At 44.2% G+C, this 143,869-nt stretch overlaps 3 protein-coding genes and 1 long non-coding RNA gene across 7 annotated transcripts; 3 read left to right on the top strand and 1 right to left on the bottom strand.

Annotated features, from left to right (window-relative positions):
- Window positions 1-177: 177 nt before the first annotated feature.
- On the top strand, window positions 178-24,270 carry MYH4 (myosin heavy chain 4). The gene is made up of 38 exons (XM_027625154.2): window positions 178-381; window positions 470-613; window positions 991-1,147; window positions 2,126-2,153; window positions 2,241-2,355; window positions 3,131-3,223; window positions 3,375-3,438; window positions 3,582-3,680; window positions 3,815-3,918; window positions 5,650-5,788; window positions 6,360-6,478; window positions 6,580-6,729; window positions 7,238-7,408; window positions 8,922-9,231; window positions 10,026-10,096; window positions 10,499-10,586; window positions 10,680-10,797; window positions 11,444-11,567; window positions 11,658-11,794; window positions 11,923-12,178; window positions 12,869-13,111; window positions 13,413-13,589; window positions 13,811-13,956; window positions 14,214-14,304; window positions 14,390-14,779; window positions 15,802-15,928; window positions 16,552-16,670; window positions 16,794-16,990; window positions 18,251-18,434; window positions 18,514-18,679; window positions 18,781-18,905; window positions 19,997-20,305; window positions 20,865-21,068; window positions 22,578-22,703; window positions 22,794-22,964; window positions 23,051-23,155; window positions 23,258-23,353; window positions 24,118-24,270. Exons 1-38 carry the CDS (start codon window positions 178-180, stop codon window positions 24,268-24,270), a joined length of 5,820 nt encoding a protein of 1,939 aa, XP_027480955.2.
- A 19,019-nt stretch (window positions 24,271-43,289) lies between these two features.
- On the top strand, window positions 43,290-70,766 carry LOC113939311 (myosin-8). Of its 3 annotated transcripts, none has more exons than XM_027625157.2 (38): window positions 43,290-43,499; window positions 44,165-44,308; window positions 44,394-44,550; window positions 46,756-46,783; window positions 46,879-46,993; window positions 47,300-47,392; window positions 47,524-47,587; window positions 48,482-48,580; window positions 48,671-48,774; window positions 48,928-49,066; window positions 50,253-50,371; window positions 50,460-50,609; window positions 51,710-51,880; window positions 52,955-53,259; window positions 53,367-53,442; window positions 55,042-55,129; window positions 55,210-55,327; window positions 55,690-55,813; window positions 55,910-56,046; window positions 57,549-57,804; window positions 60,211-60,453; window positions 60,547-60,723; window positions 60,804-60,949; window positions 61,031-61,121; window positions 61,210-61,599; window positions 62,015-62,141; window positions 62,490-62,608; window positions 62,733-62,929; window positions 64,010-64,193; window positions 64,277-64,442; window positions 64,540-64,664; window positions 65,739-66,047; window positions 66,736-66,939; window positions 68,124-68,249; window positions 68,340-68,510; window positions 68,684-68,788; window positions 69,361-69,456; window positions 70,492-70,766. In XM_027625157.2, the coding sequence occupies exons 1-38, from the start codon at window positions 43,290-43,292 to the stop codon at window positions 70,639-70,641; spliced, it is 5,823 nt and encodes a 1,940-aa protein (XP_027480958.2). In that variant the 3' UTR covers window positions 70,642-70,766. The 3 variants fall into 3 exon arrangements, with proteins under 3 accessions (XP_027480958.2, XP_027480956.2, XP_027480957.2); XM_027625155.2 differs by having other exon boundaries at window positions 52,955-53,264; window positions 53,375-53,442; XM_027625156.2 differs by having other exon boundaries at window positions 52,955-53,273; window positions 53,375-53,442.
- LOC113939315 lies at window positions 55,284-74,870 on the bottom strand. 2 transcript variants are annotated; one of them, XR_003525192.1, is made up of 4 exons: window positions 74,810-74,870; window positions 70,190-70,318; window positions 55,837-55,939; window positions 55,284-55,415 (listed from the first exon to the last, which is right to left on the bottom strand). It is a non-coding gene; the product is annotated as an uncharacterized LOC113939315 (long non-coding RNA). The 2 variants fall into 2 exon arrangements; XR_003525193.1 differs by having other exon boundaries at window positions 55,295-55,429.
- A 19,434-nt stretch (window positions 74,871-94,304) lies between these two features.
- On the top strand, window positions 94,305-143,235 carry MYH13 (myosin heavy chain 13). Its single transcript, XM_027625162.2, is given in 39 exon segments — window positions 94,305-94,508; window positions 96,258-96,401; window positions 96,487-96,643; window positions 98,462-98,489; window positions 98,577-98,688; window positions 99,597-99,689; window positions 101,648-101,711; window positions 101,804-101,902; window positions 102,011-102,114; window positions 103,199-103,337; window positions 107,648-107,766; window positions 108,512-108,661; window positions 108,777-108,947; window positions 109,919-110,228; window positions 112,430-112,503; window positions 112,600-112,687; window positions 116,478-116,595; window positions 117,991-118,114; window positions 119,175-119,311; window positions 120,996-121,251; window positions 123,015-123,257; window positions 124,582-124,758; window positions 126,148-126,293; window positions 126,432-126,522; window positions 127,735-128,124; window positions 130,007-130,133; window positions 130,215-130,333; window positions 132,336-132,532; window positions 132,922-133,105; window positions 133,496-133,661; window positions 134,291-134,415; window positions 135,367-135,675; window positions 135,756-135,959; window positions 138,472-138,597; window positions 138,892-139,062; window positions 141,176-141,280; window positions 141,362-141,457; window positions 142,597-142,731; window positions 143,137-143,235. Coding segments are annotated over 39 exon segments (5,817 nt in total). The 3' UTR covers window positions 143,152-143,235.
- Window positions 143,236-143,869: the final 634 nt, after the last annotated feature.

The raw sequence follows: 143,869 nt of genomic DNA, 5'->3' as shown, positions 1-143,869 counted from the left end.
TTGCGCAGGACACAGGCATGATCCCTACAGGTGGGGCTGAGGAAATGGGCCAGGCCCATGAGGCGCAGGAGTGTGAAACCAACAGGACAACGCCCACCCTCACTTTGGGTCGCTGTCCAGCTCTGTCTCTGTCCTCCAGGTACCCTGGTGCTCCGCTGCCACCGGTAACCCCCAGCCATGAGCTCCGACGCTGAGATGGCCGTTTTCGGGGAGGCTGCTCCGTACCTCCGGAAGTCTGAAAAGGAGCGCATTGAGGCCCAGAACAGGCCCTTTGATGCCAAGAATTCTGTCTTTGTGGTGGACGCTAAGGAATCCTATGTGAAAAGTACAGTGCAGAGCAGGGAAGGAGGGAAGGTGACAGTGAAGACCGATGCTGGGACTGTAAGTAACACAAAGTAGGGTAGGAATGCATAATTGATCCTTTTCTGCTACTTAGTTGATATGCAGTGGCTCCACCTTTTCTTAACAGACTGTCACAGTTAAGGAAGATCAAATCTTCTCCATGAACCCTCCCAAGTACGACAAGATCGAGGACATGGCCATGATGACCCACCTGCACGAGCCTGGAGTGCTGTACAACCTCAAAGAGCGTTACGCAGCCTGGATGATCTACGTGAGCGCCCCCTTTTTTCTTTTCACTTTTCACTAACTTAAGTCCACGAACTATGTTAGCCAAAACCAATCAAAGACTATTTTCCAATTTGCTTACTACGATTTTAAGACTAATCACTTGGTTAGTGTTGTGAATTCTGACGTAGTTGACACTGTGCATGTGACAAGCCATCTATTTAGTGCTGAATTTGTGGGCAAACGGAAGGAAGCATAGTGTGTAGGGCCCATGAGGGGGGAGGCAGCCAGGGAACGAGACCCTTGAATCTTAGGAGAACAGACACAGTACTTGGGTCCCTCTCGCTTGGCACATAAAGCAGTTATTGCCAAGACAGATTAATGATGTGACTGCAGACAGAGCAACCTTGTCATTTCCCACAGACCTACTCGGGCCTCTTCTGCGTCACTGTGAACCCCTACAAGTGGCTGCCGGTGTACAACCCCGAGGTGGTGGCCGCCTACCGAGGCAAGAAGCGCCAGGAGGCCCCGCCCCACATCTTCTCCATCTCCGACAATGCTTATCAGTTCATGCTGACGGGTGAGTGAATCCATAATTACCGTCTGTAGAGCCATTTATAAAGGACATGTATAGTGATAACATAGAAGACACAGAGGCAGTACTTGGAGAATTAAATGTTCAGCACAAACATAATAGTAATGGTAATAGCACAATAATAGTATTCTAATATGATTAGGAGTATAATCTAATAAAATTGGGGAAATATATTTAAAATAAAGGGGACCAGGGGTGCCTGGATGGCTCAGTCCACTGGGCATCTCTGACTCTTGGTTTTGGCTCAGATTGTGAACTCAGGGTCTTGGGATCAAGCCCGAGTCAGGCTCCACACTCAGTGTGGAGTCTTCTAGAGATTCTTTCCTCCCCCCCACTCCCTCCCCTACTGATCCTCCCACCTCCCCATGCATGCTCTTTCTCTAAAATAAATAAAATCTTTTTAAAAAAGAACAAAATGGACCAATTCAAAAGCATAGAGAATTTTGCTTTGATTTCTATGCTACAACGCAAACTAATGCTAATTCCAGATCAAAATTAACCAAATTTTGGAATGAACTATGCGTTTTAATTATAGCTAATATATCACCTCTCCTAAAAAGTACACCTTGAAAGCTCATAGTACACGTTATCCCAATTACTACACAAAACTTTGGATTGGACATTAATAACATGATTTTGAACTATGAACCAAGTGACTAAATGGAACATGGAACTAGTATTCACCTGACATTGATAAATTATTCCCAGGGTAGTACAGTGAAATAGTGCGTTCATTACATATTCTATCACACTAAAGGTAACAGGAGTGTAACACACTAATTAGCACATCTTTTGTTACTTATTTTAAAAAGAATATTGTGAAAAAAGCAAAGTTAACAATCGATACATTTGTGTGTGTGTGTGTGTGTGTGTGAATGGGGAGCTTTAAAAGACAATTTTGAGTTTACAAAACTTATGTGCTACATATATTTTTCAACATTATCTCTGATTTCTCTTTCACAGATCGTGAGAACCAGTCAATCCTGATTACGTATGTAGATTCCATGCCTTTCTCTCTGTGAATTTTGATCACTGTAGTGGTTAGATTCTGACTTTTTCCTCTGTGTGGACTCGACAGCGGAGAATCTGGTGCAGGGAAGACCGTGAACACCAAGCGTGTCATCCAGTACTTTGCAACAATTGCAATTACTGGAGAGAAGAAAAAAGAGGAACCTACTGCTGGCAAAATGCAGGTGGGTATGATATTCATCCCAGGATAGAAGAAATCCTAGGCTTTTAAAAATATGGCCAAGGTCCTTCAGAGCCATAGCAACCAATTACAAGTGATGCCAAAAAGAGCCAAAGCAACGAATTGCAATAACTCTTGGGTGGGCAGTGAGAATGAGATGTGTTGCCAGGTGCAATAGACAGAAGTTCTCACAACCATTTATTAGGAGGGAAAAAATGAGCCTGAGGCATACAGAACTCAAGGCCATTATACTAGAGTACCCCTTCTCCCCATTTGTCTTCCCTCTAATCACTTTGGAAAGCCCCGCTCACAAACTCCCTCTTTCTCAAATAAATCTTAAATTTAAAAAAAAAAAATGTGTTAAGAAAGAAACAAAGAAAGAGAAAGCCAGCGAGCCTTACCCAAAAGTTACAGAATCCTGGGAAGGAGGAAGGGAGCAGGGGAGGAAGTTGATGTAAAGTTATTTCAGGAGACTGCAACTCACCTTTTCTGGGGTCTCTCTTTTTTTTTTAAGATTTATTTATTTACAACATAACAATAAAAAATTTAAAAAAAAAAAAAATTATTTATTTACAGAGACACAACGAGAGCGCGAACTTACAAAGCAGGGGGAGTGGGAGTGGGAGAGGGAGAAGCCGGCCTCCCGCAGAACAGATCGAGCCCAATGCGGGGCTCGATCCCAGGACCCTAGGATCACAACCTGAGCCGAAGGCAGACTCTTAACAACTGAGCCACCCAGGCGCCCCCTCTCTTTATCTGTCTCATTCATTTCTCTTAAGGGGACCCTTGAAGATCAAATCATCAGCGCCAACCCCCTACTGGAGGCCTTTGGCAACGCCAAGACCGTGAGGAATGACAACTCCTCTCGCTTTGTAAGTCTCCTGGCCTTCCTTTCCTGAGGACCAGCGTGGACACTTCTGTGCATGTGGCATCAGTATCTTTCCCATCCGCTTGGTCCATAGCTAAAGAAAATATTTGTCTGCCTTTGAATATGTACAAAAAGTCTTCCTTTGCCTTTTTAAGGGTAAATTCATCAGGATCCATTTTGGTGCAACAGGCAAACTGGCTTCTGCAGATATTGAAACATGTAAGTTAATGAGTATTAGTGATTAAGAATATTTTTCTTTGGGGTAATATACTGAAAATCTTGTTATCTTTGTTGTGTGAACTTTTCAAATGCTTAATTTTCCATTGTGGCTTTTTTAAAGTGTGCTCAATCTGACTTTCTAGATCTGCTGGAGAAGTCCCGTGTTACTTTCCAGCTAAAGGCTGAAAGAAGCTACCACATATTTTATCAAATCATGTCCAACAAGAAACCAGAGCTTATTGGTAAGAAGTATCTGTGATTTTTTTCTAAGGAAAATAGAAAGGAAGAATAAAAGCCCTTTTTTTCTAAGCAGTCCCTCTAAATGTTTTTGATAACCAAAGTAATTGTCTATATTTGTTCTTTTTCATGTGTACAGAAATGCTTCTGATCACCACCAACCCATATGACTTTGCCTTTGTCAGTCAAGGTGAAATTACAGTGCCCAGCATTGATGACCAGGAAGAGCTGCTAGCCACAGATGTAAGTAACAGGTACAGAACAGGAAGAAGCAAATTCATTTTGCAGTATACAACACTCCCCTCTATAGAGTCAAAAGCATTAGCAGAAAGACAACAAATAGGCAATATTGCCTTTCAGGCTTCCTTACTCTTGGAATAAAATTATAGGATATTTCAATGCCTGCGTCCGCCTTATGTATCAGAAAGTTTAAAATGTCTGTAATAAATGTTAAGTCTTAGGCATTCCTTGGCTAGTTGGCTCTTTTTTGTTTTTTTCCTCATCGGTCCCTTGGGTCAATTTTTGTACTCCTATAGTGACGTTTCTCTTATTCTATGTCAGACCCTACATCCAATAACCTGTGAAAAGGACCCTACGATATTTTTAGGTTTTTTTATAACAGAACATGATGATTTCTACAGTTCCTCTGTAATCAGACATAAACACAAATTTTATTTCAAATGTCACTCTGGGGGCTAACAGTATTCCCCTCCCCCCTCTATGCAGCATTTAAAAGAAATGGATTCTCTAACCTCAAAAATTCTTTTTGGCCTCCATGAGCCTTTACTTTTATTTTTGGAACTACAGATTCTTTCTCTCTCTTCTTTTTTTTTTTTAAGGATCATTACTCTTTGGCTTATTTTCTTTATACATATACTTTATACATATTTCATGTTTTCTTTTGCATTTCTGAATAGTCAACATTCTTTGATTATTCTTAACTTTAATACCAGTGGGAATATCCCAACATTCCCAAGACAGGATTAGGAGTTGCTTACAAAAACACTTCTTCTCTTAAAATATTATTTTCAAAAAGTCTATAAACTATTTGTGTGCCTTCATCTCATAAATATCAGCTTTTACCAGCTTTACCTCATTATTATTCATATGTCCAAAAGGGTTAGGGAGTTGACAAATAACCTCGTGTTGGAAGTTTAAAAAAAAGCATCGCAGTCTTGTTCTAAGACTTTATTAATGTCTAGGCATTTTAAATAGGTTGAGTCAGTGAGCTGGAACTGGGGGTAAATAATCTGGAGAAAGAGTTACATAAGCAAACTCCCCCTCCTTGTCTGATGCCTGCCTCCACTGCATGAGCCTTTGCAAAGCCTAGAATGGTGACCAAACTAAGAAGGTGACCAAAATCCAATAGAGAAAAAAGACACAACAATATTTCAATAAAAGGAGACGTTCTTTTCACAAATGTCTCTTCCCTGCATGAGTAACGATCAGGTGAAGTTCACTGCCAGGCATCTCATGGCCAGCTGAGCTGTGACCTGATAGCAGAGAGGGAAAACCTCAAGGGCCGCTGCTCTTCCCCTCTTCCCAACTGCGTTCGTCACATCCGGGGAGTCAGGCTAGGAGTCGGCTAGGACAACATACGAGGAAAAGGAGTGAACAGATTTGTGAAGCAAAGGAAACCCATGAGAAAGAAACCTGTGGAGCAAGGCCCGGCTAATGTGGAGAAATAGGAAGAGTGTTGTCCTTGGCATCCAAAGCCAAGGCTCCGAGTCTTGGCTCGGTGAGTGTGGACAGGACACATAAGATCTTCACTGCCCACATGACTCAGTGGGAAACTGGTGCACACCTACTAATGCTGCTTTGTGGAATAAAGTGCTGGAGAATAGGACTGCCTCCTGAAAACAGCAAAGTGCTAGCCAAGACATCCTAAGAAGGAGGGGAGGCAGGCCCCAGTGTCCTGAGGGTAACTGCCATGGTGGTAACTGGGAGATGATTTAAATTCAACTCTTTCCACAGAGTGCTGTGGACATTCTGGGTTTCAGCACTGATGAAAAGGCGGCCATCTACAAGCTCACGGGGGCTGTGATGCATTACGGGAACATGAAGTTCAAGCAGAAGCAGAGGGAGGAGCAGGCTGAGCCGGACGGCACCGAAGGTACCACTCCCTGCTCACATCTTTCAGCTGACAGAGCTGATACCATTAGGTCCTCAAGGGCAGGGGCCAAGTTTACACTTTCTTGACCTATCTGATGACCGGGAAAGTATTAGAGGGCAGAAATGACACACATGCTGCATGTTTTACGTGACTGAGAAGATTTGTGGAGGTGTGATTTCTGCCTATTCCAATTTTCACTGACTTACTGTAAGCTAGTATTTACGATCTGATTAAGACCTTTTTTATTCCAGTCAATAATTTACATGTCCACAAGCACCGTTAAAAAAAAAAAAAATCAGAATTTTCCTATCACTCCTCCTCTAGGTCAGAATTTTTCAAATTATTTTTATCTGTGGTCTACTTTAGCTATATTTTAAGTATCACACAGTGCATCAATTTCCTACATTCCAAATTATCCTCTCAAAAAAAAATGACTAAAATTAGTGTGACAAATGGTTTTGTCACATTTGCACATATTCAAGCAAAACTTTTTTTTTGTCATTACCCTTCACACCTTAAATTGTATAAGCTGTGGTCAGCTTATACAGCTGTTCTCACCTCGTTCGTGCAGTTGCTGACAAGGCGGCCTATCTCCAGAGCCTGAACTCTGCTGACCTGCTCAAAGCCCTCTGCTACCCCAGGGTCAAGGTTGGCAACGAGTACGTCACCAAAGGCCAGACTGTGCAGCAGGTAAGCATGACTTAACCCCCATGATTTGTTTGAGCCACAGGAGACCCCAGGCTCCATCACTGTGTTTAATTCGAAAAACCAAACTACCACTGTTCTTGAAGGTGTACAATTCGGTGGGTGCTCTGGCCAAGTCCATCTACGAGAAGATGTTCCTGTGGATGGTCACCCGCATCAACCAGCAGCTGGACACCAAGCAGCCCAGACAGTACTTCATCGGGGTCTTGGACATTGCCGGCTTTGAGATCTTTGATGTGAGTAGTGAACTGACAGAAAATAAGCAAACGCAAATCCCCAGTCATTTGATCCATCTTGTTAGAGCATTCAAAATTATCTTTACAAAAAGTACGAAACGGAATTTGTAGGAATGAAGGGTCTCTGAGGAGATGTGAAACAAGTAAATTAGTATAAAGAGGAAAAGAGAGAGCATTTTATTCTTTCAAGTCTCGAAGTCTCAGTGAATGGTCTGTGAAAGGTTAATAAATATTCAACATCTATCGTGGATCCAAACAGGTAGAGAAATGCTTTCTCAAATTACGCTAAGGGAATATTTAAAAGATGTCCTTATTTAATAGCATTCGGCCTAATGATTTCATACAAAAAGCATAGTATTTGAGGAGTCTAAAGGTGAATACCTTTTAGAATCACATCATATAGTAAGAAAACAATCTGAACATTTGTAATTTAATAAACCAAAATACCTTAAATGCAGAAGACATACTTAAGTCATGAGTAACTCCCTATATTTATCTTTTTCTATAGTTCAACAGCCTGGAACAGCTGTGCATCAACTTCACCAACGAGAAGCTGCAACAGTTCTTCAACCACCACATGTTCGTGCTGGAGCAGGAGGAGTACAAGAAGGAGGGCATCGAGTGGGAGTTCATCGACTTTGGCATGGACCTGGCTGCCTGCATCGAGCTCATCGAGAAGGTCTGTATGACTTTTTAAGCCTTCAGGACATGAAAAACAAACTGTCTGCCTCGTTATGCTTAACTGCAATCCCAATTCTCAAAAAACAAGCAGTGGTGTTTGATGACAGGCCCGTGTACTCTGATCAGTTGTCTGGTGTGTCACAGGTGACCTGTTGTTACTCATGAATAGTTTTTCATAGAAAAATGACTGCAATGCATACAACCATGTACACAGACACAAGTTTGCACGTTTCTCCCTCTTATAACTTCACTCTCCCTCACGTGCACGGGAGTAAGGAATGAAATTGCCGCTAGTCCTCTGAGTACTGTCACTGGTCCTGGTGATTCCATGATGGTGTGTGGTGTACGGATCATCCTTCGTGGGTATCAAGGCAGAATGTGTCAAGACGTCTTCCAGGTTGGAAGGGTAGCTCTTCAGTTGTTGCAGGCATTAAGACTCTGATAACTACTGAATAAACACCAAACCTCTCTACAGTCATCCCTGGAAAATGAACCCTGAATTCTCCTTTATCAAGGAAGTGGGGCAATAATTCTATTAGTGTTGAATATGTTAAAACTCATCAAGCAATCATTAAACACTTACAAATGTAATATTGGGAACTCGTCGTTTACCTATGGATACCAATGAAGTATATGGTTATATGTGAACACTACCCTAAGCAGTGGGAAAGGAAAAGCAAACACAACTGCCTTCTATGAACACTTCAGACATTCATGCCAAAATTCTATAAAAATATGAAAGATGAGAGTGTCACATCAGACTAGGTCTACCCAATTTGAGGAAAACAATTTTAATTTGGTGATATATACTATCTCTGCTATTCATGAAAACGACATGGTACTCAGTTCCAGGAACATTGAAATAGTTTTGGGAGACAATTTGTGATGAAGCAAAATCCTCAACCTTGGATTTTCTATCAGTCTTTCCTATCAAACTTGCCACTGAAAGGAGTCAATCTGCTTACAAAGCAAAACCAAATTATGATCACTTAACTCCACCGTGGGGGGAACAGAGCTCAGAGTACAAAGAGCTCTAATGATACAACATGAGACGCTCTTTCCTCCTGGGAATGGATAATTTTTAATCATTATCCGTAATTTTTCTCCTCTTCGTACTTTTGTCATGTCTAGATTTGAGGTGAGGAAGTTACATTGTCAGGAGGGAAGAAAGTATTTAGATCTATACATTTACAGGATAAAGAATTCAGCTTTGAAATGGTAGTTTTGGAATTTAATTTTATACTCTGAACATAAAGTTTGCCAAATGACACAGATGGGCTTTTTTTTTTTTAACCGAGTCTTTCTAGCAAACATATTTCCCATATGTCCATGGTACATGACTCTTTCACATTTCAGTAGCAGAGAAGAGGCAATAAAGTAGGATTGTGCTTATTTAATTTCTTATCATCCCTTCTTCTGGAACATTTTCAGGTTTCCACCAAGTACATAAACTATTGGAGCATATTTTTCTGAGGAACTCATTATTATCATCCCTTTTTTCCTACTCTCAGCCCATGGGCATCTTCTCTATCCTGGAAGAGGAGTGCATGTTCCCCAAGGCCACAGACACCTCCTTCAAGAACAAGCTCTATGAGCAGCACCTTGGGAAATCCAACAACTTCCAGAAGCCCAAGCCTGCCAAAGGCAAGGCCGAGGCGCACTTCTCTCTGGTCCACTACGCCGGCACCGTGGACTACAACATCGCCGGCTGGCTGGACAAGAACAAGGACCCCCTGAATGAGACCGTGGTTGGGCTCTATCAGAAGTCTGCAATGAAGACTCTGGCTCTCCTCTTTGCTGGGGGACAAACTGCTGAAGCAGGTCATTCTTAATATCACTAGTATGTTCACAGAGTGAACATACTAACCAATATAGATAATGAAAGGAAGCGTATTTAATTAGTGTGCTACGGTCTTATGATCATAAGTTTTCAGAGCTAAAATTGACACATGGATGCTTTTGTCCATGGCCTCATTTCACCAATGAGGAAACACAGACTCAGAGGTTAAGTCACTTGCTCAAGATCATACAACTCATTTCTACTATTTTAATAGTATTGGTTCCTTCGAGGATCCAACTAAGCTGGAGATGAGGAAATCCTTTTTCAAGGCACTAGTGTTTGAGGAATTGAAATTCTGTTCTCCTAAGTCCCCTAAGACCAGATGCACACCTAACAGTATAGAAGCACAAGCGAATAGGAAGTAGGACTTCCCTGCAGGTTAGTAGAGGCTCATGCACCTGGTAGCAAGCATGCAACTTTGCCTGTTCTCTGGGACCTGTGTGCCCTAGGAGGGCAGGACTACTCTGTCTCTGGGCACTCCCTTCAGGGGACACACTTTGCTGATCTGGAGGAGAGGAGTCCCATCCCTTCCCCACACCTACTCTTTTCATCCACAGTTCTTTTACTGTTGTTGTTTTCCTGAATACCTATGTGAGCCAATGCTTCTATTTTCCTAATCTATAGTCAGCAGAAAGATACAGAAAGAAAAACAGGAATGATACAAGTGAACAAGTGCAAATTTAAATTTCAGAAGGAATTTTGGCAGTCTTGTACCTATGGCTAGTACTTTCAAAGCTGTTGCAAATAGTTTTAATTTTTCTATTTTATTTTTCAGAAAGTGGTGGTGGGAAAAAAGGTGCCAAGAAGAAGGGTTCTTCTTTCCAGACAGTGTCAGCCCTTTTCAGGGTAAGTATATTCTTGAATGCCGAAAGACTACTTCTGTAACAAAATTAAATTATCGTAACTTTAAAAAACTTTTTAAAAGAAATCTATGGTGAAACCGAAAAAAAAAAAAAAAGCCCTGTTGTCAAAGGAAAATGAAAAACGTGTTAGGAAAAATTTAACAAAAAGAAAACCCATAATGTGGGTTCAAACTTTACAATAAGTGAACCAGTTACCCTTAAAACTCCAAATCTAAAAGATCTAGAGTGGAACACATTTCACATGAAATCAAACCTTCTCTTAAAAGTAACCACTGTAGTCACTTACATTTACTTTTTCGTGAAATGGGGCACATTCACTCCAGATCATTGACAGGGACTCTCATGCAACAAAGAATGACTTCAAAACGTTTCATATGGTTTACAGGAGAATTTAAATAAGCTGATGACCAACTTGAGAAGCACTCACCCCCACTTTGTACGCTGTCTCATTCCCAATGAAACTAAAACTCCTGGTAAGACATTTATGATACCCAAGTAAGACTCCAGTTGACTTCTCATTAGACTATTATATAGAAAACACTTTTTTTTTTTTTTTTTTTTTTTAGGGGCCATGGAGCATGAACTTGTCCTGCACCAGCTGCGGTGTAACGGTGTGCTGGAAGGGATCCGCATCTGCAGGAAGGGGTTCCCAAGCAGGATCCTCTATGCAGACTTCAAACAGAGGTTTGTGTCTCATTATTCCTCCCTTTCAATGTGCTAGCCTAGAGCAGTATCCCCGCACAATTCAAACATCTTTTAACTTTTTCTTGAAAACTGAAATGCAATTATTTGAAAGGTGATCATAAAAGATCTGTACCTCTGAAACAAATAATACATTATATGTTAAAAAAATAAAGAAGAAGAAGATAGCAGGAGGGGAAGAATGAAGGGGGGGAGATCAGAGGGGGAGACGAACCATGAGAGAGACGATGGACTCTGAGAAACAAACTGAGGGTTCTAGAGGGGAGGGGGTGGGGGATGGGTTAGCCTGGTGATGGGTATTAAAGAGGGCACGTTCTGCGTGGGGCACTGGGTGTTATATGCAAACAATGAATCATGGAACCCTACATCAAAAACTAATGATGTAATGTATGGTGATTAACATAACAATAAAAAAATTTTAATTAAAAAAAACAAAGAACGGAGGCTTGTTTTATATTATCATAAGTTTTTAAACATATTTTCCCAAGGTTCACCTAAAGCACTGCTGGATTATTTTAATGGAATTTTTTTTTCTCCAAAACTCAGTCTATCATTTTTTTCAATGATAGCTACTAACAGTTCTACTAAGAAGGAAAACCATGCTTTTATATTCTTTGTATTCTGATAGATACAAGGTTCTAAATGCGAGTGCTATCCCAGAGGGTCAGTTCATTGACAGTAAGAAGGCTTCTGAGAAACTTCTAGGGTCTATTGACATCGACCACACCCAGTACAAATTCGGTCACACCAAGGTACCCTCAACCTAAATCTCTATAATAATTTCATCTCCTTTGGACTTTCTCATGAGTGAAAATAACATATTTAGCTTGTTCTTTGGCAAGGTTTTCTTTAAAGCTGGGCTGTTGGGAACTCTAGAGGAGATGCGAGATGAAAAGCTGGCTCAACTCATCACACGCACCCAAGCTGTGTGCAGAGGGTACCTGATGAGGGTGGAATTCAAGAAGATGATGGAGAGGAGGTGAGGGGCTGAGTCCAAGTCGCTGTTCTCTGCACTTTCATGGCTGAATCTGGTACAGTCATTACTTCTTTTGAGTGATGGCCACTGTCCACATGGTTCCTTATTTGCGTCTTTATTCTTTCCTACAGAGAGTCCATCTTCTGCATCCAGTACAACGTCCGCGCCTTCATGAACGTCAAGCACTGGCCCTGGATGAAGCTGTACTTCAAGATCAAGCCTCTCCTCAAGAGCGCAGAGACTGAGAAGGAGATGGCCACCATGAAGGAAGAGTTTGAGAAGACCAAGGAAGAGCTGGCTAAGTCAGAGGCAAAAAGGAAAGAGCTTGAAGAGAAGATGGTAGCTCTGATGCAAGAGAAAAATGACCTGCAACTCCAAGTTCAGTCTGTGAGTGTCATCCACTGCACAGCTCAGCCACTTCTTATCTCCCAGACACTGTGGGAGTGGATATGAAAAAGTTTTAACTTAAGGTTTTTGAATGAATGGTTTCCACTAAAACATGTGCTGTAATTGTTTGTCGTTCAAAAATACTAAGACTCAGACCTAAAAAAGCAATAGATGCGAAGTCACCAATTATGCTGTGTATGTTCATGTGCACATTCATATGCGGTATGGTCATCAGTGAGCAGAGTCATGAAGATGTCCATGGACATTTTCCTTCCTTTATAGACCCTTCTCTTAGATGAGACTGTCCTTTCCTTAGTGAGTATTTGTGTACATAAACAGAAGTTATGTTGTTCTTACCAGGTCAGAGAAAAGGCTAAATTAACCAATCCCCTCGAATGTGAGGAAATGGAGTCCTAGAATTAATAAGTGATTTTTCCAAAGTAGCACAGAGGCAGATTTTGCCAAAAGGCTCGTTTCCCTGATCTGACCTTCCACACAGGGACAGCTAGAGGAAATATGTTCGTATAATCAGTACATTAAAATTACTAAATATTTGTCCAGTAGACTGTTAAAAGTTGGCATATGTGTTGACCAAACTGGTTGAGTTATTGAAGTATCCACCTTTTAGTAAATTACAGTGTGTTTGCAGATATAGCTTAGAAAATTAAACTGTTTCATTTCTTCCCTTAGGAAGCAGATGGCTTGGCTGATGCAGAGGAAAGGTGTGACCAGCTGATCAAAACCAAAATCCAGCTGGAGGCCAAGATCAAGGAGGTGACCGAGAGAGCAGAGGATGAGGAGGAGATCAACGCCGAGCTGACGGCCAAGAAGAGGAAACTGGAGGACGAGTGTTCAGAGCTCAAGAAAGACATTGACGACCTTGAGCTGACCCTGGCCAAGGTTGAAAAGGAGAAGCATGCCACAGAGAACAAGGTACAATCATGATCCATTTTAGAGTGTTTACAAGTGGCTAGATTGTTACTGAAGTATTTTAATTAAAAGTTTAATCCTAAAGTTACTGAATATGAAAGGAAAATACTGTCATATTTATGTCATCTCTTTAGTCGTCACTATTTCTATTTACCTTGACCTTTCTCCCCCATACTTTTCAGTGAAGTGGGCCTGGCTTAGCTTCTTATCTCCATTTTCCATCTCAGGTCGACACTGTCCTAAGCTTGTTTTCCATCAAGACGACAGATATCATTAACATTTCTATAATCTGTTCAAATCTAAGGTCAAAAACCTTACAGAAGAGATGGCAGGCCTGGACGAAATCATCGCAAAGCTAACTAAGGAGAAGAAGGCCCTCCAAGAGGCCCACCAGCTGACCCTGGATGACCTGCAGGCAGAAGAAGATAAAGTCAACACCCTGACCAAAGCTAAAACCAAGCTAGAGCAGCAAGTGGATGACGTAAGTGTGAAAAACACAGTATTTCCTCTCCATATAAAATAGTTATGACATGCAACTATCAGTAATGCCCAGAAGTCTCTCACTGTGGCTTTGCAAATAATAATTAAAATTCCCATACTATTTGGTGTATTTTTAAAAATTCTCCTGTGTATCTTTGATGGCTAGTAACATATGGCTCAGTGCCTTAGGACTGAAATAAATAAAATCCACTATATATTTAGCTTGAAGGATCTCTGGAACAAGAAAAGAAACTCCGCATGGAGCTAGAAAGAGCCAAGAGGAAACTAGAGGGAGACCTAAAGTTAGCCCAAGAATCCACGATGGATATAGAAAATGACAAGCAGCAACTTGATGAGAAATTCAAAAAGTGAGTAACCTGCTCGTTACCTGTCAATTCAAGTGAAATAGATGTTTTAAAGCTCTCTAAAATATTACTTCAGAGCACACAGGAAAAAAAAATGGTATCTTTGACTTTTTTATTTAATGAAAATGCTACCTTACTGACTTGTAAGAACAGGTACTACTCACGTCCTCAACACAGCAATATAAAGACATTCCACCATACATGGGAAAGAAAACTGGTAAGAGAATTGATTGAGAGCTTATGTGTTGCTCCTCTAACAGGAAAGAGTTTGAAATAAGCAATCTGCAAAGCAAGATTGAAGATGAGCAGGCCCTCGCAATGCAGCTACAGAAAAAGATCAAGGAGTTACAGGTGAGTCGAACCCCCCACCTCTTCTGCACATTCCAGGAATCAAATCTGCCATGAGTTGGCATTCATGTTGATGTGTCACCCCCAGGCCCGCATCGAGGAGCTGGAGGAGGAAATCGAGGCAGAGCGGGCCTCCCGGGCCAAAGCAGAGAAGCAGCGCTCTGACCTCTCCCGGGAACTGGAGGAGATCAGCGAGCGCCTGGAAGAAGCCGGCGGGGCCACCTCCGCCCAGATCGAGATGAACAAGAAGCGCGAGGCCGAGTTCCAGAAAATGCGCAGGGACCTGGAGGAGGCCACCCTGCAGCACGAAGCCACGGCGGCCACCCTGAGGAAGAAGCACGCGGACAGCGTGGCCGAGCTCGGGGAGCAGATAGACAACCTGCAGAGGGTCAAGCAGAAGCTGGAGAAGGAGAAGAGCGAACTGAAGATGGAGATCGATGACCTCGCCAGTAACATGGAGACTGTCTCCAAAGCCAAGGTTTTTGTGAACTTGTCCCCTTTTCATTTGCAACAATTCAAAATTATAGAGTTTATACATGAATATATCTAATCTAACTGTACAAACTTTAAATGTTATTTTATTTTTTTAATTTAAATTCTATTAACATACAATGTATTATTAGTTTCAGAGACAGGTCAATGATTTATCAGTTGCATATAACACCCAGTGCTCATTACATCACGTGCCCTCTTTAATGCCCGTCACCCAGTTACCCCAACCCTCCACCCCCCTCCCCTCCAGCAACCCTTAGTTTGTTTCCTATGATTAAGACTCTTGTGGTTTGTCTCCCTCTCTGGTTTCGTCTTGTTTTATTTTTCCCTCCCTACCCTCATGATCCTCTGTTTTGTTTCTTAAATTCCACATAGGAGTAAGATCATATGGTAATTGTCTTTCTCTGATTGACTTATTTTTCTTGGCATAATACCCTCTAGTTCCATCCACGTCATTACAAATGGCAAGATTTCATTTTTTTGATGGTTGAGTAGTATTCCATTGTGTGTGTGCATGTATACACAGCACATCTTTATCCATTCATCTATCAATGGACATCTGGGCTCTTTCCATAGTTTGACTATTGTGGATACTGCTGCTATGTTATCTCACTTTAAAATTATTCCTCTTATGCCTATTAGACATCACTATATTGAAATGAATCATTCAGTCTTCCTACCTAACTTGTAGAAATCATGTTAACTTTTATCCCCATGACTATGAAAGAATGCAGTTTCAGAAAAAAAATTATCTAAAAACCATACTCCACATGATGCAGAATTTAAATGATGTTCATGTTTTCCAAAGACAATAATCCAGTTTTCATAACTATTTATTTATTCATGTAGCCCAAATTATGTGCCTCTATATCCAGGGCACTGTGGTGGGCTTTGGAGTGGCTAGAAAAGTAAATACAGCTCAGCTCCTTTCCACAAGTAGTCATCTCCAAATGCAGACTTACAAATAAAAATGTACCATCTTTTCCCGTTTTCTACTTCCCACCACAGGGAAACCTCGAGAAAACATGCCGCACCCTGGAGGACCAGCTTAGTGAAGTGAAAACGAAGGAAGAGGAACAGCAACGCCTCATCAATGAGTTGTCAGCCCAGAAGGCTCGTTTACACACAGAATCAGGTCAGTGGGCACACACAGCCAGCATGCAGAGAGCCAAAGAACGAAAGGCAAGCCTCCACTTGTGAACACCTCCTAACACCCATCATTTCTTAAGCCGCGCACGCTCATTTATCATTCGTCATTCCTTCTTCTTTTTATTGAGAGATGGTAAAAAGGATGATTATAAGCTATAACTGGAAGAAAATTAAGCTTCCTGGGCTGAGGAAATTTTTTGCTACCTCAGCATTACTCGAAAGAAAGAAAGACAGACCTTAAAATATCAAAGAAAGCTCACATTTTTTTAATTAATTTATTTGACACAGAGACAGAGAGAGCAAGAGCAGGAACACAAGCAGGGGTAGAGGGGAAGGGAGAAGCAGGCTCCCCGCTGAGCAGGGAGCCCGATGGGGGACTCGATCCCAGGATCATGACCCGAGCTGAGGACAGATGCTTAACAACCGAGCCACCCAGGTGCCCCAAAGCTCACATTTTTGAAAAAGCAAGAAATAACCTTCTCAACCACATCAAAGTTTTTGAGCTATTCTTTTCATCATGGAGTAAGAAGAGTTCTAATGTTATCATATTTTTTAAATTAGTCTTCCATCTAGATGACAGAACTAAATCATTCACATTGTCTTTCACAGGTGAATTTTCACGACAGCTAGATGAGAAAGAAGCTCTGGTGTCTCAGCTATCACGAGGCAAACAAGCATTTACACAACAGATTGAGGAATTAAAGAGGCAGCTGGAAGAGGAGTCTAAGGTGAGAATTCTCTGAGACTTTCAATCACTTGAACTTTGTAGCGTGACACACTACTGAACTTCACTTACAGAATATCAATGACCAGAACATAAATGTACAATGCACACTTTTTGGTTGGTCCAGGCCAAGAACGCCCTGGCCCACGCCCTGCAGTCCTCCCGCCACGACTGTGACCTGCTGCGGGAACAGTATGAGGAGGAGCAGGAATCCAAGGCCGAGATGCAGAGGGCGCTGTCCAAGGCCAACAGCGAGGTGGCCCAGTGGAGGACCAAATACGAGACGGACGCCATCCAGCGCACGGAGGAGCTGGAGGAGGCCAAGTATGGGCTCTTAATGATAGAGGCAGAAAGAAAAGTTTAAAGGCAGTGAAGGAAAAATAATAAAAAAATAATAATATTTCAGGCATGAAGATAGGAGGAATATTTCAGCCTATCTGATTATACAGTGGTGGAAACCACCATCTTCTCCTTACAGACCAGTCATGTCCACTGAAGAATGGGCCGAGACCACAGCTCTCCCTACATTTTGGTCTATTACAAAAATACCTTAAATTTCTTTCCACCAAAATGAATTAAAATTATCAGCATACCCTTTATGAATTAAGTAGAATTAATTTCCTTCAATATAAGGAAAAATGGAGACAGTGGTCTATTATGAATATTATAATTAACAATAATCAGTTTATCCCTACCTAGAGGTTCAAAATAAGACTATCATACTCTGTCATTTAACTAAGAACCAGTATCAATAAACTGATTCACTAATTACACACACTTTTATGGAATAAAACTCATGGGAGTGACACATGGAAGGGAAATAATCATTATGTTCCCAGTGAAGGAAGCTTCTCTAAATTGCATTTATCTCAGTAGTTGCTAGAATTAAACAGAATGAGGAGGTTTGGCGAGCATTTGCAGAGGGAACACTCCAGTTAAGTGTGAGCTGGTGAAGGAAGCAGTAAGACTTTGGAGGGTATTTGGGAAATATAATTCTGGAATAACATTTGCTGTCTGGGGCATCAGACCCAGAAAGTTAGTGATTAATCATAATCATATGACCTTGTACGCATCACTTTGGGCCACAGTTTCATTTATGAAGAGGACCATGTTAAAAAATGCTTAATGACGCTATCCAGGGCTGGCATGCTTGATGATACGCCTCCGGTTCACGGCTGTCACATCCTCACGTTGCTCCCTCAGGTGATGCGGGGAGGGCTGTGGTCTTGGCCCGTTCTTCAGTGGACATGACTGTCTGTAAGGAGAAGATGGTGGTTTCCACCACTGTATAATCAGATAGGCTCATTCTCTCTCTCTCATAATGCATACACCACCACCACCATGCATACAAAAAGGCCTCATGAATATGTTTAACAACCCCTCACATAAAGATAAGAATTCACTAGGGAAAACTAAAGACACAAAATGGGTACTGATAAGACATTTTTAGAAAACCTAAACAATTTGTGGACAGAGAAGCAAAGAATCTTGGGGAAAATATGCTTTCCTAGTCAGCAGCTTTATAAAGTTCACTGTCGTAGCTCTGAATCTGCTCTTGGTCACTCGCACTGACCAACATTTCAGGAAGAAGCTGGCCCAGCGTCTGCAGGATGCTGAGGAACATGTGGAGGCCGTGAATTCCAAATGTGCTTCCCTCGAAAAGACGAAGCAGAGGCTCCAGAATGAGGTAGAGGACCTCATGCTGGACGTGGAGAGATCTAATGCCGCCTGCGCCGCCCTGGACAAGAAGCAGAGGAACTTTGACAAGGTGGCCCACAGTGACCGGCTTCCTGGGGGAAAGTGGCCTGATTCTTGATCACAGAGGCTTAGTTCTGATGTACTTCCAGGTCCTGGCAGAGGGGAAACAGAAGCATGAGGAAACTCAGGCTGAACTTGAGGCCTCCCAGAAGGAGGCCCGTGCACTCAGCACTGAGCTGTTCAAGGTCAAGAACGCCTATGAGGAATCCCTGGATCACCTTGAAACCCTGAAGCGAGAGAACAAGAACTTACAGCGTGAGTCTTTGTAACCATTCTACTTCAAAAGTGGTGGGGAGACATCTTTTCAAGTTTTCATTTTTCTCAACTGAATGTGGTATTTTATTATTAACCTATAGAGGAGATTTCAGACCTGACGGAGCAGATTGCAGAGGGGGGAAAGCATATCCATGAATTGGAGAAAGTGAAGAAACAGGTAGATCAAGAGAAGAGTGAACTGCAGGCTGCTCTGGAGGAAGCAGAGGTACATGTTCCATTTGCCCACTTAGGCATTATAAACAAACTGAAAAATTAATACCGACTGAGAGCAGCTATCATGTTGCAAAGCTACCGGGGATAACTCCTGTAATTCAGTGAGAAATACTGCATTGTTCCTTGGCAATGCAGAATGAAGAGGCTAAATTAAGATGTATGGAAGTTTGTGGTTTTCTGAATGCCTTCTTCAAGAAAGCATCATATTACATTGGGGAGGGTATGTGCTACGGTGAGCGCTGTGAATTGTGCAAGACTGTTGAATCACAGATCTGTACCTCTGAAACAAATAACGCAACATATTTTAAGAAAAAAGAAAAAGAAGAAGATAACAGGAGAGGAAAAATGAAGGGGAGTAAGTCAGAGGGGGAGACGAACCATGAGAGATGATGGACTCTGAAAAACAAACTGAGGGTTCTAGAGGGGAGGGGGGTGGGGGGATGGGTTAGCCTGGTGATGGGCATTAAAGAGGGCACGTTCTGCACGGAGCACTGGGTGTTATGCACAAACAATGAATGAATCATGGAACACTGCATCAAAAACTAATGACATAATATATGGTGATTAACATAACAATAAAAATTTAAAAAAAAGAAATTGGGAAGAAAAAAAAAAAGAAAGCATCATATTGTGCAAAACAAACAACAAGCTCTCTAGGTAACAACCAGGTAAACACCATCAGAAAGACGTGACTGCGGACTGTTCCCCTATCCCAGGATTATGGGTTCCACTTGCCTTTCCGGCTCCCAGAGGCTGCTCCAAAGACATAGCCTTGAGACAGTGGTTTGGTGTTAAGAATACCTACATGGTATATGTGACTAAATCTACCTAGCGTCTCTTTGTAAACTTTTAAAATTTGGTGGGCAGATGTGGGGATCCATTCATCCTCCTGCCACCCAAAACTAGCCTCTCATGTAAGTTCCCTTTGCTATTATTAAGCTGCCACCACCAAGCTGGAGTGGCCTGCCTCTTCCTTTGGTCTTCTCCCTGCTCCAAGTACATGGGCCAGTTTCAGATTACACCAGGGAAGAGCCCGAGAGGATCAAAAAGCCAAGAGTAACCTAAGTGTTGCTTTTTAAAAAGGGATCTCTTGAGCACGAAGAAGGCAAAATCCTTCGCATCCAGCTTGAGTTAAACCAGGTGAAATCTGAGATTGACCGGAAAATTGCTGAAAAAGATGAAGAAATCGATCAGCTAAAGAGAAACCACATCAGAGTGGTGGAGTCAATGCAGAGCACCCTGGATGCTGAGATCAGGAGCAGGAATGATGCCCTAAGGATCAAGAAGAAAATGGAGGGAGACCTCAATGAGATGGAAATCCAGCTGAACCACGCCAACCGCCAGGCTGCAGAGGCAATAAGGAATCTTAGAAACACACAAGGAATACTGAAGGTACACTGGGATAAACACACATGGTGTCATGCGGTCTGGGTGTTAACCATAATTTATATACCATAAATCTAAATAACATGGTAATCAGTTGAAAATTTTACATACACAACCAAAGAACAGCTTACATCTGGAAAGTCTAAAAGTTCACCTTGTCAACTGAAGAGAAGACACTGCACAAATCACTTCATTTATGTGAACTTCATTTGTATAATGTATATATATATATATATACATACATTTTTAAAATCACATATCTATACTTAATATATAGAAAACAACATCATTAGACCAGCTCATCTCTGAGGATGCTTTCTTGATCCAATATTTTATAGCTTTAGCCATGGTTATTTTTTTATGATTTAGGATCTAAAATATAATATCCTGTTCTTTTGAGGAGACCTACTACCCTAGGCTACAAAGAATTTGTCTTTAAAGGGACTTGCAGATTTTCCCTCCCTAATCATACTCTAAGTTATTGAGAACAAAGTATGTACATGACCCAAATGTGTACTCGCTTTAATGAAAGCATGAGTAAGAGTCTTTGCCTCTTTCTGTGTAGGACACTCAGCTACATTTGGACGATGCCATCAGAGGCCAAGATGACCTTAAAGAACAGCTGGCCATGGTGGAGCGCAGGGCCAACCTGCTGCAGGCTGAGACTGAAGAGCTAAGGGCATCCTTGGAGCAGACCGAGAGGAGCAAGAAGGTGGCAGAGCAAGAGCTTCTGGATGCCAGTGAGCGTGTGCAACTCTTGCACACCCAGGTGAGGTTCAGGACTCTGGTTGAGCAAATGCATTCCCTGAAGTTGAAGATAATTTGAGGGGAAAACCTTGGCAAGGTTCCCTTCCTGAAGTTCTGGAAAATGTGTATTACTAAGAAGTACTAGGGCCTAGCCAGTTCACGGGTATATTTATGGGCTGACATAATCATGTTGATTTGACAAAATTTAGAGTTCTAGAAACTTTTGTAAAAAAGCAGAAGGCCTTCTACCAATAACCATATATGTGACATTAGTGGCCATCTTGTCTTTTCCAACTCTAAGCTGCAAATCAATCAGCAAATAAAACAGAGGAAAAAGAATAAGCCACCAAGTTATTTTTATGTATCGTGTATGCACATGAAGCTAACTACATGAAAGAAGCTCTTCAGTTCAAATTCACAGAAGCCATCATTACTGCTACTCAGCATTTGTTGTTTATAACGCATGTGCTAAAATAAATGGCGGTGTAGCCTCACAAGGCTAATAAGCAGCCATTATAGTATGCACTTATTGCCATGAAAAGATGTTCATAATACGTGAAAAGAGCAACTTAAAAATAATATATAAGGCATGATCATTTTTGTTGAAAATATATAGGAAACATCCAGGAGGATAAACAAAGTGTTACCAATGGTTGTCTCTGGTTACTGAGAGTACAATAATTATTCCTTACCTCTTATTTTGCTAATTTGTATATTATATAAACATATATTATATACTTTTTAAAAATTGCAATATAAGGAAATAGCATCATGGAAATGTTAAAATGACATACTACAAATACTTTTAAATTCAAATTAAAATACATTTTTCTTACTCATTTTTAGTATCCTTGAATTAAATATTTCATACTATCAACTTTCCAAAACATAACAGATTCTTGGTTCATTTTTGTACTAATAATGATGCTACTTTTGCTCTTTTTTTTTAAAGATTTATTTATTTATTTATTTATTTGAGAGAGCGAGAGAGTACATGAGATGGGGGAGGGTCAGAGGGAGAAGCAGGCTCCTCGTTGAGCAGGGAGCCCGACGCGGGACTCGATCCCGGGACTCCAGGATCACGACCTGAGCCGAAGGCAGTCGCTTAACCGACTGAGCCACCCAGGCGCCCCTACTTACGCTCTTTAAATATAAAGCTAACCAAACATGAATGAACAACTAAAAATTAATAATCCATTTTCCATGAGCTGTGTGGCACTACAGGGTACAGCACTTTAAATTTTTTCTTGGGTCAGGGTTGTGCTTCATGCTTACAAACAGCCACTGATAATGGTCGAACATCTCTGATACCAAAAATCAAATTTTACCTGGAAGAATTTCAGAAAAGGTTCATTAACAGAAGTATGGATAAAAAGAAGAGAAGGCATAACTTAAGAGTCAACTTTTGATTTGGTGTTTATTCTGAATTTTCCCTGGATCAAGAATTTTTGCCTGTCTACACCAGTCAAAATGACAATGTAAATAGAATATAATTAAATGTGCTTCCCTTTTTTTTATTAATTTGAAACAGAACACCAGCCTGATCAACACCAAGAAGAAGCTGGAGACAGACATTTCCCAGATCCAGGGAGAGATGGAGGAAATTGTCCAGGAAGCCCGCAACGCAGAGGAGAAGGCCAAGAAGGCCATCACTGATGTGAGCAGAGGGCAACACGGTCCTGGTCAAACTTGAATCCTGATGTGCTAGCTCAGCTCTCTCAACTGGTTTTGTTTTACTGCTCATCAGGCAGCCATGATGGCCGAGGAGCTGAAGAAGGAGCAGGACACCAGCGCCCACCTGGAGCGCATGAAGAAGAACCTGGAGCAGACAGTGAAGGACCTGCAGCACCGTCTGGACGAGGCTGAGCAGCTGGCCCTGAAGGGCGGGAAGAAGCAGATCCAGAAGCTGGAGGCCAGGGTGGGTCCCCATCACTTCATTCAATTCCCAACCTGCTCATACAGCTACTTACAGCCAAATTGCTAAAAGCCTTTGTTCTCTTCCAGGTGAGGGAACTTGAAAATGAGGTTGAAAATGAACAGAAGCGCAACGTCGAGGCTGTCAAGGGTCTTCGCAAACATGAGAGGAGAGTGAGGGAACTCACTTACCAGGTGACCCGCCTTTCCATATTTCTCACACCTGCTGCTCTCTCAAGAAAATGAAAATAATGAGTCGTTTTCAAATAACACTATTTGCTACCTCTTTCATTTCAGACTGAGGAGGATCGCAAGAACATTCTTAGGCTGCAGGACTTGGTGGACAAATTACAAACCAAAGTTAAAGCTTATAAGAGACAAGCTGAAGAGGCTGTGAGTAGCTCCATAATGACAGAGAAAAGTTCAGGAGAAGTCCTGAACTTCAGGCTTCTGGGGAGCCTGAAGTTTATAGAATTTAAGAGCCTTTCTTTAAGGAAAAAGAGTACAAAATTAGGTATGAAAATGAGTATTTGGAATGAAAAAATTTTACCAGTAATTACTGGAGCCTTAGCGATTCAAGTGCATTTCTCCTGAGAACTCTTTAAGCAATTTTCCAGACATGTTAGTATAGAAATATTTTTTGGTTACAACTCACTTCCCTATCTAGAACACTCCATCACTCCCAGCAACCTCCAGCACTCACGGGGGCTATGCTAATGAGGGCTCTGAAGTCTAAGATTTGTTAAATGACTTCACAGTATATCCATCAGACTATTTCTTTTTCATCTGGCTCCTTTCCCATCTTATCATCTTTCTCATCAGAAACTTTCCTTAAGGTTCTCTGCACCCAATACTATCACCATGCCTGCTTTTTAAAGATTCAGATTCCTGCTACTCTGATCTCCCTGTTGTCACCGTAGCATCTTATGTTTGCCAGGAAGAGAATCAAGTGAGAGAGACCGAGCAGGGGGCATTGTGAGCCCACACGTTCAGAGGCAACTAGTGGGAAGACTTGCCCCCAAATAAGTACATGACCAAATAACAGGACATTTTGCTTTCTCATTTACGAAGTAAATCCAGTAGCTGCTCCTAGTAATAAAGGCAGTGAGAATCAGAAAATGTCAAATTTTCTCGTTCTCTGAAATTTCTTTTCTCAGGAGGAACAATCCAATGTCAACCTTGCCAAGTTTCGCAAGATCCAGCACGAGCTGGAGGAGGCCGAGGAACGGGCTGACATTGCTGAGTCCCAGGTCAACAAGCTGCGGGTGAAGAGCCGGGAGGTTCACACAAAAGTCATAAGTGAAGAGTAATCCATTCTTATGCTGAAAGGTGACCAAAGAAATGTGCAAACTGTGAAGTTCTTTGTCACTGTCACATGTCACTGTAACATCAAGGCAATAAAATCTGCAGAGAATTTTCCAATCTAAAAATACATGTCTCTCTTAATTACAAGTTTCTGTAGTGCTATGAGAACTAATTCATTTCTTCAACGCTTGTAAGCCTCCTAACTGTGCAATCAGATGAGTGTAGTCAGTGAACCAATGTTAACAGAAGGCAAATGTTCTCTGAGGGAATACAAAGGTGGTTAGTGCACCCCCAAATCCATTCAACCAATTCTATTGAGAACCAAGTGTGTGTCTGTACAGAAATGGGCACCAGGGATAGGACAGTCGTCCCTGCCTTTGAGGAGCTCAAGCCAGCAGGAGCGACAGCAATTCAAACAGCTCCTAGAAGATGAGTAGACAGTTATCTGGTAAAAGAGAAACGGAACTGGTCATTCTAAGAAGAGAAGACAAGCATGAGATTTCAGGGTAGTTTGAGGGCCCCAGCCAGAGAGGGAAGGCCTGCCTGTGAAGGGAACAGCCTCCTGTGTGGTGCTGAGGAAATCAGGGTATGCATGGACCTGGTGAGATTTCATGAGAAAGAAAGCTGACCCATCTCTGGCAGTAGCCCAGAGGATGGAGCAGGAGAGGAAAGACCAGAGCCTAGAGACTGCTGAGGCTATGAAAATGATCCAGATTAGAGGTGACAGTGATGGCAACAAACAAGAATGCAGAATGCAAGCAGGCTTCCAATACCGGTCCAAGGAAAGGACTGGAAGAGCACTGAGAAGTAAATCAGTTTCACGGCCTTCAAACTTCCCAGTTAGCTTGTGATTATACATTTTACTTCCTTTTGTGGGAAATTCTCTTCCTCTGAACCCCTCCAAGTAAAGGGACAGAACTTCTTAGATAATTCCTAATCTCTACATACAAGTCTACTTACCAAGCCAAAGGAATCTGATTTTTCTCAGTACCATACCTATTTTCAGGAGGAATCAGAAAGGGAATTTATTTATTAATATCAAAAAGAATGTGACTGAGATTACACCATAGCCATTGCCAGAGTGGTCTTTTCTTTGATACTTTTTTAAAGCCTACCATTTGGCTGCATTGTGTAAGATATTTTAAAAATAAGATAATAGAATTCCAATTTATTCTTTTATGGTGGTGGATATCCCTTCCTAACAAGGTGGCTGCTTCAAGGAATCTCCTTCCGCAGTGTGAGAATCCTAATTAGTAATGAGAAGCCTGCTTCATGAGAAGAGGATTTAAGAGGGGTAAAAAGTAACTAATAAGGAATATTTAACATAGGCCATGATGAAGACTAATGAAATATCCTGCAGAGGGTAGGCATTTATTATCAAATTTTAATTAAACTCTGTAGAGTTAACCTACTGACCTCAAAAGCACAGGGCAATTGCTTTATTATTCTTTCTCCTAACTATTTAAATAATTGCTTATGTAGAGAGTTGGGAGTGGATTTCATTATGTATGGGTCGATTATCCTGGGGTCCCTGATTAAAGCAGCAAGGATTTAGAGTCACAAGAAACTCTGATTAATATTCTTCCTTACCTTCCTCACAGATTAGATGACTTATAGATGTATTTCCTTCTCTCTCACAACAAAGCCACACATGAAAATACAGAAATGTTTATAACACTCTTGCCTTTCCTTTCATTGAGATGTGGGAACTGTCCCTAACCTACTGATGCGGGATATGAGGACCCAAATGGGATGCATGCAGGGAGGAGGGAGGAGGCAGGAGGCAGGAGACTGTCTCTGAGAACAACTCTGAATTAGGAGCAAGAGGGAGTTTACTCCTCCCAGACAGTAACACTAGGACTTACAGTGATGGGGAGAAACTGAGACTGGAAGGAGACTTTGGGCTGTCACAAAGGGCAACCTTGAGATAACTATAGATAAACCTACATAAAGCATATAAGTAAGGAACTAGGCAGAGATGGCCATGCCCTAGTATTTTTGGTATCCAGCCAGGCATTGTTACACTAATAAAATCTAAGAATCTGTAATAAGACCAGATTCTTTACTTCTTTATCTTCTAAGGACTTCAAGACCATGGTTACTGAAAGCAAATACTGGTACCATTCACATACTGCTACTTGAAAATACCATGAATCTTTTTCCCCAACTCAATTCATAACCAAACAGGTATCAAGAACAAAAGACATCTCAAGATCCCTCTCCTCTGAAACATTACCTCCCCTTCTCTTTTATATGTAAATCTCCCACTGTGAGACTGAAATCTTTAGCATCCTGAAAGATGCTTATTTAACCTCCTATTAAATTCCTCGTAAATATACTAATTTCCACTAACACCCTAGCTAGCATTACTGGATAATCAGCTGAGAAAGCATCTAAAGAAAGAGATCTCTTGAGATGTGCCTGAAGGGAGGGAAACGGGGAGATGTAAAAAGTGCCTCTACAAAAACCATCTGCCTGCACTGAGGCCTGACCCTGGGCATCCAGACGCCTGGCACCTTTCCTCATGAGGCTAGGGTCTATGTGAGCCTCCACATCAGGGGCTCTCAAATTCAGCATGCATCAGAACTATCTGGAGGCCTTGCTAAAACACAGATTAGGGGGCCCCACCTCCTGAGCTTCTAATTTAGTAGGTCTAGGTTGGGCCCCAAGAATTTGCATTTCTAACAAGTTTCCAGGTGATACTAATGTAGCTAGTCCAGGATGACACTGAAAACCAGAGTTCTACATTATCACCAAATCTCTTAAAAGGAATTACACATGATAACCTATACCGTGTTTATACCTATAAATTTAGCTAAACCTCTCTGGGCCTGCCATGTAATAAGTGTGCAAGAAATATTTGTGGGAATGCATAATAACTTAAGAAGAACTTAATCTGTGCCAGGCACTGGGCTAGGTATTTTACAATTATCACCCAAAAAAAAAAAAAAAAATCCTAAAGCAAAGGGTGTTCTAGTACCTTTATCTAGTAATTGATTAAAAAAAAAAAAATCAGTAAGAAGACATCTATTTCCAGGAAAATGGAGTTGACCTACTTTTCCCTCCCACTAAGTGCTATTAAACCCCTGGACATTATATATAAACCTAACACAAAAGATTCTGAATGGTGGAGAAAAGTAGATGGACTAGGTAAGTTCCCTGAGTTTTCTTTTTGCCTCATATGCCCCAGACTTGGAGTTGAAGAAGCAGACAACACAGAAACACCAACAGGTGCAGACAAAAAAGCCCCATAAAAAGCCTACTCTCTCTAGTCAAAGGATAAAATAATGGGCAGCCTAGCAAGGTTGGTTTAACATTCAAAATTCAGTATAATTCAGCATATTCACAGAATAAAAGTGAACATTGTATGATCATCTCAATAGAGGCAGTAAAATGATTTGACAATATCCAGCACCCATTCATGATTTAAAAAACAAAAACTCTCAGGGCAACTGGGTGGCTCAGTCTGCTGAGTGGCTGACTCTTATTTCAGTGCAGGTCATGATCTCAGGGTCCTGGGATCGAGCCCTACACCTGGCTCTGTGCTCAGTGGAGAGTCTGCTCGAGGATTCTCCTTCTCCCTCTGCCCCCACCCCTGACTCATGCTCTCTCACTTTCTCTAAAATAATACAAATAAATTTTTTAAAACACTCTCCAGCAAACTAGCAATAAAAAAAGGACTTTCTCAATCTACGCAACAGGCACCTACTAAAGAAAAGGGGGGGGGGCGCCTGGGTGGCTCAGTCGGTAAGCATCTGCCTTCGGCTCAGGTCATGATCCCGGGGTCCTGGGATCGAGCCCCCCATCGGGCTCCCTGCTCCACGGAAGCCTGCTTCTCCCTCTCCCACTCCCCCTGCTTGTGTTCCCTCTCCCACTGTGTCTCTCTTTGTCAAATAAATAAATAAAATCTTTAAAAAAACAAAAAACAGCACAGGGGCTTCTGGGTGGCTCAGTCAGTTAAGCGGCTGCCTTCGGCCCAGATCATGATCTCAGGGTCAGGGTCCTGGGATCCTGGGAGCATTGGGCTCTCTGCTCAGCAGGGAGTCTGCTTCTCCCTCTCCCTCTCCCTCTGCCCCTCCCCCTGCTCATGTGTGCTCTCTCTCTCTCTCAAATAAATAAAATCTTTACAAAAAACAGCACAGCTAAAATATTGTGCTTAACAATGAAATAGTGAAGACTTTCTACCTAAGATTGGCACTAAGGAAATGATATCCGCTTTCAACATGTCTAGCTAACTACATTGGAAGTCCTAGCTAATGTAGTAAGATGAGAAAAGGAAATAAAAGACATAGACATTGAAAAAAAAAAAGAGAGGTAAAACTGTCTTTATTTGCAGATGACAAAATTGCATAGAATAGTTAAATAAGTCTACAAAAAACTACTTAATCCAAGAAGTAAACTGAGCATGTATCAAACTATAAGGTCAGTATATAAAAATAAGTTTTATTTTTATATTGACAGCAAACAATTGGAAAGTGAAATTCTAAAAATCAATACCATTTACAATAGCATCAAAGAAATCACAAAATATTCTAGGAATAAGCTTAATAAAAAAATTTTTATAACCTCTACATTATAAACTATAAATCATTGCTGAGAAAAAGTAAAGAATATCTAAATAAATTATACACACATGTACATACACACACACACACACACACACACACACACACACATGGAAAGAGGGAGAGAGAGAGACAATTATCTTGGTTTGGAAGACTCAATAGCGTAAGTCTGTCAATTCTCTCCAAGTTGATCTAAATATTTAATGTAACCCTAATCAAATCCCATCAGACATTTTTTTTTTGAGAAATTAGCAAGCTGATATTAAATGCGTGAGAAAGAAGTACAAAGTTGAAGGACTTACTCAATGGTTTTAAAAACTTAAAGCTACTCTAATTAAGACAGTGTGGTACTAGCATAAGGGTAGAAAAAATATAGATTGCTGGAATAGAATAGAGAGGAATAGAGATCTTAAAAATAAATCCACTATATATACCAACAAATGACTTTACTAAGATGCAAATGCAATTCAATGTAGAAAGGAAAGTCTGCAAGAAATGACACTGGATCAATTAGACTTCTGCATGAACAAATAATAACTCATACAATATGCAATAATTAACTCAATATGGAAAACAAACCTACATGCAAGTCCTAAAATTATAAATCCTCTAAAAGAAAATGTGGAAAATATCTTTGTGATCTTGAGCAAAAACTCTTAAACAGAACACAAGAAGTACTAAAGAGAAAAAAATTATAAACTGTCCTCTTCAAAATCAAAACTACTGCTCACCAAGATACTGTTGAAAACACAAAAAGGCAAATCACAAGCTGGGAGGAAATATATGCAATATATAAATGCAACAAAGAACTTTATTGTATCTATAAGAACACATACAAAACAATAAGGAAAACAATCCAATAAAAATGGGCAAAAGAATTTGACAGACACTTTCAAAAAGAAGGTATGTGAAGGTCCAATAACCACATTAAAAGATGATCTGTACCATTGGTCTGGAGGATACGGTTTAAAAACCACAAGGAAATTCCACTAGACATCCACAAGAATGGCTAAAATTATAAAGATGGACAATGACAAATGCTGGCAAAGATGCTGGGCAACCACATCTCTCATATATTACTAGTGAGAATGTAAAATGGTTCTATTTTTTAAAAATTGTTGGCCATTTCTTATAAATTAAATACAACCCTATATCTGGCAATTCCACTCTTTGGAATTTAACCAGAAGAAATGAAAGATACCTTCACAAAAAGATAAGAATATCCATCAGCAAAAGAACAGATGAACAAAATATGCTATACCCTCGCAATGAAATACTACTCCCCAATAAAAATAAATTAACTACATGCAAGAACGCAGATGAGGGTTACCAGGGTGGCTTAGGAGGTTAAGCGTCTGTCTTCAGTTCAGGTCATGATCCTGGGGTCCTGGGGTTGAGCCTGGCGTCAGGCTCCCTGCTCAGCCAGGAGCCTGCTTCTCCCTCTCCCTCTTGCCCCTCCCCACTTGTGCACTCTCTCTCTCTTGCTCTCTCTTGCTCTCCTCTCTCTCACAAATAAATAAATAAAATCTTTTAAAAAAAGAACACAGTGGAATCTATAATATTCCTCTTTGGCACGAGTCTTATGAAAGGCGAGTTGTTTCCTTTGTTTGAAGATGAGATAATTACAGAGTTTCGTATAGAAAGGCAGAGATGCCTTTAGTGACTGTAATTCCTCTGCTTTTCCTCGCTGGAGGGAGAGAACACATAAATCCTTAGGGCAAAGGGAATCTTAGGAATTGTAAGCTAACTTCTAACATGAACTCCTAGGGCAGAAGGATCATTAGATAGAGTAATTTAATGCTAGCCTTGGGCTTAATTGTAAGCAGATACTAGCAAGAAAAGCAAGGGCAAGGAATAAGAGCCAGGCCTTGGAAGAGCTTCTACTCAAGTTAAATGAGTTGTCACACAGAATTGTGTGGAGATATCTGCACATTGGAGAAGGGTTGGAATATACCAATAAATAGGTTTTAGCAAAAATCTATCTTGCAGTTCAGTTTTCTTATTTATGTTGCCCATTAAAACTCTTGTTATTTTAAATAAAGTTTTCCATTTCCAGGGTTACACCTCAAAGAAAACAAGTGGAAAACGTATTATGCTAATCCTATTCTCAAATTCAAGTGAGTGTCAGGTATCAACCACTGACCACATAATCAGAGCACCATCATTTAACAGGTGTCCACTCAGCTAAATTACAGACAAAGTAACTGAATGGACATTTAAGTTGTTTCCAAAGTTTTGTTATTAGAAGAAATGCTAAATATACAAACTTGACATATCTTCCTAGTTCCCTGTGCTTCTGTAGAAAAAAAGAGTAAGAGAGGAAATTGCTGCAATTTCACATTTCAAAAGAAGCAACAAATTGCCCTGGAATTTTACACCCTTACCCAAACCATATGAGGGCATCCACTCTCCAACACCACCATTTGCTACTACGAAATTGTTTTATTTGTCAAGCTGACGGGTGAGAGATAAGCTGTTATTTGATATTGCACCTCCTGAGGTTGAGTGTGTTATTAAGTTTATTGGCCATTTGTACTGCCTCTTCCATGAACTGTCCACTTATATCTTTTTGGCTATCTTTTTCTATTTTCTTGTATCTCCCTCTCTTCTTGATTTGAAAGATGTGTATACAACTTCTACTACATTTATGATTGTACTTTGTTTCAATGCTTAAGACTTCAATTCACCTAGAACTTATTTTTATAAATGGTGTCAGGCAAGGACCTAACGTAATTACTTTGCAAATGATAAATCTCAACCCCACTTACCGCTTAGCCCTTCTTTCCCCCCCGGGATTAAAATGCCATCTTTATCGTATTTTAAATTGCCATACATGCAAGAACCCATTTTGGGGCTATATTATGTTCTACTGATCTACGTGTCTTCAGCTACACTAATGTTATGCTATTTTAATCACCATATCCCTAAAATATGTTTAATGTCAGATAGGGTGGCCTATTACTTCATTGTCTCATGAAAGCTCACTCATGATTCCCAGAAATTTGCATTCTTTTACCACAAACTCTGAAATTGCAGGGCTCCACTGAGTTATATCTCTATCTTTTGTCTGGTACTTCCAAATCTATTCCATTTCCATGAGAAATATTATCCCCCAGTCTCAGAAAATTCAGTTTAATTTTAGTTGTCTTGAGGTAGAATAAACTTAGATGATTCCTGAACATCCAAAGTTATTTCTGTTTCACCAGCAGCAAGCAGTCGGTCTATAGCCCAAGTACTTCTTGCTTACATCCCCTTCTTTTCTTTTCCCAGAGCTGCTGGCTTAGAGCAGGTTCTCAGCTCTCCTAAAATAGTACAACAACTGTTTAAGTGGGTTCTTTACCTCTGCCTCACGCCTCCCATCCACCTTCCATGCTGCTACCATAACTGTGCTTAAAACGCCAGTCTTAAGATGTCAGTTCCTTGGTTAAGACTCCAGTGATATTCCATGACTCACAGCGATAGAACCCTATTTTTTACACTGTTTTAGACACAGTGATAGTAGCCAATATTTTTTAAATACTTTCTGTGTTGTCAGATGTTGTTCATCTTTGATAGATGAACAAACTGAGGCTTGCAGGAATTAGGTGACTTGCCTAAAACCATACAAAATAACATCTGATTAAATTGATATTTAAAACAGGATGGGTTAGTCTGGTGATGGGTATTAAAGAGGGCACGTTCTGCATGGAGCACTGGGTGTTATACTCAAACAATGAATCATGGAACACTACATCAAAAACTAATGATGTAATGTATGGTGATTAACATAACATAATAAAAAAATGCAACAAAACAAACAAAAAAAAACATTGTACACATCATAAAAAGCATGCTAGCCAGTTTGCTGTCTTTAAAACTTACCTATTAAAAAAAGGCTCTCGTACTGGGTTTTTAAAGTAGCTACTACTTGTTTTTTACAAGTTAGATATAAGGGGTGCCTGGGTGGCTCGGTTGTTAAGCATCTGCCTTCTGCTCAGGTCATGATCTCAGGGTCCTGGGATCGAGCCCCACATCGGGCTCCCTGCTCGGCGGGAAGCCTGCTTCTCCCTCTCCCACTCCCCCTGCTTGTGTTCCCTCTCTTGCTGTCTCTCTCTGTCAAAAAGTAAAATCTTAAAAAAAAAAAAAGTTAGATGTAAAATAACTTAGAAAGGTTAAAAATAAAGATATAGGAAAAGATCACCCATTTATATGCTACCAAAAAGTAAAAGCAAATATAGCAAAATATTAGAAAAAACAGAATTCAAAGCAAAATAATACTAAATGCAGCAGGGATAGTTCATATTTTATTTTTAAAAGACACAATTTACCACAAAGATAAAATGATCACAAATTTCTATGGAGTTATTAGCAGCTATCTTTGAATTATACAAACAAAACCTGAAAGATCTGAGAACAATAGTAGTGGAGTTTAGCTTCGGCCTACTAGAGAAATTACAGACCAAGTAAACAAAACTAAAAACATAGGTGACTGAATAACACAAATAACAAGCTCAATTGTGAAGATAAATATTAAATTTTGTACATTTCAATAAAAAAAAAAAATCTAGATTTTGCAATGGTGGCAGCCCCAGTCCCCTCAGGCTCTAACTGTGGAACCTTTCTTTCCCAACCTCCATGTCGAATAAATACTAACTTTTGTAGCCAACAATGAGAAACTATAAATGCTTTTTAAGCATCTCATGTATGCATTCTTTTTTTTTTTTTTTTGAAGATTTTATTTTTAAGTAATCTCTATACCCAACAATGGGGCTCAAACTCACAACCCTGAGATCAAGAGTCACATGTTCCACCGACTGAGCCGGGCAGCCACCCTGATATATGCAATTTCAATAGAAATGATATCACTCTTTAAGAAGTGAAAAATTAGTTCTTAGAGGAGCAAAACAAATCTTAGGCATTATAATTCTTGCATCTCTTCCCTCCCCCTGTCAAGCACAACCCTACCTGAAAAAAATCTTACTGCTTAATTTCTCTTGTTGGGGAGAAATTAATTGAACTTAAATGTATTTAATTAAAATACTATTGTTTTATTTCTTAGCAAGAATTAAACTTAATTAATGAATTTAATTAATTTTTCTCTTCGGGGGGAGTAATGGCAAAAAAAAGGCTAAAAACACTGATATAAAACACTCTGGGGGCACTGGGATGGCTCAGCCGGTTAAGTGCCTGACTCTTGATCTCAGCTCAGGTCTTGATCTCACCATCGTGAGTTTGAGCCCCATGCTGGGCTCCACACTGGGTGTGGAGTCTACCTAAAAAAAAAAAAAAAATCTCAAAAGTTGAGCCATGTAGGGAAAAGAAAAAAAAGAACATAGGTGTATTTGTTAATATATGCATAAAACACCTGTTAAGGGCACACAAGAATCTGATAACTGTTGTTGACTCTGGGGAAGAAAACTACATAGTTTTCTCATACAAAGAGTATAAGAAAAGATTTTCATTATATATTCTTCTGTGCTTCTGGAATTTTGAAGCATGTAAAGGCATAAACTACATGCAAAGCAAATAGTTTCACAATTTTAAAATAAGAAAAATCATCAAAAATTTTTGGCACATGTGCCAAGGTAATCTAGTAGGAAAGGGACAGTCTTTCCAACACATGGCACTGAAAGAACTGGATATTTCTATGTGAAAACAAATGAACCCAGACCCTTCCTTCAACCATACATGAAAACTAACCTGAAACTGAAATAGACCTACACATAAGAGTTATAAATACAAAATATATAGAAGAAAACAGAAAAAATACTGGTGACTTTGCATTAGGAAATATTTGTAAAATGTATCAAAAGCATGATCCCTAAAAGAAAATACTGACTTTATCAAAAAACTGGACTTAAGGAAGGCACATGATGTGATGAGCATTGGGTGTTATATACAACTAATGAATTACTGAACACTACATCTGAAACTAATGATATACTATGTGTTGGCTAACTGAATTTAAATAAAAAATAAAAATAAATTTTAAAAACCTGGATTTCATCAAAGTTTAAAACCAACTCTTCAAAAGAACTCATTAAGAAAATGAAAAGACCCCACAGTCTAGAAAAAAATATGTTAATCATACATCTGATAAATCTACTGACAACATACATATATAACTTCTAACAAGTAAATAGTAAGAAAATGACCCAATTTTTTATGGGCTAAAGATTTAGATAGGCACTTTACCTAAAGAAAATACATAAATGGCAAATAAGCACAAGAAAAAGTAACCAAAATCATTACTAAGGAAATGAAAATTAAAACCACATGAGGTACCTACCACATTACACTCATGGCCATAAGCAAAAAAAAGGACAACCCAAGTGTAGGTGAGAATAGAAAGAAACTGGAGCCCTTCATATTACTGGTGGAAGTGTGAAATGGTATGGCCACTGTGGGAAATTATTTGGCAGTTTCTTAAAAAGTTAAGCCACCTAGCCACTCAACTCCTCGTTATCTACCTAAGAGAAATGAAAACAAACGTCTATACAATGCCTTGTATGGAACATTATCAACAGCATTATTCATAACAGCCAAAAACTGGGAATAATTCAGATGTCCATCAGCTGGTGAACGGATAAACATGATGTGGCGCATCCATATGAGGGACTCATACTCAGCAATAAAAATGATCAAACTACTGAAACAAGCAAAAACATGCATGGAGTCCAAAACAGGCTAAGGGAAAGGAGCCCTACACAAGAGAACCCACACTGTAAGATTCCATTTACAGAAAATTTCTAGAAAAGGCAAAACTTATAGAGACAGAAGGCAGATCAGTGTTTGCCTGCGGTCTGGGGCTGGAATGGGACCTGAATACAAATGGGCACAAGGGAACATCTGAGGTGATGAAAGTGTTGATAAAACTGGATTATGGTGACGTTGCACGACTGCATAAATTTACCAAAACCCATTGAACTATACTTAAAATGGATGATTTTTAAGGTATATAAAATTCTACCTGAAGAGAGGTGTTGAAGAGGAGGAGGAGGAAGAGAAAAATTGACCCATTACAAAACCACAAAAGAAATACCAACTATTTCTAGAACAAGATACCACAGAAGTGACAGTCACTGTTCATCTTGCAAAAAAATAAGTAAAATAAAAAGCTACAGCAAAAAACTGGGAACCCCAAATTTTGTCTACAATAGAATATTATCATACAGGGGCACCTGGGTGGCTCAGTTGGTGAAGCATCTGCCTTTGGCTCAGGTCATGATCTCGGGGTCCTGGGATCGAGTCCCACATCGGGCTCCCCCTGCTCTGTGGGGAGACTGCTTCCCCCTCTTCCTCTGCCTGCCGCTCCCCCTGCTTGTGCTCTCTCTCTCTCTCTCTGTGTGTCAAATAAATAAATAAAATCTTTAAAAAAAAAAAAGGAATATTATCATACAATATAATACTGCACAGTAAAGAAAATAAAATAAAGTTACATGTAACCTCATGGAGAAAAAAAAAAATCCCACAATAATGCTGGGTAAAAGAAGTGAGATACTAAAGAATAAATAAAGCTGTATTCATACGAAGCCCAAAAACAGGCAGAAAAATGTATATGTATTATTTACAGATGCATACACAAATAATGAAACTATACAGAAAAGCAGAGAAATGATTATCATAAAAGTAAAAATCAGAGTTACCATTAGGTGAGGGAAATCGGAGTGATGAGGAGGATCCTGAGAGGTTTCTGGGGTGCTGATAATATTCTTAGTTGGATGCTATCTGAATTTTCTTATTACTTCCACACACAAACAAACATACACACATGAACAACATCCCTCACTCCTACTGGGTCTACAGGAAACAAACTGAGCACACATACACACACGCATGCAATGAAAAGAATTAAAGCTAAAAGAGAACCCTCCCCCCAATGCCCAAATTTATTCATCTGCCTAAAAAACAAACATGCTTTAGATAATTTGGGGATTGAAATGGACATGGAAATTTTAAAGTCATTATAATTGAAGGATGAGCAGAGTACTACCTATCAACCTGTGAGAAGGATCCAGCCAAAGTAGTTACCAAAGAAAAATTCATAACCACAAATAAATCTGTAAGATCATAAGAAAGAATGAAAATAAATGAGCTTTCAATTTAAGATGCTGAATACAGACCAATAAAATAAACCTAAAGAAATTAAAGAAAGGAATGGATGAGATTAAAAGCAGAATAGAAACTAGAAAATAGGAAAAAAAGTTATTTGGTAAAACTAAATTTAAAAGACCAACACAAAAGACAAAACTTTAGCAAATATGATTTGAAATAAAAAGAACAAAATTAAACTGTGTAGAAGAGGAATAAAAAGGAATAAAGAATACAGTGGAATCAATTAGGAAGTTTTTAACTGTAAAAAGATATGCACAAAAAAGTCAAAATATCTGAAACCTCACATGAACTGGGCAATTTTCTAGGAAAATATAAAATTTCTAAATGGGCCAAAGGAAAAAAATAGAAACTCTGAACAGATTAATCAATAACCATTAAAAAAAAAAAAAAAGCTTATACTACAAGAGTAAATAAAAGATTCCTCCTCCAAAGAGACTACAGGCCAAAAGAATTCCACAAAGGAACTCTACCAAATGTTCGCAGAACAGAGTATTCACATTCTAAACACAATGCTGCAGAAAATAGAAACGGGGAGCTACTTATTTTACAAGACCTAGCATGATGCCGATATCAAAACCAGAAGAGGACAGCATAAGAAAAGAAAACCATGTCATAGTCCCATAATGAACTCCAATGCAGAAATCCCACATTAAAAAAAAAAAAAATTAGTATACTTGATCAGCAGGAAATTAATGTTATTTCTATAGGTTTCATTTCATGAATTTTAGTGGTAAAAGTGAGAAAGTTACTACATAATTCTCTACATTAATGAATTTGAGGAGAAAAAAAGAATCTCAATAAATGCAGAAAAAAACACTGATAAAATCCAATGTATTTTAAAGATATAATTCAGGGGCGCCTGGGTGGCTGTCGTCAAGTGGCTGCCTTCGGCTCAGGTCATGATCCCAGGGTCCTGGGATCCAGTCCCACATCATCGGGCTCCCTGCTCGGCGGGAAGCCGGCTTCTCCCTCTCCCACTCCCTCTGCTTGTGTTCCCTCTCTCGCTGTGTCTCTCTGTCAAATAAAATCTTTTTTACAAACTTTTAAAAATTTTAAAAATAAAGATATAATTCACATGCCACAAATTCACCATTTAAATGTAAATTCAGTGGTTTTAGTAGATTCACAAAATCACGCAATCATAACCACTATCTAATTTCAGAACATTTCATCACCTCAAAAAGAAATCCCATTAGCAGTCACTCCCCAGCCTCCCCCCTTCCAGACCATCTTCTGGCAAGCACTAATCTACTTTTTGTCTCCATGGATTTGCCTGTTGTTGACATTTGATAGATATGGCATCATCAAATATAAGGGCACTATGTCAATCACTTCAGCATAATATTTTTGAGGTTCAAGGTTCATCCATGCTGTAACATGTATCAGTACTTCACTCCTTTTCATGGCTGAAGAATACTCCATCATATGGATGTATCACATTTTGTTTATCCATTTGTCCGCTGATGAACATCTGGATTGTTTCCACTTTTTTGGCTATTATGGATAATGTTGCCATGAATATTTGTGTATGAAATTTTGTATAAGCATATGTTTTCAATTCTCCTCGTCATGTACCCAGGAATGAAGCAGTTTAATTCATCTTTATGATTAAAATCACTGGCAAACTAGATATAAAGTATCTTGAAACATCAGAGGCAACCCAATTAAAGTCAGGAATGAAATAAGGATCACTTACCTTGTCTAGGGTATAAGTATCCTAGTGTTACTATTCAAGATTGTCCTAAGTGTCTCAATTTAATTAGAAAAAGAAAAAAAAATAACGTAAAAATCATAAAAGAAAGAAGACACAAAATTGTGATTATTTGTGCATACTACATCAAAAACCCAAGAGAATCACATAAATTGTCAGAAGTGATAAGGAAGCTCAGCAAGGGGGCCAAATGAAAGATACCAGTAAAACCAACTTTCTGAAACACCACATATCTGCTAAGGACTGAGTTTGTATGTAACAGAAAATCTGAGTATATGGTGCCTTATTAATATCAGTGGTTCATTTTCTTCCTCATGTATTAAACTTCAACTCACAGATGTCAACACTGTCTCTGAAATTCTCTTGATCCTTCTTTCAAGGCTATAGCTCTGCCAAGACATCTGTGCTCTACACCAAAAAGGGGTGAGACAGGGAAAGGGAAAGGTAGTTACCAGTGGAGTCTGCTCTCTTTCTGGAAGTCCCACCCAGCAACTCCCACTCGTACTTCATCATTAGCCAAAACAGTGTCACGTGGCTGCCCTGTGCCACAAGGCATCTGGGAAATGGAGGGAGGTGGTATACAGCTGCCACAGACAGACCTAAGCTTCTGAGCAGGCCATACTGGCTGCCACATGCCAGTAATAACCAAGTGGGAAGGCTAATCAGAAAAAGAATCCCATTCACCACAGCAACAAAACACTAAAAAATGTATACAACAGAATGTAAGAATGGTCAAGACAACTTTAAAATAAATGAATAATTAGGGATAATGTGTCCTACTAGATATCAAAGCATATGTGCTATTGGCTCAGAAACAGTGGTACAAAATATGGAATTCAGAAACACTACATACACATACACACACACACACACACACACACACACACACACACACAAATACAACTAGATTACAAATGTCAATATATATTTTTAAAGCATTAGATTGGAAATATAGAACATATTTATGACGCTGAGTCCTTGAGTTAGAGAAGGCCTTCTCTTACAATACACACAAAAAAGCTACAAATGAAAAGTGTTTGTAACTTTGACTACATAAAAATTTAAAACTTCCATAAGACTGAGATGCCAAAACAAAGTTAAGATCACTATCAAACAAGGAGAAACCTTCTGGAATTTGTACAAAAAAGAAATGATTATAATCTAGAACAAAGAGAATTCTACATAGCAAATTTTAAATGAGTGATATCAAAATAATCCAGGGATAGAGTAGTAGGTTGGGGTATATACAAAACAAGACTAACCATGAACTGATAATTACTAATGCTGGATGATGACCGCAATGGCCTCATATAGTACTTTCTCTATTTCTATGTTTTAAATTTTTGCTTCCTTTATGTACTAACATGGAAAATGATCTAAGAATAGAGAATGAAAAAAAACAAGTTGGTAAATATGTAAAGCATGATACTATCTCTAACATATTTTAAACATCTCATTATGTATTTTCTATGGGTCAATCTAGTTAGGCCAGTTTCATTAATTTATATTTTTCCAAATATAACTTAGTTAAGTGCACACAGAAGGTCTGGAATATTACACACCAAACTGGTTGTAAGTGGTTACCTCTGGAGAGAAGGGAGCTACCTCCATTGTGAGTTCATCAAAAGGGAATTTTAGCCTCATCTCCAAGGCATGTTATTTGAATATAAGAGGTTACACGATGACACATATTTATCAAAACTCATAGAAATGGAACTGTTCTGTGTCCTGTCTGTGACGGTGACTACAAGAATCCGTTCACATGTAAAAAGTAGAACCATGCAACAGAGAAAGCGAATTTTACCATCAAGGTCAAAAATGTTTTAAATAGCAGCAAAAAAATCTCATACAACTGCCAGCTAAAGAATGAATTTTGCTGCATATAAATTAAACCCCAATATACTGGACCTTTAAAAAAAAAAAAGGAAAGATTTTAATTTAAACGGAATGATCATAATATAATCTGTTTAAAGAATAAGGATGCAAATTATATCACTGATATGAAAATTACCTACAATATAACTTTTTAAGTAGATTGTAAAATATATACGTACTATATACACATATATAGTATGATCCCACTACGGTCCCAAACGTCTTTATCTTATTTTATCTCTGCATGTTGGGATTATAGACATCTTTTTCTCTCCGTTCATCTGTGGGTTTTTTTCCTACAATGAATATATACTATTTTGTACTGAAATAATGTTTTTCAGTCTTGAGGGGGTGGGCACTGGCCAATGGTGGAGGCTCAGCAGAGACTCTCCTCTCACCGTGGCCCTGCTGCCCAAGCCCAGACTCCAAGGGTGAGCCTTGGCAGTGACCCAGGGGGATGAAGTGGAGGGCTCCTCTAGTAACAAATAAGGAAAAGCGGATAAGGCCCTGACGGCAATGTGTCGCTGAGAACCGGATCACTGGGTTACCACAGGCATGTGTAGAAGAGTTCGCCAAATCGAATATAGCTCGTGGGAACGGACTTTGAGGCCCCACCAGGCACTGTCAAAGATCACCTTCCCAGCCTACTAGAAAGCATTCTCTGCCGGCAGATTGGTCCCTGTCAAATTATTTATAGGAGATTGGTTCACATACCCAAAATGATATGAATACTTCTAATTATATCCAAACATGCCAAATGTCAGTACAAATGATGCCGAGGGTCATGCTGCCAAATGTCCTGCCCTAACAAAGCGGAGAGAGCAACAGCGTCAGCACACCGGTGCCCATATAAGCACGGGACCCCGCCTTTCTATCTCCACCGAGAACCCAGAGGTGAGTGATGCGGGCCTTGGGCTTGAAGGACCCCCAAGGACAGGAAGAGCTGATCCCGTGGCCCACCTCCAAGCATGAAACTGTCCCTCCCCAGTCTGATTTTTATTTTCACAGAGCCGAGCTTTAGAGCAGGGCAATTATAATTCTGTAACTGTTTTACTGGCATGTCAGAACTTTGCTGATAAGAGACCTTATTTTTTACAGTGTCAGCCACTTCTGAACCTGCGATTCCTCTGGAACTCTCAAGGTAAGCCTCAGCTTTCTGGGCATGTTGATGACACAGGGCATTCAGGCTAACGAAGCTGGGAACAGATCTCAATTGTACACATTTCCATGTTCCTGCTCTTACCTAAGGAGGCGGTGCTTCCAAATGACTGCTTATAAGTGCTGGGAAACTCCTGCTCCCAGAAAGCCTTCTCTGCACTCCCCTCACCTGAGTTCCAGGGTTGAAGGACCATTTGGGACAGAAGGAATTCTGACAGACCTGCCCAGGGGCAACAGACTATTCCATGCCAAACTCCCTTTCCTGCAAAGCACTGACCCTTACAAATATTTTTTAAACACCCCAGAAAAATCCTTATCAAAAAATGAAAAGACAAACAACTTGTGACAACCATGTTTTAGCTACTTTTGATGATTCATTGTTATTTGGTTTTAGAAAGACGGATCATTGCTCTTCTAAAAAGTCCCCAGTGGTACACCCACAGAGTGCTAAATACCGTGCCTAATTTAGAAGAGGTCCTGGCCCTTCCCCAAGTAATTTACACCTGAAAGGAAAGGCTCAACCAATCTAACAGGCCAACCCTGTGGAGGCATATCTATCAGAGGACAATGGCTTACATGTGATGAACCCTTACATTTCTATCTCTTTTCTTTTTATTGATGGAAAGAAGGGAAGTCTGGGGAATGTATGTGGGAAGAAGGGCCTTCTTCATGCTGAAGCTCTCATTTCTCTGCGGTTAGATGTGTTAACTGGCAGTTGAAATCTCTCATGCAAAAAAAGAAAGTGTCAAAAGAGATTTTGGAATTAAGGCAATGCTAAGTCTCTTGGTAACGAGCCAAATGACAAAACCACACGGTATTAAGAATTTATTATGAGGTTCTTTGAACAACCCACTGAGAGATTTAACACTAAGTATTAACATAAAGTAGATATTAAAAATAACACAAGCCTTGGGGCACCTGGGTGGCTCAGTCCGTTAAGCATCCGACTCTTGATTTTGGTTCAAGTCACGATCTCAGGGTCGTGAGATCAAGCCCCTCAACAGGCTCTGTTGCTCGGCGGGAACTCTGCTTGAGATTCTCTCTCTCCCTCCGCTCCCCACCCCCAAATAAATAAATCTTTAAAAAAAATAATAACACAAGCCTTAAGAGAGAAAAAAAAAATGGCCACCTAAAAAGGTAAAGCAGGTCTTTGAAAGCTTTGAAAATACCAACCTTGCTTTGCACAAGACAAACCTTCTCTCCTAACGATGTGACTATCCTGGTATATGGCAGATGCAGAAGGAAACGTAGGGATTAAAGAAAGACAGCTGCTAGAGAACAATCCACCAGCTGTCGATATTGTTACAGTGTAGAGATTCAAACATGCAAGGGTTCCACTGAAGGCACTCTGGCCCTGAGGATCAAGATATGTATCGCAGAAGGAAATCTGCAAGGTACTCAGAATGAAGCCTCCGGTCACAACCTCATGCCCCCCAGTCCTTTGGCCTGTGTGAGAACACAGGTCAAGGGCAGCCTGGCGGAACAGACAGCCCAAGCAACGGGGGTGCAACACTTCTTTCATGCCACATCCTAGCTCAAAGGTATTAACTTCTGGTTGCTTTTTCTCCCTCTGCCCCAGTTCTTCCCCAAGGCAGAATCCTCTGCTAAATAAACTGCAGCCATGAGTGCGAGTTCGGACGCTGAGATGGCGGTTTTTGGCGAAGCTGCTCCCTTCCTCCGAAAATCGGAAAAGGAGCGGATTGAGGCCCAAAACAAGCCCTTCGATGCTAAAACATCGGTCTTTGTCGCGGAGCCCAAGGCCTCCTACGTGAAGAGCACCATACAGAGCAAGGAAGGAGGGAAAGTAACTGTGAAGACAGAAGGCGGAGCAGTAAGTAAACACACGGGGAGAAAACGCTCCCAGTTGTCTTCTTCAGTCTCCTCGTTCAAGGTGAAGCTCTAAGCCTCCTGCCACCACAGACACCCTCCTGGTCCGTTATGGATGCCAGATTTGGACGGCAAAGGAGGTTCCCAGCAGTCACCTCGGGTGCCCCCTTCCCAGCTACCCACAGGACTTCAACACGCTAGAGTCAGCTGCCACCATATCCCTCAACTCCCCACTTTGCATTATAAACCCCCAAACTTGGAGGAAATAGAAGCCAGCCTCTCCGGTCAGGAAACTACTGTTATTTACTTAGCTAAATAATGTATTAGTATCCCCATTACTTCCCCCCAGAAGCTTCTTGTAATGAATGGCCGGGAAAAATAAAAAATTTAACCTATTAAAATAAGAGTTAAAAAGATATAAACTGATAAATACTGGGAACAGGGGAATATGGGAAGAAAAAAAATCTTTAAAAAAAGGTGGTATACTATTTCATCATAGGAGACGGGTTTTCTTAGCATCAGACTCTGAAACAAATACAATTTCATGCCTTGATTTAAAGAATACTGAATAAATGAAAAGTGTCAGTAATTATATTTTATAAGCAAAACAGACAAACCAACCCTATGTCCCACCATCAATACAAAGTGGTCTCTCACTTTACTTGCCAGACTCTAACCGTCAGGGAGGACCAAGTCTTCCCCATGAACCCTCCCAAGTACGACAAGATCGAGGACATGGCCATGATGACCCACCTGCACGAGCCTGGAGTGCTGTACAACCTCAAAGAGCGTTACACAGCCTGGATGATCTACGTGAGCGCCCTTCAGCATCTCCCAATCCCGTCTATCTCTCTGAGTAAAGACAAGATCCTCATGTCACATTTTCTGGTTTTCTCAGACCTACTCGGGCCTCTTCTGTGTCACCGTGAACCCCTACAAGTGGCTGCCGGTGTACAACTCCGAGGTGGTGGCAGCCTACCGAGGCAAGAAGCGCCAGGAGGCCCCGCCCCACATCTTCTCCATCTCCGACAATGCCTATCAGTTCATGCTGACGGGTGAGTGACACAGCTATTTATGTGCAAAAACATGGAAACGGAACCTTTAACAAGCAGCCTCTGTCTGGGCCCTGATTATAATAACACATTGCAGCCACATGGGGCTTCACTGTGTTCAAGGAACTTCCAGAGCTCCGGTGTCATATATGCTTCCCAGCAGCCATCCCCATTTTAGAGAGAGGAAAGGGAAGCTGGTTGGGCTCAGTGACCTGCCCAAGCTACCCCAGCTAGTAAGCGGAAGCCAGGCGGAAACAATTAGCAGACCTCTGTAAACGCGCCTGCCGATTTCCCATAGGTTTTCATTTCTGATTCAACAGAAGAAAAGTTCAAATCAGTTATTTTAAAATAAGCACATCCACAGCAATCAAGGAAAATAGTTCCCAGCTACAGCTGGAAAGCTTTGTAATTCTTATGTTTATCGTTAAACGACCCAGCGAATACTGCCAGCGTCTGGGGTAGAACACGTGTAAAGAGCGAGCTACCACTTTCGTCCCGGTGATTCTGAAGCATTTTCCTATTAGAATGGAAGAAAATAAAAATACCTCTTCCTCTGAAAATATTTTTGAAATCCTATCAAAGCCTGTTATTCCCGTCTTATCAAAGCATAAACAAACAGCTTTGACATGCATTACAAGCCTAAGTACAGCGTTTAAACCTTTTATTTTCACACACCAAATGCACCGCCTTTGGAAATATTCTGAATTCAGGAGTTTCCTGTTGTTCCATAGGGTTTTGGGAACTGAGAGGGTTTTGTTCTTTTTTCGTTTTTGTTTGTGTTGCTGCACTTGTTTTTAAGTTGTCTGTTAAAGGAGGAGAGAAGAGAAAGAAATAAAATAGGAATCTTCCATTACAAATTGGCCAGCAATTCCACAAGGATTTCATGCCAGTAAACTGTTCTTTGGTGGTCAGCAGAAGCTAGCTACCTTCCAGAAATGATCCAAAGGCTGGCTCGTTTCGGAGGGTTTAATACTCAGCAGCTGCACTTAACTCTGCTTTGTACACCACCACCCCTACGCCAAGGTCTCCACACCCCAAGCTTTGGGGCTGCTCCAAATTCAAGATCACTTATGGCTCCCAAACATGATCTGCATATAAAACCATGCTAAACTGTGGCATTTGACCTGGTACATGTTATTTTATCATCACCAAAAGAGACTAGAACTTTTCTTATCAGTGCTCCCATGAGATGTGATATGATCTTCCATAATTTTTCTGCTATTGGAAAAAAAATCAATTTGAGTACGTTCTAAAATCTGTATCTACTGCTCTGAATAGAACTCTGAAGTTCTCTAAAGTCTATATGCACATCGAAATAACATCCAGATTTGTATCTATTTCTCTGATAGATTTTTAGATTTGAGAATCCACTCAAATAGAACTGGAGATTTAACATATCAGAAAATTGGTATAAGTACAACATATCAGTCATATAACTAGTGACAATGTCTGTTTTTATTATTTAGAAATGTACATAAAATTAAAAGGAACATAAGACTAAATGAACATATTTACAATTCCAGATCCCTTCCCTATTGAGTGTTACCAGCAGTCAAATTAGTCATATCAAGAGCTGGGAGGAGGCCAGGTAGCAGAAAAATACATAAAGTGGAAGTCAGAAGACCTGAATACCTTTGACCTTATTAACAAGCTCTGTAATTATTATTCGAAAAGTCACCGATTCCTCTCTGGGTCTCAGCTTCTTTACCCGTTAAATAAAAGAGTTGGCCTCGGTAATTTTTCTAAGATCCCTCATGACTTCAAAATTCTAGTAATTCTTACTGAAGTGTTGATAGATGACATTATAGGATGCCTGGGATTTTCCTTAAAATAATCCAGGAAGAATGGGACAGGAGTAGAGAGGATATAAAATTGGCCAAGTGATGATAATTGTTGAAGCTGTATGATGGGGACATGGGGGCTATCTATGTTATTGTCTCTACTTGGTATCTGTTTGAAATTTATCATCACAAAGTCCTTAAAATTAATAAGATACAAAAGGAAACAGATGATAGCTTGCCTCTCATTGTCACAACTTTACTCCAAGAGCCAAGTACTCTTTGGGGACTAATCACAAAACCAAAACCATAAGTGACATCTTGCAAATGTTAAAAGAACAAGCTGTGTTTGATCTAAACTGACTCAATAATCTTTATATTGAATGTTCTTTTTCTTTTTTAACTGCTGGTCTTGATTTCTCTTTCACAGATCGTGAGAACCAGTCCATCTTGATCACGTACGTGATTGTTCCCTTCTCGGGTTTTGATTGTCTTAGACATGACAACATGAGCTGTAGTAGTTCTGATCTTTTCTCTGGTCTCTGTTTGACAGCGGAGAATCTGGTGCCGGGAAGACTGTGAACACCAAGCGTGTCATCCAGTACTTCGCAACAATTGCAGTCACTGGGGAGAAGAAGAAGGAGGAAGCTACCTCTGGCAAAATGCGGGTAGGTCTGGGGACAGACTCAAGACTCTTGGGGCTTGGGGCGCCTGGGTGGCTCAGTCATTAAGCGGCTGCCTTTGGCTCAGGTCATAATCCCAGGGTCCTGGGATTGAGCCCCGCATCGGGCTCCCTGCTCAGCGAGGAGCCTGCTTCTCCCTCTCCCTCTGCCTTCCTCTCTGCCTACTCGTGCTCTCTCTGTATCTCTCTGCCAAATAAATAAATAAAATCTTTAAAAAAAAAAAAAAAAAGACTCTCAGGGCTCTCAGGAATTCTGGAGCCCCAGAGGTGAGGACCGCTCTTGCCTTTGCAGGGGACCCTTGAAGATCAAATCATCAGCGCCAACCCCCTACTGGAGGCCTTTGGCAATGCCAAGACTGTGAGGAATGACAACTCCTCTCGCTTTGTAAGTCTCCTGGTCACAGAGGGGTCTTCTCAGTCCTTCCATGCTAGAGAAAGCACATCTGAATTATCATTTCAATTGCATCCTTCTGTGTGCTTCAACTTTTCAATACTAAATAATCTTCTCTTTTCAAGGGTAAATTCATTCGAATCCACTTTGGTACCACAGGGAAGCTAGCTTCTGCAGATATTGAAACATGTGAGTAACAGGACCACCAAAAATCAAAAGACAGACGAGTGATTTCATGTGCAGGTTATTCAGGAACACTTGGCGTGCGCTGAGCCTGCTGCCAGTGTTGCCCATGAGCCAATGCCAGACTTAACCATAAATCCACTGTGTGCTCCATCAACGTCAAGGCAAACTGGCAGTTCTGGAGCACATTCTGAAATTCCTGCCACAGAAGCAACTTTGGTATTTTTTCCAGGACAAACCACTTGGGCTACTTTGGGTTCCTATGAGTTACCTATAGGTTTACAATATTTCTCTGTGATTTGCTCTTCATCTGAGCTCTGGTAGGTGTTTCTAAGTAACCACTCACCACAAAGTCTCAGATGACGTGAGGAAGGAGGAGATATTACAGATCAATAATAATACAGAGGTCACAGGTTCCCCCATATTAAAAGCTTTTTTTTTTTACTAGAGCAGATAGGTTTCAGTCTCTACTCTTAGATAGTGAGAAAATTAGGCAGTTACCACATGTATTTGGAATTCTTATATCCAGCACCAAAAGGATCAATATATCAGGTAGAAATCTCAGTGGAGTCTAATGTAATGATCCCAGTCTCAGCAAACACACTGAGGTTCATTTAATATTTCAGCAGCATTGGGGTGTCGGGGTGGCTCAGTTGGTTGAACATCCAACTCTTGATTTTGGCTCAGGTCATGATCTCAGGGTCGTGAGGTCGAGCCCCATGACAGGCTCTGCACTGAGTGCGAAGCCTGCTTAAGATTCTCTCTCTCCCTCTCCTTCTGCCCCTCCCCCCACCTCACTCCCTACCCTCCCTCCCTCCCTCTCCCCCATCTGAAGTGTGTGTGTGTGTATTTCAGCACCACTGATTTTTTTTCTAATTTAATATCTATTTCTATTTCCAGATCTTCTAGAAAAGTCCAGAGTTACTTTCCAGCTGAAGGCAGAAAGAAGCTACCATATTTTTTACCAGATCACTTCCAGTAAGAAGCCAGATCTGATTGGTAAGGAAGAACTTAAATTTATAGATGAACGTTAATATTTTTATTAACAATTTCTAATGTAAATGTATACCCTGAATTATATGTACCCAGAAATGCTCCTGATCACCACCAACCCATATGACTATGCCTTCATCAGTCAAGGGGAAATCACGGTCCCCAGCATTGATGACCAAGAAGAACTGATGGCCACAGATGTAAGTCACATACACACACACACTGTAAAAAAAATTCCATTATGTGCAGGAACAGCCCACTGTAGGTGTGGTTACCCTAGGACACAGTATAAATTCTCCAAAATAAGTTAGTCTCTTCTGCCCTAATCTTTGTTCTGTCATTTCTCCTGGAAGAGTGCCATTGACATCCTGGGCTTCACTCCTGAAGAGAAAGTCTCCATCTACAAGCTCACGGGGGCTGTGATGCATTATGGGAACATGAAGTTCAAGCAGAAGCAGCGGGAGGAGCAGGCCGAGCCAGATGGCACCGAAGGTACCAGATGAACCTCCTTCTGGGTCTGAATTAAAGAATATGGCAGGAAAAAAAAAAAAAAGCCTATTCTAAACTCACGTCTCCATCACAGCTGAACTTCTGAAGAGCATATACATATCTACACACACCGCACACTTTCCTCACCCCCTTTCCTTCCCTGTGTGTCCATATCTCCGTCATTTCTAAGCAGCCCAAATAAGTTAAAACAAACCCTAATAGGCGCTTATAAAGACATATCTAAAAAAGCACAATCGGGGCCAGATCGTGAGAGAGAAAAAGAGATGGCACAGTGCTCCTGCTCTGCCGTGGAATGGTGGCTGTGTACGTGAGCCAACTTGGCATGTGAGCCTACTTCAGCACTAGCCAGGTGAACTAGCAGCTGGCGAGACAGGAGCTGCCCACCACAAAGCTGGGGGTGAAGGGCATCCCTAGACATCTGTGCACATGAGTGCATTGTCTATATATAAACCTGCAGGCACTCTAGGCAGTGAGATAAAAAAAGAACTGAGAAAGAAAAGTCATGTATTCCGTGTGCGGAACATAAAGGACCTACCAAGGAAGCTAAAGTTGTCGGCTCCTTGAAGCCTTTCTGACCCCCACCCCCCAGCTTGACACATTCTCTCCCTCCTCTAAACTTTTCAGCAGCTACAGTGGTACCTGACCTGTGGCATTTACATTACAGTCCTTGGCACAATTTCAGAAAGAGACTCCGAGGGGGCACAGAGTGAAATTTAATACCTACTTTTCAGACAACGAAACTGAACAAGTGGGTTTATATTGGCAGGAGCAAAACTGAAATAAGGATCCAAATATTGGGACTTCTCTCTCTCCCTAATAGCAATTATTAAGATGTATTTATCTTTTCCCTCCAACCACACCTAATGTGTCTGCCTTAAGAGCAGGCACCATGGCCTTTGCCTTACATAAAAGTATTGCCATAAACACTGGACACATGTTAACTGTTGAATTTCTCAAAAGCTACTTGCAATAAATCCCCAAAGAGCAGTGTAACTATTTATTAGCAAGTATGAGCTCTAATGTACGGGGACCCTCATCTGACCTTCTATAGAATTACTTAAAGCTTTTTATTTAAATAACAAAGAGAATGGATTGGAGAAAAATAGAAAAATTAGGTAAAAGGGGATATCCACCATTAAACAACATTTCTCGAATTGTGACTCTGCAGTTGCTGACAAGGCGGCCTATCTCCAGAGTCTGAACTCTGCTGACCTGCTCAAAGCCCTCTGCTACCCCAGGGTCAAGGTCGGCAATGAGTATGTCACCAAAGGCCAGACTGTGCAGCAGGTGAGTGCATGACCTCAATGAATAACACCCGTCCCAGGCCTTCACAGCGTCTTCAGTAGCATCAACAATCACTACTCTGTCCACGAAGGTGTACAACGCGGTGGGCGCTCTGGCCAAGGCCGTCTACGAGAAGATGTTCCTGTGGATGGTCACCCGCATCAACCAGCAGCTGGACACCAAGCAGCCCAGACAGTACTTCATCGGGGTCTTGGACATCGCCGGCTTTGAGATCTTTGACGTGAGTTGTCTTCATATTAACAAAAAGTGAGAGAAAAACAATGTGGGTTCTGATATACGAGCCATTCCTGTACATTTACAGTGTCCACATTGCTTCCTCCAACACTGCACCCAGAACAGAAGTTACCTCCCCCATATCTAGGCAATACCATAAGTGTGATGATAACCATAACTGCCATTTGTGGAGTGAGGGTATTTCTGGCACTCCACTAAGCACTTCAAAATGTTACCTCATTTAATCTTCAGAACAACCCATGAAAGGGTAACGAATATTACTATTAATTACATGTGGAGAAACAGAGATGCAGGAAAATGAAAACCCTTGCTAAAGATCCCACAGCCATTTAAGGCAAAGCCAGGACAAGAACCCAGATGTGTAGATGGAGCATCTCCCACGGAGGAGAAAGCACACAGGTCATGGTCTCTCCTGTTCCAAGTTCATCTGACACATACTATTTCACCTCTGGGGTATCAGCTGCATCATGTGTAAAATGCAGGTGTAAATTATTACAAAGACTCTTTCACATCATCAATTACTACACCACATCAGGTCCCTACTTTCACAGACCTGGCAAAGGGAATTTGCCAGATGTTTGATATGAAGACGAGACAAACTTGCCTATTATTCCACTTTGTACATCAAATAAAAAGGTCTTAGGAGAAGCTTTCCTTATGTGACAGCCAAGAGTGAAAATGTGAACTTTATCCTGAATTGGAGAGTGGGGTGGTAAAAAAAGTGAAACTTTCCAATAAATTACTTTCATCCTTAAATCCAAACCATAATTCATGGGGACCATGGCTGTACTTTTCATGTATGCTTTTGCTATGCAATCTTAGAGCTGGGAAGGGGTAGATCCTACCAGAAGTCTTGCTGTATAATTGATACCTGTGCTTTTAAATAATGCCCAGAATTCATAATAAAGGCTCATGTCAAAAAAAAAAAAAATGGATCGTTTTTTTTTCCTTGGGACTTCTGAAAGAACAATTAGTTTAAATTTTATTTCATTACTGTAGTCCACATTTTCTCAATAAAAGAATGTTTCAGTAACGAATTTTACTGCTAAAAAATCCATTTAATGTTGAAAATTTTGTTTTCTGCAGTTCAACAGCCTGGAACAGCTGTGCATCAACTTCACCAACGAGAAGCTGCAACAGTTCTTCAACCACCACATGTTCGTGCTGGAGCAGGAGGAGTACAAGAAGGAGGGCATCGAGTGGACCTTCATCGACTTCGGGATGGACCTGGCTGCCTGCATCGAGCTCATCGAGAAGGTCTGTTTGACTTTCTTATTTGTTTTGTTAAGTAGGCTCCATGCCCAGCATGCAGCCCAACTCGGGCCTTAAACTTACAATCCTGAGACCAAAACCTGAGCTCAAATCAAGAGTTGGACACTTAACCAACTGAGCCACCCCGGCACCCCAGTCTGTTTGACTTCTAAAGCAAGGCAGACTGCAAGGGTAACTTTTCCAAGTGTCTGAAGCAATTCTAGAAAGTATAACTGTGACATTAGATATCAGAACAAACAGAAATACTTAGGTATCAGAACAAACAGAATTACTGTTTAAAACTTCCTCTTTTCAACTTCTACATAAGAAGGATCAGAGTGTTTAGTTTCATTCTGTTCTAGCCAGTTTTGTTCTAACAGCGACTCAAATCTGATTTTAAGGCAGCACTGAAAACTCAATTGAGACGATCTGCTCCACCAGCAGAACTACCTCACTAGTTCTGAATCTATCTCCATTACAATCCAAGATGTCAGCAACATAAATAAGTCTTTTTTCTAGATAAAAATTAGTACACATGTAACCCAGCTAGGACCTCTAAGAAAGATAATCCGTTTGGAAGTCAAGAAGTCTAATTGCTTACGCTTTTCCATAATCCAACCTTAAGGAGATCAAATACAGAAAATGTCTTAAATAAGGTTTGGATTATGTATACTATTAAACTACTGCATATAACGTAAACATCACTCTTAAGTCAGTAAATCCTTTTCATAACAAAAGAAAATAGTGACAGTAGATTAATTTAATAAATAGGCAAAAAGTGTGATAATACAGAACACTTTAACAAACTGCCCACACATGTTGTGCTGACTGACATTTGAAGTTTGTATTCCGCTATTCTTTTAACTGAAAGTGTTGCTGTGGACTGGATATGACAAGGAATGGTGGGAAAGTCACTCCAGTGATAACAAAAGGATTTCTTTGTGAGCTATGACCCTGGTTTATTTTATATACCTATTTACTTGGCAGTTCTGATCATTCAATCAAATACAGATAGAGCCACCATGTTTGCATCTTTTGGGAAACATAGGTTGACACTAATGTCCACCTTTCTGAATTTAGCCACTGGGCATCTTCTCTATCCTGGAAGAGGAGTGCATGTTCCCCAAGGCCACAGACACCTCCTTCAAGAACAAGCTATATGACCAACACCTGGGCAAGTCGGCCAACTTCCAGAAGCCCAAGGTTGTCAAAGGCAAGGCCGAGGCCCATTTCTCTCTGGTCCACTACGCCGGCACCGTGGACTACAACATTGGTGGCTGGCTGGACAAGAACAAGGACCCCCTGAACGACACTGTGGTTGGGCTGTATCAGAAGTCTGCAATGAAGACTCTGGCCAGTCTCTTTTCCACCTACGCTAGTGCTGAAGCAGGTACTTTCTGTGCCCTTAATCTAAATCAAGCCCATTCCCACAAAATGTTCAGATAACATTCCAGCCTCTAGGATTCTGCTCTAATTGATGGGTTTTTCTTTCTACCTCAGATAGTGGCACAAAGAAAGGTGCTAAGAAGAAGGGTTCTTCATTCCAGACTGTGTCAGCCCTTTTCAGGGTAAAGTACAAATTTCACCCAAAAACTCTATTCAGTTTCTATGAATTATCATAATTACAGGGTTTAGAATAAATTAGGAGAGAACAGAATGTTCAAATATTCACTCTTATCATGGTAGAACCAAGCAACACTTCTCTTACAGGGTGAGATGCTCTACCCATTATTCTTCATTATGATCATCTGATGTGTTCAGGAATGCCAAAATATCATTAGAAACTTTCTTATTATGTAATCAGGCTGATTTTTAAAGAAACATATCTGAACTTCAAAGCTGTCCCTAAGGAAAGCTGTTATCTTTATTCTACCAATGTTGCCCTTTGAGAATGCTCCTGAGTTCCTCTTTAAAGACATACTCTTTAGCACATCCTTCCCTCAATACACATCTTTGTCCTCTGAGGAGGATTTAATTTTTTGTAATGGCTGAAAATCATCTAAAATCAAGCCTAGTGATTTACATGGATGATTAAGCTAGAAAATATCTAAGATTAAAATAACAAATAATTTTACTACAAATCATGTGATTTTGTTAGGTAGCTTAACAACTGACTCTTCCAAAGGGAAGTGTGTGAAATGTCTAGACTCACGGTTGCTTTGTCAGAATGTGTATGGCTAAGTCTCATTCCTTTTAAAGGATATAACCCGTGACTGAAACAGGAAAACTGGCCTGTTCTTTTTCTTTCTCACTACCAATTTGCATTATCTCACCAAGTAGGCTCCTGCTTCATCAACTTATCCTTGTACATGTCTTCAAGATTAGAAGCCCACAGTAAATTTTGTTTCCTAATAGTTAACTGAGATATGAAAGAAAGACAAAAAAGCAACTCTGCCTTCCCCAAGACTATACCTAAGAAATATTGAGAAATATTTACATGTGAGTTTTCTACAGTTGAGTAAAACAACATCATCGGTCATAAGCAACTACTCTATTTCTGGAATAACGCCCCCCAGATGCTTCAGGCTGTGGATCATTCCCAGGCACCCAAGATCCACCCACACAAGATTATGTAGTCGCATGATTTTAGACTCTTCAAAAAAAAAAAAAAGGAAACAGTACAAACAAGAAGTCACAGGTCCCAGGGATAATAATAACCTCAAGGAAGGAACAGCAAAGGTGGGACAAGGGCCAACCTAGGTTCCCAGTGTAAACTACAACTGTGAAAATTACTAGCACTGAGACAGATGGAAGAGGCTTTAGAGGTAATCTCAACTCTTTTCAGATTAAGGCCCAGAGAGACGAATGGGATTTTACAGAGTCAAGCAGCTCATTAGCGGCAGAATGAGACCACAGTCTTTTGTCTTCTAATTCCCAGCTGAGAACAATTCCTGTGCATTAAGGCTACGGGATCTGCAGTTTGTTCATAGAATAGTTCCTAGGTGTTATAAATGAATACCTTGGAGAGCTGCATTTCTTCCCAGCACTTTGGCCTTGTGGTTATTTGGCAGGCTAGAACTCTGGAGACCTTAAAAATACAGAGCAACTGAAGCCTCGGAGGCTTATACCTGACAGTTAAAGGAGTGCCTAGGTTCACTCCAAATAATTACAAAAAAGCAATCTGAGATAAAACTTTCTCATCAAGTCCCTTCTGTCTGGCTTTCTAGGAAAATCTAAATAAACTGATGACCAACCTTAGGAGCACTCACCCCCACTTTGTACGGTGTATCATCCCCAATGAAACCAAGACTCCAGGTAAGACCCTTCTGATGCCCAAACAAGCTCCAGGGTGTCTGCTTTAGGCCATGAAATAAGGCATGTATTCTTCCTCTCAGGGGCCATGGAGCATGAACTTGTCCTGCACCAGCTGCGGTGTAACGGTGTGCTGGAAGGGATCCGCATCTGCAGGAAGGGGTTCCCAAGCAGGATCCTTTATGGGGATTTTAAACAAAGGCCAGTCTCTCTTTGTTGTATTTCACTGAATATTGTGAACATTTTATCATCTTAATTGTTGTCCTCTGTTCATCGCATTTCATGTGCCCTGTTGAGTAAATACTGTAAAATTAAGAAGTCAAATCATATAGTCTTGTGGTAGTAGGACTGGGTAACAGTTCGAAGAAGTGGTATTTTTTACAAATAGGAAAGACACATGCATTAGACTACAGAAAAATCACACTGTTTTACTATCTGAACTTAAAGCACAGCTTTAAGCTGGGTTTTCTACTTTTACTTTTTCTCTCAGATTTTTGGGGTCATTTGGTTTCCCCATATAATCATACCACCTTAATCATTCTTTTCTTTGTTTGACTGAACAGATACAAAGTTTTAAATGCAAGTGCTATTCCAGAAGGACAGTTCATCGACAGCAAGAAGGCTTCTGAGAAACTTCTTGCCTCTATTGATATTGATCACACCCAGTATAAATTTGGACATACCAAGGTATAGCTGTCATCTATTCCTACCTGATCCATACCCTTCTGCCGTTTCTGTGTCTCCTGTACCACAGGGAAGACTCGGGATTCTCCTTTTTTCCAGGTTTTCTTCAAAGCTGGCCTTCTGGGTCTTCTGGAAGAAATGAGAGATGAAAAGTTGGCCCAGATTATAACAAGAACTCAAGCCGTCTGCAGGGGATTCCTAATGAGGGTTGAATATCAGAAGATGTTGCAAAGGAGGTAACAACAGTGCAGATTATCCGAATTGTAAGGTCCCTTTGGGACTATCACTCAGCCTTTCTCATTTATTAACTTTCATTTTGTGGCTAATACATGCTTCTCGTGCAGTTCAGAACTCACTCCTACAACATATCCGCCTTTGCTTAACCCCTCATACTTGCACACTCCCTCCAATTTCTCCCTGTCCATCCCCCTCACATAGAGCTGCCAGAATAATTTGCAATAAGCACAGTTTTCATCATGCTGTAGCTCGGTCTGTGGCTCCCCCTGGCCTCCCATGACAAATCCACGTTGCCTTGCGTAGCTGTCAAGGCTCTCTGTATTCCCCAGTACATCTGTCATTCCCAACCACACAGCCTTTTCCAGCCAGCCTAAACAATTTGCTTATCTCCTGTTTTCATATTTGCCCCAGGCCTACCCCCCATCCTAATTTACCTATTTACCAATTCAGAACTTGCACTTTTCCTTTCTCCAATGAGCCTCACCCAGCTCTATCTACCCAGCTCTGATGCACTCCCTGCCCCCCACCCCCACGACACACACACACACACACACACACACACACACACACACACACACACACACACACATTTTGCATTCATTTTGCTCCTCTGTGCTTATTTGGATTTGTATTATAAGTGTTCCCAAATCCCTCCCATGTGTCTACATTATGGTTTGTGTCATGGTATTTGCCTTCTCAGAGTCATGGTTCTTGTAATTTGGACTTATACAGAAACAGAATTTACATTTTAATAAGCTTGAAGAGGCATACGGCAAACCTTGCTAGTCTAGTGCTACAGTTTGCAGAAGGAGCATCTTTTATTACTATTTAAAAATTGTACTTAGATAAAACAAATTTGGGTGCTCAATGCATGCTAAATCACCTGTAGATATTAACAGTCTAATTAAGCAAGTAAGAATGAGGCATTTGAAATAATCTGAGGAAAGCCAGTACATTATCTGAAAAAGCTAACAAAAGTTTACGAGTGGGTAATTCAGTGTTAATCAAAATAAGACGAAAGGCTTCGAGAAAGATGTGCTAAATCCTAAATTCCACCAGTGGGGCAAATCAGAAAGCACCCAATGTCATCTCACAGCTCACTCTGTAGGCCAACGGCCCACGGCACAACCACTTACAAATGCCACGTCCACTCCCAAATCACCAATACTGTAATATCTCAAATGATCTTATATTGGTATGTGTTTCTCATACGTGCAAACTATTCCCACTCTAAGGTCTGCTCCTTTGCTAGTGTGGTAAGGGTCTTGAGAACACAAAATTACTCAATATGAGCAGTACACATTAGCAAAGTGGTTACACTGAGCACTACTGTGAGTGTGTCTGTGTCTCTATAAAGCCTGCATTTAACATATACAAAATCTGATAATCATTTATACCTGGGGGATCATCACAAGGGGAACTTGTGTGTAAAATAAAAACCACCAACAATAACACTGCCCCTAATGAATCGATCTACACTGATATTTTTACGTCATTTCAGAGAAGCCCTTTTCTGCATCCAGTACAATGTACGTGCGTTCATGAACGTCAAGCACTGGCCCTGGATGAAACTCTTCTTCAAGATCAAGCCTCTCCTCAAGAGCGCGGAGACTGAGAAGGAAATGGCTACCATGAAGGAAGAGTTTCAGAAAACCAAAGATGAGCTTGCTAAGTCAGAGGCAAAAAGGAAGGAACTGGAGGAAAAAATGGTCACTCTCTTAAAAGAGAAAAATGACCTGCAGCTCCAGGTTCAATCTGTGAGTATTCTGTACTCTGAATGCAACATGTTACTGAAGCGTTTCTAGAAGGCATACATACTCCAGATTTACAAAGAGCCTTGTCTTGAAAAAGAAAAATCTCAAGTTACTTTTTTTAGTATTTCACTTATCTTTCCGTAGTCCTATGAGGAAGACACACACAATGACTTCTGAATTACAAATGGAAAAGGGAGGACTGAAGAACATATTCAATAATATCACAAATCTAGCAGCCATGAAGGAAGCAGTTTAAAGGCGATGCCCCAGATCGCAGCCAGATATCTTACCCATTTGCCTTGCATGCTTCATCCCAGCCTTACAAGGATCATCCTGTTCTCTGAATGCAAGTCTGAGATTGTATTGAAATTAAAGAAAGACCATTATTCTTTTTTAATTCAATTAGCCAACATATAGTATTTCATTAGTTTCAGAGGTAGAATTCAGTGATTCATCAGTTGCATATAACACCCAGTGCTCATCACATCAGGTGCCCTCTTTAATGCCCGTCACCCAGTTACCCCAACCCTCCACTCCTCTACCCTCCAGCAACCCTCAGTGTTTCCTATAGTTAAGAGTCTCTCATGGTTTGTCTCCCTCTCTGATTTCTTCCCGTTCAGTTTTCCCTCCCTTCCCCTATCATCCTCTGCACTGTTTTTTATATTCCACATATGAGTGAAACCATATGATAACTGTCTTTCTCTGATTGACTTATTTCGCTCAGCATAATCTCCTCCAGTCCCATCCATGTTGATGTAAAAGTTGGGTATTCATCTTTACTGATGGCTGAGTAATATTCCATTGTATATATGGACCACATCTTCTTTATCCATCTGTTGAAGGACATCTAGGCTCTTTCTACAGTTTGGCTAGTGTAGACATTGCTGCTATAAAAATCGAGGTGCAGGTGCCCCTTATTCTTATTTCTCTCCATCCTTACCACTGAGATTTAGCTCAATAAATCTGTTTGCAGTTATGTGAACTGAGCAACCAGAGTGTAAGGTAGAGCCCAGTTCCCTCTGTGATTCTTCCTTTGACAGACATCCTGAGTTCTTAAGGCTTCTGTTTACTAGCTCGGGAAGAATGGGGGATAGTCTGGACCAGTGCTCTGGCCAAGCATAATCTCCCATTTCCATGATCCAAAAGCCCACCAGTGTCATGAAGAAACCTGTGAAAGGGATAGTTTTCCTAAAATCTTTCAGCTATTTTCAACTTTCCCTTCTGATACCTTCGCTTATGTGAAGGTTACATTTTCCCAAAACACACAACCAACAACCACTTCAACCTAGCGTCCCTTCACAGTTCTTATCAGTGAGTAAACACTGACTGAATACACCACTATTAAAAATAAAAGCAAAGGAACCCTGAGAAGTCCCCATTATCATCCATTTAAGCATTTAAAAAACATAACCAAAGAACAAAACAAACACTGACAGAGAAGTTAAAGAAATTCCCCAGGCCAGAGTAATCTAATAAGGCTGAGCTGATTTTTATTTGAGTTCTTCAGTCACTCATAAAAACTGTATGGAGCTATGTAATGCCTCAAAATTACACATTCTTGTGTATTCTAAAATTCATGTTGAGACTAATAGGTGATCCTTAAAATGCAACTGAAAACTGTCGACATTTACAGCACTACTATGGACTATCAGGAAGGTTGTGAGTGTGTAACAAATGGTGCATGGAAATGTATTCACAGGCATAAAATTATTTAAGTTCTTTTTCTTTTCCTTTTTAAATTCAGTCTAACAACTAGTTAGACTGAAGTGAACAGGGAATGATCAAAACCAAATCTAACCAATCTAAGTCAGAATCTTTGGGGACGCCTGGGTGGCTCAGTCAGTTAGGTGTCTGCCTTCGGCTCAGGTCATGATCCCAGGGTCCTGGGATCAAGTCCCGTGTCAGGCTCCCTGCTCAGTGGGGAGCCTGCTTCTCCCTCTGCCTGCCACTCCCCCTGCTTGTGCTCTCTCTCTGACAAATAAGATCTTTTAAAAAAAAATCTTTGAATATCACAGCTGAAATGTTCCTAGTGATCATTTATTCCCACCCCCTCAACTACATATGAGAAAACTGAGGATAAAGGAATAAAGTAAATTTGCCTACATTCATCCATATGGAGACAATACTGAGACAAGACCTCAGGCTTCCTGTGGCCTATCAGTCTTCTAGACACTACTTTATAGCCAACTGATTCAATCCAATCATTTTTCAGATTAATTTGCTTCTAAGTCTATAGTCTCGCTTTTAATTAGATCCATTTCTCCAGGCCACATAATAATGTTCAATTAAGTTTAATTTATATTCATACTGAAAAAGTCACCAGAAGTCAGCAAACACTACTATTTTGTGCAAAGAACAAGTTCAAAATCGTAACAAGCTTTCTAAAGACCTTAACGAATCTCTCCACAGGAAGCTGACGCCTTGGCTGATGCAGAGGAAAGGTGTGAGCAACTGATTAAAAACAAAATCCAGCTGGAGGCCAAGATCAAGGAGGTGACCGAGAGAGCAGAGGAGGAGGAGGAGATCAACTCCGAGCTGACGGCCAAGAAGAGGAAACTGGAGGACGAGTGTTCAGAGCTCAAGAAAGACATTGACGACCTTGAGCTGACCCTGGCCAAGGTTGAAAAGGAGAAGCATGCCACAGAGAACAAGGTAGGAATCATATTCTGTTCTACCATATAGAGGTTCTGCCACCCTACTAAGATGCTTTAGCACAGCTATCATTTCTCTTTTTAATTTTTCAAGGTGAAAAACCTCACGGAAGAGATGGCAGGCCTGGATGAAACCATCGCAAAGCTGACCAAGGAGAAGAAGGCCCTCCAAGAGGCCCATCAGCAGACCCTGGATGATTTGCAGGCAGAAGAGGACAAAGTCAACACCCTGACCAAAGCTAAAACGAAGCTGGAGCAGCAAGTGGATGACGTAAGTGTGTTTTTGATATCCATTTGAAGGATTTTTTTAAACACACTTTCAATGTTTAACGTATTTTCCTTTCTCCTTAGCTTGAAGGGTCTCTAGAGCAAGAAAAGAAACTTCGAATGGATCTAGAAAGAACAAAGAGGAAACTGGAGGGTGACCTAAAATTGGCCCAAGAATCCACAATGGATGTAGAAAATGATAAGCAGCAACTTGATGAGAAACTCAAAAAGTAGGAACTCCAGAAAAAAATTCCACGTGATATCATCTTTCAATTCATGAGTATTAATATGTCTTGTTCTTCTGTCTACAGGAAAGAATTTGAAATCAGCAATCTGCTAAGCAAGATTGAAGATGAGCAGGCAGTAGAAATTCAACTACAGAAGAAGATCAAAGAGCTGCAGGTGAACCATCTCACCTTCATTTTTTTTCTGTACCCCGAAAACCCTGAGACTGAGATGAGATTGAGAGATGTTGATGTGTGACTCCCAGGCCCGCATCGAGGAGCTGGAGGAGGAAATCGAGGCAGAGCGGGCCTCCCGGGCCAAAGCAGAGAAGCAGTGCTCTGATCTCTCCCGGGACCTGGAGGAGATCAGCGAGCGCCTGGAAGAAGCCGGCGGGGCCACTTCTGCCCAGATCGAGATGAACAAGAAGCGCGAGGCTGAGTTCCAGAAACTTCGTCGGGACCTGGAGGAGGCCACCCTACAGCACGAAGCCACAGCGGCCGCACTCCGGAAGAAGCACACAGACAGCATGGCCGAGCTCGGGGAGCAGATAGACAACCTGCAGAGGGTCAAGCAGAAGCTGGAGAAGGAGAAGAGTGAGATGAAGATGGAGATCGATGACCTCGCCAGTAATGCAGAGACCATTTCCAAAGCAAAGGTACCCAATACCAACTCTAAATGATGGTCATCAAGAACCTGACAGAACACTCATTGTTCTGTCACTAAACACTGTTTGCTGGCAGTTTATAGCACTAATCTAATATTTCCTATTATAATATATTCCATTCTACTTCATTTTTGTTAGTGCTTGCTTATGACCTATTAAGACTGTTTCAAAATCTACTTTAAGCAAGTGTCAGTATCACTGGAAAAAATGAACGGGCTCCAACAATGGCCATGTCAGGGACATCCCTCACTTACCATACTTGAATCTTAGCCTGTCCCATCAAGTTGGTGCCATAGATTTCTACTCACGCTTGAATTTATTCACTCTAAAAATACTTGAAGACTCAAGTTTTAACTTTTTTTTACTGCGTTCAGTGTCTCATCTTTCACTGCCATATGTCCTATAGGGGAACCTTGAAAAGATGTGTCGCACTCTAGAAGATCAGGTGAGTGAACTTAAGACCAAAGAAGAGGAGCAGCAGCGGCTGATCAATGACCTGACGGCTCAGAGAGCACGTCTGCAGACAGAGGCAGGTGAGGACCTTTCTCTGGGCCCTGAAACTACATACTAGGCAAAAGTGATTCCAGAGGTTCTGGAGAAACAGCACTATTCCCTCCCATCTTAGAGGGGAATAAACAAACTGGTAGACTCTGCTGAGCGGGTCAGAAAGAATGCAAAGCAAGAACTGGCAGAATAGTTTACTTGTTACACTTCTGTGGCATTTCTGCTTTTTACCTCCAGTTCTAACCAGTTCTATACTCATGTCTAGAAGCAAATAAAATATATTTAATATATATGTATATAGTTATATACACATATATATGAAAGCTTAAGCTTACTTCTATGCCATTAACCAACTCATTTACTTCTATTATTCCTAGGTGAATATTCCCAACAATTAGATGAGAAAGATGCTTTAGTCTCTCAGCTTTCAAGAAGCAAACAAGCATCTACACAGCAGATCGAGGAGCTGAAACGTCAGCTGGAGGAGGAAACTAAAGTGAGTTTTACCAAAGATCTTGGCTGAGTAAATCCAAGCATGTCCAGTTACGTTCTACTCTGGGTATGTAAATTATGTGTCACTGAATAAATGAATTTAAGTCACTGAACTAGTCCTTCTGCAGGCCAAGAACGCCCTGGCCCACGCCCTGCAGTCCTCCCGCCACGACTGTGACCTGCTGCGGGAACAGTATGAGGAGGAGCAGGAATCCAAGGCTGAGCTGCAGAGGGTGCTGTCCAAGGCCAACAGCGAGGTGGCCCAGTGGAGGACCAAATACGAGACGGACGCCATCCAGCGCACGGAGGAGCTGGAGGAGGCCAAGTACGGGCTGTGAACAATGGGGGAGGAAGAGGACATGGTTTCCTAGGTGCACAACTCAGCAACTCCCAGAAACACTATGATGATGATATCGATGATGGTAACATAATAGTAATAGGAGACACTAAATTTACTGAGCACACGCTATGTGTCAAGTACTATATATACACATTAGCTCATTTAGTTTTCACAGCAATGTCATGTTTTATCCCTATGTTACAGATGAGGAAACAGGCTGTGAGAGGTTAACCAACAAACCCAGGGACACATGATTGATAGATAATACAGCTAGGATTAGAATCAGATATTCTGATTCCAGAGCCCACATTCTTAAGTACTGCAGTAGGAAGATACAGCTCTTCAAACTCATGCTGGAGGCCACCAAACTGTACATAATGTCCAGGGTTGGTCTAAATAAAATAAAGCCTTAGCCTGTGTATAGACCAAAGAGGACCTTCAAGTAGATCCTCTTGGGCTTCAGAGCGAAAGGCTTTTCTGTACCATAAGGATGTAGAGTTGGCACACAATGGGGAATGAAGAATGTAGGTGATTCAGAAGGAAAAAAGAAAACCCGCCTTGCTTAAACTGTCCTGATTTATCCATCGATTTCTTTCTCTGGTGAGAACTCCAAATATATATGAAAAGCAACTATTTTTCTTTAGGGAAAAAGTACATAAAATGAAATAGAAAGTCTGAAAAAGCAAATGAATATGCTCAGTACATTTTTGCCCAATATCTAGTTAGCCTCAAATCCTTTTTGGAATGAGATGAGATATATAAATCAATCAATAAAATTGTCCGGGATAATCATTTTCTGCAACTCAATCAAAAATCCTGAAAACCCCGAATTATTTATATAGTAAGACACATACAATGGAGCACTAACAGCAGCCTCTAAGAACTGAATCCAGGTGCTCACCACTTTGGACCTTTTCATGCAGGACGGACGGAGAAAGCAGCTCTGGCTGCCACAGTTTGGATAACCATATCTTATCTGCCATTATAGAAGCAGAACTGTCAAAGGACGTTATAGCTTGCCCCTGTTCCAGACCACTCTCCTTAACCGCCTGGCTAACGTTTCAGGAAGAAGCTGGCCCAGCATCTGCAAGAAGCTGAGGAGCACGTAGAAGCCGTGAACGCCAAATGCGCTTCCCTTGAGAAGACAAAGCAGCGGCTCCAGAATGAGGTGGAGGACCTCATGCTGGATGTGGAGAGAACCAACGCGGCCTGTGCCGCCCTGGACAAGAAGCAGAGGAACTTCGACAAGGTGGCCCGGCCTGCTTAAACTTCATCAACATTTACTGGGTCACCCTTTCTCCTTGCAGTGGCTGACAATTTGTTGCTTTTCAGGTCCTGGCAGAGTGGAAACAGAAGTATGAGGAAACTCAGGCTGAACTTGAGGCCTCCCAGAAGGAGGCCCGCGCACTCAGCACTGAGCTGTTCAAGGTCAAGAATGCCTATGAGGAATCCCTGGATCAAGTGGAAAGCCTAAAGCGGGAGAACAAGAACTTGCAGCGTGAGTGCTCTTGAACTTCCGTACCTCCAACAGCCCTGGCAAGCCCCTTCCATGTTGCATGAGTCTGACCACCCCTCCCTTATCTGTTCACCCACAGAGGAGATTTCTGACCTCACTGAGCAGATTGCTGAGGGAGGGAAGCAAATACATGAATTGGAGAAAATAAAGAAGCAAGTGGAACAAGAGAAATGTGACGTTCAGGGTGCCTTAGAGGAAGCAGAGGTACATATTATTATGTTGTTTGGAAAATCAAAGACATGGGTGAAGACACTCAAAGTAGGCGATGGATCCATTATTACAGAGCTTGTGGGAATTATGAACTTGTACAGCCTTTATGAAGGACAATTTGGCAATGGTTATCAAAAGCCTTAAAAATGTAATACTATGACCCATCAATTCTATAAGAATCTACCTCAAGAAAATTATCTCGGGGTGCCCGGGTGGCTCAGTTGGTTAAGCGACTGCCTTCAGCTCAGGTCATGATCCTGGAGTCCCGGGATCGAGTCCCGTGTCGGGCTCCCTGTCTGCTTCTCCCTCTGACCCTCTTCCCTCTCGTGCTCTCTCTCTCTCTCATTCTCTCTCTCTCAAATAAATAAATAAAATTTTTTAAATAATTATCTCAAATGGAAGTAAATCTTTAAGCACAAAGATGTCCAATCCAAGAACAAGATGAAGCTAACTATGGAAAATTCATATGCTGCAATTGTATATGACCATTAAATATAATTAATATGGGGAAATATTTATGGTAGACAATAATTTTAAAGCAAACACAACTATATATACTATAATTTCATCATGCAAAAATATATATATAAGTAGGAAAAAGTCTAGAAAAAATGTACCACATTTAAATGGTCATCTTTGGATGGGGTGCACAATAGGAGGTTTTTCTTTGTTTCTATATATTACCCCATGCTCTACACTGTATATTTTGTAATCAGAAAAATGTTTCTAAATTGAGAATTTCTACAAACACAAACATTTTAATGTATAAAACAGACTGAAAGTTCATGCTTACTACATGAGTTGAACTATAAGTTTTGTTAGTACTCATGAATAATACTTACATAGCACTTCATACTTTATAAAGCACCTTTATTACAGAGCTGCCCTATATAATCTATGACTGAATAAACAAGAAAAAAAATGATTTACCTAACAGGCTCCTGGAACTGTTGTATTATACTTTGTAAAATCAGACAAACTGATGTTAGTAAGAATTTGGCTCACAAGGGAATACACTCCAAATATTCAAGTTATTTTCCATTATTAATTGATCACTGTTTTGTTAAGGCATCTCTTGAACATGAAGAGGGAAAGATCCTGCGCATCCAGCTGGAGTTGAACCAAGTCAAGTCTGAAGTCGACAGGAAAATTGCTGAAAAGGATGAGGAAATTGACCAGCTAAAGAGAAACCACATCAGAGTGGTGGAGTCGATGCAGAGCACCCTGGATGCTGAGATCAGGAGCAGGAATGATGCTCTCAGAGTCAAGAAGAAGATGGAGGGAGACCTCAATGAGATGGAAATCCAGCTGAACCACGCCAACCGCTTGGCTGCAGAGAGTTTGAGGAACTACAGGAACACCCAAGGCATCTTGAAGGTAAACGGGTCCACATAAACAGCTAAGTCAGGGAAGTGACCTGTCCTCCATTCAGCAAAACATCTTCGTGTTAAACAATCCAGTTTTTTCATTTAACAAATTATACAGCTCACGGTATGGAGACAGCTAAATTAAATATGCATAGAATATATTTTTACAGAAATGCTATATAAAAGAACAAACAGAAACCCAGAGATAAGCTTTGATACGAGAGAAAGTACAAGACTTTGGTACCAATAAGCCTGAGGCTGAGCATTAGTTGTGTCACTTACTGGCTGCCTGATTTTAGGCAAATGATTTAACCTCTCAGAACCTCTGCTGCTGCTTCTACAAAATAAGAATGAAACTACCCACTTCACAGGGTTCCTGTGAGAATCAAATGAGATACCAGATGTCAGGTACTAGGGAGAGCATATGGAAAATGCTCTGTAAGTGACATTAGTTAGTTACTCGCACATGAAAAAATAACCAGTTAATGGCATAAATAGAATGAGACTCTGTCTTCTGATCATTCTCGCTCACCTAAGCTGGTGACATCACCATTTTCACACTCATTCAAATGACAGGTCTGTCACTTCCTGCTCCTGGCACCAGTACATTCTTCCAGTTCACCTCCCGGGATGTTCACATCCTCTTCAGAGTGTCTAAGGTTTTGTGTTGTGTTGTTTTGTTTTGTTTTCCTTAACAGGACACCCAGCTACACCTGGATGACGCTCTCCGGGACCAGGAGGACCTGAAGGAGCAGCTGGCCATGGTGGAGCGCAGAGCCAACCTGCTGCAGGCTGAGATCGAGGAGCTGAGGGCCACTCTGGAGCAGACGGAGAGGAGCAGGAAAATCGCAGAACAGGAGCTCCTGGACGCCAGTGAGAGGGTCCAGCTCCTGCACACCCAGGTAAGACCCCCCCCCCCATCAGACAAATGCTGGTGTACTGTTAAGTGATGGATGAGAATTATAATATGGAAATACTCCATTTTTATAAATATGTGTATATAAAAAAAGGATGGGGGATATGCTCTAAAATATTAACTGCAGTTATCTTGGAAAGATGGGATTGTAGGCAGTTTTTTGGTGTGTGTTCCTATACGTCTTTTTTAAGATTTTCTACCCAAAAAAGGAGAGAGTTTTATTTAAAGATAAGGTCTGACTCTTTAGGTTTTGAAAACCATGATACAGAATAAACTTGAATAAAGATGATTTGTTAACTCCAGAATCCAAAAATGTGCCACGTAGTATTTCTCATCAGGAGTCCTTCTGCATTTAGCATTGTGTTTACCGTCCGTGAGTCTTGCAGGATACTGCTAATTTGCCTGGACATTAAATGCAGTAACACCAGGTAGTCATTTTAACAAGCAAAAATACCTACCTCCAAAGGTTTCCAAATACCCGTTGAGGCAGTGTTGATTCCCTTTGAGAAGCACTGGGTTAAAATTTTAATAAAATGTTGGGCGCCTGGGTGGCTCAGTTGGTTAAGCCACTGCCTTCGGCTCAGGTCATGATCCTGGAGTCCCAGGATCGAGTCCCACATCGGGCTCCCTGCTGAGCGGGGAGTCTGCTTCTCCCTCTGACCCCCTTCCCTCTCGTGCTCTCTGTCTCTCATTCTCTCTCTCTCAAATAAATAAATAAAATCTGTAAAAAAAAAAAAAAATTTTAATAAAATGTTTTCCTAAAACTAATTCAGTATTCCCCCAGGGAGCAAACCATGAAAGTTAACAGAGAATAGATCCTTTCTAACTGAAAAACTCCCAATGCCAGGCACTCACAAAAAGAATCAATTATTTTCTATTATTTCCAACCTTTTAAGGATAGAATACTAGTAATGTCTAATTGAAATATAATTGAAAGAGCAATTAATTGAGGCATTCTCAAATCTCAAAAATCCTTATGCATAAATTAGACACAGTGGGGGGGGCTGTTCCAACCTTTCAAATGATTAATATTTTGCACTGGACAAATATTTAAAGTTGAGTAAACTGTTGCCTTCAGGTCCCCTGCACAAGCCAACAAGTAAGACATCTGTAAAATCCCACGTTGGCAAATATCAAGTCTTATAAATTTCCACTGACGACTTTTAACAGAACACCAGCCTGATCAACACCAAGAAGAAATTGGAAAATGATGTTTCACAACTCCAGAGTGAAGTGGAAGAAGTCATTCAAGAATCACGCAATGCAGAAGAGAAGGCCAAGAAGGCCGTCACTGATGTGAGCAAGCTAAGCATTGGTTTTTCTGATACACGTGTGTTACCTGCCATTACTAGGTTTCCTTATTATCTTGGTGTGTTTACTAAATAGGCGGCCATGATGGCCGAGGAGCTGAAGAAGGAGCAGGACACCAGCGCCCACCTGGAGCGGATGAAGAAGAACATGGAGCAGACGGTGAAGGACCTGCAGCATCGTCTGGACGAGGCTGAGCAGCTGGCCCTGAAGGGCGGGAAGAAGCAGATCCAGAAACTGGAGGCCAGGGTGGGTCTCTCAATCTCTCTGAATCTGGGAAGGGGAAAAGGGCACTCCCTCTATCTACATATTGATGCCCATCTTTGTCCTGAGGCTGAGGCTATCGCCCAATATCTTCAGCAGGTCCTGAGCTAATTAATATCCCCCAAGACTGGCTGTGTACATATCTTTCTTGGTTGTAGGTACGTGAGCTTGAAGGAGAGGTTGAAAGTGAGCAGAAACGTAATGCTGAGACTGTTAAAGGTTTGCGGAAACATGAGAGAAGAGTAAAGGAACTCACCTACCAGGTAAAGGGAATAACTTTCTAGAATATCCAGACTTCCTGCCCAAAGGGAAACTGACAATCTGGTAACTGTTTATGTGGTGCTCACAAACAGATCCACCTGAACTCGATATATAAATATAAGGGGCAAATGATAAAATTGCTTATCTCAGACCCTTTCCTAAGCTGGGAAAGGCAGGGAGGTCTTCAGAAAATAGCATACCAGAGAAAAGGATACAGGTGTTAAAGCCAGATAAACTGGGTATTAGTCTTAATTTGGCCCTCTTAATTTTTGAACGTGGGTAGGTTACTTAACACTCTAAACCTTAGTTTCATTCCCTATAAAACAGAGTAACAGCATGTACTCTCCAGAGTAGGGAGGTGAGAATCAGAGATGATGTACAGGATTCCCTAAGACAGAACCTGCACAGAGTGAACATTTAGCAAGAAGGCTACTGTTAATACCATGGAAGAAGGCTCAGGGTTGACCAACTTTACCCCAGACCCACCTGCCATCATATCAAAGTGGTTTGTTTTACCACTTGTAGGAGGCTCATTTCATTGTACTGAATACAAACTGTTTTTTCAAACCCCCAGACGGAGGAAGACCGCAAGAATGTTCTCAGGCTGCAGGACTTGGTAGATAAATTACAGGCGAAGGTGAAATTATACAAGAGACAAGCTGAGGAGGCTGTGAGTATCTTTAAGCCCTTGAGGGAGGAAGAAAACTTCTTTTGGGGTAGAAAGTATATTACGAGAATGTGCCAACGAGAAAAAAAAGCAAAGTAAGAATATACCACTCATATTTTTTAATTGTTTTGTTTTTTTAATTTAAATTCAATGAATATACCACTCATATTTTAAGAGAGATATTATAAATGTGAATTTACCTCCAAAACCTGATTACAGAATCAGACTTTAAGAGGAGATATTTTTATTATTAAGCATTTTGTAAGGGTTGGGGAAAAAAAACAGTAACCTACCTTGAGAGCTGCAAAGACTATACTATCACAACTGTAGTCCATGAAAAATAATCCTCTCCCTCTAGGAAGACACAAAATCAAGTGTTCTCAAGAGCCAAACATAAATCGTTTACCCCAGCTGACTCCTTCACATACTACCAGTATCATCAGGGGCTCATCTCTCCACATGTACTGTGGCAAATAAGGACATGCTGGAAGATTCTCCAGCCTCACTTTTCCTGATTGTTCCCCATTCTTCCAGACACAATGTGGTAGGTCGGAAGTAGACAGTAAGTTAGGAGAAGGAAGGGAAGGGCTCAAATGGTAATAAGTAAAACCAACAGACGCATGCTTCTTCTCAGACCCACTTTTTCCCTTTCTCTGTATACCAGAGTCAAAATATGTGACAAAACTTGTTAAGTGAGGTTGTCTCAAAGTTGAAATCTGACCTTGTATTTACTTACTAAACTCTGTCGGGGTACATGGCTCTCTTCCTTCTTTCTACCCAGTCCGTGCATCACAAATGGATTTCATGTACACATGGGTTTGACACACTAAGGTTGTCCTTCCACTTCAAAAGTTCTTTTTTCATTCTTTAGAGTGAAAAAAATACACAACTGAAGTTACACGTTCTGTCCAGATTTGAAGTCAGACATGGCAAACACCATAAGAAGGACGTATCTGAGTTGAGGAAATAATCCTGTTTGGTGACAAGCGCAGTGAGAACCACAAAGTCTAATTCTCACAATTTTATCTTTCCTCTTAGGAGGAACAATCCAACACTAATCTTGCTAAATTCCGCAAGCTCCAGCATGAGCTAGAGGAGGCCGAGGAACGGGCTGACATTGCCGAGTCCCAGGTCAACAAGCTGCGGGCGAAGAGCCGGGAGATTCACACAAAAATCAGCGCAGAGTGAACACATCTGCCTGATGCTGCCGAGGGGCTGAAGAAATGTGCAAAATGTGCTATTCTGGGCCACTTGTGATGTTTATTTTTCTCTTAATGTTGAGTAAATAAAAACTCCAGTAAACTTATAAATTAAACCAAACTCATTTTTTCATTTGCAAACTTATTTACTCTTAAACACAGTTCTCACCTAGCTATATTTTAATACTATATATGGCCTTGCAAAGCATTCAATATTTTGTACTTCCATTACCACGCAGCCTCACCTTTCCCACCCCTACCACCCACCCACACACACACAAGTATCTTTCACTGGACTTGATTTTATTAAATCTCTCTAGGTCGTTACAAATGCTAAGGAAAACACTCCCTAAGGCTACTTCTCCAGACAGGATCCATTCACTGATCCACTCCACAAGTAGTTATTGAGCATCTACTCTGTGCCAGGCACTGTTCTATGCTCTGTGGGTATAGAGGTGAGCAAAAAGAGTTCCTGCCCTCTGGGAACTTACATTCTACAAGGGCATGTAACATGTCAGATGATAAGTGCTAGTGAGAAATAAAGAAGAAGGGTCAGGCTCCCTGCTCAGAGGGGAGTCTGCTTCTCCCTCTCCCTCTGCCCCACTCATGCACACGCAGACACGCTCTCTCTCAAATAAATAAAACCTTTAAAAAAAAAAAAAAAGACATATGAGCAGAGACCTGTAGGAACTAAGAGAGTAAGCCAAATGAGTATGTGAGGTCAGAAATACTTCCAGGCAGAGGGAAAAATAGAAAATGCACAGTCCCTACGTCAGGGGCAGGTTGGCATGTCTCAGGGGCTGGAGGAGAATGAGCAGGATAAAGAGTTATAACATAAGAGAGGAACCAGGGGCCAGATCATGGAAGGTCTGAGGGTCTTTCCACAGACTTGTGTCTTTAGAGTGAGATGTCAAAGCTTTGGAGGGTTTAAAGTAGAGAAGAAATATTAACACACATTTTTTAAAAATTACTCTGGCTGCCGTGTTGAGAAGGAGACCAAAGGTGGCAAAGGTGCAAACTGGAAGACTAGTTAGGAGCCTACGGCAAAATAAAAGATAACAAATGACAGTGGCTCAGACTGGAGAAACAGCCCTGGGAAATGATGAGCGTACAGGACGCTAGGTGAATTATGAAGGCAGCACACAAGGACTTTCTGACCAACTGAATGAGGAAGTCAGAGAGGAAGAGAGAGGGGAAAAAAAAAAAAAACCTTAAGAGGGACAAAGGATAAGCCAAGAAAAAAGTGGTGGAGTACGAACATTAGGGGTTTGGTCTCCAGAAAGAGGGGAGTCAGTAGAGCCAAACTAGTGACCTAGGCGAAGATCGTATTTTATGGGCTCCTATCCCTCTTCCAGCATCGACTCTCCCCTAGCTCCCAACCCTGTCAGCTTCAGTCTTTTACAGTATAAACTGTACAGCCCACAATCTCAAATATGTCTAAGGTTACTAACAGAAGTTTAAAATGAAAAAATTTTCAAAATAAATAAAATAAATTTTCTTAAGGAAAATTTTAGATCAAAGAGAAAACCAAAACTACAACCACAAAAACTTCTAGGAGTAAACATGAGAGTAAATCTTTGTGACCCTGGTTTTGGCAAAGATTTCTTAGCTACAACACCAAAAGTACAAGCCAGGAAAGAAAAAATTGATAAATTGGACTTTATCAAAATATAGTTTCTGCTCTTTGAAAACACTGCTAAAGAGGATGAAAAGACAAGCCACAGACTGAAAGTATTTGCAAATGACCTCCCTGATAAAGGACTAGTATCCAGAAGATTTGAAAAAGTCTAAAAACTCAATAAAAAGAAAACAGGTCACCCAATTTCTAAAGACGCAAAAGATTTAAATAAACATTTCACCACCTCATACCTGACGGAATGGACAGGCAAGAAACAAGTGTTGGCGAGGATGTGGAAAAAAGGGAGCCCTCGTGCGCTGTTGGAGGGAATACAAACTGGTGCAGCCACCGTGGAAAACAGTACGGAGGTTCCTCAGAACTTTTTAAAAAGAACTACCCTATAATCCAGCAATTCCACTTCTAGGTATTTACCTGAAAAAAAAACTGAAAACACTAAGTTGAAAAGATACACGCACACCCCCCCACCCCGTGTTCACTGCACCATTATTTATAGTGGCCAAACTGTAATTTGCAGTCTTACATGCTGTGACATCCCTTATGTTGAATTTTTGCAATGCAGTCATAAATTAGGATGTCCTTTTTTGCAAAAATGGATGATGGCTTCATCAGTATTTTTAAGGGACTTCCTAATCCTTTGATATTGAACTCATTCTTGTGAAACACTTACTGGATCATCGTCATTTTCAGTTCTTCAGCTGTCTGCTTGAGACTCTCTCTCCCTCTGCCCCTCCCTTCCCTTCTCTCCCTCTTCCTCCCTTCCCCTCTCTCTCTCCCTTCCTTCCCCCCTCACGTAAATAAATCCTTAAAAAAAAAATCATGATGTGAAAGAAGAGTTAATACCACAAGAAACTTTTCATCATCTCTTAAATTTTAAAGGCAGGCCACAAAATCCTGTCTGTTGGCTGATATCCCAGTTGCGTATGTGTTTAAAAACTTGTTTTAAAAAATTGTGTATATGTCTACAAACATGGGGGGGGGAATGCAAAAGAATTGAGCCCAGGGCGCCTGGGTGGCTCAGTCGGTTGGGCAACTGCCTCCGGCTCAGGTCATGATCCTGGAGTCCCGGGATCGAGTCCCGCATCGCGCTCCCTGCTCGGCGGGGAGTCTGCTTCTCCCTCTGACCCTCCCCCCTCTTGTGCGCTCTCTCTCTCATTCTCTCTCTCAAATAGATAAAATCTAAAAAATAAAAATAAAAAAGGAACTGAGCCCAAAATTTAGATAAATGCTATGCTAAAATTTTAGGAGTGATTTAAAATTTCCCTTTGAGGTTTGATTCTACTTTGCAGTCTTTCTACACTGTAAACACTAGTTGCGGAGAATTTTTTGAGGTTTATTTAAGCAATCTCCACGCCCAAGGTGAGGCTCGAAAATTCAAGACCCTGAGGATCAAGAGCCCCACGCTCCACTGACTGAGCCAGTGAGGAGCCCCAGGTTTGGAATTTTTTTTTAAGGCTCTTTTTTTTTTTTTTTTTTAAATAAAGAAATAAAAGCAACCTGCTCCTTGGGGAGATTTCACAACCACTTCTCATCAAAGAGGTGGATATATATAACTGACTACAGAAAGGTGAAGAGGGAGAGGGTCATCTGATGCATGAGCCCATTAGCACCGCGGCTCAAAGCCCCCGCCCTTCAGCCAAGCTTTGGGTGGGGATTAACAGTCCAGGGCTAACACCGCAGCTGTCAGGGAGCAGACCTAAATTCCGCCTCCTGGCTGCGGCAGGGGTTGGGGCCCATGTTACAGACACCAGTGTCCCCGGCCCCCTTCACGGCGGCCTTCACGGGTCACATGTTCCCAAGTGGGAAGCCCAAGAATCAGCCGAGGGCCGATGGAAAAGAACCGTACTTAAGGATGGCATTTACCAGCCCGACTCCTCCCTCCTGGCTCCCAGGGCCGCCACCAAGATGCTGCTTCCGGAGCCCACAAGGAATTAAACGATGCCCCTCCGGTGGTGGAGGTTAGAAAAACAACCCCTTTGGGGAAAGAACCCAGAAAACGGCTTTTCTTAGCTTACAGCGGCCCGACCTTCACGGGAGGGCGGACGGTGCTCTCGGCCCCTCACGGAAACTAGGGTTCAAGGTTCTCTCTCTCTGGGGAGACGGAGGTCCTAGTTTCTAAGGGTCAAAGGCCGAGGGCTCGAACTAGGAGACAAGGTGTGAGCCGCGGGGATGAGAAGGGTGGTGCCTTCTGAGCGACCGAATCCTACCCTTTCTCAGGACCCGGAAAAATAATGTGCCGTCGCCACCCACAGAGTAGAACCCAAACCGGATCTGGCACGGCACAGTACAGAGCTGTGTTCAATTTAACCGCACGCCAATGCGGAATTTGGTGGCTCAAGAATTTTCCAGAAATACTCCTCTGGCCCCGCCTTCAAATTCGCTCCCCAGTCTCAGGTTCGTCCCCTCCCCGCCGCACTGCCGCAGGGGGGTTAGTCTCTGTCACCTCGAGCACAGACGGGTCGTGGGGAGGCGGAGGCGCAAACCCCTCCCGCCTCACAAACCCGGCCACGCGCACACTCACCGGCCACGTCTCGCCGTCGCCTCCCGCCAGGTCCCAACCACGGCGGCGGGTCACTTCCGGCCTTTCCTTCCCGCCACCTGACTCCTCCCATGATGCCCTGGGGCGCACCGGAAGTGACCCCTCCCCTCTCCGGGAATTGAATCCTTTGCAGTAGAGCAGTGTGTCCCTCAAAGCCTAGGGCGGGTGTGTTTTCCCACGTTTTCAGAGCCGTGACCCATGCACCACCCCCCCCACCGGCCCCCAACTAGATTACAAACTGAGAACCAGCTTTTTATCCCCGTTGCGTACCACAGTGTCTTCACGAACCGTTTGTTGAGTGGAGAGCGGACGCCAAATTCTTTCTGTTCGGCAGAATGAAGCAGAGACGCTAATAGGGCCAACACTCAGAGCACAGTAAAAAAGAATAAAGCTGCCGTTATAATAACAACTGACGTTTAAAACCCGAAGTCCTTACCTTAGCTTACAGAGCTCTAAACCATCTGGCCCGTGGCCACCTCTGCCACTTCATTCCCTGCTGCCGTTTCCCTGGCTTCCTTCGCCCCTGCCCTGCTGGCCTTTTTTCCCTTCCTGTGCAGGCACACTCACCTCCCAGAGCCTTTACTTCTGTTTCCTCTGCCTGGAATAGAGTTCCCCCTTTGATGTTCTCATGGAAGGCAGCTATGCTAACCACTATACCACCAACGCCTTTGATGTTCTCATGGTTTGCTCCTTCACGTCAATAGGTGTCTGCTCCAGCATCACCCTTTCAGAGAAACGCTCCCAGATCAATCTGTTTAGACACCACACAGCCACTATATCCTTACCCTGCTCTTCTTTTCCTTAGGAGCATTTATCACTAATTGACATCAGATAGGTCCCCAGACAACAATGCGTACACGCTCGAATAGAATCTCCGTGAAGGCAGAGACTTTGCCTATTTTGTTCCCCAGCACTTAAAATCAGCACATAGTAGATCCTCAATGAATGTTTGATGAATAAACGATTGAATGAGTGCATGCTCACTATGTTGCTAGTTCTGTGCATTACAGCCTCAAAACTAACAGTTCCAGGTATGAATTTCGTCACCATGCTGGCTTCGTGGGAGATCCTCAAGCTGGTTCCATGTAGCCCCACCTTAGCCAGATTTGAAGGCTTTGCCATCATACCCCCTACAACCTTTCAGATAGGGTGATGAACTTATCTGGGTTTACCCAGGACTGTGCTGATTTTAAAACCAAAAGTCTCAGGAACCTCTTTGATCCCACGCAAACTAGGATGGTTGCTCATCCTACTTTCCAGTGTCCAGGCTCCATCCTGCTTGTTTTGTTTTATTGTGTGTGTCAGTGTGTGTTTGGGGGGGCAGAGGGGAGTTGCTGTTGCCTTGAGAGTGTTCTGAGCCATCTGAACAGGAATTTGGCTAAACGCAGTGGGTAGGATGGGAGGAGTGGATGGACAAAGGTCAGGCTGTGGCCAGCTGGCAAGCTTCACCAAATAGCAACATAAAAGACATGAAATAACAACAAAGACCTTGTCCTGGCTTCCAGGGCCCTCTGGCACTGACAGAGAAAGCTCCAGGTTTCTAAATTTTAGGCTGTCCTGGTGACATAGCCCCACCTACTCTTCCCTTTCCCAAACCATCACCTCACATCCATGATGGCATACCCTGCCGTGCATCCATTAACTCGATTGTCACAAGAACCCCATGAGTTATGTATTATTATCATCCCCATTTTACAGATGAAGAAACAGGCTCAGAAAAGTTAGCTAGCTTGCTGAAATTTACAGAGTTTAAATGATGAAGTCAGGATTTGAACCTCCGTATGTTGACTCTCAAAGTCCACTCTTAGTTATTACATTACATGCAGATTTTAACCATATACATACACATTTTGGCTATGTCCAGCAAAGAATGTATACATTTTAGGATACATCATTTAAGACCCCAACAGTAGTAATTAAAAGTAATCAGTCATGCCGTTCCTCGTTCTAATGAGACTTTAAGCAACCGAACTAACCAAAACACAACTACTAATAGACAAAAATGATGGGCAAAGGACGGGAGACCCTAACGCTCCCAGGCACCGATCCAGGTTATGAAGCCAGGCAGAGAAGTCTCCAGTTTACTGAACAGACCTAGCCAGTAGAATTTCTTCCTCGAACACAGTGTTTCCAGATCATCCACACCATCTCTCCGTGTTGTTTCTGAGAAGGATGCCTGGTTTGTGTGTAATTCTGAGAAGCGTGTATAATTCTGAGAGCATTGGTGTCTTACAGGATCTTACAAAGCCAGAAGCAGCTGTCTTGTACTGAAGAGACAAACCGGACTTGGAGACAAAGATGTTTGTCTTAGTTCCCACTCTGCCACTGGCTAGCTGTGTGACTAGTCCCTTAGTCTTGCCAAGCCTCCGTTTTCCCACATGTGAAACTGATTAATCTATCTGCTCCTTGAGATTTAAGGAGAATCCATTTAAATGATTCTCTTGATAATCCCCTATCAACTGTGCTTTGCAAAATTTCCATGTATAAACGCGAACAGTGAAGAAGGGTATACATTGCATCTGAACTAGTTCTGAACCAGGTCTCGGGCTTGGGAGTAGAACGGGAATGTGGGGGGCGGGGGGTCTGTTTCTACCTTAGCATTAACGAGGTACTTTGCCCAGAACCTCAATCTCTGATTCTGTAAAGTCAGAGTTGGATTAGATAATATTCCGGGGCCCCTCTGGGATTAGATAATATTCCGGGGCCCCTCTGGTTCTGGAATCTAATATTCTCACCCAAATTTTTAATTAGGCAATTCAGATAGGCATTAGTGTCATTCACTAATGTACCTGTCCTACAACATTCACCCAGAAATTTCTGTTCCTGGCTGAGGAACTTCCTGCTGCTTTTTGAAATTCCATCTGTTATGTAAGCTCTGGCATAGCTGAGAGGGTAAGGTATGATCCCACCATCAGCACAATTAATTGCCCTTTCTTCTCAAGTAGCCCTCTGAGGAATGACCTTCATCACACTTGTTTCCTAGTCCTCTCTATTTGGCCCTGCTACTGCTTTCTCTCCTTCTTGCACCATCTAAATCTACGGTTCCTCTGAATGCATCTTGTATAGTGACTGGCAGAGAGATTTCGCTCCTAGGAAAACTTTTTCCTCCTCCTTAACACCTGCTCACTCCTTAATCCCTTGCCTTTAAAGCTTCCACCCCCACCATCCTGCTGACATGAATGTCAAGATCACCTCCCTGACCACTCCAATGCCCTTTTTGGGTCTTGTTTTCCTCTGGCTTCTCTGCAGTGCTCTCCGTGAGGTCCTCTCTCTTTTGGAAATATCACCCCTCTTGACTTCTTTTGACACTAATAACAAAGCTCCCTTTGCTTTCGAGTTGACAAGCTGATTTTGTAACAAGAAGGGAGAAAGCCCTCCTTCACAGAATTCATCTCAGATGTGGGAGAGATGGGATGACGGTGTGGTGTGTGAGCTACGGACTACGGGGGATAGCAGCGGGATAAGGATAAGACCCCCAAAAGGGCGTAGGAGTATAAAAATAGGTGGTCAGCCCTCACACCGGTCAGAATGGCTAAAATTCACAAGTCAGGAAACGACAGATGTTGGCAGGGATGCAGAGAAAGGGGAACCCTCCTACACTGTTGGTGGGAATGCAAGCTGGTGCAACCACTCTGGAAAACAGTATGGAGGTTTCTCAAACAGTTGAAAATAGAGCTACCATACGATCCAGCAATTGCACTACTGGGTATTTACCCCAAAGATACAAATGTAGGGATCCGAAGGGGTACGTGCACCCCAATGTTTAGAGCAGCAATGTCCACAATAGCCAAACTGTGGAAAGAGCCAAGATGTCCATCGACAGATGAATGGATAAAGAAGAGGTGGTATATATACACAATGGAATATTATGCAGCCATCAAAAGGAATGAGATCTTGCCATTTGCAACGACGTGGATGGAACTGGAGGGTGTTATGCTGAGTGAAATGACTCAATCAGAGAAAGACATGTATCATATGACCTCACTGATATGAGGAATTCTTAATCTCAGGAAACAAACTGAGGGTTGCTAGAGTGGGGGTGGGATGGGAGGGATGGGGTGGCTGGGTGATAGACATTGGGGAGGGCATGTGCTACGGTGAGCGCTGTGAATTGTGCAAGACTGTTGACTCACAGATCTGTACCTCTGAAACAAATAATGCAATATATATTAAGAAAAAAAGAAGAAGAAGAAGAAGATAGCAGGAGGGGAAGAATGAAGGGGGGGCAGATCAGAGGGGGAGACGAACCATGAGAGATGATGGACTCTGAAAAACAGACTGAGGGTTCTAGAGGGGAAGGGGGTCGGGGGATGGGTTAACCTGGTGATGCGTATTAAAGAGGGCACGTTCTGCGTGGAGCCCTGGGTGTTATGCACAAACAATGAATCATGGAACACTACATCAAAAACTAATGATGTAATGTATGATGGTTAACATAACAATAAAAAAATTTAAAGAAAAATAGGTGGTCACCAAATTGCTAAGGCCAAAAGTGGTCTTCTTTACCTGAGGACGTTTATTTTGTTGAGTAACCAGATGAATAGGATGGGAATGCAAGTCTAAGGCAAAGCTAAAAGGCTCCCATTACAGAGGTATAGCTGAGTACCAGCAGTGGTTGGGGGAGACACCCCGGGGAAAGAAACAAAATAAACCACCAGCATCCGTGTGAAGGAAAATGGGCTTTGTAGAGTGACATTTCTCTTCTTTTTTTTTTTAAGATTTTATTTATTTATTTGAGAGAGAGAGCACAAGCAGGGGGAGAGGGGCAGAGGCTAGAGGGAAAGCAGGCTCCCCGCTGAGCAGGGAGCCCAATGCGGGACTAGATCCCAGGACCCTAAGATCATGACCTGAGCCGAAGGCAGACACTTAACTGACTGAGCCACCCAGGTGCCCCTAGAGTGACATTTCTGATGCACACTTTGAATAATTAACTCTAGGATATGCAGTATAACTCTCCATGTCTCTGCTACAAAATCTTTAGTAAAGACCACATTGCTCACCTGGGTTTTTGGCGCTAATGGATTATTTGCTTCGGTCTAGGTCAAGGATAACACGGATGGAGACATAATGTTTGGCATGGACTGGAAACAGACTGCATGCAGAGACAGCCATATCTAGATGGCGATGACAGTATTTCATTTGATCCCCCACACCATCCTCATTGCTTGGGCAGAAACAGAATTATCTGCATACTTTTGCAGCTACAGGGAAAACACCATAGTTGCTAAAAGAAGTAATGTGATTTGCCACAGTCAATAAATAGCAGAAGTAAAATATGGACCCATTGGCTCTTTTGGCTCCAGCAAGACCTCACTCAGGTATTTACTTATCTACAGAATAACCTTTTCTCCCCACTCTTTCTGTCTTCATTCCCTCCTTCCACCTCCTAAACATGCAGGCATCCTCTGAGAGCTCAACCTACTTAATGAGTTCAAGTGTCACCCATACAGGGGACAACCCCCTGCCACTGCCCCCTACCCCATAGACCTACATCTTCAACCTTGACTTCTTTAAACTTTGAACACTTGTCTCTCCCTCCTTTCATCTCAACCTCAAAATGGCAAAAATCTAAACTCATCTTTTCCCTTTTCTGTATTTCCTCTGGACTGGGGTCATGCCCCTAGATTCCCAGGCTGAAATGAGGGCCAAAAGAAAGGTAGGAAAGTCCCTCCTCCCTCCTCAAACCTGGCAGTCATCAAAGTCCCATGGATCCTGCCTTCAGGGTATTCCTTGCATTTTCTCTTTCTTTTCATTTTTTGTTTTTAAGTAGGCATCACACCCAATATGGAGCCCAACGTGGGGCTTGAACTCACAACTCTGAGATCAAGACCTGAGCTGAGATTGACAGTTGGACGTTTAACCGACTGAGCCACCCAGGTGCCCCTTCTCTTTCCTTTTAAATCTCATTTCTATCCTACTTAATCAAGACCCTCTTCATTTAACACCATGATTATTTTTTGTATTCAATTCAAGTAGATTTTAATAAAGTGATATAACATGGGGTTAAGTCTTCAAAAAATAAGCCTACAGCTCACAGAGGTTTTTTCACCTCCAGAGTTTAAAAGTTTTCTTTTCTTGCTATGCCTAAGTGGGCCAGTGAGGCAGAAAAACTTTGGTCCACATAATGTTCTTCTCCTTGAATCTGAAGGACTCAGAGACAACTAGGCACAACCACTGTAACAGCCAGCCCTCCATTGCTGCAGAGAGTTTTCACACAGATCTGAGTTCATAGGGGCATCCAGGGGATAATTCCAACTCTCTTAAATGCCCGCCTGCCCTGCAGGCTCTGATAAGCCTGTATAACCATTTCAGCAAGTTTTACAACAAGGTTTTTTAAATAGTTGCTAAATGGCTCTAGGCTCCCCAGGGTTCTCCCCTGTCCATTAAATCCTACCATCAGTTCTAGAATCATTTTCAAATATATATACATATATATGTTCATTTTCCTACTTAGAACCTCAAATGGTTCCCCAGTGATCTCAGAACAATGTCCCGACTCCCTCACTGGGCTTTGGAAGCTCTTTACAGATGAGCCCAGCTCATTTGTCTGGTCTCTCCCTTCATACTACCCACCAGTCCATCCCAACCCTCTGTTCCAGGCTTGCCTGACCAACCTTCCTGAAACACACCCGGGGCAGTCTTCTTCCAAAGCCATGATCCCTAAGCCTAGAACCTCCTCCCTATTCCTCTCACCCATGTAATAGTCCCCTTTCTTTAAGACAGGACACAGAATGGGGGCACCTGGGTCGTTCGGTCGGTTAAGCATCCAACTCTTGATTTCAGCTCAGGTCATGTTATCAGGGTCTTAGGATCCAGCCCCGAGTTGGGCTCCACACTCAGCAGGGACTCTGCTTGAGATTCTCTCTCTCCCTCTCCTCCCCTACTTGTGCTCATGCTTTCTCTCTCTCTCTCTCTCTATCTCTCTCTCTCTCTCCCAAATAAACAAATAAATAAATCTTTAAAAAAAAAAGAGAGAGAGCACGCAGAATAAAAGAGAAAGCAAGGCTTTGGAATCAGAAACCCTGGATTTCAATTCTGCCTCTATTGTCCACCAGCCGTGGGGCCTTTTAGCCAGTCACTTAACCGTCTTTGGCCTTAGTTTCCCCTTTTGGAAAATGGGAATAGTAATAATCTGAATATGAACACTATAAACCCCTCAGGCTTGCGGAGAAAATTAAACATAATAAAATACACAAAAGTGCTGTGTGCGCTATGGTGAGCGCTGTGAAGTGTGCAAGACTGTTGAATCACAGATCTGTACTTCTGAAACAAATAATGCAACATGTGTTAGGAAAAAAGGAAAAGAAGAAGATAGCAGGAGGGGAAGAATGAAGGGGAGTAAGTCAGAGGGGGAGACGAACCATGAGAGACGATGGACTCTGAGAAACAAACTGAGGGTTCTAGAGGGAGGGGGGGTGGGGGGATGGGTCAGCCTGGTGATGGGTATTAAAGAGGGCACGTTCTGCGTGGAGCACTGCGTGTTACGCACACACAATGAATCATGGAATGCTGCATCCAAAACTAATGATGTAATGTATGGTGATTAACATGACAATAAAAAATTTAAAAAAAAAAAGTGCCGTGTGAACTGGAAAGTACCTCAAGGAGGTCATGATTATCTCCACAGTTCCTACTCCTCTCCAGATCTCTTTCTGCTCCAAAGGAGGATCACGACATTGATAACAATTCTGATCAGATTTTGTATATACAACATGCTTTAGGGGTTTCAAATGCCCTGTACCTACATGGAACCCATGGCGCATCCCACTCATTTTGGCACCTAGCTTGACCTCGGAAAAGTGGCTTATCCTTTCCTGCCCACATGCTCCATCCCCATGTCCCCATCAGCTCCTCTGGGGCAACGACCTTGTGGTTCTCAAGCCACAGAAGGTTTGAATCCCATTTCTGCCACTTACTAGCTGTGTGGCCTTGGGCAGATCACTTCAATCGTCAGTGGCCCAATTTCCCTCCCTATAAAAAGGTCAGTAGACAAATATTAGCACCTAACCTCACGGAAGGAACCGTTATGAAGCTTCAGTGAGCCAACATGGATCAAGCCCCGCACGCGGTGAGTTCTTAATAAATGTACGCCACGACTGTGAAGTGAGACTGAATCTGACTCCATTTTCCTTCTTATCGCTTCACAGCTTCCCCATGAATCCTCCCGATTCATTTATTCACTGGAACATTTACTGAGCATCTGCTACATGCAAAAGGCTGTCCTTCGAATGAAAGCAGCTGTGTTTATGCCTCATGGCTCTGCTGCTTTCTTCTGGGCCAAATGCCGCTAAGGAACAGAGACAACCTCTATGTGGATTACAGCCTTCAGGCTTCCCCCTTGTTTCCTGAAGCAGGGTTTAGGATGCTGACCCCCCCATCAGATTACCAGGTACAAAAGTTACTCCTCTTTCTTCACCAAGAGACGGCTCCGATCCCTGAATACGCGAATATCTGCGGTGAATCTCTGCGGCAGGGAGCAAGATTTGCCACGTTTCCTAAACTCGGTTAACTCCGGGACTGTTTATTTCACAGCTTCCCTCAGAACCCGCGTTCTGTCAAACCCGCTTCGGAAATCACCATGCGGAGGTTCTATTCTAGTCTATTCCTCTTCTACCCACAATTTTATCCTGACTGGCGCCAACTGTCCTGTGGCAATCCCCCACCTGTAGGAGACTACCCCCAGGAGGACTGAATGAGAATCCTGATTCAGCACACATTGCTCATATACGATTGAAACACGTCATTCTGTATTGCTGTCAATGGCTGGAAGGGTCCTACACAGTCAACCATCACTTATGTTTTAGCAAAAAAACAAAACAAAACAAAACAAAACAAAAATTCCCCAATGAACCATAAAAGTTGTCACAAAGACCATGTATTTGAACTCCAGAACTTCACTTGGAACTTACTAACCCTTCCTTTAGCCTGATCTGAATGAACTTTGTGGTCGGCTTCCCGGTCTATGGCAAATGAGAAAAAGCAGGGCGCCTGGGTGGCTCAGTCGGTTAAGCGACCGCCTTCGGCTCGGGTCATGATCCTGGAGTCCCAGGATCGAGTCCCGCATCGGGCTCCCTGCTCGGCAGGGAGTCTGCTTCTCCCTCTGACCCTCCCCCCCTCTCATGTGCTTGCTCTCTCTCTCTCATTCTCGCTCTCTCAAATAAATAAAGAAATCTTTAAAAAAAAATTAGAAAAAGCAAACTCAGGCTAGCGGAGGCAAGCATAGTAACCATACCTGAGAGGCTGGCCATGAAGGTGAAACTATAAAAAACTAAAAGATAAACACAATTCATAACACTCTAGAAACAATCAGCACAGGGGTAAAACCAGGCAAAAAAACCAATAGCCCAGATGACTACATTCCATCATTCCCAGATACCTGAGCAATCAAGAAAAAGTGAAATTCTATTCCAGACACAGATTTAAAAACACAAGATGGTATGTAATACATTTTAGAAAACTGTCCTTCGCCAGCGGATTTTTTTTAATAATAAATAAATAATTAACACTGGTTATGTTAAATGGTCCCTCTTAAATTTGCAGAAATTTCTGAGAAGGGGCACAAACCATCTCACATCAATGCTAGATGGTTGAGATGGAGTTACGGTCCGTGCTATTGATCGCCCATTGCTTGACAATTTATCCTGTGGTTCTGCCCTTCACTGACCTTCTTAGCACACTCTGCCCCAGTGCACTCAGCCCCTAGGACTCTCTAAGTCTCAAAGATCTGTGTCCAACGTCAAAATCCCTACACAGCTGACTTGGCATTATGCAGCCTCCACTGGTCATTTATCCAAGTAATTTAACAAGAGTGAGAGATCAGGGCTACGACGCATTTACATCTCACAAGTAAATGGTGATCCCCCAAATATAGCCAAGTTAGAGTGCTGGGCTGGCAGATTTGGGAGTATAAAGAGAGCTGGGGGCCCACACTCTTGAAACTGCTTCGCTGCAGCATCTCAAGGTAAGTGCCCACTAGTGCCCACTTGTTTGCTCCGTGTAGCTGTGATTAAACCTGATCAGGTTACTGGTCAAGGAGGACCGGCCACACAGTAGTCTTTATTGAAGACCTACTAAGTGTAAGGTCCAGTGTTAAGGGCAAGATGGGTGATGAAACAGCAAGACAGGTACCCACCTTTCAAGAAGCTTTTACAAGGAGTAAAAAGACAAGAATATAAGCAATTATGAGACCAAAAAAGTAATAATAATAACCTGCAGAATAAAACAGAATATGATGTTTAACTCCCCCTCTCCTAATTGTTTAGGTCAGTGTTATACCATGCAGTTAGCAAATAAACACGTTAATTTTTTTTTGTTTTAAAGATTTTATTTATTTATTTGTCTCAGAGAGAGAGCGAGAGCACAAGCAGGGAGAGCAGAAGGCAGAGGGAGAAGCAGGCTCCCCACTGAGCAGGAATCCTGACATGGGACTTGATCCCAGGACCCTGGGATCATGACCTGAGCCAAAGGCAGACACTTAACTGACTGAGCCACCCAGGCATCCCTAAACATGTTAATTTGTGATATCTCTTCTGTAATTGCCTTGAACTAGTATTGGAAATTTTTATAGTTACTGAAAATTTTGTTTCCATGTCAGGATTTCTGAGACATGATAGCAGGAAGAATTTCTCCCAAGTATTTGATCCACCCTAGGATGCACCATAGTGTGGTCATTATTGGCTGGTTTCCAGACTGGTCTTGCACGGCATGCCTTGTGGATTGTGGGCTGGGTGGTGTCTGACACTGCAGGAGCATCCCTCGGAGGGGCTCCAGGCTTGGGAGGCTTGTGACATTTTGATTCCCAGCCACCATCTCTACCAGAGTACTTTCCATCATACATTCACAGGGCTAGAAGGAATCTTGAAGCTTTTTCTGGTCCATCTGTCCCGTTTTAAAGAAGAAACAAAGTTCAAAGAAATTATAAGAGCTTCTTAATAGAGCCTGTATTAAGAAACTGAGATTCTGTCTCCAAATCTTACTTCTTTTAAACTAAGGATTCGGGATATAATATGTAGCCATTTAATTTTTTCCTGAAAAAAATTGTTAAGACTTTTTAAGGGATAGCTGGAGATTATCAGAGACTCATAAGAGAAAGAGAAGGAAGGGGCAACCAAAATAGTAAGCCAAGTGTTGAAATGTCTCTTCCTGCCCAAATGGCATTTCATGACATGTTCCCCCTTGGTTCCACAAAAGTACTGAGTAATAAATGGGAGTTTCCTTAAATTAAATTTGATGTTGAAATTTTTCCGACTCTCACAGCTCCTGGAGATCATCACATAGGTTATAAACTCCTGGACTGGAGACGCTTTAGTCATAGATGAATTTTCAGCTGCCCTACCTACCTTCATCTTCTCTATTTAAAGGAATGCCCTCCCTCGACTCCTTAAAGGAGCCTTGCCTATAATTCACCACTTTCTCTTACTGCCAAAAGAATTCGGCTACTAGCTCCAAGCATCCAGATTACAATTTGGATCATTTCCCCTCCCTCCTTTCTTTTTTTCCTGACCGCCCACAGCCTCCTATTGTCAGCCTAAGTCCCCATAACATTTCATTTAGGCTCTTTTAGAATTGGTGTTACTCTCCTTGGTTCGAAGATTTATTTGAGCGTTTCTCTTAACCCTTACTAAATTTTGCATTCATGTAGGGCAGAGACTGTCTTTATTCTTCTCTGCACCTCGTCTTAAGGAGCTGACATGGTACTTTGCACACACAAGAGACACTTCTAAAAAAACTATTAATCAGGGGCGCCTGGGTGGCTCAGTCGTTAAGCATCTGCCTTCGGCCCAGGTCATGATCCCAGGGTCCTGGGATTCGAGCCCCGCATCAGGCTCCCTGCTCGGTGGGAAGCCTGCTTCTCCCTCTCCCTCTCCCCCTGCTTGTGTTCCCTCTCTCACTGTGTCTCTCTCTGTCGGATAAATAAATAATTTTTAAAGTATTAATCATATGTTGTAATTAACCAATTATTTAAGGAGTAATCATTTAAGCAAGGGGAGAAAATGGCAAATATAATTCCATGCCACATCTACTGTATACCTATTTAAAAGTAGAACTTGGAGCAAACACAGTTTCTATATTTATTTACACACTTCGTAGTTCATTTGGTCTTTGTTTTTGTTTGGTTTTGGTTTCTGAAATAACTCCCAAGAAGACACTTTGTTCCTGAAGGACACTGACCATCACTTTGGAAACCAAGAAGGTAAGAGTTAATTTCAACCAGATTGGGAATACAATAATTGAAATTAGCAAACACTGTTTTACATATTTTCATTCTTACTACATTCGTAAGAAGCTGAAAATTGAGGAAATTGAAACCAATTACTTAAGTATTCCTAAAGGCAGATTTCAAAATATGTCAGTTTGGGGCGCCTGGGTGGCTCAGTTGGTTAAGCGACTGCCTTCGGCTCAGGTCATGATCCTGGAGTCCCGGGATCGAGCCCCGCATTGGGCTCCCTGCTCGGCAGGGAGTCTGCTTCTCCCTCTGACCCTCTTCCCTCTCGTGCTCTCTATCTCTCATTCTCTCTCTCTCTCTCAAATAAATAAATAAAATCTTTAAAAAAAAATATGTCGGTTTTACCAAAAGAAAAATCGTTCCCCAAATTTGCTTATTATACTAATAGGCATAAAATACAGTGCAGATTTTTGACATGCAAGCTCCAGGTCACTATAGTTCGTTGGCCCAGAACATAACGTTTATACTGCCGTGATTCAGTTTTCGCGCACAGGCTAACTTTGCTATTCCTTGAGCAGAGTCTGTGCCCCTAAATCCACCCAGCTGTGTCTTCACTCACAAATAATGCTGAGAGAATAAAGAGCAATCAATTCAAACCTACACTCAGGGTGGTAATGAAAAACCCTTTCCTTGCCATTCCCCTGCAAAATCTGTGTTTTATTAGAGACCATTCTAGATGAATTAGGACCAAGGAAAGCAAAGTATGATTGAGTTATGACCCCATGATTGCGGACAAGATACAGTGGCTGAGAAATTCCCAGGAGAGGGATGAAAGTCAAGAGCAGCGTCTGGTGCCCTGACAGTAAACAGAGGAAGGGGGAGCATTCAGAAGGTGGCAAATGGAGTTAGGTGGGCTGGGACGGCTGTCTCAATGAGAAGACACCTAAAGACAGGAACAGAGTTGGTGGTTGAAGGGACACAGCTATGCAGGGATATAAGCAGGTCGACCTTTTGGAATAGAGAAGGAGCTAATTAGGGGACTTTGGGAGGGTACAGCCCAGGGGCACCATGAGTCACACCTAGAGAGCTGGATCAGACCTAACAAGGCAAAGCTTATCAGCCAAGAATGAATGGTTTTATCATTGGGTCCCAGAGCACAGGTGCATAAATATGGCGAGAAGATTTGAGTTAGCAACCGCACGCAGGCAGAGGACCGAGGGGCTTCGCTTGATGGTGAGCAGTGAGTCAGCACCTGGGTCAAGAGAGATGAGGGCACAGGCTGCTGAAGGTGGCATGTGGTTTGGATGTCACGCTTTGGGAGATTAACAGGAGTGGGGTCACCATGACAGTAAAGGAGATTCAGAAGCACATCACGGAAGAAGCAGATGAAGATAGAGCTGGGGCTCTGTAACATGGAGAAGATAAAGTGAAGGAGAACACAGAGCAGACATCACATGGGTGCAGGGTCGTCCTGTGGAAAGATGGTTTGAACTCCTTCTGCTGTTAGCGAGAGCCGGAATGAGGATTGATTGTCCTGAGGTTACAGGAAGACAGATTTTGCTCTAATGCAAGAAGAATCTTCAGCCTGTGAAAACTGCCCAAAAGGAAAAGAGCTGTCTGTCCCTGAAGGTGTTCAAGTAGGCAGGATAACACCTTTGCGGAAATATTGCTGACACGAATCGTGCCTCATCTAGGTAGTAAAATTAGGAGATACTGAGTTCTGAGTCCTGGTTAGAGTAGTGGCCAAAAGGAGAAAAATCTGCACCTCCAAACTGGTCGAGACTTGAAACCCATACGAAAGTCTTATTTCTCGGAGATGCCTAAAAACTGAGTTTGACCAAGAGTTATTATAGTTTCCCCCCAACTTTAGGCTTTAGTCTTATGCTACCATCACACATTTTGTGATATCCATTTAATACCAGTACTGTTAATTCACCTAATATTTTCATTTACATTGATTCATTCTTTCCCTTAGATTTGTTTTTGTGTTTTTTTCTTTTTTAAGTAGGCTCCCCACCCAGCGTGGAGCCCAATGCAGGGCTTGAACTTAGGACCCTGAGATCAAGACCTGAGCTGAGATCAAGAGTCAAATGCTCTGGGGAGGAGGGTGGGGGGATGGGTTAACCTGGTGATGGGTATTGAGGAGGGCACGTTCTGCATGGAGCACTGGGTGTTATGAACAAACAATGAATCATGGAACAGTACACCAAAACAAATTATGTAATATATGGTGATTAACATAACAATAAAAAAATTAAAAAAAAAAAGAGTCAAATGCTCAACGGACTGAGCCACCCAGGCGCCCCTCCTTAGATTTGTTTGGTTTTTTTTTTTAAGACTTTATTTATTTATTCGAGAGAGAGAGAGAGCACAAGAGTGGGGAGCGTCAGAGGGAGAAGCAGACTCCCCGCTAAGCAGGGAGCCCGATGTGGGACTCGATCCCGGGACTCCAGGATCATGACCTGAACCGAAGGCAGTCACCCAACCAACTGAGCCACCCAGGCGCCCCTTAGATTTGTTTTTTAAAGTCACCCCACCCTGTATGCTTGCTATGAAAATGTGGACCATGAGCTGAGATATTTGTTAGGTATTCAGAATTTCAACCCCACCCCAGACCTGCTGAATCAGAACACACATTTCAGCAAGATGCCCAGTTGGATTCGTATGCACACTAAATTGTGAGAAACACTGCCTTATATCACCAGCATAAACAGAGATAACACATATTACCCTACTTGATCAATTTTAATTTTCTTCTCATTTTTCACAAAATATTATCTCTGAGCTTGAAGAGCATCTTACAATCAATGAAAGGAGTACTGTCATAAGACACATTTTTTTCTTTATTTCTGAAACTCAAAACAATTTCTCTTATGATTGATGACAATTTGATTTTGATAAAATAATAGATTTAATAAGCACATCATTATTAAAATTAAGAAATATTTGCCTAAAGTCATTTTGTGTATGACCAACGGGACCATGCCATGGTTTGGGGAAGCAAGATAATGATTTAAGCTAGTGATTCCCAAACATCACTGGTTTTGAGGCCCTTGGGAAAAATTCAGATTCTCCAGTCCCAGCCACAGAGATTCTGTTGCAGATGATTTGGATGTGGATCATTTTCCAACATTTGGGGTACCATGCTTAATGCTAAGTCATGCTGAATCATGTATGGGTCACAAACCTGCAACCTGACAAGATCCCCTCATAGTGCAACCATTCTCAAGAGTGACCCATGGATCTTTGGAAACCCCTAAGAACTTTGCTGGAGAAACATGAGATCAAAACAATTTTCACAATAATACCTAGACACATTTGCCTTTTTCCCTGTGTTAACCTAATGATGCAAAGCAAAGGCAGATAAAACTTCTGATGCTTTATTACAAATCAAGGCATGGCACCAAACTGGACTAATAGTCATTGTCATTGTTATACGCTAACCCTGGGGGGAAAAAAGCTTTATTTTATTTAAAAATTTTTACTTAAAAATTACTTAAAATTTCCAGCAGCAAAAATTATTAATTTTGGTATAATTCAATTCTTGCATACATGTATTAATAATACTCTCTGAAATGGGAAGTCTGCATAAGGCACTCCAGCTGCATACCAGAGTTTGATGGTTGTCTCGAGGAAATGCACATGTATGGTTGGTCTGAGTTGCAATATGAACTAGCCACTTTATTCATGCAGCGCCATTATTACTTGAAAGAACTTCTAGTGTGCTTATCATTTCAAGGAAAACAACTGACAGCATTTGTTACTAATGATATTTTGAGCTTTCAAGCAAGAATTAGAATTTTGGAAAACGTTTATCTGCTACCACTAACTTGACCACTTCCTAATACTTAAGGAATTTTCTAATGAAATCAGTAGAGATATTAATGATTGTGATTATTTTATATTCTATGACGAAATGCGTCAACATTCAGAAGTTCTGTATAACTCCATGAACCAATATTTTCCAAATGACTAATGTAGGATATTCATACTTGGGGAGAGATCCATTCAAAGTTGAAATACAGACCAATGGATTATAATGTAACAGAGTACAAAATATTCATCGATACAGTTTCAGATTTTATTCCACATTGCAACTAGCCTTTAAAAAATGACCACTTGTCAAATTCTGGTATATCTAAGAGGATTATTCAAAATTATTTGAAAAGACAACAAAGGGGCACACCTGGCTGGCTCAGTCGGTGGAACGTACAACTCTTGATCTCAGGGTCATGAGTTCGAGCCCCATGTTGGGTACAGAGATTACATAAATACATACATACATACATATATATATATATATATATATATATATATATAAATGTTTACAAAGAAAAAGAAAAGACAGGGGCGCCTGGGCGGCTCAGTCGTTAAGCGTCTGCCTTCGGCTCAGGCCATGATCCTGAGGTCCTGGGACCAAGCCCTGCATCAGGCTCCCTGCTCAGCGGGAAGCCTGCTTCTCCCTCTCCCACTCTCTCTGCTTGTGTTCCCTCTCTCGCTGTGTCTCCCTCTCTCTCTGTCAAATAAATAAATAAAATCTTTTAAAAGAAAAAGAAAAGACAATGAAAAAACTCTTTCCTTTTCCCAATTACATAACTGCATAAGGGCAGATTGTCTGTATTTACTTTAACGAAAAAGAACAAAAACAAAAACAAAAAGCCTTATGGCAACAGACTGAATACAGAAGCAGAAATGAAAATCCAGTCTTTTATTCAGTAGACATTAAAGAAAGTTCTAAAGGGGTGCCTGGGTGGCTCAGTCGGTTAAGCGTCTGCCTTCAGCTCGGGTCATGATCCCAGGGTCCTGGGATCGAACCCCGCATTGGGCTCCCTGCTCAGCGGAGAGCCTGCTTCTCCCTGCTCCCACCCCACCCCCCCGCTCATGTTCTCTCTCTCTCTCTCAAATAAATAAATAAAATCTTTTTAAAAAATAAAGAAGAAAGAAAGTCATAAAAATGAGAAACAATGCTACTCTTCCCACTAATTTATTTTCATTTTGGAAAATATAGTCATCTTAATAAAAAGGTTATTTATGTTAACATGCAGTGTAATTTCTAATATGATAAATATCAGTAGATATGACCAACATAAGCCAAAGCTTGCTGGGTTCTCAATTATTTTTGAGAGTGTGAAGGGATTCTGAGAACACAAAATTGGAGAACCACTGCTATTGTAAAGCCCACTTAAGCCACAACCCTGGGGACCACCGTTAGGGAAGGGGAAAGCTGTGTGTATGAATTCTTTGTTTTAAGATTTTATTTATTTATTTGAGAGAGAGAGAGCACAATTGGGAGGGAGGAGCAGGCTCCCCGCTGAGCAGGGAGCTGGACACGGGGCTCCATCCCAGGACCGCAGGATCATGATCTGAGCCAAACGCAGACACTTAAGCAACTGAGCCACCCAGGCGCCCCTGCACGAATTTGTTTTGATCCACTAGCCAGGAACAGATAAAAGTCTGAACCAGCACAATGCCCACAGGCCAGGGGCCCTCTTTCTGGGAGCGCTGACTTCCAGCCTCCTTCTGTGAAAATCTAACCACCATGGTTCAGTAGAGCCAGTGGCCAAAGTAAAACTACGATGTAACTTAGCCGAATAAGGTCCAGAGGGAAGCAGATGCTTTTCTTTCTGTAGGAATAAAACCCCGCAGCAGCGCAGGAAGGAATAATAAAACAAGTTACCAAATGAAGAGCGATTTCATAACGGGGGAGCTGGGGGAGGCTGGCTTCCAAGAGAGAACCATAAGATGTTCAATTCTCCTACTTCTAATAGGAAACGTAAAAATCCTCATTAAAAAAATATGAACTTTTCTGAAGAGAAAGTGTGTGTGACTTCACTCTATAATCAGTTACAGGAGAATGAGTGGGAAGGGAAAGGGGAAGAATAGGGAAGGGAAGCGACGTGGGGAAAAGAAGTGGAGGAGTCCAAGGGTCAGAATCCAGAGGGAGCTGGACAACCAGATGCATATGCAGAAAAGGAATCTGAGAACTTCACCACCTGCAGGGGACTTAGAAATGAGCTCGGCTTGCTACTTCGTTTTTAAGTGGAAATACACAGCAGCCCAGAGAAGCTAAGTGGCTCGACTGAGTTCAGCGCTGGGACTTTAAAGCCAGATTTTCTGGCTTCTAAGCAGGGAAAAACAGAGAGGGGCCCAAGGAAAGGGGGATGGTTTGGGGAAGGAGTTACAGAAAGGATGGGAGGGAGGGAACGGGAGAGAGGGAGAAGCAGAGGCAGAAAGGCACACACACACACACACACACACACACACACACACACACACACGTGCGCGCGCACGCGCGCATGCACCAGCCGGTGAATTATAAGGCAGATATTAATCTAATTAAGCACTGCTTGTCACACTCTGACATTGCTATACACAACTGAAGTTTGGAGACCACTGCACTTAGACCTGATACTTCTCAGTCTGCTATGTAATCCCCTGGAAATCTCATTAAAAAATGCAGCTTCTGATTCTGTAATCTGGGGTGGGTCAGAGATTCTGCATTTCTAACACACTCCTGGGTGGTACGATATAACAGATTCTAGGACCACACTTGTAGGAAGGCTTTAGACCTGCCTTTCTCAGATGTGGTCCCCAGACCAGCAGCATCAGCATCCCCTGGGAACTTGCTGGAAATGCAAATTCTCAGGCCCCATCCCAGACCTAGAATCAAAACTCCAGGGTTGGGGGCTTGACCATCTGTGTTTTAACAAGCCCTCCAGGTAACTCTGGTTGCACATTAACGTCTGGATTCACTGCATTTGGCCATAATGCCCCCCATCAGCTTGCTACCTAGAATGTACTAAGCAAGCATGGCAAGACTTTACATTCATGTCATTACTATTCACTGGGCCGTCTGAGATTTCTACTAGGAATTATCAACATTCCAATAATTCTTTTCAGAAGCCCTTAAGATTTGGGAATGACGCTGAGATCATGGGGCTCAAACATGAGGTGTACTTAAGGAAGTGCTTCTCAAATCCCCCTTCATTGGGCTCACTCTAATTGGTTCAGACTTCCTTCCATTTGTGGGACTGAACTAACAGATATCCCCCCAAATCAGCACTCACGGATGAAAACAACCCCTCAAATGTTTTTCCTAGAGTACGGTCTCTCCTTTAGCTCACTCCCACTTGCCCAATCTAAGTCCCTAGACCTGGTTCTGGATTCCCCAGGACCTAAATTAATACCAGGAGCTTTTGATCTGGCCCCCTGTCTGCATGGAAATAACAGGGTGGGGCCCTTCCTATTCAGGAGTCCCTGCAAACTCCAGACTCAACTGTCTCCCTGGTCTTCCCAGCACCCCCTGCAGCCATGAGCTCTGATGCAGAAATGGCCATTTTTGGAGAAGCAGCTCCCTACCTGCAGAAGCCAGAGAAGGAGAGAATAGAGGCACAAAATCGTCCATTTGATTCTAAGAAAGCCTGCTTTGCAGTGGATGATAAGGAAATGTACGTGAAAGGTATAATCCAGAGCAGGGAAAATGACAAAGTCACAGTCAAGACCCTGGATGACTGGGTAAGTGTTGATCTCAGATGTCCTCCATCACTTGCCTTTGGAGTGGGATATTAGAAATCGTATGCTGGTCCATAGGAATCTGAAGGTAGAACATAACGTACACTTACCTCTTCCATAGTGAAGTAACAGGTGAAAGCTCCTATTGCAAACACCTTCACTCCTGCTTCTTTCACTTTTCCAGAATTTGGGCTTTGAGAGTTTTTGTTGTAACGTTTGCTTTGTAAAAAGGGGAAGTTGAGGGTGGCAGAGGTTGGACCATTTAAGGGAGAGATTGGTGCTGATCACTGCTGGGTGGGCCTGGCAAATATCCCTCCCTGGGCTGTGGAGTGACTTCCAGAGGAAACACTGGAGGCGATGCCTAGCTTAATGTCGAGAATTACAGTGCATCGTTCAATCCAATATTTACTGGACACCTACCACGTCTAGCATCTGTCCTTTTGCAAATGGAAGCAAATCTCAGCACCTGCTTTCCCACAGTTTACCATCTAGTGTAGGAATCAAGATGTGCCTGGCAGGTATGACTCTCAGTTCACAAACTCAGGCATACGAAGCAGATCTTTCTTTTATTTCTTGTTTGTTTGTTTGTTTGTTGAACTTAACCTCTCATTTCAGCCTCTTTTCACTGGGAGGGAAATAAATTTTCTTCAGTCATTCTTCGGGTCTGCTCCTATGGTTGTGCCTCATTTTCAGGACCTTACACCGTACCACACTGAGGACCTCACCACCACCACCCCACCCCACCCTGAACTATCAGCTAAGAAACAAGTCCCAGTCTTTGAAGCTTCAGGATGCACAGACTTTTCCATCTCCCCTGTGCTACTTTGGGTGTCTCTAATGTAGGGCAGTGGGGCAAAAGAGTCTCCTTTCCTCAAGAGATTTGACATGTACCAACAAATCCCCTTCCTTTTGTTTTTTCACTAAAACCCTCAAAGCTTTTCTAAGGGCTTAGGCTTTGGGAAAACAGAAGCCAGAAAGCTTTATAGGCTCTTTCTCTTTTCTGCCCTATTTTCTACCTCTCCTGAGTAATGGAGTGCAGAGCTAGCTGTATGCTTGAGTGGGGGAGTCAGGAGGGGGCAAACCCAGAGGAGGGAAATGATGTAATAGTCTCAGAAATATTGTTCAGCCATGGGCCATGCTGCAAGTTCAAATGTTTTAACTATTAGAGCAGAGCTGCAAGGAATTATGGAAGCCTTGAAAAGACAGGAAGACAGGAAACGGGTCACAGAAGAGATGTGCCTTGAGTTGAACTTTGAGGGTTTCTGCACATAATTTCAATGAAGATAGTCCAGACAAAGGAACCCATGTGAGCAGAAGTATTGAGGTGGAAATGCACAGAATACATTGGAGCATTCCTTTCCAATCTTCCAACCTTTGTTTCATTGAAGCACTCAAAGCAAATGGGAATAAACAGAGGCAAACTGCCGTGGGACCTGGGTCATCCTGAGTCCGACCTGAACCCTGAGGGCTGAAGGGCTCTGTTGCTGTGCACACTGTTAACTCATCCTTGGCACACACGATGGCACACTTAAGGGGGGGGCATGAGACCGGAACTGGCTATGCAGTTTGACCAGAATTGGGTTAATCAAGGACAGTTATTTGTGGATCATCTCTTTGAATGACCCAAGAAGCGATTCATGCTAATGGGGTGATTTACCTGCCATCTCTCACTACTTCCACCACACCAAGTAGAGCAGGGTTCACAGAATTGGCTCTCCTTCTCCGTCATGTGCTTTTCTTCTCAATCCCTAGACACTCACTCTCAACAGTGACCAGGTGTTCCCCATGAACCCTCCCAAATTTGACAAGATCGAGGACATGGCCATGATGACCCACCTGCATGAGCCCGCTGTGCTGTACAACCTCAAAGAGCGTTACGCAGCCTGGATGATCTACGTGAGCACTCTTCAGCATCTCCCAATCCCGTCTATCTCTCTGAGTAAAGACAAGATCCTCATGTCACATTTTCTGGTTTTCTCAGACCTACTCGGGCCTCTTCTGCATCACCGTGAACCCCTACAAGTGGTTGCCAGTGTACAACCCCGAGGTGATGGCCGCCTACCGAGGCAAGAAGCGCCAGGAGGCCCCACCCCACATCTTCTCCATCTCCGACAACGCCTATCAGTTCATGCTGGCGGGTGAGCAATTTCTTCAATCCCTATTTTTTAAAAATAGTTTTTAGTTAATTATGCAAGCCATTTAACTGGACAGGTTCTTAGCTAATTATTCAAGCCTTTCAGAAGGACTTGATCATCTGAATGGGGCGATGGTCAAGGTGACCTTCAGAGACTCTGATGATTTCATGATGAAGAGCCAGAGGTGCATATCTCCCATTTGCAGGAAGGTGCAGAGGCCAGTGCTCACGATTGGAGCCCTGCTGTGCACCTGCTTGTTTGGGGGAACGTGGAATCCAGGGAGATGCCCTGCCCCCACCTCCAAAGAACCCCCCCACACACACACCAACATGAGCATGCTTAGAAGAAGAGAGATTAGATTAATAGCCACTAGGGTGCAAAATTGGAGAACCGGGCACAGCAATGTCCTGCACAGTCTTCTTTCCCAGACTCGGGTTCCTCTTTCTCTTCCCTAAATTCCCAGAATGGCACAGGACATAGACACGTGGTAATACTGCCGTGTCACTATGTTTCGAGTCACTTTTGTCTGTCCCACTTTCACCTGACTTGGTCTGATGCAGACTCAAGAGGCAGAAGCAAGCCTGTGAGATCTGAAGACACTTGGAGTCATCTACTAAACCTTCAGTTGCCCAAACCTCAGGTCTTCTTCTCTCACACTCAAGCCTAGCCATCCCTGCACACTTAATATTTGTCTTCAAATTGACCAAAGGTGCATCGGTTTTCAAGGGAAGATCAATAGCACTATTTGTAGGAGTTTCCTAGGGCTGCTGTACCAGAGTACCACAAGATGGGTGGCTTACACAGCAGAAATTATTGTCTCCAAGTCTGGAGGTGGAAAGTCCGAGGTTGGGGTGTCAGCGGGGTCCTCTCCTCCCCAGGGCTGAGAGGCAGAATCCATTCCCTGCCTCTCTCACAGTTTCTTGGTGGTTTGGTGGCCCTCTTGGGGGTTCCTTGGTAGAAGCGCCTCCCTGCTTACACAATCGCCTGTAGGCGGCATTCTCCCTGTGTACGTCTGTCTCCAAATCTCTCCTTTTGATAAGGATGCCAATCGTATTGGATTAGGGCCACTCCAGTATGACTTCATCTTTTTTTTTCTTAAGATTTTATTTATTTATTTTTGAGAGAGAGAGAGAGAGAAAGAGAAAGCCCAAGCGGGAGTGGGGGGAAGAAGAAGCAGGCTCCCCACTGAGCAGGGAGCCCGATGTGGCACTCGATCCCAGGACCCTGGGATCATGACCTGAGCCAAAGGCAGACACTTCACCGACTGAGCCACCCAGGCACCCCCAATGTGACTTCATCTTCACTAATAACATCTACAATGACCCAGTTTCCAAATAAGGTCATATTCTGAGGTCCTGGGGGTAAGAACCTCAACAGATGAATTAGGGTAGAGGGGGCCACAACTCAACTCATAAATGATTGTAAGTGGAAAACCATGATCACCTTCCACAAGTACAGAGTAAAGGTAAAGGAAAAACCCAAGGACAACCCATCAATCTCCATGGATTCTAATTAGAAGCTGCACCTTCCCACAAGCCCCGAGTCTGAGACTCGCTCTCTTCGTTAAAAAAGGAGATGAGAAATTGCTGGTCAGCAGTTGAAGATCTAGGAACAAGAATCACTTTCCCTGTGGGATTGACTGTTCACTTGCCATGTGGAAAATCTACACTAATCGTCTCCAGGAAGATTAGCCACGCCCAAGTCCTCACACTGCTAGTTCACAGCAAAGCCATCACTCCAATCACCCCTGGAGCTGCCCTATTTTTATATTCCATGTGTTTGCTGTTCCTTTATTTTGTTTTCTCCCCTCTGCCTTTCTAGATCGAAACAATCAGTCCATACTCCTCACGTGAGTAACCTGAGTTTGCTCCACGATGACTTCGAAGCCAAAGCCGTCCCTCCCACTCCTCTATCTTACTTGCTTTTAAATCGACAGCGGAGAATCCGGGGCGGGGAAGACGGTGAACACCAAGCGTGTCATCCAGTACTTTGCGACAATTGCGGTTACTGGGGACAAAAAGAAGGAGCCGCAGCCAGGCAAGATGCAGGTGAGGAGCTCCCTGCATCTAGAGGTTTGCTGGAGTAAGGACAGCTTAAAGACGGGGTGAGCACCGAGTGGGTGCAGGGCTCGGTGCTCAGCAGAGATGCACCGGGCGGGGTCTGGTCCCACTGGTGCTTGTGCGGCAAGGCTCGGGTGGTGCCACCTGATGGACGCCAGAGGTAGCACCGGCTCCATCCTCAACAAGCCCAGGTACGGTGAGCAGCTCCCTGCGTGCTCGGCTGGAGAAAGGATGCTTTGGGGGGTGAGGGGGGGGAGAGTAAAAATTCTGCTTTCTATAAGCAGACTTCTTTTTTCTTTTTTTTAGATTTTATTTATTTATTTGAGAGAGAGAGCGCGCTAGAGAGAGAGGGCAAGCATGAGTCGGAAGCAGAGGGAGAGGGAGAAGCAGACTCCCCACTGAGCAGGAAGCCCGATGCGGGGCTCGATCTCAGGACCCTGGGATCATGACCTGAACTGAAAGCAGACGCTTCACCGACTGAACCACCCAGGTGCCCCTATAAGCAGACTTCTAAGCAAAAATTCTCATGACATATTTTATGTGACTTAAAAATTTTTTTGAGAGCCACTATTTCTTTTTTTCTTTTCTTTTTTTTTTTTTTTTTTGAGAACCACTATTTCTATTGTATGATTCCTTGGGTGACTTTGAATATGGAATGGCCAGACTCACGTCGATGCTGTACTAATGAGACCCTCTCCAAGATGGGACCTTGAAGCCTCCTCGGGTGATAGAGATGGGCCCATGGGTACCTTCACCCATCTGCACTGGCCACCACGCTGGGCTGGTCAGCTTCTCTCCCTGGACCCTGCCCAGAGCATCCACACTTTTGAGTCACCATGGGCTCCTTCAGAGGACCCTCCAAAGTCCTCCCTTTGCTTTTCCTTATTTATTATTAGGGGACTCTGGAAGATCAAATCATCCAGGCCAACCCCCTGCTTGAGGCCTTTGGAAACGCCAAGACCGTGAGGAATGACAACTCCTCAAGATTTGTAAGATCCAGTCCAATTTTAACTACTCTCCTCCCCCCACCAAGAACCAAACCCTCTCCTCAAATGCTAGATATAAAAAATAATAATAATAATCCCACATAAACTAGAATATAGCCCGCCTTATTCTACCCTCAAGTGATTCAGATCAATTGAGCCCTGCTGGGATAATCGGATACACCATTGGCTCATTGTCAACAGTGGGGAGGGTGGTCATCTGTCCATTCCTAACTAAGCTCATCACCTCAGTCAGAGCATCCCGAAGTCATGGTGATTCAAATTCCACAAGTAGAGATCAAATTCTTTATGCTACACTTGCTCTCGCTAGAGGGAAGCATTTTAAAATTCCGAAGTCCATTGAGCAATCTCCATTGGCTTATTAGCCATGGAAACCTTAGTTTGAATTAAGTGAGCAGGTTTGAACTCCTCCAAGTCAGAAGGCAATGGGAAAAGGAAAAACCTGGGGAAGTCAGGAGAGCTCAAAACTTGGGAATACGTTGATGTTGTAGATACTGAAGGATATGTTCCATCCTTCGATGTTTTGCTTAAGATTCGCTCATCCAAAGAGGTCTTTACTTCCCCATGGGCAAATAAACAAACATCCAGCCCTCTACCTGATCTCACTATACCACGAAATGAGCAACTACCATGAGGCGAAGCCCTCGCTTATGCCTATAGTTACAAGAGAATATCAGGACTCCACACATCTCAGGAGCTGGATAATCTCAAGCTTGTGTTTTATTGTTTCTTCTCAAGGGTAAATTGGTCACTGATGAGAAAGTAGATGCAGCCATCAGAGACTGTGGCTATGAGCCCTGACCTTTCTTTCTTTCCCTTGGTCCTCTGTGCATTGCCCATCCTAGTGCACAACTAAAAACTCTTGATTGTAGGGGATCTGGGTGCATGTTACACAGCAGAGATAGAGTGTACATACTTGCACCAAGTTAGTAATTGTGCTAACCTGGCACCAGCTTTAAAATGAAAGACAATGCCTTTAGATACTCCCATTGCCACTCCCATTTATTTCATACTTGGGTCTTTCCTCTTGGCCCTGACCCAGAAGTCACGATTGCCCTGGTTAGCTTGTCCACCTTCTACCCACCAAACAAACATTTGCAGACTAAAACTTCCATCATCTTCTACTGAGCAGCTAGCAACACACTGAAGACCAACACTTACAGTTCACTCATGCCTCCAGTGACCCTTCACCAACTCTCCCCAAGCTTCATTCGGAAAACAGTGACAAGATTATGAAGTGCTGACTCTGTGGGTAGATGAACAAAGCAACATTTTTGCCTTTCAGATTTGCTCACAATGTGGTAGAAACCAGTCGCTCATAAAATTTCACCTCTTGCCTCCCCTCCAAAGGGGAGAACTCAGACTCTGAATGTGTATTTTGGGAGCCAGAGAACCTAGCCTGAGCCTGGGAGCTAGGTTTGTGTATAGTAAGGGATAAGGAAAACCAAAGCAAGAAATCTCAGAAAGAACACCCAGAGGCAAAAGAAAGAGAGAAGGGAGGGAGTACGGGAGGAAGGAAAGGAAAAGAGAAAGAGAGAAAGAGAGAAAGGAAGGAAGGAAGGAAGTTTGTCAAGATGGTCCAACCAGGTCTATCAAAGTTATCATGAAGCATTTGGGAATCCAGGTACCAGAGAGCAGGATAAAAACCAAGGGGACCATCTAGAGTGAGGTGATCCCAAGCAGAAGTTGGAGAGGGAGCCTGAGGGTGTCCCCAAAACTGGAAGAACAGGGTCAGATTCTTTGGGTAGAACTATCTGAGTCTTGGCTAAGCCAACTTGGGAATTCTGGGTGCCAGGCAGACAGAGAGGAGGGAAGTCCTCCCTTCTAGCATCACTTCCCTGACCCTACATTTCCCACCCATGGCTGGTAGCACCTGGCAAAAGCCAGCCACAATACCATCTACATAAAATAACTGTGATGTTTGTCAACCTGCCATTGGACAGGGGAAGTTCATTCGGATTCATTTTGGAGCCACAGGAAAGCTGGCCTCAGCGGACATTGAAACCTGTGAGTCCCAACGCCATATTGGGCACCGTGGTATTTGGCCACAAAGGCACCTCCTAGGAACCTGAAGCCACATTCTTTCTTATTCCCCTTAGATCTCTTAGAAAAATCCAGAGTGACGTTTCAGTTATCCAGTGAGAGAAGCTATCACATTTTTTACCAAATCTTGTCAAACAAGAAGCCAGAACTCATTGGTAAGTTCTTGGGGTATTGGTCTCATCCTCCAAGTTAGTCACATTGGAGAGATAGCCAGAGTGCCTCGAGCATGTGTGAGATGCTAACAGGACCTTCGTGTTTCGCAGACTTGCTCCTCATTTCAACCAATCCCTTTGACTTCCCCTTCATGAGCCAGGGAGAGGTCACAGTGGCGAGCATTAATGACAGCGAAGAACTGCTAGCAACTGATGTAAGCACTTTCTCTCCTTCCTTCTTCCTTTCAGCACAAAATTACTGAGTTTGTGAATCGAGAGGCATGCTAGCGATCGAATCAGAAACTGGGACCCAGGGATGCTCAGTGATCAGACCCGAGCTCTCAGAAATCAAGATGTCGAGGGAAATTAGTCCAGATGGTACCCCTCCCCACTCAACTCCACCCCAGGAGATGCTCGGGGGGGGAGGGCGGGGGAGGGACAGAAAGTTCTCCAAAATGGGCCTCCAGTTTCGTTCTCTAGCATTTTAGAGTGGGGTTTTGCACATATAAGATTTTTTTTAAAGGTTTTGTGGGAACTTCTCAGGCCACAAAACCATCTGCACAGTTCTTTAAGAAAATTTTTAAAATACAGCAAAGAGTAAAGCAGGAAAAACAACCCACTCTGTAGGAGCAGACGCTCCACACCGCGTGCTACCTGCCCCCCCCCCATCAAGCTCACATTCGGCTTCCACACATCCTCGGTGCACCTGTCGGGCCTCCGACCATTAGCTTTGGGAAGTATTTCCAACGTTCATAACTAGAATAATAATAATAACATATGGATGGTGCCTCACTCCATGCCTAGCACAGGGGGGCTCTGCAGAAGTTCGCCCCTTTTTTATTTGAAAAATGATGGCATTCTCTTCGATGACCTTCCCTTCCAGTTCTAACAGGCTGGCGCACCATATTGTCTCAATTCTGAACATCAGAATTCCTGGGTTATAATGCCAGACTCTCGAGGTGTTGGACACTGTTTCTCAGACACTCTCCATGAGAATTCTTTCTCCTGGTATCACACAGTGGTTCCCAGTGGCCTCCTCCAGAAAATAGCCCCAAATCTATGTAAAGGATTCAAATCAGTTCTGATTAGATGGAAGAAAACGGAGTATTCACATTTTCTTCCCATAATCTCCACCCTCCCACACAAACATGTTAAAGAAACGGCTTTTAACCCCTAACTTAACATACCGTTCCGTCATCCACTTCTTTGGGCAAATGCTGTCTCACGGGCTGGACAGAAAGGGTGAAAATGGAGGGACAACTGAGTCCCTGTGACAACTGTCCTTTCTCTAACTCCCAGAATGCCATTGACATCCTGGGCTTCAGCTCAGAGGAGAAAGTCGGGATCTACAAGCTCACGGGGGCCGTGATGCATTACGGGAACATGAAGTTCAAGCAGAAGCAGCGGGAGGAGCAGGCTGAGCCCGATGGCACCGAAGGTAACTCGTCCGGGCAGAGACTGCCATCTGACTCTGCCCCTGTGTTCATGTGTGGACGGGGCCCAGTGGGATGAGCTCTGGGTTCATCCTGAGAGCTGCTCTTCAGAAGTTGCACAAACAGAATGTGAGGTGTCCCAAGTTCATTGTGCTTGCCCTGGGGAAAGTCCACTCCCTCTGTCAAGGAATCCTATAGTGGTGGATCCGTGAAAAACAAAAGACATCATTCTCATGAATGAATAATCACTGTCCACCCTGCAGTTCACCTGTTATGTTAAGGTGGGCATTGACGAGAGGATATAGTTCCGTGAACTTCACTTTTTCTCCGTGCATGTCATTATTCATATGCAGAACACGGTCCTAAGCACCTGGGCCAGGTGAAGAAGTTTCCTCCTCCCATTGTCTTCAAGTCCACTCTGATATCTGTTGAACTTGACCCTGAACCAAGGACTGGTGTACAAATCTCCCCCCTCCCCCACCCCATGACTCTCATCTGGGTGGTCACCCCATCCCCCTCTGCCTGGCCCTGGAAACAGAGCCCCCGGCAGGGGGAGGGGCTACCAGCAGCAGGACCCACCCACCATGCACCCTGCTCAACTGGCCTCATCTCTCACACGGTCTTATGAGCTCTGTAAGGAAAAGACTGCTTCATCTCCAAAAATTCTATTGTTACATCCCCACAATGTGTGAAGAAGTGTGTCTTGAACAATAGCCTTGAAAGCAAGGCCAGGAAAGTATATGGGACTTTATCACTGTCCATAAAGGCTCACCTGATTAGGGTCGGGTTGCCCGGGATCATCTCTTTTTATTTCTTTTTTATTTTTTATTGTTATGTTAATCACCATACATTACATCATTTGTTTTTGATGTAGTGTTCCATGATTCATTGTTTGTGCATAACACCCAGTGCTCCACGCAGAACGTGCACTCTTTAAAACCAATCACCAGGCTAACCCATCCCCCCACCCCCCTCCCCTCTAGAACCCTCAGTTTGTTTTTCAGAGTCCATCGTCTCTCATGGTTCGTCTCCCCCTCCGACTTACTCCCCTTCATTCTTCCCCTCCTGCTATCTTCTTTTTTTCCTTAACATATGTTGCATTATTTGTTTCAGAAGTACAGATCTGTGAGTCAACAGTCTTGCACAATTCATAGCGCTCACCATAGCACATACCCTACCCACTGTCTATCACCCAGCCACCCCATCCCTCCCACCCCCCAGCACTCCAGCAACCCTCAGTTTGTTTCCTGAGATTAAGAATTCCTCATATCAGCGAGGTCATATGATACATGTCTTTCTCTGATTGACTTATTTCACTCAGCATAACACCCTCCAGTTCCATCCACGTCGTTGCAAATGGCAAGATCTCATTCCTTTTGATGGCTGCATAATATTCCATTGTGTATATATTCATCTCTTTTTATTAATTTCAAGTCAACTGATTAGTGACCTCATCACAGGAGTAATAAAATAGCCCATCAACTTTCATTGATCCCACCCTTCGCACAAGTGGAGGGGATTATGCACGGAATGTACACCAGGGGGCGCCAATCCTCGGGGCCATCTTGGAATCTGGCGTGGGGCAGTGGTGCAACATAAGTGGCCGCAGAGAAACTGTTCAGAGCAAGAGACACTTCTGATTGGGGTAATCAGGGAAGGCTTCATGGAGGAAGAGGGCACTGAAATGGACTTTGAAGGATGGGTAGGATTCTAAACGTTGTGGGGGGGAGGTGGGGGAGAAGGCAATCTGGGCAGAGGAAGCATAATGACCAAGGGGACTGAACAGCAGAGGGGTCCACTTTGGCTACAGAAGAGGATGTGTGCGGTGAATTTGTAAGAGATGGGGATTAAAAGGTGGCTATTTTGGTATTAGTTGAAGAAGGCCTTGAATGTCGGGATAAATGGTTTAGAATGTACACGGTAGGCACCGGAAACCATGAACTCTCCACAGAGCAGGGGAGGTTCATGGGAATTAATCTGTGAGCAGTCAGGCTCACCAAGAGCGTGGGACCTTGAAAAGAAAGTGTATCAGGCTCCTCAGCAAAGATGGATCATATGATAAATATCACGGCGGGGGCTCAGGCCCCCTTCCAGCCCCAGCTGCTGTGTGTTCAGTGTGCAGGAGTAGAAAGATCCTACAAACAGGAAAGTGGGGCTATAATCCAGCCCTGAGGTCCTCTGATGATGATGTCAGTCCAAGTGAACATTTGCTGAGTGCTCGCCACACACCAGGCCCCCACTTCATGACAACCCAGCCCATGGGGTCCTGCCACAACCCCCCCCACCACCAGTTTACAGATGAGAAAACTGAGTAATAAGGAAGCAAAACCAAAATTTGAATGTCAGGCCGTCTGAGTCTAGAACCCAGGCTCTCTGCCACTATGTTATTCCAAACGAGGGAGATGCCAGCTATTCTGAAGGGACAGCAAGCAGGGTTTGGTGGCTGTCTGACCACAGGCAGGTCAGGGATGAGGAGAAAGGATGTAATCACCCCAAGCTTTCAACTTTAAGACTAGAAGAATATCATCTTCCCACGTGGGCAGAGCAGGAGAAAGGGATAGTTTGAGCAAAGAGGAAAGCATACATTTGGCCTCTTATGAAGCACTTCACAAAGACAGTCCTGGATTTTTATTGGCTCAACTCTCCAGCCAGCAATAATGTAATGTTCTCAACCAAGGAGGAGCTGTCCCTAGAGGAGTGATATTTCTCTACGTTCTCCATGAGCTCAGTGCGGGCAGCCAGGTCCATCCCAAAGTCAAATGAAGTCCCAGTGAACTATATGAAATTGCCAATTCTCAACTGCTTTTGACCCTCTCCCAACACCTGAAGGCTGGGTCAAGGTTTTGTAGTTCTCTCTCAGCTATGAGCATAGCATCTTGCAGAAATTTAGGAAGCTGCTTTACGTATATTGTTAACTGCCCAAATAGTGCCACCTTTACTCATATGCCATTTTGTTCAATTATCAGACTCCAATATTACTGTGTAACTGTATCCTCTTAAAAATGAAATTTATAGGTACGTGCACCCCAATGTTTATAGCAGCAATGTCCACAATAGCCAAACTGTGGAAAGAGCCAAGATGTCCATCGACAGATGAATGGATAAAGAAGATGTGGTATATATACACAATGGAATATTATGCAGCCATCAAAAGGAATGAGATCTTGCCATTTGCAACGACGTGGATGGAACTGGAGGGTGTTATGCTGAGTGAAATAAGTCAATCAGAGAAAGACATGTATCATATGACCTCACTGATATGAGGAATTCTTAATCTCAGGAAACAAACTGAATGTGACTGGAGTGGTGGGGGGTGGGAGGGATGGGGTGGCTGGGTGATAGACATTGGGGAGGGTATGTGCTACGGTGAGCGCTGTGAATTGTGCAAGACTGTTGAATCACAGATCTGTACTTCTGAAACAAATAACGCAACATATTTTAAGAAAAAAGAAAAAGAAGAACATAGCAGGAGAGGAAGAATGAAGGGGAGTAAGTCAGAGGGGGAGATGAACCAGGAGACATGATGGACTCTGAAAAACAAACTGAGGGTTCTAGAGGGGAGGGGGTGGGGGGATGGGTTAGCCTGGTGATGGGTATTAAAGAGGGCACATTCTGCATGGAGCGCTGGGTGTTATGAACAAACAATGAATCATGGAACCCTACATCAAAAACTAATGATGTAATATATGGTGATTAACATAACAATAAAAAATTTTTTTAATGAAATTTATAGGCACCTGGATGGCTCAGTCAGTTAAGTGTCCAACTCTTGGTTTCCACTCAGGTCAAGATCTCAGGGTAGGGAGATTGAACCCCAGGTCGGGCTCCACGCTGACTGTGGAGCCTGCTTAGAATTCTCTCTCCTTCTCCCTGCACCCTTCCCCTGCTGTCTCTCTCTGTCTCTCTCTCTCAAAAAAGAAAGAAAGAAAGAAAGAAAGAAAGAAAGAAAGAAAGAAAGAAAGAAAGAAAGAAAGAAAGAAAGAAAGAAAAGAAAGAAAGAAAGAAAGAAAGAAAGAAAGAAAGAAAGAAAGAAAGAAAGAAAGAAAGAAAGAAAGAAAGAAATTTAAATATCAGTAGGTCAAGATCAACCTTCAATTCAAGATTGCATCTAGAAGGCAAACTAAAAGTTCTAGAAAACCTGCACCCCTAGACTATGAGATCGAAGCCTCTTCGGAAAAGCCCAGTCCTGGTGCACATAGGAGAATATAAAAACACCAGAAAGGATTATAGGAAACGTTTCCCAGAGGACCCGGGGCCTGATTGGCCACGTCAACCACTGCTGTCTTTGTGTGACATCATTTCCCTCTTCCTTCAGTGGCTGACAAAGCTGGCTACCTGATGGGTCTGAACTCTGCAGAAATGCTGAAATGCCTGTGTTGTCCGAGGGTGAAGGTTGGGAACAAGTATGTCACCAAAGGGCAGAGTGTCCAGCAGGTAATGGAGATGCTCTGAATTCAGCTGACTCAGTTATTCTGCTATTTTAACCACCATCTTAAAGTTCTTTCAATTGCAAGTGTCAGAAATGCATATGCAATTGGCTTCAGCATTAAGGGGAATTTCATTCTTAGGCCCCTGGGGTAGCTCAAGGAATGCACATCGAGGAGCGCCGTTGGGCACCAGGAGGGCTGGAACCAGGAACTGAAGGGCGCTCTGGAGCTGGGCAGCCCCTCGGCAGCTCCTTCCCTGGGGCTCCAGAGACAGTCGTTGCTCTCCTTCTCTTCTGTGTCCTCACTGGGCAGACAAGCTCTTTCCACCTCTCCTGCCCGTGTCCACCCCGTAGCTCCCAAGTTCACATCTCCATGGTTCAGCCTCCCGCAGAGATTGAGACCAGTATCTTTGATCCCAGTTCCAAATTCTCAGGAGAGACATTCTGTACAACCTGACTTGAATCAGAAGTCCACCTCTGGTTCAGTTTTTTGCGGCCAGGGTCTAGAGTCATGTTATAACCATGGTTGTTAGAACATCCTGTTCAACCATGGCTGTTAGGATGTTAGGGGAACATCCTAAGCTGGCAAGTGCTCTAAGGAATATTTAATATTAGGTTGGACTATATGAAATGGCCAATCTCCAACCGCTTTTGACCTTGAAGATGTCATCGGCTTCATGCTTCAACTTTGAGGGTTGAGTGGGTGATCTTTCTTCATGAATTTGAGGGTTGAGTGGGTGATCTTTCTTCAAGGTGACCGATTCAGTGGGTGCTCTGGCCAAGGCCGTCTACGAGAAGATGTTCCTGTGGATGGTCACCCGCATCAACCAGCAGCTGGACACCAAGCAACCCAGGCAGTATTTCATCGGGGTCTTGGACATCGCCGGCTTTGAGATCTTTGACGTGAGTTGTTTGAATAAATGGCCTTTTTAAGGACCTTCCCCTTTGTGTCTGCTTTGCTGAATCCCCACTGGATTTTCCAGACTCACTCAAACTCCTTGCTATTTGCAACACCTAGTTCAACAGCCTGGAGCAGCTGTGCATCAACTTCACCAACGAGAAGCTGCAACAGTTCTTCAACCACCACATGTTCGTGCTGGAGCAGGAGGAGTACAAGAAGGAGGGCATCGGGTGGGAGTTCATCGACTTCGGGATGGACCTGGCTGCCTGCATCGAGCTCATTGAGAAGGTAGAGAAATAGACGCTGCTCCCCAGGGACAGCTCCTCCTTGGTGGGGAACATCATCTCTTTGCTCTCACTCTACCCTGATGAGAGAATGGTAATCCTAACCCAACTCTTCCAGCCTTCAGAGAGGTGAATTCCCTTGCACAGAAAAGTGTTTGGGAAGCCTGCATAATTCAGACACCTAAAGAGGTACACAGAGGTTAAGATCCAAGGGCTCAGTTCTCCCCAAGAATGTGAAAGGGACCCTGGGAGGAACCGTAGAATTTCATACTTTTTTGACTTAGCCAAAGACCCAAGGACGACAGACTATGGAGCGGTAGAGTTCTTAGAATAATGTTACTATAAAAATAGCAGAGGAGGGGTGCCTGGGTGGCTCAGTTGGTGAAGCATCTCCCTTTGGCTCAGGTCATGATCCCAGTGTCCTGGGATAGAGTCCTGCATTGGGCTCCCTGCTCAGCGGGGAATCTGCTTCTCCCTCTTCCTCTGCCCCTCCCCACTGCTTGTGCTTGCTCTCTCTCAAATAAATAAATAAATAAAATCTTAAAAAAAAATTTTTAATAGCATAGGACATTAACTAAAAAAAGGAATTCCCATAATGTTTTGAGCACTGGTCATGTTGGAATGAGTTTATCTTCCTAAGGTGGCTACTGAGAAATCCAGACATGATAGTTTCAGTATTACTCATATTATTTTATGTCTATGTATGTAACTTTACTTTTTTGGGGGGTGGGGTGGTAAGCCTATTGCTAAAAGTGAGCTACATGTATATACATAGTTAGTTTCTTTCCATGTTCTTTTGATCAACAAGCATTCATTAAGCGCATACATACTCCGTGTCTAGCGCTGTGTACCCTGCAGTGCTCCTTAGGGACAGAGCGGTAACCACCGGAGAGGTTGTGTTTGGCTCCTGCAGACAATGGAGTCATTGAAACGTACTATTAAATGCTGAGTCATGGTCTGTCATCCTACTGTCAGCCCATGGGCATCTTCTCTATCCTGGAAGAGGAGTGCATGTTCCCCAAGGCCACAGACACCTCCTTCAAGAACAAGCTCTATGAGCAGCACCTTGGGAAATCCAACAACTTCCAGAAGCCCAAGCCTGCCAAAGGCAAGGTCGAGGCGCACTTCACTGTGGTCCACTACGCCGGCACCGTGGACTACAACATTGGTGGCTGGCTGGACAAGAACAAGGACCCCTTGAACGAGACCGTGGTCGGGCTGTACCAGAAGTCTTCCCTAAAGCTGCTGTCCTTCCTTTTTTCCAACTACGCTGGTGCAGAAGCAGGTGAAATTCTTCTCCCCCCGCCCCACCGCCCCGGCCCCGTGGAAAGCTCTGCATAATTACTTATGACCCAGAGCTGCTCCTTGAAGAACCAGTATTTGAGTGTGAACTTCAGACTGAGCTGGATTTATTTGTCTGTCTCTGATGTCCAATTTTCTTTTACCTATTCTTCTTCCTTAAGAGATTGAGTTCTGTAGAGGTAAACAGGGCCTCTCAGGGGACAAAATAGCCAATACCACATTTTTAAATAGCTTTTAAAAATTGAGATGGGGTGACTGGCTGGCTCAGTTGGAGGAGCATGCAACTCTTGATTTGGGGGCCATTGAGTTGGAGCCCCATACTGGATGTAGAGAGTTCTTTAAATAAATGAAAACTTTAAAAATTGAGATATAATTCACATGCCATGCAATTTGCTCTTTAGAAAATTCAGGGGTTTTGAGTATATTTACTGGGTGTGCAACCATCCCCACTATCAAATTCGAGAACATTTTCATCACCCCTGTTACCCCTTTGCCAGGTCCTGGCAACTACAAATCTACTTTCTGTCTGTCTCTATGAATTTGCCTATTCTGGTCATTTCAGGTAAATGGAATCATCTTGCATCTGGCTTCTTTCATGTAGCAGACTGTTTCCAGGATTTGTCTGTGTTGGGACACACTTCTTTTTATAGATGAGTAATATTCCAGTGCATGGATAGCACACATTTTGTCTATCCACTCATGAGTTGATGGACATTTGGCTACTGTGGATCGTGCTGCTATGAACATTTGTATGCAAGTTTCTACGTGGGCATATGGTGTCAATTCTCTTAGACATTTACCTAGGAGTGGAATTGCTGAGTCATACGGTAACTCTATATTTAACTTCTTGAGGAAACCCCAGACTGTTTTCCAAAATGGTTGCACAATCCAGGATCACTTGTTACCTTTACTCACATTATATTTTTAAAATAATTGCCAAAATAGGGTTTTAAGATTATGGACTGTCTTAAATGCATCAATTTAAAAACGTAATGTTCTTAATGTGAAAATACAGGCAAAATAATCATTCATTCTATAATTAGATCATTTTAAAAAACAAACAAGAAGGTGCACCCGGGTAACGCGGTAGGTTAAGCGTCAGACTCTGGGTTTTGGCAGAGGTCATGATGTCGGGGTCCTGGGATCGAGCCCCGTGTCAGACTCCGGGCTCAGTGCAGAGTCTCCTTGGGATTCTCTCTCTCTCCTCCTCTGTCCCTCCCCCTGCTCTCTCTCTCTCTCTCAAATAAATAAATAAATCTTAAAAAAAAAAAAAAACAAGAACCCTTCATCCGTGTTACATCAAAAGAAAACCGAAAGTCCTATCTCAGGGTTTCAAGGACATGGCCACCACTAAAAAAAGAGAATCCTTGTGCCCTGTTGGTGGGAATGTAAGTTGGTGCAGCCACTGTGGAAAACAGTATGGAGTTTCCTCAAAAAATTAAAAATAAAATTACCATATGATGCAGCAATCCATATCTGAAGGAAGAAAAGTCACTATCCTAAAGAGATTATCTGCACCCCCATGTTCACTGCAGCATTATTTACGATAGCCAAGACCTGGAAACAATGTAAGTGTCCATCGAGATGAATGGATAAAGAAAACATGGTGTACTATTCAGCCATAAAAAAAAAAGAGAGAGAAAATCTTGGATTTGTGACAACGTGGATAGACCTTGAGAACATGTTGCTGAGGGAAATGAGGCAGACAGAGAAAGACAAATCCTGTACCATCTCACTTATATGTGGAATCTAAAAAAACCCATCTCTCATGGAAACAGAGGTCAGGCTTTGTGATTGCCAGAGGTGGGGGTGAGGAGTGGAGAAATTGAATGAAGGTGTCAAAAGGTACTAACTTCCAATTATAAGATAAATCAGCTCTGGGATGTAACGTACGGCATGGTGACTATAGTTAACAATACCAGATTGCATATTTAAAAGTTGCTAAGAGAGTAGATCTTAAAAGTTCTCATCACAGGGAAAGTAATTGTAACCATGTATGGGCACAGGTGTTAACTAAACTTAATGTGACTATTTCAAAACATACACATGCATCAAACCATCATGTCAGTACACCCGAAAGTTACACAGTGTTATTTATATGTCAATGATATCTCAATAACATGGGTGGGGGGCAGGGAGACGGCTCAGGGCTGCATCTGATGCACTCCCTGTGTCTGTCTCCAGGTGACTCCGGGGGAAGCAAGAAAGGTGGGAAGGAGAAAGGCTCCTCTTTCCAGACCGTGTCGGCGGTGTTCAGGGTTTGTGTTTTGGCAGTTTCTACGTTCGGTTGTTTTTCTGCCCCCGTGAAATGGCATTTGCTGAGGTCGATGTGCTTGTTCTGATTTGTGTCCCAGGAAAATTTAAACAAGCTGATGACCAATTTAAGGAGCACTCACCCTCACTTTGTGCGATGCCTGGTTCCCAATGAGACCAAGACTCCCGGTGAGTAAGAGTCCATTAGAACAGGACTCCCCAAGATGTGTGCAAACTTCTGCGTGCGTGCGTGTTTCCCTGAGCAGAGGGTTATGGTGTTACTCACCTCTCGACGTCGCCTGTGAAGTAACATGTCCAGATTTAGCAAATACCCATTAAGTTCAAATTTCAGGTAAACAATGAAAAATGTCTTCGTGTAAGTATGACCCATGCCGTATTTGGGATACACTTACACTAAAAAACGATTTATTGTATCTGAAATTCAAAATCACCTTGGCGTCCTGTATTTCATCTGGCACCCCTACTCTGAAATCATATCCCAAATAGTTAAGTACATGTAGAAGCACATCAGATCCGTGATTTTCATGAGGTTCTCCAGGGGTTCTGTGACTCCTTTCCCCCAAAGAGCACCACTGCATCTCGAGTATTCCACAGTTAAAACACCTGTTTCCCAAGCCTATACGGTATACCGTTACCCTGTCATCTCTACTGCTTCTAATAGTGAGGTAAGTAGAGTTCTCTCCATTTTACAGATGGGAAAACTGAGAACTGTGGATCTTAGAACACTGCACGGTATAGTAGATCTTTAACCATCCCTCGGTCCCCGATTCAGAAATATTCTTAGAGGGGTAGCAGCATCTCAGTGCTGTGTGTCACAAAGAGAAGAACACAGAGTCACACGGAGCTCTGACTCCGAGGCAGCTCACTTATAGCTGATAGAATTATCTGTCCCAAACATGAGTAAGCATCCTGCCCCTGCAATGTGACAAGGGAACAGAGGGCTTCAGAGGCCGAAAGGAAAAACAACCCAGCTCCATCTGTTACTGCCCATGGGACCCATAGCTGCGTACTCTAGCTTTCTGGGCTATAAAATGAAGACTAAAGTGGCATTTCATGCATGCATTCAGCTATTCATTTATTTATGTAACGAGCGCTTATAAACTGTAAATATTAATTCACTCAACCTGCTTTACGGGGTGGTTGTGAGGATCGCTTGAGTGACTGCATGTCAAGCGTTTCAAGCAGGACTGAGTGCCATGAGAACACCCAGTGTACGGCTGTCAGTGATAATGCTAATAATTGTTTAGTATAATTACAAGAAGAAGAATTATGTAATAATGTTGTGTATGATAATAACGATGAGAGAAATCATAACATCGTGGGGAAATAATTTTATTATTACATTAAAGATTAATTGCTTGTGATATTATTATAGTATAATTACATTATTAATTCTTACGATATTTATTTGTATTACTATTATTACTGAAAACCAGGCATTTTAATTCTCCAAACGACCACATCTACTATGTGTAATGGGATCCATCTTCCGTGAAAATCTAAGTCAAAGGCAAAAACCAGCCGGCGCCCTGTTCGGACCCTTGTTGTCTTTGCAGGCGGCACCCCTCCCAGCGCGCCCAGCACAGCCCATTTCTCCACCAGTGTTGGAACAGAGCTGTTTCTCTGGTTACACATCAGACGAAATTGTTGGCTTGTGTGTACCTGTCTTGTCCCAAAGAAAGCGGATTTCCATTATTGTTTTTGAGCACATGTCTGCACAAATCAAACGGGCTGTCCATAAAGCACCTGCCTGCACGAATCAGGTGACAGGGGATGGATGGCCCCTCGCTGGGTGCAACCTGTCCCTCTAGGGGCCCCCAGGGGTCCGGGCAAACCACTGGTCTCCTTTTTCTCTTGGAAGGTGAATTGTGACGAAATCTCCATCCCTTCCTGTCGATTTTGCTTCTCCTTCGTTCTGGCCCCTCTCTCTTTTCTTTCTCATTTCTGAGAATAAACTAAGACTCTACTATAGGAGCGTGGGCGAGGCTTTGGAAAGGACCGAGTGGGTCCTCTTCATTTTCTAGAAGAGGGAGTTGAGACAGTGGGGATTGAAGTGCCTGCCCCAGGGCCTCCGGAGCTGGGGCTGGAGTCCTGGTCCTGGATCAAACCGCGGGCACACTCAGTGCATGGTGGATGGTGGCCGCTCGAGCAAGGGAATCAATGGGGAAGCATGGGGAGGGATGGGCGAGCAGGCTGAGCAGGTTAGGAGGGGCTAGTTTGGGTCATTTCAGCAGGCCCCAAGGTGTGGGGGCTGCCCTGGTTGTCTGGTGCCTGGCCTGAGCGCGGCCGCCTGATGAGACAATGGTTGGGGGACACGGGCTTTGGGTTGGTTAGCTTGGGTGGGGGGTGAGATGTGTGCTCCCAGGGGAGCAGTCTGCCACCCTAGGAACTGGCTCTCGGGGGCAGTCTCTCGGGCTCCGCAAAGGCCCCAATTTGCCAAAGCATCATAAAATACAGACCGTAAGACACACTGATTCACACAAATGCCCCTGAGGCGGAGATGGCAGGAGAGAGGAGTTTGTCGGAGGTGACCAATGAGGGATAAAGAGAAAATTCTTTAGCAGCGGTAACGAGAGAAAGATAAGGCCATAACTCAGGGGACTTTTTAGAAGTTTTGCACATGGGTCAGAGGGCAGAGAGGATTGTCTTTATGGGCTTTCCAGACACCGTCTCTGCCTGGGTTGGGAGGGACATGGGGAGAGCCCTGGGCGAAGTCAAGCCAGTTCTGAGCCTGCAGCGACAGCAGGGGCCCCCCGGGAAGGCGGGAGCCCAGTCTCAGCTCTGCAACTAGGCAGCAGGGCCCTCACCTCTCCAGGAAATGGGGGCACACAGGTAGCAAATGCCAAAGCCGGCATCGGAGCCCCTCAAAATCCTCATCCGAGAAGTACTGGGAGCTGGACTTGGTGATCCATCAGGTTCGCTCCCACGAAAGGTCCTCGGAGTGTCTGATATGTTTCTCCTCGGTCTTACCCGCTCCTTCCTCGAGAGAATCACTGGCCAGTAGAATCTCCAGGAACGATGGAAATGTTGCACGTCTGTGCCGTCCAGTACGTTAGCCACTGGGTACGTGACATGCAGCTGGTGCACCTAGGAAAATGAACTTTTCATTCTAATGAATTTAAATTTAAATAACCACACGTGGCCAGAAACTATTGTATCAGATGGCGCAGCTCCAGCAGAACCTTGAAAATTGTGTAAATGAATAGTCATCTCTCCTCCCAGCCACCAAGGAAAGCTGTGAGCCTTCTAGCAGTTTCCAGAAGGTTCATCAGAGACAGCTTTAGCACTCCCTCTCCCCAGCAACCTAGGGAACTCACAAGGAAAAGCCATTATGCAGCCATAAGACGGCTCCTAACCCCTCACACAGCCCCAGTACACAATTTTCCCAGTGCCCATTTGATTTGTGCCTGACCCAAGAGAATCCCTGATAAGAGCTTGTCCCTATGGCTCCTCTTCTTCCTCCTAGCATTAGTGCCCCCCCAACTCCTTCCCAGAGCTCATGCTCAGCAGCCAGCAGATAAGTGCTCTGCATTCAACTCCCTGCACCCTCTAAAGCATAGCTGTCCTTCTCTCTGTTTCTCTCTCCCACTAAAGGCACAGCCCGCAGATGCTACATGACCTTGAGCAGAGAAGGGCATATCACGTTATCTAATGGGAAGTCCAGAGGGTACCCATGCTCATTCCAGCCTAGCTAAGTCTCAAGGGTCATGAACAGGGTAAAGATCAATATTTTGGCTTTTAGCCCATAAGAATGGGATGCTCGAGTGTCCCCAGGAGTTTGGGATTATTTCTACTGTGAGACTATAGGTAGGCTCCAGGCTCTCCCAGCCCCTCCATCTTAGAGCTGGCACTAACTTTATCCACTCAAGTCTGGGGGCGTTGGCGTGTCCCTCGGTGGCCAGACCGTCAAAGACAATGAAGAAGCCACCGACATACCCCCGGGACATTCTCTCCCCAGGCGTGATGGACCACTACTTGGTCATGCACCAACTACACTCTAACGGGGTCCTCGAGGGCATCCGGATTTGCAGGAAGGGGTTCCCCAGCCGGATCCTCTATGCTGACTTCAAACAGAGGTAGGTCACCTGGCTTTGCATTTGTCTCTCTCTCTAAGATTTTATTTATTTATTTGAGAGAGAGAGAGAACATGAGCCGGGGGAGTGGCAGAGGGAGAGGAAGAAGCAGATTCCCCTGCTGAGCAGGGACACGGGGCTCCATCCCAAGGACCCCAAGATCATGACCTGAGCCAAAGGCAGATGCTTCACCATCTGAGCCACCCAGGCGCCCCGCATCTCTCTCCTTTTGAGGTCACCCTGTGCATTCCCCAGAGGAACTCCTTGGGCTGGGTGTTTAGTGAGCTCACAGCTTCCCAGGGTTTCCATGAGCCTTGTCTTTAGCTGGGGGGATGATCTATGCCCAAAGTGGTCCCAGGATCAGAGCCCCAACCGTCCAGCTCAACTGTGCTTCCAGAGCGAGTCTCTCACCTTCCGCACTATTGACGTTCGGGGCGAGATAATCCTTTCTTGTGGGGGTTGTCATGTGTGTTGTAGGATTTTAGCAGCATCCCTGGTCTCTACCTACAGCGTTGGAAGCAAACCACACCCCACCCACACATTGGGACAATCAAAAATGTCTCCAGACATTGCCAGATGTCCCCTGGGCTGGGGCGGGGGGAAGCGGGGGGAGTTCACTTGTCCCCAGTTGAGTCCTGCTGCTCCAGACCAGCTTTCTCCTCCCAGCTGCCATCTGGGCCCACAATTCCAGGCCTTGTCTGGAGTAGAGGAAGGGAGAGGACACTCCAGAGATAGGAGGACCAAGGTCTGCAAGTCACAGAGGATTTCAAGGTTCTTTTATGCAGATAAGAACTATTTCCTCTGAAGACAAAATTCCAGCTGTGTACCCTCCTCTCCCAGACTAGCTGTACGATATTCCATTTCCTCCTAAGGTTGGAGCAGGAGAAGGTTCTAGAAGGCCTGGTCTTAGGTAGGGGGTGGGCCTTGTCTCAGCTATGGGGCCTCTCTCGGGGTTTGAATCCATTCAGGAAATTTTGTCCCTCGACGGAAACTGCCTCCCAACCTAGCACTGCCAAGCCAATGAAGAGGGCCTAAGTAGATGCTAGGCCTGACCCAGCCTCCAAAGCCAGACTGGAGTGAGGGTAAGGGGTCTTCTCGGCTTCCTGTGTGCTCGGCCAACTGCTCGCCAACTCTTGTCACCTAAACTGGGGTGGCTCTCCAGAGTCCGTGTTCCCTCAGGGGAGGGCATGGCCTTTCTGGCCATGGGTCATCACAGAATGGGCTGGGCCCTGGCAGGGGCGAGGCTCCTGAGCAGAGAGAGGCAGGGTGAGGCCCTCGGGAAATTGCATGGAGGGAGCACCCTCCCAGCTCTGTGCGGCCAGAGGCCCTTCTACCCCAAGATCCCCCACACCCAGCTATCTCCAGGTAGCCAACCGACCGTGCTCCCCACCCCCCCAGGTACCGGATCCTCAACACCCGTGCCATCCCTGAAGGACAGTTTATTGACAGCAAAAATGCTTCTGAGAAGCTTCTGAGCTCCATCGACGTGGACCGGGAGCAGTATAGGCTTGGCCACACCAAGGTGAGAACACGCAAACCAGGGACACCTCCCCGCTCTGCCCCATGTCACCCACAGCCCCGCGCTGCTTGTCGGCTGGTGGGAGGAAAGGGCCTCTTTCCCCATCCAGCCAACCTGATGACCCCATTGCGCAGGAGCCCACACAGAAGGAGCCTGGGTCTAGGTATCGAGAATTCTGTCTCCATGTTGATTTCTAAGTGTCTAGAGGCTTAATTGGAAACCAGCCCCCCTCACCCCCAGCAATGGAAGAAAGCAATAGAAAGCTCTAGGGTCCTAAGAGAGCAGAGCAAAGGCACTCTTACATGGGACCAGAGAGCCAAGGAAGGAGGAGAATGCAGCAAGGATTTTGGGAACAGTGAAAACTGGGAGGGAATGATGATAACAGATAAAAATGGCTACCATTTATTGAGCAGGTGAGGACCTGGCCCTGTGACTCGCCCTCTATGCACCTTGCATTCAGTCCTCCCGATAACCCGAAGGTGATAAGGCTAGTCCTGACCTTGTGGGGTTACAGGGAGGGCAGGGGAATAAAGGCTCCCAGAGGGCAAGAAACTTGCTCAAGTTCACATGGACAGTGAGGGACAAAGGCCAGCTTCAAATCCTGGCCTGACTGCAGAGCTCTCCCTCCTGGAAAGGGCCAGTCGGGGCCTGTGCCCCGCCCCCCCCCCGGGAGCCCTGCTTCCTCGGAATGTTGGCAGTATGGGCCATGGGTGAGTGGGCCAGAGGGTAGGACAGAGGGCAGACAGAGAGGAGAACGGGGAGGAAGAACCGTCTATGAATTTCTCCCAATCTGGGCACAGTTGAGCTCGGAGGGTACTTTCTGGACACATCCTTGCCTCTTGTGTGTGAGCTCTGTCCGAATCGGTCCGTGGGGGTTGGAGGGGCCTGGAACGTCCTGTGGAACAGAGCTCGGGAGAGGCCACTGTGAGGCCCAGCGGACTGCCGGTCCCAGGCCACGGCTCTGAAGGCCGCGGGCTGGGCTGGGCAGAAACAGGCTCCCTGGAGGGCCCCGGTTTGCACGGCAGCTGAGAACAAAGCAGGGCTCGTCTCTCCTCTGACGCAGGTGTTTTTCAAAGCTGGACTTCTTGGACTCCTGGAGAAAATGAGGGACGAGAAGCTGGTGACCCTGACGACGCGCATGCAGGCCATCTGCAGGGGGTACCTGATGCGGGGCGAGTTCAAGAAGATGATGGAGAGCAGGTGATGCGGACCCTCGCCCCGCCTTTCCCTGCCCTCCCTACTTCACAGCTGCTGGTCGCTTCCTGGTTTCAGTCTCGGGCATCGATGCCCTCACTCCTTCATTTAACCAACACCTGCCGAGCAGCCCTTCTGTGCTGGGGACCCTGCATGGCACTGGGGACACAGAGAGGAGTCCTGCCCTCCAGGGGCTCAGGGGTGGGTTGGAAACAGACCCTGGCATGGCTGACTGTAACACGCATGACAAGTGCAAAGTCAGAGTCACATTCGGGGCCATGGGGGATGGTGAGAACAAGCCCTCCACCTGGCCGGGAGTTGGGGCAGGCTGAAGGGGTCAGCAAGAGGAAAGAACTTTCTGAAGGAAGCTTTGCTTGGCCTGAGAAAGGACAGCCTGGAGGCCACCATGGTGGGAGGGAGGAGGGAGATGCACCCAACGCAGGCTTCCCTGTACCATGTTCATGGGACCAGACCCAGGCATCAGCTGGGAAGAATTGGCAGGTGCATATGGGGACGAGTGAGAGGATTGGGTTTGCAGACGATGACAAGGACCTGAACTAAATCATAGCCCAGCGGTGAGGCAGCAGGGGATGGAGTCCAGGGACACTGAAGAGTTTTACTCCTTCGATAATTCACCAGCAACACTGGTGGCTGGTTTCGTGCGGGAATTTCAGGGAGAGGGGACTTTGGGGGGAGGTCCATTCTCCTTGATTCCCTGATGCCCTGTATAGCCCAACACTGGCGTTGCCACGTGGGCCACCACCGTGCATTAGTCAAGAACACCTCGTGGGCATCTAGCTGGGTGAAGTCAATGGAAGCCAGCACAAATGGGAGAGAAGAGCCCTCGGCAGGAGCTGGTTAATGGGAAAGGGAAGCAAGTTGTCAGGCACACGTGAGCTCTGGAGGATACGGAGTAGGAGGTAAGGCAGGTGACCCTGGACACAGGCAACACTCAAAATCAGGAAACTCGGCGAATTCTAGGAGAGCAAGTGTCGGGGAGACGGTCTTGGGTGTACATCCACAGGGGAGCAGGAAGAGGGACCCCACACATCAGAGCACCCTGAGGCAGGAATCATGGAATCAAAGGCAATGGGGTCTTTCAAAAAGGTGAGAGCCATTCAAATGTGGGAGACGGGCGCCTGGGTGGCTCAGTCCGTTAGGCGTCTGCCTTCGGCTCAGATCATGATCCCGGGGTCCTGGGATCAAGTCCCGCATCAGGCTCTCTGCTCAGCAAGGAGTCTGTTTCTCCTTCTTGCTCAGCCTGCCGCGCCCCCTGCTTGCACCTTTCGCTCTGTGTGTCAAATAAATAAATAAAATCTTTAAAAAAAAAAAAAAAAAAACTGTGGGAAACAGACTCAGGAGAGTGGAGATGAAGATGCTCCTAGCGTTGGTAATCAGGATCTTAGGCACCGCATCTCCAGGCCAGCGATGGGGACGGAAGCCCGGGGGGCCGGAGGGGGGAGGGTCCACAAATGACCCCGTGTCCTCTCTCACCTCCCACCCTCTGTGCATACTGTTGCCTCTGCCCCGCATCTGCAGAGCCCACCCCAGGGCCCAGAGGAGCCGCAGACCTTGGCTGCCCCTGCTTCCCACCTAGCGGGCAAGGGTGAAGGGCCTGGGCCCCCCGGCGGGTGGGGGCGGACACCAGTCCTTGCTGTGGTTCACTAACGCAGTCCGACGGGGTGCACAGGGACTCCATCTTCTGCATCCAGTACAACATCCGCGCCTTCATGAACCTCAAGCACTGGCCCTGGATGAGCGTGTTCTTCAAGATCAAGCCGCTCCTCAAGAGCGCGGAGGCGGAGCGAGAGATGGCCACCATGAAGGAAGACTTCGAGAGGGCCAAGGAAGAGCTGGCCAGATCTGAGGCTCGCCGGAAGGAGCTGGAGGAGAAGATGGTGTCCCTGCTGCAGGAAAAGAATGACCTCCAGCTGCAGGTCCAGTCTGTAAGTACCTTCCCCGTGAGGATAGAAACGAGGAGCAACACCGAGGCCCCAGCAGGTGCGTCAACGTAAGGGGCAGTGGTGTCACCTAGTGGATGTATGGAGTATTGCAGCGCCACCCGGCCGGTCGGAAGAGGGAGGGGGCGGGGCTTGGTGGCTGCAGAGATGAGGGGAAGCATGTCTGCAAAGGGGATTTCGGCCCACCCTCATTTCTGTCTGTCTTCCACGGCGGAGTTAGACCTAGTTTGCTGTGGGTATGACGGGGAATGTGTCTGTCCTCATGATTAAAACCTGTCAGGAATGCACCAGGTCTTTAAAAAAAAAAAAAAATCATGTAAATAAAAATTAAAGTAAATCACTAAAACAATTCAAAGGAGGAATAATTTTAGTTGATAATTGTATCAATTCACAAGCTAGGGCCTTTTAATAAACTCCCAAATGGCTTGCATACAAAGCATTTTCTCCTCCCCTTTTATACTTTCCCAATCAGTACAGTGTGGTCATTAGGAGCACTTTCCCAAGCCCAGTGGGCAAGAGGATCAGTTTTGGAACCAGAGAGCTGGGTTTATATCCCAAACTGTCCACTTGATAGCTGTGTGGCTTCGGGCAAGTTACTTAGCCTCTCTGTGCCTCGGTTTTCTCATCTGTAAAATGGGCACAGTAACAGCACACATGTCATCGGGTTGTCGGGAAGATCAGATGAGTCCATGCATGTGAAATGCCGAGCCCATAGTACGTGTTCAATTAACACTGGCGCTTATTCTTATCCATAACCTTGAAATGTGGGTCCAGTTTACAACGCTCTTGTACAAGAAGATATAACCCAATTAGGTTTAAGAATAGAATTAGCTAATCTTGGCCTATCCAAGAAACTCATTACAGAGCCTTCTGGGACATATATCTACTTAATCACTTTATTCCTATTTTGAACTTCCTGTTCTGTGGCTCGAGGAGGCAGAGCTCACAGGGAGAGACCGCAGCTTTCCATTGGAAGTTAAAAGGTAGTAATGTTTTGAAAATACCAGTTAGTTTGCGTTAACATTGATTAGAGGAGTCATTTTTCAATGGGTGGTGAAAGGAAGAGTGAAATGGCCGGCTGGCCGAACTTGGGCAAATTGACAGAAGCTTCGTGAACTGTGTGGACTCCTTTGTTTGGAATTATTTCAGGTGAATTTCTATTAAGTGGATGTCCTTGGTGGTTAAAGAAAGGTATACGGATAATATACAAGTGGTGTGTGTGTTTGTGCATGTGCGTGTGTGCATGTGTGCTCGTGTGTGTGCACAAGTGGGTGTGCATGTGCGTGTGTGCACATGAGTGTGTGGGATGTGCGTATGTGCACATGAGTGTGTGTGTATGTGCACATGACTGTGCGTGTGTGCACATGAGTGTGTGGGTGTGCATATGTGTGCACATGAGTGTGTGCATGTGTGGGTGCGTGTGTGCACATGAGTGTGGGGGTGTGCGTGTGTGCACATGAGTGTGTGTGTGCATGTGTGGGTGCATATGTGCGTGTGTGTGCATGTGTATGCGTATATGCACATGAGTGTGGGGTGTGCGTGTGTGCACACGAGTGTGTGTGCGTGTGTGCGCGTGAGTGTGTGTGTGCACGTGCGTGGGTGACTGTGTGCGCATGCGTGTGTGTGTGTGCGCGTGTGTGACCCATTCCTTGGCTCAGGTCCAGATAGTGGGCTTCTGGAGGGCAGAGCACTCCCCATGTAGGGTTCGCTGAGAGCCTTACAGAAATACAACCATCTGGCTCTTTCAGGAAACAGAAAACCTGATGGATGCAGAGGAGCACTGTGAAGGGCTCATCAAAAGCAAGATCCTACTAGAAGCCAAAGTCAAGGAGCTGAATGAGAGACTAGAAGAGGAAGAAGAGGTGAACTCTGACCTCATGGCAAAGAAGAGGAGCCTGGAAGATAAATGCTCATCTCTCAAAAGGGACATCGACAACCTGGAGCTGACCCTGACGAAAGTGGAAAAGGAGAAGCACGCCACCGAGAACAAGGTGGGCAAACTGGGGAGTCCCACGGCTTCTGGAACCATCCTTACTCCCTCTCGGTGAGGAGCACTCATTGCCGAGTCCTGAAGTCAGAGGCAAGAGCGAGCAGAGGGGCAGTAAGGTCCCACCAAGCTCCGTCCTTCTCTGCCTTGCTTTCTGTCCCACAGGCTCTTCTCAACCCTCCTCCTGCCCGGCTGGTGGCTCCCCAAACTTCCAGCCCCCAACCCATCCTGCACAAAGCAAGAGATCCTCCACAGGGGTGGCGTCCTATTCATTTTTGTTTGCACTTGGCTCAGGAAGAGCAAACCAAAATGCCTCCAGGGGCCAGGCAGGTGATGAGGGAGGCAGGTGGCGAAGGAGGCAGAAAGCGGGGTGACCCCACGCACCGGCAGGGACGTGGGCAAACAGGGACCCTCGTGTGTTACTGGCAGAGTATAGAAGGACGCAGCCTTCGAGAAAGCATTGGAAATACTCGGTCAAATTAAGGATCCCCACATTTTACAGAAATGCGCGAAAAACACAGCCACTTGATTGACATAATAATGGTTGCTAGTGAGGTAGAGCAAGGGATGGGGCTACCCTGGTGTGAGCTGACCCAGAGTTGGTGTGAGCTAGACTCCTGGGAATGGTGGAAAGGGACAATCAGAAGACACGGAGCCTTGGCAAACGACTGTGCCCCTGCCCTAGCCGTGGCGGAAGCCCTGACCCAGCTGCTTCCAAGGGGAAATACAAATCCAGCATCCCAAAGCTTTGGATTTTCCATGCGCCACCAGGAGTCCGGATTTTATGGGAAATTTCACTGCTTCCTTCAACATTGATAACTTACACAGCAGTTGTAAACTATTATGTGAATTAAAGAAAACCTGCCCCTGGCCAGATTCAGCCCACGGGGCAGGAGCTTAACAACTTCTGATCTGGAAGAGTGTCGTACGTAGATTAAAGCTTCATGTGTGGTGCCTCCCCTCCTGCTTCCTGACGGCACAGGATTCCCATTCTGGATGTTCTTGCATGGCACGGGTGTCTTTCCTTAGTCTTCCTGCCTTATTCTAAATCCCAGTCCCCCAGCCTGGAAAACACGTTCCCGTGGATATGGAATGATAAAGAGGGAACGAGGCTAACGGGGAGATTTGAGGCTCTGTGGCAGGCCAGCAAGGAAGTGAAGAGCTGGGAGGCTTCCAGTTTCAGGATGATGCAGCCTACACAGTGAGCACCTGCGGGGGAAGTAGAGACGCAGTAGCCAAAAAAGAAAGGAAAAGGAAAGGGGAAAAAAAAAATCAATAGCTACTGATTGAATTGTTTGAGCCCTCCATTGGTGTTGATATCCTCCCAGGTAAAGAATCTTTCTGAAGGAATGACAGCACTCGAGGAAAACATTTCCAAACTGACCAAGGAGAAGAAGTCTCTGCAGGAAGCCCATCAGCAAACACTGGATGATCTTCAGGTGGAAGAAGATAAAGTCAGCAGTCTAATGAAAATAAATGTCAAGCTGGAACAGCAAACAGATGACGTAAGGATATTTTACTACTGTGTTCTAATGGCTGTTATTTGCAGAGGCAGGGGTTAAGAGGGGAGTCTAACTTCTGATTCTGAAGCAGATGAACTGAGTCCAGACCTCAGCCCCCTCCACACGAGTCTGGAATGCTGAGCGAGCCACTTAAACTCTGCAGCCTTTGTGTCTACCCTGTGAAATGGGGCTACAACCAGCTCCATTTCAGAGGGTTTCCATGGAAAGCTCAGCACGGGGGCTCCTGGGTGGCTCAGTCATTAGGCGTCTGCCTTCGGCTCAGGTCATGATCCCGGGGTCCTGGGATCGAGCCCCGCATCGGGCTCCCTGCTCAGTGGGGAGTCTTCTTCTCCCTCTCCCGCCCCCTGCTTGTGCTTTCTCTCAATAAATAAAATCTTGAAAGAAAGAGAGAAAGAAAGAAAGAAAGAAAGAAAGAAAGAAAGAAAGAAAGAAAGAAAGAAAGAAAGAAAGAAAGAAAGAAAGAAAGAAAGAAAGAAAGAAAGAAAGAAGAAAGAAAGAAAGAAAGAAAGCTCAGCACTAGAGAGTGTTCAGTAAAACATTAGCTCTTAAACTATTCCCATCATCATCATCATCAATTTCACCGTAATTAGCATCCATTTGCAGGTCCTTGGGTTCCAAAATCTCCAATCCTGTTCTAACATTGTTAAAATTGAGTTATTTTAACATTGTTAAAAATGAGTCCTGTTGGTAACCATGACAATTACCATTTTTCCCCTATGGTGTTACGTTGTCTGTTTGTTTCTGAGGTAGACTGTAGTGATTCATCAGTTGCATATATGTTCCCTGGTGAAAGAGCCAGGCCTGACATTTGCAGGCTTACTCACGACTGTGGCTAGAACTTGTCCAGATTTCATGTTTTCCTGAGGCCAGAGCAGGCGAGCTCCACCCCTACCACCCTGTTCCCCACACTCACAAGTGTGTGCACATGCATGGAGACACACACACACACACACACACACACACACACACACACACAGGAGCCCTGATCTCCCCATGGATCCATGGTGTCAGCTGGGAGGAGTGACAGTGTGCAATCTAGACCTTCCCGGGCTTGGCTGTAGCAGAGCCCGTCCACAGATGCCCGGCTTGTTCCTGTCTGTGCACAAGCGTGCACCTATGGGCACCATGATCCCACAGGGAAGGGACAGGCTGAGTGGGAATCAGCCAAAAGAGACACCAGAAGGCTCCCAAGAGATCCAGCCCCCTGCGGTAACCTTTGCTGCAGGAGGGAAGAGTGGGGACACACGGGGAAACTTGCTCCCTCCCAGGGCCAGAGGCCAGCAGTCACGCCCCCACGGGAGCCCAAGGAAGCCGCGGGCACGGGTGCGGCTCAAAGGGCGAGCCCCAACCTTTCTGCCCATGTCTCCCCAGCTTGAGGGCTCCTTGGAGCAGGAGAAGAAACTGCGGGCAGACCTGGAGAGAGTAAAGAGGAAGCTGGAAGGGGACCTGAAAATGTCCCAGGAATCCATTATGGATCTAGAAAATGACAAGCAGCAAGTGGAGGAGAAATTGAAGAAGTAGATATCTCGTGTTTGACCTCTCTGTTTGAGCCCGAGTGCCAACTTAGCCCTTTAGAAAGGCTTGTATTTCATGTTATTTAAAAAAATATATATATATATATGTATATATATATATATCTATGTGTCTGTTTGCAGGAAGGAGCTTGAAATCAGTCAGTTACAAACCAAAATTGATGAGGAACAAGGGCACAGTTTACAATTACAAAAGAAGATCAAAGAACTGCAGGTAGAAGTTTCAAAAACCTTCAAGACCCCAAAAACCCTTTGCAAGGGTCCCTCCTGCCCTTTGGACTTTGTTTCTTTAGCTGCTCATTTTCTTCCTGTCCTTGGAGCTGGAAACAATGTCCTGCCCTTCCCTTTATTTTTTCTGAAATTAACATTTTAATTTTGTCAGTAGCACATACATAGATTTCCTTGAGAATATTACAGTGTTACCAATAAGGCCAAATATGATTGATAAGGGTGCTTTGATCACCACCGATAACCCTCCCTTCTCAGAAGTCACTCTCACTTTTAGCTGGATTGTGTATCCTACGGGATCTCTTGCTATGGGTTCATGTATGCATTTAAGACCCAAAGACGGGCGCCTGGCTGGCTCAGTTGGTGGAGCCTGCCACTCTTGATCTCGGGGTTGTGAGTTCGAGCCCCATGCTGGGTGTAGAGATGACTTAAAAATGAAATCTTAAAAAGACCCAAAGAAATTATCTATGGGAGAAATATATATATATGATACACACATACATATGTATATGCACATATGTTAAAATATAAAGGAGCGGGGCGCCTGGGTGGCTCAGTCGTTAAGCGTCTGCCTTCGGCTCCGGTCATGATCCCAGGGTCCTGGGATCGAGCCCCGCATCAGGCTCCCTGCTCGGCAGGAGGCCTGCTTCTCCCTCTCCCACTCCCCCTGCTTGTGTTCCTGCTCTCGCTATCTCTCTCTCTGTCAAATAAACAAATAAAATCTTTAAAAAAAAAAAAAAAAAAAAAAAAAAATATAAAGGAGCAAGAACATAAATATATGCAAGCATATATTATATATATTTACATTTATGTTTACGCATATAAATATGTTCATTAAATATATGTGTATTTTCTATTCTATATACTTTATATTTTTTAGCTTCAATATGATAATACAGAGACTATGGTTCTGCAACTTGCTACTTTCATGTAGCAATGCCATCTTGCAGAGCTGTCCGTGGTAGACATGGGTCAAATCTAACTGCTCCATGAACTTTTGGAACATGGTTCCATCATGGTGGATTTGACCATTCCCCTACTGATGGACATTTAGATTGTTTTCCAGGTTTATTCCTCACTAACTTAATATTATCGTGTTGTCTTTTCTTTGTGGTGCCTACCCCCAGTCCCTCACCCTGCCCCTCCCAAAGTGGGCTCCTCCCTCCCCCCAACATTCCTGATGCGGTGACCCTTTCAGGCCCACACAGAAGAGCTGGAGGAGGAAATCGAGGCAGAGCGGGCCTCCCGGGCCAAAGCAGAGAAGCAGCGCTCTGACCTCTCCCGGGAACTGGAGGAGATCAGCGAGCGCCTAGAAGAAGCCGGCGGGGCCACTTCCACCCAGATCGAGATGAACAAGAAGCGCGAGGCCGAGTTGCAGAAACTTGGCCGGGACCTGGAGGAGGCCACCCTGCAGCATGAAGCCACCATGGCTGCTCTTCGAAAGAAGCACGCGGACAGCGTGGCCGAGCTCGGGGAGCAGATAGACAACCTGCAGAGGGTCAAGCAGAAGCTGGAGAAGGAGAAGAGCGAGCTGAAGATGGAGATTGATGACATGGCCAGCAACATTGAAACTGTCTCCAAGTCGAAGGTACCTGATCCCCTGCTCTTAGAAATGCGAGGCAGCCACGTCCACCTGCCCAGGGAGCAGACATAATTTGATGCCCCCAAACTCACTGCCTGTTCTAAACTGCAAGGCTCTCCTGCCTTCTGCTTGCTCCCAGTCCTCCCCAAATCCATTCCTCTCTTGGAGCTTGACTCAGTGACCTACTATGACTCAAGGTCTCATCATCCTTCCAGAGTTTCAGAAAGCTTTCAGAATTTTCCAATCCATCTGACATTTTCTAGAACGGATGGATTGCACCAAAGGGCCTTGCTAGGTATGGTTGTCTACATGCCGCCTCCTTAGCCCACGGTATCAATCCCTGGGGGAAGCATAACCAATGTGAAGTTATGCGTGAGAACAGGGGTAGATCCAAGTTTTATGTCACTCGAAGCATGTAAAATTCAGGAGGGGAGGGGCTCTTTAAGAAAATGTACACAAAATTATAAATACAAAGTTAGGCACAAAAGTAAATACTAATTTAGAGTGAGAAAAAGAAGTCACAGATTACTGGCACCCTGGAGACTCAGACCATTTGCCAGAAATGCCTCCCTAGAAATATATTCTGCTTGCATGCAGCTTTCCTTCTCCACCTGGAACCTTCTACAACTACCTGCATGATCTAGGGCCCATGCAAGTGAAGGTCATGAAGCTCAAACCTCACCAGCTTGCTGGTAAACCCACCCCTGTGTATGACTTCAAGGCAAAGCCTTCCTCAGACAGCGACACTGTGCTCCTAGATTCACGGGGCCTCTTGCTATCCTTGTTTAGGATCTGGACACCCACAGCCTGGGCTTTCTCTTGATTTCTTCCTCCGGGCCTGACTGCCACTCCTTTTTTTTCTCTCTTGCCTGCTTCCCCATTTTTCTGCCCTTCTTGGCTTTTTCCTCCCTCTAAGAAGTTATGTCTGTATGTATTCTCTGTCTCTGTCTTTGTCTCTCTCCCCCATGGCACCCAGGCCAGGTTGCAGGGCTGTCTGGGTTAGCAGAGATGACAGCACCTCCTTACCATCTCCCTTCCTCCATTGCTTCATGCTCTCTGTTCTCAATTTTAGAATTCAGTGGAAGAAGTACCTTATATTGCTTTATACTTTTTGTCATTGTATCTTTTGATTTTTCTCTTTGTGAGTTGCTGTCTCTTTTTCAACTACCCTACCAAAAGATAAAATTATTTTAGGTTCATATGTCATTTTCTCAAAGACATCCGAAGCCCCTGGAGACCTTCCTTTGAATCTAATATCCCTGCCTCTTCTGCCACCATCTTATACTTCCCAGTCTGAGGAAAAGTATATGCTCAACATATTTGTTTTACGATATATGAGGTAGAAGGAGAAACTCTACAATATATGCAAGGTTTTTAAATAAACTTCACAAAAATATGGGCCAACTAGAGGCTGGGGGAGTGACTCCCTCCGTGCCACCTCCAACGTAAGGAATCTTCTGTATTATCAAATGAAATGTGCAACAGTGTCACCTGAATAGACTACTTGCAAACAAACAAAAAAAAGTAATATTATTCACAGGGCAACAGAATTACTTATATTACAAGAGGATCCTGGGGTTCCTTTGAGTAGCATCTTCTCAAAGGTTTTTTTTTTTTACGAACCAGTCTATAATTATCTACCTGAGATAAGTAGATAAGTGGATAGTTGAAAGCCGTTGCTTCAACCTATTGGTGACTAAGCAGTCATCACAGATTAAAACTAAAGCAAATCTGAAGTGATTATAATTTTTTAAACTGACATGTATGTTGTTCTGCATTTTTATTTTTATTTTACCTGACAAGAAGCTAAACTATCCAACTTCCCAGTTCAGTACTGGACACCAGAAACGCATTTTTTCCATTCATGTTGACTTTTTTTTTTTTAAAGAGTAACATGGAAAGAATGTGCCAGACTGTGAAAGACCAATTTAATGAGATCAAAGCCAATGATGACCAACAGACACAGTTAATCCATGATCTGAACATGCGGAAGGCAAGACTGCAGACCCAAAATGGTAAAGGGGGGGGGCTGGGTTTCAGAAGCTACAGGCTGTGGGTCAGCAATGGTCAGCAACACTCATACATCTGTTTGGTAGGGGAGCTGAGCCACCAACTGGAGGAGAAGGAGTCTCTGATTTCACAGCTAACCAAAGGCAAGCAGGCCCTCACCCAGCAGCTGGAGGAACTTAAGAGGCAACTGGAAGAAGAAACCAAGGTAAGAATGCCTCTTTCTGGAATGACAGAGTCAGAACCTGAGAAGCCACGAGAACTGGTTGGGGATAGGGCTGCCGCATGAAGTCTGATGCTTCTCCTCTCTGCTGTGTTTGAGGGCAGGAACTTGTTCTTTGAGGTCACAGGGCTTTGGCGTTGGATCTCCTTCCTCAGAGCCAGGGTGCTCCATCCTCTGGGCTCCTCTGTCCCTCAACAGGGTGGTCTGATAAACACCCCTCACCAGCCAGGGCATCCCCTCCCGCCACTGCACCAGCTTGACCATCTCTGCCTCTGTGTATTCTTTCACTCTGCTCAGCCATTCAGTCCGACCCCTCGAGATGCCCTCCTCTTTCTTCCTCCTCACTCACGCATCACCTGCCACAGCACCCGATTTTAAGTTCTCCTCCAAAAAGAGACTACATGACTTTAGGGACACACTTGGGCCATATGCATAAGAGTAACATGGAAAGAATGTGCCGGAAAAAATGGAAAAATGAACATGGAAAAATGTTCATGGAAAATGGAAAAAAAATGGAAAAATGAACATGGAAAAATGTTCATGGAAAATGGAAAAAAATGGAAAAATGAACATGGAAAAAAACATGGAAAAAATGAACCTCATCATCATGTTTTTGACTTCCATATCTAGATATTTATGCTTATCAAGCCCATCTCCCACTGATCTGTAAACTCCTCCTAGGCAAGAACGATTTTTCCCTAGTGCTAAACAGTAGAACAGTGCACACAGCAGGTGCCTAATAAATGCTGCCAATGTGCGTTCAAGCATTAGAATAGGAATCCAGAAGTCCACCAAAACTGCATTCTGTGACTTTGAGGTTGCCATGTATCAACTAAGGCTTACAAGACAATCATCTGGAATTTTCCTGAGCCCCACTTACTTCTTCTAAAAACAAAACCAAGCGCTTTATTAGTCTCCCATCTTTCCGCTCTATGGTAAGGGTCTTCGGTGGACTGGGGTGGGGGTTGTGATAAGAACCAGAGTCGGAACGAGCAGTGAGAAGATCCATTTCAGGAACGAGACGGTCCTCTGGCCCAGATACAGTAGCAACTGAGTTCTCTTTCTTGGGCTAAGTTTTGCTGTCTGTGTTAAAAAAAAAAAAAAAAAAAAAAAACGGAAATGTACACGACTGTGCTGGGTCAACAAAACTCCTTCTTTGATGGTGGCCTCAGAAGGTGTTTTGTGGGGCGCCTGGCTGGCTCAGTCGGTAGAGCATACGACTCTTGATCTCAGGGTTGTGAGTTCGAGCCCCATGTTGGGTGTAGAGATTACATAAAATCTTAAAAAAAAAAAAAAAAAGAGTTTCGTGACCATCGAGATGAGAGCTAAATTGTCCTTCTGACCAGGCGGGAGTGAGCAAGGGAGGCCTCTGGGCACATCCTCCCCTGCCCAGGAAGAGGACCCAGAGTCATAGAAACAGAACAGCTCACATCAGAGTTCCCCAGTGTGGGGACACAGCCCCTGGTGACACCAAATAATACCTTTCTGGGTTTTTTTCACAGTGATAGCTTTCCATAGCATTGCATCACCTAGCAAGAAAACGACCCCCTTCTTAATTCTGTTTCGATTCTTCTGCTTACATAAGGGAAAGAGCTCGATTTGGATACCATCTCTCTAGCGCGTGCTCATTCTCCTTATTAAGGTGTAGAGCGAGTGGGCTTCAGGCACAGAGCCACACGGCAAGTACCTGGCTGGAAGGTGATCGACAACATTGCTTTACGTTCATTCTTACGGTTCCCTTCTGTTTGTGGCGAGGGTTAGTGTTTTTCTATTTAATGTAGTTTAATGGTTTACTTTTATTGAGATACAATAAGGGAGTCCACTTGACAAAAATTGAATAAAACGAGACATACGTGGATGTGGCAAAAGTTTGCAAAGGCAGCTTGGGAACAGCTCATGTTGGGAGATGCCGGTTTAGGGGAAAATACCTTATAGCTTGGAAAATGGCCAAACGTCTTTGCAATCTGTCACCACCGTCCTCCCGCAGGCCAAGAACGCCCTGGCCCACGCCCTGCAGTCTGCCCGCCACGACTGTGACCTGCTGCGGGAACAGTATGAGGAGGAGCAGGAATCCAAGGCCGAGCTGCAGAGGGCGCTGTCCAAGGCCAACAGCGAGGTGGCCCAGTGGAGGACCAAATACGAGGCGGACGCCATCCAGCGCACAGAGGAGCTGGAGGAGGCCAAGTACGGGCTCCCCGGTGACAGCAGGAGAGGTGACCCCAGGATACTTGAGACTGAAGGGCCAAAAAATTCTTCCTGCCTTGAGAGACTCTTTCTTCCTCCCCAGGCCCTTGAGTTTTTGTTAAGCATTCAGATGGGGCGTCCCTGACCTTCCCCAGGGACTGTCTATTCCGCCTGGTTCCCTTGGTGGCTTCTTGGTGACCTGCTTTGCCGCCACGCACTTTGGGGCTCTTCAGGTGATACTTAGCCCCTGTCCGCACATCCCATTCTATGTCTTGGTCTTACCCAGTCCCAGCCCCAAATAGACTGTTCATCGTCATCTGATCTGACATTTATTTCTGAAATGTCCACCTTTACCAAAAAAAAAAAAAAAAAAAATCTGGTTCTCTTAGGAAAAAACTGGCCCAGAGGCTCCAGGAAGCAGAAGAAAACACAGAGGCAGTGAGCTCCAAGTGTGCCTCCTTGGAGAAAACCTAGCAGAGGCTCCAGGGGGAAGTAGATGAGCTGATGCTGGACTTGGAACGCACCAACACGGCCCGTGCCATCCTGGACAGGAAGCAGAGGGACTTTGATAAGGTCTGCCCCCGAAGAGCCACGGCCTCTCACGCTGGGATGTTGGGAGAGGCACGGGCATTTGGGAGGTCTGCTGAGCATCAGGTCATAGTGTGGGCGGCTAGGCTTTGCAATGTCTCTTTGCTTTTGTGACAGTCCTTCCAAAGTGAATTTGTAGTCCAAGCTAATTCAGATTACTCTGAGACCCAAATACCTTTAAGAAGACAGTGGATGGCCCGTAGGAACATCAGAGTCTGGAGCCCGTGATCTAGAACGGGGCCCACCTTGTTTCTTGGGTCCCTGGGATGTAACGGTAAAACCTTGGCGTTGCTGACAGACAGCCCTTGTTTTCGTGGGCTCTCCCAGGTGCCCTGGTCCTTCCTGCTGTTCACGTGTCCCTGTGTCATCTCCCAGGTCCTTGCAGAGTGGAGGCAAAAGCTAGATGAGAGTCAGGCTGAGTTGGAAGCTGCTCAGAACGGATCCAGGTTGCTTAGTACTGAAATCTTCAAGATGCAGAACACCTATGAGGAGGTGGTGGACCAGCTGGAGACGCTCAGGCGGGAGAATAAAAATCTGCAAGGTGAGCTCTCCCCCCGACGCACCCCAGGTGAGCACCTGTACCCCTTCTTGTCCCCTTCTTCCCACTGCCCCACAGAACCCTCCCATCTGCTCCGTTGACCCCGGAGCTCAGCCCTGCTGATGCCACAGACACAGTCATAGTAAAGTGTCATTCTGGAACACGAAGGGCAAAGTGAGTTGCTAAGCTCTCCTCTTCTCGGAGAACAGGATCATCTGTGGATTCTGTCTGTACGTGGCTTTATGTCCTTGGGCATGTCGCTAAATCCCTTAGGACATCAGACTCCAGATCTGCAAAATCAGACCAGACCCAATGCCCCCTAAAGCCCCTTCCAGTCCCAAAAGGCTATGATTCTATAGTCTATGCGTCGTCTCCAGAATTTTCTTCCCCGGCCCTCGCCGCACCCATTTTATATACTTTGTGAAGTTTTAGTGTTCTTGCCACTCCACTCTCTGCATCGTTCAGGTGAGGCAACACACCTGTGTCGTGCCGAGACCTCACCTGAAGGTCTCCGCTATAGTCTCTCCTACATAAATGTAAATGAATCACCAGTCCCCAAGTTGCCAGGCAGGATGCCTCTGCTGTCAACTAGAGCCCAATCGAACAAGCTAAATCGAGCCTGTCCTTTGCAGAAGAGATCTCCGACTTAACCGAGCAGATTGCAGAAACTGGCAAGAACCTTCAGGAAGTGGAAAAGACCAAGAAGCAGGTGGAGCAGGATAAGTCAGACCTCCAGGTTGCCCTAGAAGAGGTGGAGGCAAGTGTCTGGGAAGGTCAGGAGGGCAGGACACCAAAGGAGAGGGGGGACTAGACCAGACCTTCGGGGCTGCTTCCTGCCAGGAGGTGCTGAGGCTCCATGGGGAAGAACATCGAGCCGTCCTTGGGGAAACAGCTGTGCTGTGTTTCATCTCCTGGGTGTCCTCTAGTTCATCACGTTTCCCCTTTGGAAAATAAATAAATGCATTCGTGATGTCCTCCATGTCTTCCTCTCGGGAAGCAAGAAATCAATCAGCAGGCATCCTGAGAGCTGGCTCAGAATTCCTCGGCTCTAACAGAGTAAGACGCCAGCCGGTCTATGGCCACTGAGATTTCTGTAAAGTCAAAATAGGCCCAGGGTCCTGAGTGTGGCCAGCACAGGGCAGATGATAGAGCTGTTTCTAGGGAAATTTGCATAATGCAGGACAAGGGGAGAGCGATCACCCTGTCGTTTCAGGCAATAGGGTGGCTCCTGAGTCATGGTCCCTGTTAAAATAGACACACCCAAACTCTGAAAAACAAACGGAGGGTTCTAGAGGGGAGGGGGTGGGGGGATGGGTTAGCCTGGTGATGGGTATTAAAGAGGGCACGTTCTGCGTGGAGCACTGGGTGTTATGCACAAACAATGAATCATGGAACACTACATCAAAAACTAAGGATGTAATGTATGGTGATTAACATAACAATAAAAAATTTTAAAAAATAGACACACCCAATAAAGGTTTTACTAATTCAAAAAGGTGCTCTGTCCCTCTCCAGACATAAAATTGTTAATAACAGATACACAGCTTTAGTCCCAGGTTCATTACTAGGAGGGATATTTGGGGGTCACATTGTTTGACCTCTACTCATCTGTAGAATGGGTAGATTAATACTCATTTTATCATAACGGCGAAGAAAATACCTGTTCAAGAAGGGGGGCTGCCCATGATCCCCCCTCTGCTTTGATCAGGGTTCCTTGGAACATGAAGAGAGCAAGATCTTGCGTGTCCAGCTGGAGTTGAGCCAGGTGAAATCCGAGCTTGACCACAGGGTCACTGAGAAGGATGAAGAAATCAATCAGCTGAAAAGAAATAGCCAGCGGGCAACAGAGGCCATGCAGAGCATGCTGGATGCCGAGATCCAGAGCCGGAAGGATGCCCTGAGGCTGAAGAAGAAGATGGAGGGAGACCTCAACGAGATGGAGATCCAGCTGGGCCATTCCAGCTGCCAGGTGGTGGAGACCCAGAAACACCTGCGCAACGTGCAGGGCCAGCTCAAGGTGAGCGCGCAGGCTCTGGTGGACCTGGCTGGCGCTCAGCCTGTCCCAGGCTCTGGCCTCACATCTGGCTTTCCCTGCAGGACTCCCAGCTGCACCTGGATGAAGCCCTCAGGAGCAACGAGGACCTCAAGGAGCAGCTAGCCATCGTGGAGCGCAGGAATGGGCTCTTGCTGGAGCAATTGGAGGAGATGAAGGTGGCCTTGGAGCAGACGGAGCGGACCCGCAGGCTGTCGGAGCAGGAACTGTTGGACGCCAGTGACCGCATGCAGTTCCTCCACGCCCAGGTGCATCCCTCCTCCCTCCATTCGGGGCCCACCCTGGGGGGCAGGCAGGACCCACACGGCAGAAGGGAGCACCCATCCTTCCTCCCAGACTAGCGGTCAAGACCAAGTGGCATTAAGCTTAGCTCTTGCAGGGAGGCTAGCAGCGCAGTAGAGCACGGGACTCTCAATCTCGGGGTTGGGAGTTTGAGCCCCACTTGGGGTGTAGCAATGACTTAAAAATAAAATCTTTAAAAAAAAAAAAAGCTTAGTTCTTGGAATAACGATGCTCCAGATGGACAGATTTCTGAGCTTTCTTTAATCGGAAGATAAAAGGTCGCGCATATTGTGGGAACATCAGAGAAAGGAAGGATGAATTATTGCATCAAGGTGCTGGAGAAGGCTTCACGGAGGAAGCAACATCTAAGCCACAATCATAGAAAATTAGAATTGTCTTTCAAAATAATTATTTTTATTACCTTTGTGAAAGTTTTTGTTTGTTTTTTAAGGAGGTAGAAGTTTATTGAATACACCACAAGGGAGCAGTGAGCAAGACAACAGAAGACAGGCTGTCTGCCACCTTTATAAAAGTTTTAAAAAACCAATTCTTTTTTTTTAATCTGTGTCTTTTTTTAAGATTATTTATTTATTTATTTGACAGAGAGAGACACAGCGAGAGCAGGAGCACAAGCAGGGGGAGTGGGAGAGGGAGAAGCAGGCTTCCCGCCAAGCAGGGAGCCCGATGAGGGGCTCGATCCCAGGACCCTGGGATCATGACCTGAGCTGAAGGCAGACGCTTAACCATCTGAGCCACCCAGGTGCCCCTATAAAAACAATTCTTTGTTATAAAATATAGAGCATACAAGCAAACAAATAGAAGAAAAATACCAGCCACAGTGCTACCACTTTGAGATCTTTCATTCCAAGCTGTCGAGGTCTACAATTATCATACTTTTGTAGAAATGTGATCAATGTTTTTGCAACTTATTTTCATTTTAACGTATCATGTACATATTTCCACACCTTTAAATAATCTACGACTATTTTATAAAAATATTTATTTATTTATTTATTTATTTATTTGAAAGAGAGCAAGAGGGGTGCCTGGGTGCCTCAGTAGTTAAGCGTCTGCCTTCGGCTCAGGTCATGATCCCAGGGTCCTGGGATCAAGCCCCGCATCAGGCTCCCTGCTCAGCGGGAAGCCTGCTTCTCCCTCTCCCACTCCCCCTGCTTGTGTTCCCTCCCTCGCTGTGTGTCTCTCTGTCAGGTAAATAGATAAAATCTTTAAAAAAGAGAGAGAGAGAGAGAGGACGCACGCTTGCACCGTGGGGGAAGGGGCAGAGGGAGAAATCTTCAAGTGGACTCCCTGCCAAGGGCGGACTCCCCCTCCCCCATACAGGTCTCGATCTCATGACACTGAGATCATGACCTGAACTGAAACCAAGAGTTGGACGCTTAACCGACTGAGCCACCCAGACGCCACCCGCCCCCATGACTATTTTTAGTGGCAGAAAAGTGGTCTGTTACAGTAGGGTGATATGGCACTTTTATTTAATTGATCCTCCACGCCTGGATGTTTTTAATTATTCCCAATAAAATTTTTACGATTAGAAGGTTTTCTATGATGAACTTAGTTATAATTAATTTTTCACATTTTCCCATTATTCTTATTTCCTTAATATTCCTAGAAGTAAATAGATTGCTGGAAGCAGAATTTCATGGTCCAAACAATAAAGACATTTGTAACATGTTGTAAATCGGCCTTCACAAGGTGGTCTCCATTTTTATTCTCATTGGGAAAATATGTAAGCGCTCTTGCCTCTAAATCCTCAAAGACCCTAATTATACATTTTTTAATCCTCACCAACTTTATGGTTGGAAAACACCTCACCTTTATAATTTTGATTTTCTTGGGGTGCCTGGCTGGCTCAGTGGGTAGAGCATCCAATTCAACTCTTGATCTCAGGGTCATGATTCAAGCCCCATGTTGGGCGTGGAGCCTACTTAAAAAAATAAAATACAACAAAGTTTTGATTACTAATGAGTAATTATTTCTTCTGGTGTGTTCCACCTATCTGTACTTTGTGCCCTGTTTTCTTGCACGATTTGTCTTTTTAAGATGTTAAGGAAGAGAATGTTTTTTTCAGCAACATACATTGCGAGTGTTTTGCACCTTTTCACAACCCTTATAATTCTATTTTATGGTGTGTTTTGATCATTGGAACCATTTCTCATTTTCTATACTTATGTCTACCTATCCTTTGCTTGCTCTGACACTTTTTACTGAGTAATCTCTTCTTCCTCAAATATGTGAAAATCTACCATTACCAGTTACTCACTTAATTGATGTGCAGTTCTTGGGTCTGTTTCAGGACCTTCTGTTTGGTCAAGAATGAAACAGTATCTAGCAAATCCCCGGGGTGAAAAATAAGAAACATGATCGTGATTGATTTCCTTCTGCATGCAACTTTCTCCCCCTCGATTTTCCAAGCGTCCAAAGATAACCTACACCTCTGGCATCTAATTTTTCCTATAGAACACAAGCCTGATAAATACCAAGAAAAAACTGGAAGCGGACATAGCCCAGTGCCAGGCAGAGGTCGAGAACTCCATCCAGGAGTCCAGAGACGCGGAGGAGAAGGCCAAGAAGGCCATCACAGATGTGAGCTCTGTTCCTTCTTTTCAGAGCCAGTGTTTGGAGATAGGGAAGGGGCTTCTAGGTGGGGACAAGGCAAGTAGGCTTTGTCTCCTGCTGACCTACAGTTGGTCGTGCTGGCTTCCTAGGGAGGTAGATGAAGCCTCAGCCAAACCCAACCGGGGAGGAGATGCATCACCAGTCATGGCGGAACGAGGGAGGCAGGACCAGCATGCACAGCCCTGACTTTGACAGCATCCTCCCTATACTCCCGGTCGGGATGCCAGGTGGCCCACTCGTACTTTCTATGAACTTCATCAGGCGGCCATGATGGCCGAGGAGCTGAAGAAGGAGCAGGACACCAGCGCCCACCTGGAGCGCATGAAGAAGAACCTGGAGCAGACGGTGAAGGACCTGCAGCATCGTCTGGATGAGGCTGAGCAGCTGGCCCTGAAGGGCGGGAAGAAGCAGATCCAGAAGCTGGAGAACCGGGTAGGGCGGCTCGAGAAGATGCTGGCTCGCAAAGTGATATCTGGTTCAGCCATCCGGGGCAGAGCCACCGTCCAGAAACAAGGTTGCAGGAAAGTGGGCACAGATGGAGTGCATGCAAGTTTGGTCTGAGGACTACTTGCAGAGCTCTCTGTGAGCCAATATGCCCACCTGTTTGTCCTTCACTGGTTCCTACACCCCAACACACACACACACACACACACACACACACACACACACTTTACAACACTCATGCCTCATGCGTCAGCAGCTGCAGAATGAAGACACTTGCAAATGTTCACATCCTGTTTTTATAGGAATTTAGTTCCTTGTAAGTGAAGGGAAATGTAATTTACATTCATAACATTACATAGTTGGTGTAAGTTACATTTTGGACCAGCCTCCACTTTGGTGAACAATGGCCCATCCTACGTAAAGTCTAGAGTCTCTCTTCACCTCCCACCCCTGGCTCCCATTCGTCTTAGATTTCTCAGTCTCTGGACGCAGTCAGGCCATAATGCTGGTAAAGCTGCTTGCTCGCTCCGTCCTACATGGCAGGTGACTGGCGCTTCCTCTGGGCCAAAGCCCCAGGAAAATGCTACACCCTGCGCAGAGGCAATCCTGCTTTTTCTGTATCTGGGAGTTTATTTATACTTGCTTTTGTTTCTTTGCTAAGAAGAAATGGATCCCTTTGTTGCTTGAACCCTTTGCTTTTCCCTTTAGACCCGTGATGGTTTATTTCATTTGTTTTGCAAATGGCCTCCATTACCAGTTGATGTTCTGGAAAAGGGCTGTGAGGGGGAGCTTGTTAGAATGTCTCTGTTGTCCTGGGAGGGAGGAAATGGTGGAGTGGGAAGAGAAGGGGGTGACCTCTCCCAGCAGGGAGGCACCCCACATGCATTCAGCCTTCAGGCCAGCCTCCCAAGGATGTGATCACCAGCACACGTACACCATGAATGTGAACGAATTTTTTTTTCCGCTAAAAACGACAAGGCTATAGGCACGTAACAAAAGTCAACACCAGGGAAGTCACAGCTTCTTCCCCCCAAATTCTTTAAATGCTTACTTTTATTCTTCCCAGTCATCCTCTATTGCATGAGTTTAAGCCTGTCCTCACGGATCCCTCCACTGAGAGAGGGATTAGAGCCCACGCCTCCCTCCGTGATTCTTTGATTCCTGGGCCAGTCAGCCCCCCTCATCCCATGGGAGGCACTTCGACTGGCCTCCAGGCCTAGATGCTGCATTATCTTTAGTTCCACGAACCTCACAGAGGCCACAAAATCATTGGTAAACAGCTTCCCAGGGCTTGTGGGGTGGCGGGGCGGGGGGGGGGGGGGCGGCGCGGTGAGGATCGCTTTTGGAACAGCGCCCAGAGTTAACCGGGGCCACTGGCGGAGTCCAAGGTTGATTTGTTGAGTCCACAAGCCCAGAGCTGCCCGTGTCTGTGGCCGATGGGATTCCCCGTGGCTGGCCGCCACCCTCACATCTTGGCTCTCTCTGAACTGTCGTATTGGGGCCACCGTTGGTGAGCTGTGTCCTCGGTGGCTGTCCTGTCCCCTCAAGACTTCAGGAAAGCCAGAAGCAGCTATGAAATGAACACTACCGGCGGGGCGCTTTATCATTTAAGACATACTTGCACACACTCTAATTTGACCCCCACGTTTGAGGCAGGTAGAGCAGGAATTACAGCCTCCACCCTAAACACACAGAAACTCGCCCTGGGGCTTGAACACACCTTGACCATTTGTGGCCCAGCCTCTCTCCCTGGCTCCCCTCGGCCTCATCTGACCAGGAATCAGGCCTCCTGAAACTCTCAGACTTCACCTGCGGGGATGTGTCGGGGCTGAAGCCCAGGCCTTGCCAAGCCGCTGACCCCAGAGTTAGAGGCATCCGAGCCCAGCCTGGTGGCCCCGCTGTGAGCACCGAGGGCTGCATCTTATTCTCATTTGCACAAGGCCACCACACCAAGAGTGGTTCTTGAGCCATAGGAGGAGACATTTTTACAAACTATAATAAGGGGATCCCGAGTTCATACTAAGATGACCGGCCAACGAGTCCGCGGGAGAAGCCTGGCCACTCTGACCTGGACGCTGGGCTCTCTCCCCACAAAACCCAGGTGCGGGAGTTGGAAAGTGAGCTGGATGCTGAGCAGAAGAGGGGGGCCGAGGTTCTGAAGGGGGCCCACAAATATGAGCGCAAAGTCAAGGAGCTGACGTACCAGGTAGGCATCCTCAAAGCCTCAGTGAGCGCTGGGTTGCTCCAACCCCAGCAGAGCTGCGGTGGCACGGTGCTATGTTTGCAGGCCGAGGAGGATCGCAAGAACATCCTCAGGCTCCAGGACCTGGTGGACAAGCTGCAGTCCAAAGTGAAGGCTTACAAGAGGCAGGCTGAGGAGGCTGTGAGTAGGGGGTGGTCCCCCGAAAGCCCACGCCCAGGGACCCCCAGCCCTCAGCAGGAGTCTGTCCTGTCACAGGCCCAGGTTTTCATTTGCAGGCTACAAAGTCAGGGACGCCTGCCCTCCTCCCTCCCCTGGTCTGTGTTAAACACGCCTGCCCACCCCCCAACTGCACCTCCTTAGTGCCTTCTGCTTCACCTCATGTGGCTAGCCCCCTCACTTTATCCCCCACCCCCAGAACATTCTAGCCCACCCTGCAAGCCCCACCTCACCCTGATGCCCCAGCCAGCTCAGCCCTCCCTGCGCCGGCAACCTGGCCTTAGACGACCCCCCCATCCTGGTTCACAGCATCGCACCTTGCCCTGTCCCTTGGTCTCATGCCTTCCTCCTTCCCACTCTCCCTAACTCCCATCCATCCTTCCCGACCCGCCCTTGATCAAATAGACCTCAGGGATATTGTTACTAGCAGGGAGCTGGGCTGGGGCGGCAAGGGGTGGGGAGGACTTCTTCTGTTTCAGAAAAGAAATAGTTTGGGAAACTCTAGGTTAAACCAAGTTGAACTGGTAGCTTTCGAGGATTTCTCAGATTTTGTCGGTGACATGTAAGGCACTCTTCAAAGTGGACAAGGCATTCCAGAATGCAGCTTTCCGCCCCCCGCCCCAAACCAGAGTGGAACTTGGAGCCTTTTTATTGTGTGCAGAACAGCCCACGGGACTGGTGTTCTGAGGAACAAAATTTGGGGGACTCTGCAGTTGATAAATGACTGAGCATATGGCTTCTGTCTTTGTCCTGTTTCCCCCCCTGCCCAGGGGCTGGTGGTTCCGCCTTGACCACAGGGAAGCAGATCTGAGCTGGTTAATTGGAGGGGGAGGGATCTGTGCCCATTGGATGAGCAAGGTCACAGCAGGACTCCCTGGGAGGGAGGGTGCCCAGGAGGCCACCTTCTTCAAGAACCTTCGGATTGCCCTCGGTCAACGTGGACAGTGGCCTGGCCACCAGGCAGACAATCCCAGGGCAAAGGGAATTGGGCCACTGGCCTCTGACCTTCCAGGTGCCTTGGGAGGACTCAGGACTTGGGTCCCGGCCAAAGAGCCCCAGTAGGGGGGCTTCCTCAGGCTCTTGCCGCTCCATCTCCCATTCAGGAGGAGCAGGCCAACATGCAGCTGTCCAAGTGCTGGAGGGTCCAGCACGAGCTGGAGGAGGCGGAGGAGAGAGCGGACATTGCCGAGTCCCAGGTCAACAAGCTGCGGGCCAAGAGCCGAGATGTGGGGGGCCAGGTGAGAGCAGATAGCTTCCCCAGAGCACCCAGAGAGAGCGCGGAGGGTGTCGCTTGGTGCCTCTTCCCTGCTGCTGGCCATGCATTCAACAGACGCCACCCCTTCAGCCAGGCCCCTGCTGGTTCCAGACTCATGGGGCAATGAGCAGCAGGGGACAGGGGGCCACACACCTTGTCACCCCCATCCCTCCCTGTCCTAAGTGGCGCTGCCCAGGAAGCCCCTGTTTTTCGGGGGACTCATCCCTCTCCAGCGGCCCCACGGCTTTGTTTTTACTACGTGCGAGGGCAGACAACGCCATCCCTCAATATTTTTTCTGGAAGTTAGCCTTTCCAAGCTCTCCACGTGAAGGCAGTACTCAGCCTTGCCTTGGGTTTGACTCATTTCCTGATTGTTTTTCTCCCACAGAAGCTGGAAGAATGAGGCTTTCCTGATGCCCGTTGCCATGCGACACGCTGGGAGAGGGGAGGGACGATGTTGGGAGAAATAAAGTCTCCTCGCTCCTCGTCTCTCTGGCTCTGTGTGTTCATCATCACCGTCTATCCTGCTTGCTTGGAGTGCTTGGAGAGGCTTGCCCTACCTGCTATACATATAAAGAAATAAGGGGTGTGAGAGTGGGCCCTCTGGCTCCAAGCAGGAAAGGTGGAGAGCCAACCCACCGCCAAGTAAATCACCAGCTTCCTTCACACTCAAGTAAAGCCCCTTGCAGATAACTAGAGCACATTTTCCTCCTCGGAACACGCAATTGTTTCAAATTCACTTCCCCGGTTTCTCTCTCAACTTTCAGACAGCGAAACTGGGCCCAAGTCGATGAAGCCCTCTGACTGCAGTTACCCGAGGCAGAGTGGAGACGAGACGCCCAGGGTCCCAGACTCCCGGGGAGTGCTTTCTGCTAAGAAATTCTGCTTTTCCATCCCTTCCTTCTTAGGGGCTGTGTTTTCATCCGCTGCGCCCCATGACATCTGAGCAGGGAGTAGGTGTGCCCCAACTCATTCCCTCCTGGGAAACACTGGGTAGGGGCTTGCCTGCCTTCTCCTTCCGGCTGTGTTCACTGCCCTCCACCGGCACGGATCCCTCCCACGGTGCCCAGAGCCAAAATGTGAAGGGAGCAGGTGGGCCCCGAGAGCCGTTCACTTCCAGA

The sequence above is a fragment of the Zalophus californianus genome, chromosome 16 (assembly GCF_009762305.2).
Source record: "Zalophus californianus isolate mZalCal1 chromosome 16, mZalCal1.pri.v2, whole genome shotgun sequence".
NCBI lineage: Eukaryota > Metazoa > Chordata > Mammalia > Carnivora > Otariidae > Zalophus > Zalophus californianus.
This window is presented reverse-complemented; position numbering and strand designations above follow the sequence as displayed.

Bases quoted from the DNA above. Each gene is read 5' to 3' on its own strand.
- MYH4 (XM_027625154.2), top strand. From the start codon at position 178: ATGAGCTCCGACGCTGAGATGGCCGTTTTCGGGGAGGCTGCTCCGTAC. The intron at 10,798-11,443 runs GTTTGTGTCTCA...GTATTCTGATAG, and splicing joins TATGCAGACTTCAAACAGAG to ATACAAGGTTCTAAATGCGA. The intron at 11,568-11,657 runs GTACCCTCAACC...TTCTTTGGCAAG, and splicing joins ACAAATTCGGTCACACCAAG to GTTTTCTTTAAAGCTGGGCT.
- LOC113939311 (XM_027625156.2), top strand. From the start codon at position 43,290: ATGAGTGCGAGTTCGGACGCTGAGATGGCGGTTTTTGGCGAAGCTGCT. The intron at 60,454-60,546 runs GTAGGAATCATA...TAATTTTTCAAG, and splicing joins AGCATGCCACAGAGAACAAG to GTGAAAAACCTCACGGAAGA. The intron at 61,600-62,014 runs GTACCCAATACC...TATGTCCTATAG, and splicing joins AGACCATTTCCAAAGCAAAG to GGGAACCTTGAAAAGATGTG.